This window comes from Carcharodon carcharias, chromosome 3, assembly GCF_017639515.1.
Source record: "Carcharodon carcharias isolate sCarCar2 chromosome 3, sCarCar2.pri, whole genome shotgun sequence".
Taxonomy (NCBI): domain Eukaryota; kingdom Metazoa; phylum Chordata; class Chondrichthyes; order Lamniformes; family Lamnidae; genus Carcharodon; species Carcharodon carcharias.
In genome coordinates this window covers 174,992,823-175,137,001 of record NC_054469.1, presented here as the reverse complement: position 1 = coordinate 175,137,001, position 144,179 = coordinate 174,992,823, and the positions used below count along the sequence as shown (strand labels likewise).

Sequence of the window (144,179 nt, the reverse complement as noted above, 5' to 3'; positions counted from 1 at the left end):
GTTGGACAAATTCTTTCAGATTTTTCAGATCAGCAACACACACCTCTACGGGAAGCCAAGAGGATTCTAAGTAAGGTCTTAGTCTTAGATTTGGAATAGTTCTCCTGATGAAATCCCAATCTAGAAATTTTGGAATTCAATGGGAATTGTTAACGTAACGTGAAATAAATCTCAAAGTTTGTGCACATAACCCCATGCCATAAAGAACTGCAGTCATTGAGTGTTACAGTGTGGTTTTTGCTTTGATGAATATCAAAAATATGATTATGGTCCATGGTATTTATAGTGAAGCATGGAGCATTTGTGAAAGAAATAAAAGTCCTGATTTTAATTGGAGGTGAGCTGGAAGTGGGCTTGGGGTGGAGTTCTAGTTGGAAACTCAAAAGGAATTTCGGGGTCTGTCTGTGGCACTTTAATGCAGCCACCTTCTTCATTTTGCTTTCTGGTTCAATGTCAAGTTGTGTGACGGGATTTGAGGACTTGCATGACATCATCTCAACTCCAGTATTTATAGGGCCTTAGGTTGGAAAACAACTAAGATTGAGCCTGTTTACAGCAGATAGGGAAAGAACAGATGGTCTTAGTTTAGGTACGAGGGAGGGTCTCTCTGTCTGGGTAAGAACAAAATAGGGACATCAGACTTGTAAGTTTAATGTAAATCTATATGTTGACAAGATCTAAATCTGGAAACTGTTCTTGTACGTGACCAATAACGTATAAATATGATGAACACTTGTAGTTTAGCAGAGTACTGTCCCAAGCTGTATTGTATTGTATCCTTGCAAAAGCTCGAATAAGCAGTCGTAACCTGTACCTGAGTCTCCTGTGGTCCGTTCATCAAAGATACCACAGCAACTCAAAGACAGGTAGCAGGTCAGAAGATTGGAAAGAATATAAAGTACAGCAAAGAATGACAAAAATAGAAATAAGAAATATGAGTAGGCCATTCGGCCCCTCAAGCCTGCCCCGCCATTCAATAAGATCATGGTTGATATGAGAAGATTAATAAGGAGGGAAAATAAGAGTATGAGCGAAAGCTAGCTAGAAACAAAGATGGATAGTAAGAGTTTCGATACATAATTAAATAATAAGAGTTAAAGTGAATGTCGGTCCTATAGAGTGCGCGTCTGAGGGATTGATAATGGAAGGCAGGGAGATGGCGGAGGAGTTAAACAGATATTTTGCTTCAGTCTTCAATATAGAGAACACAAATAACATCCCAGAAATAGCTGTAAATCAGGAAATGGAAGAGAGGGAGGAACTTGGAAAAATTACAATCATCAGGGAAGTGGTATTGAGCAAATTGCTGGGGCTGTGGGCTAACAAATCCCCAGGTCCGGATGGACTTCATCCTCAGATCTTGAGAGAAGAGGCTAGTGAGATAGTTGATGCATTGGTTTTACTTTTCCAAAATTCCCTAATGGACAGTTCAGGTGCAGTCACATTGATATGATTTGAATTGGGCCCTAGCTTATCTGCCCACTCAAGCAATGCAGAGGCATCAAAGTGCCACGAGTGCTCCAGAGCTTTTCATCTCTTGGGCACAGACTGAAAACTAATGAGCGTTTTAGTGGGCTGCAGAACAGTTAGACAACTGGGCACATTGTGCGAACTCCCTGCTAAAGCTGGCCATGGAGCAGTCACTGGTGGAAGTACTCTCAGCCCCTTGCAACATGTTCATCCTGGTTTGAACCAGTCTCTCTCATGGTTCAAGCTAACAGTGCAGCCTTGCAGTGTGGGTTAGGAGAATGCCAGAGCTGAGAGCACAGCATGCAGTCCAGTGGCAAAGCTGTGGAGTGGAATATCACAAGCCTCTACCCACAAATGCATCCATGAGATCACGGATCTCATCTTCACAAGGGCAAATAATTATGTGCATTTTGGCCAGAACCAGGACAGCCTAGATGCCTGAGCAATTGGATTTGCCCAGATCTCGGGTTTACCATAGGTGCAGGGTGCCATCGATTTTAAAGTTTAATTTAAATTTAAAAGGCTCTGATCTCTGTCGCAACACATGGTCAACAATGTCAACTGCAATGGATTCATTTAGCTGAATATGCAGCTGGTGTGTAACCACCACAAACACAACTTGCAGGTCTGCACATGGTTTCCAGGGAGTGTGCATGACTCCTACATTCTCAGTCAGTCACAGATCCCTGATGGCTTCCAGAGGCAGCAGGGTTGGCTACTCAGGGATAATGGCTATGCACAGAGGCTGTGGCTGATGACACCCGTGCAGCAGCCTTGGACTGCAACAGAGTAACATTACAATGAGGCTCGTGCTGCAGCTCACAACTTGTTAGCACAGACCATCAGGATACTGAAGATGAGGTTCTGGTGCCTGGACTGGTCTGGTGGAGCCCTGCAATATAGTCTCTGTGGGTGTCACGCTTCGTCATCACCTGCTGCACCCTTTGCAGTGCCACATTGTATTGGGGAGAGGAGCTGGCACAGGAGGAGACGCAAGAGTTGGAGGTCTCCTCCAAAGAGGCTGAGCTCCTCACTCTTGACATCCTCGCGACGATGGTGGCGATGAGGCCCTTGCACTGGCTAGATGAGGCAAGCACGGTTGGGAGGCACTCAGCTGCTAGATTTGTGGAGGATGATGACGGCATGTAGTGAGCAGACACCATAGATCCTCACATTGCATCTGTGAATGTTTGACTTCAGTCTGACTAACGGCAATGCACATACCCTCTGTGAGAATGCTCCTGTCATGGAGACGCAGTGGAGGCCCTAATAGTTGCTCGATTGCAGGAGGATGATGACAACATGCAGTGAGGGCAATCCAATGACTTTCACATTGTCTCTGAGAACGTCTGGCTGAGGGCAGCTTGCTTGCGCTCTGTGATCAGGGTCAATCATAGAGACACAGGTGTGAAACATTAGAAGCATCTGATCCTTTTACCGCTTCAGAACCTGAGCCCTTCAGGAGCACAGTGTAACTGGTCACAGACGCTGAAGAGATTGGGGGGGCACCAGCCCCACCTTAAAGGTGCTGAGAGCGCAAAGAGAGAATGACGGAACTCTGTGACACCTGCTCATGACATTCTGGCAGCAATGACAAGCGCCATCGAGGTGCAGGCATCAGTAATGTGTCCAGGGAGCGAGAGGCCAGACCATCACTAAACATAGAAAATAGGAGCAGGAGTAGGTCATTTAGCCCTTCGAGCCTGCTCTGCTATTCATTATAATCATGGCTGGTCCTCTATCTCAACACCGTACTCCCGTACTTTCCTCATACCCCTTGATGCCTTTAGAGTCCAGAAATCTTATTTCTTTCTTAAATATATTCAGTGATTGGTCTCCACAGTGTTCTGTGGTAGAGAATTCCATAGGTTCACCACTCTGAGTGAAGAAGTTTCTCCTCATCTCAGTCCTAAATGGTCTACCCTGTATCCTCAGACTGTGACCCCTTGTTTAGACCCCCCCTCGCAGCCAGAGGAAATATCTTCCCTACATCCAGTCTGTCCTGCCCTGTCAGAGTTTAAGTTTCAATGAGAGTCCTTCTCACTCTTCTAAACTCCAGTGAATACAGGCCTAGTCGGCCCAATTTCTCCTCCTACGATAATCCTGCCATCCCAGTAATTGGTTTGATGAAGCTTCGCTGCACTCCCTCTATGGCAAGTATATCCTTTATTAGGTAAGGAGACCAAAATTGCAACACCAATACAAGGTGTAGTCTCACCAAGGACATGTATAGCTGCAGTAGGACATCCTTGCTTCTGTACTCAAGCCCTCTCACAATGAAGGCCAACATACTACTTGCCCCCTTAACTGTTTGCTACACCTGGATGCTTGCTTTCAGTGATTGGTGTACAAGGACACCCAGGTCCCTTTGTACATCAACATTTCCTAATCTATCACCATTTAAATAATACTCTGCCATTCTGCTTTTCCGGCCAAAGTGGATAACTTCACACCTATCCACGTTATACTCCATCTGCCATGTATTTGCCTACTCACTCAACCTGCCTAAATCACCTTGAAGCCTCTTAACACCCTCTTCACTGCTCTCTTTCCCACCAAGTTTCATGTCATCAGCAAACTTAGAAATATTACGTTTGGTTCCCTCATCCAAATCATTGATATGTATTGAGTAGCTGGGGCCCAAACACTCATCCCTGCAGTACCCCACTAATCACCCACCGCCTGCCACTGTGAAAAAGACCCATTTATTCCTACTCTCTGTTTTCTGTCTGCCAGCTAATTCTCAATCCATTCTAATATATTACCCCCAAACCCATGTGCTTTAATTTTGCACATTAGCCTCTTATGAGACACTTTATCAAAAACTTTCTGAAAATCCAAATACGCCATATCTGCTGGTTCTCCCTTGTCTATTCTGCTAGTTACATCCTCAAAAAACTACTGGAGACGAAAGTCACCGCTCGCCTGCGGCGCTGGACAGGACTGCTCCGAGTGCTGTCTTACCGAGGTCGAGTTCTGGTCATAAACCAGCTGATCACCGCCATGTTGTGGTATCGGCTGGTCACATTGACCCCTCCCCCGGACTTTGTCGCAAAAATCCAGAAATTGCTAGTCGACATCTTCTGGGACAAAAGATTGCACTGGGTTGCTGCTGAGGTTCTGAGTCTCCCGCTTAGGGAGGGTGGTCAGGCGCTAGTGTGCCTATGCACACAGGTGGCGACTTTCCGCCTTCAGACCCTACAGCGATACCTTTACGTCGAGCCTCCTCTGAGATGGTGTGTCCTGGCAACGCATTTCTTCCATCAGGTGCATGGCCTGAATTATGACGTGCAGCTCCTGTTTATAGAGCAGGGGGGCCTCGGTGGCTCCTTGTAGGCGTTGCCCGTCTTTTATCAGGACCTGATCAAAGTCTGGAACATGGTCGCCTCGTGACTCAGCTCTCCCTCGTCAGTTGTAGCGGCTATCGTCAGAGAGCCGCTGCTCAGGAATCCGCCCCTCCGTCCTTTTCAGTGGTTGGCAGAGAGGAGGGCTGTGGCCGCAGGGGTGACCAGGATCGGGGACGTGCTGAGTGGCGGAGGACTGGGCTGGATGCTCCCGCAGGAGTTGGCGCGTCGCGCATCTGAGAGTGTCCAGGTCGCAGCCGATGCCATCCAAGACCTAAGAACGGTCGTGCTCGGACCTGATGTAATTTTAGGTCTGAGGTGGCCCAGGTGCGCAGTGGTCTTCCGTCTGAACGTTCCCCTGTTCGGACGGAATTCCACATTGGCCCCAAGCCCCGAACCCTCCCTCGGGTGCTTGTGCCCTGCAATATGAGCCGCCTCGGGGACATGCCTTCAGATTCCTCTTCACATGTTTCTTTGGGGCTTGATTGGAGGCCCTGGGTCATGGACTCCGTTGGCTGTATAGCAGATGTGCCTGCAAAAGCAAGGGGAGATAATTTGTGTATGGCAGGGGCCTGTGAAACAGGACACATCACTCACAGCATGGTTGTCTGATGGATGTTGCACTGCTGGATCCTCACTTGGTTGACCACCGCCATCCTCACTGTCAGCACAGGAATGGTCCAGGTCTTTGTTAGCCAGCTGGATGGCTCTGTTTTCAAAGTCCATGAGGATCTTGATTTCAGGCATTTCTCCACCGGTCTGCGACCTCTCCATTTTGTTATGTGCCAGCTTGTCTTGCATGGATACGGATTGAGAGAGTGTAAGCAGGATGCCTGCCAGGCCTGATGATAAGTATGCCTAGCCTGTATGGGTGATGAGGACAATGAGGGTGTGTGTGAGAGAGTGAATAGTGATGTCCCTTGAGCTGGCAGTGAGTGAGATCCCAGTGGAGTGTGATGAGAAGAGTGACTTACCCTGGCGGAATGGAGATTATTCATCCTCTTTCAGCACTGGGTGGCTGTCCTCTTTTGCAGGCATTTGGCGCTGACCACCGGTCCACAGCTTCCCATCCTCTGTTGTCCATCCTGTGGCCAGAGCCGCAGTAGAGGACATCATGGCGTGCCTCCACTGCATCCTAAAGGTCTCCGAGGACGCATCATTGAACCTGAGGCTGCCTTTCAGGGCCATGTCTTCTTTGCAGCAGTCGTGGGCTGGAAGCACAGAGGTGTGCACGAGATTGCCGGTGTGATGAAGTGGCAAGATGATGTGGTGGGCGAATGAGAATTTTACCCATCTACTACCGCACTTTGTGGAAATCTGGGACGATTCTGCCCCTGGTGTCTGATCAAGCTTAATTCTGACTTTCCAAAGCCCACTGGCCTTTCATGATATGCTGAACTAAATTTTAAGAATGCCGCCTTAATAGGTAATGACTCGAAATATCAGACTGAACTACCGTTAATGTGTGTTATCACCTTTTTTAAAAATTTCTTTGGTAGTGAATAAAGCATTTAAACCATGAAAGGATAGTCCTTATCAATACCTATTTCCAAAAAAGGCAAGAGCATTAGAAGTCCGGTGGATATTACCCACATTAAGTAATGTTGTCTGTGCTTAATTAACTTCAGAGCTGTTTTCAATTAAGATCACTGCTGCCCATGTATGTGTGTGAAAAGGCTTTTGGGTAAAATGGCTATCTGTTGACTTGCAACCATTTTCTCAATTCTAAAGGACAATGCCAACAGATAGATGGGAACATCACCACCTGGAAGTTCCCTTCCAAGTGACTCACCATTCTGACTTGAAAAAATATCACCATTCATTGTCGCTGGGTCAAAATCCTGGAACTCCCTTTCTAACAGCACTGAGGGTGTACCTACAATACAGGGACTGCAGCAGTTCAAGATAACAACTCACAACTGCCTTCTCGAGGGCAACTAGGGATGGGCAATAAATGCTGGCCCACATCCTGTGAATGAATAAATAAAGTATAATGTTCTAATTAAATATGAATTCCATCTAACATCTATTTTTTTACCTCACTATCTGTGAGGGTTGCTGACCCTGATCAAGTTTATTTGTGATTTGAATTGATCAAATTCTGTTTTTATTATGTGGGGTTCCAGTACTTGGTATTTTGGAATTGTATCTACCAGTGACCCAGTGACATTGCTGATCATGTGGTACAGTGACCTTTTCTGGATAAAGAATCTTGATGCTCTTGACACCAGAAACATTGAGGGTTCCTCTCACGTACTGCCCTGCAATTCCCAGTAGTCTGCCCCCACCCTCCACTCACAATCCATTAAAACACTGACGTAGTGTAAATGTGGGAAGAAATAGGCTCTGAGTGTTTAAACACTGCATTCCCCTTTCTGACAGTATTTTTAAATGCTAGTTTATTTTAATCCAGTAGTTACATGCTGCTTTCGTATTATGGATAATGTTATGGAGAGTTTCCTTTTTGCATAGAGCTCAAAATTCTGTGGGTTATAACACCTCTGATTTGGAAGCATGAGTTTAGATATTGATCAGAGGCCTTTATAGATGCGACTGATATTTTCTATAATGGGATGGCCTGCTAACACACTCTGACTAGATTCAGGTGAAGTTACTGGAGGGCAGCTAGGTTACATTGAAGCGCACCCATAAAAATTAGTGCTATGGGCATGAAAAACAAGAACAGCAATGTTCCTTTAAATTTTTTCTAACGCACCTGATGTGTTTTGTAACTTTCTCTAGCTGATGATTTTTCAATCAGAAACAATGTTGTAATTGGGACATCGCTGCTTACTCCACCAGACACACTACAGGTAAGAATTAGCATTCTGGGCATTATTTCCTTTAAACATTAAAACACTTGTTGGTTTCTTGAGGTTATACAGATAACACAGTGTTTGACTGTGAATTAACGTGTGTGGCTTGCTCAATGTCTAACTCATTGGCTAGACGCTGAGCAAAAATTGAATTATTAAACTGTAGAATGAAGATAAAATATAATTACTAAACTTGACAGTGCAGATTCAACATGAATTTCTTTTTACTGATAAATTCTAATTGGACAAACAGGCTGAGCAGTAACAACAGTAACATTCTCTAATGTTGATCTAATCAACCTATAGGAATCACTGATGTTGAATTTCTGCAGACCATTGGAAACAAATTTGATGTTTTGTAACTCAAAAAATTGCAGGCATGTTTTAAAATAATTGATTAAAATATGTATGTATTTTAGCAATATATTTGTATTGGTTATTCAAAATAATTGCTTTTTAGTGACCTATTTGACACTGGCATAAGTTATAATTAATCAAAAGTACTTTGTGTTCTTGTGTTATTTCTGTCTTGTCTATTTTGTACTTGTTGCATGAATCTTACCATTATGGGACATGATGCATGAGAGCAAAGTGATTGGACCTACCAGAGCCCCCTGGTTAAATGGATGGCTAACAATTCATTGAAGGCCACAGCCCTATCTCTGGTCATGATTAGGAATTATTATAAAAATGAAATTTCTTTTTACTTAGATTGATCATGTGGAATAGTTGAGCTGAATAGCATTAATGCATTTGAAGGGAAGTTAGTTAAGCAAATTAGAAACAAATGATTAGAAGTATAGGCTGATAGGTTTACATAGTCTACTATGCAGCACCTTATCGAAGGCCTTTGAAGACTTAGTATGCAACTTCTACTCCATTACACTTCTCCTTACTCTAATCCTTTCTGTTACTACTTAAGAGAATTTAGTAAGACTAGTCGAGCCTTCCCTCTTAAAATCAATGCTAGCAACACTATGGTATTTTCAATTTCTGGGGCCTGAAATTTTCGGAGGCAGGGCCTCCCTTCCCTCCATCTGAAGAGTTAGTGGGGAACATATTCCTGGCGACTCAGAGTGCCCTGCAGCCATTTGAGATTTTAAATATTAAAACATTTATTAACAAAATAAAAGGAAACTTAAGTACAAAAGATTATAGTTACACAGCTAAATTTAGTCTTACAACATTTCCCAAACAATTTCTACTTAGCTAGACTCCCAAATAAACATTCTTTTTTTTTCAGGCAACAGTCCAAATAGATTCTTAATCTATAAAATATCCAATAATAATACTGCAAGGCACCCACCGTTGCCAAAAGGGAGGTATTTCACAGAGCTTCCCTCTCCCTCTCGATAATGGAAATTCGAGGCTCAATCAAAACCTTGCCTTCTGGAATAAGCAAGCTCTTCTCTGGGGTGGGTAGAGGTTGCTTTTCACGGTCTGTCTTCACACAGTCCGCTCCTCAAGATCTCATATAGCCATTCACACACAGCTTTCAATCTTCCCTTAAATATATTTTCTCCCCCATTGATCTTTAAACCCATTGTTTTAGCTTTCTTTGGAAGTTACCTTTCCTGGAGTATAAAAAATCTTTCATGTTGTCATTATGGCCAGCACTTTCGGGGAAAATAAACTTAATAGCTTTGCCTTATTTATTTACTATTTTTGCCAGTTGTAAAACTTCCTGTTATGCCTCTTTGAAATTCAACAGCTAACAATTCACACATTACCTATCTGCTAATGCAAATTGCATTCATACTGTATCAACTGAGATCTCGTCTTAGCTTGCTCATCTCCATTTCAAAACACCTGCTTTTATATCTAATTCCTTTGATGATTTAAACCTTGCAGTCTGACTATCTTCAGTTTAATTAAATTAGTCACACATGCGCACATCCCCCACAGTAATATTATGAAAAATGATATTCTTTTTACACTTCCATGATTTTTAATATGCACTGTTGCGATCACCCAGACCAGGGGTTTTATCCTCTCTGAACTTGATTGGTTTGAATTATCTCTCCTCTATCTATTTTAAATATTCCAATGTCATGTTCACCATCGAAGTCTCCCTGGTAAATATAAGGCAAGGTAATTATTTAATATTTCTGCCATTCTGCTGTCATCACATGCAAGTTTCCCATGTATATTCCCAATGTAATTTTTAATTGTTATTTATGTGTCTGTAGAATAGTTGACTATTTCTTATATCACTGATATAAGGTATATGCAGAAAAGTACAATGCTTCCACAGTGATCATGCTACACTGCAAAGCTTTGTGAAGTTGCATTATGTTTCATCAGTGATTGTTGAAAATCCTCCGATACACATTTCTATATGCTTCCGGGTAATGTTCAGTTTCGTGTCTATCTTTATATGGCTCACAGTTTTCTTAGACCTCCTGCAAGTGGTTTAAATGTCCAATTAGTGTCATCGATTTGCCTGTAATTCAGAAAAAAATTCGGTTCTAAACAGAAAATGTGTGCATCTTGCATTATCTAGATTAATTGTCAGTTTGACACCTCTGTTCCAAGTGAAATGATATACTGAATGATAATCCAAAATGAGATTGATGTGTAAATTGAACTTGGACAAATAAGCTTGCACAGCAAGAATGAAAATTATCCCCTATAACCAGATTAACTGATGCTAGTCAAATATTTTAAGGTTGAACTTGTCTTTCCTTTTAATTTTTAGTGTATTAATAGATATTAAATTAATTTCTACTCCCTACATTTTGTTGTACAATGGCAATTGGACTTTCACATCAATGAAACATTTTTATCCAATGGTCCACTAACAATCAGTTTCTGAAAAAGGTCAGTTAATTGCCTGTAAACTAATTTATAATTCTGAGTGTTGTGTTGTATCAATATCTTTTTCCTTCTTTGCACCAACCAACCTATAAAGTGGGATCATGGAATTTTATAATGCACAGTCACACACCTGTGCCAGCTGTTAGCTATCTACTTAGTCCTACTTAGTCCAACTAAATTGGACTTTGTTTCCCTAGACCTTGGCCTGTATACACTGGTCTGATGGTCAATTTTTATTTTAATTGACAAAGGGTGTTTCCATGGTTAGGTGTTAACTGTTACGTTTGGGGTAAGCTTTTCTTGCATAAAGGTTTAACTTTCAGTTTATAATATGGCTCATGTAACCCATCTTTGAATGATAAAAGTATGAAAACATTTTGCGGGGGAGGAATGGTGGTAGGGTGTCTAAATAAATTGGTTACTTGCTTTAAATGAGAGGTTATTCTGGTTTGACCTGATGGACCAAAATTGTCTTTTCTGGTCGTGTATGTTCTGATATTCCTCTTGAAATAGTTGAGCTGAAGCTGAAAACCCTGAACGTGACTCTATCCCTTCAAATGTTTTGGCTTGCTGAATGATTTTTTTTAAAGGTAGGCTGCTGAGCTTAAAGTTCCTATGTCCCACCAAACTGCAATAGCAGCTATTGTGTGTGAAGATTCCAGAGTGCACCTGCAGTCAATTGTAATAATAAGTAATCTAATGTAATTGGGCACATGGAAATCACAATCGTTATAGTTTCTGGGCAAAAAAGTTAGTAATTTTGTGTAAGTAACTGGATATTTGATTTGCTGAGTTGATTGAAAATGTTATTTGCTCAGTGCTTGTACCTTGCAGACTTTGCTGTCTGCCTAACAGCGCTACCTTTTGTTAATCTAGGAAATGAAACTACCATCAAATAAGTTTCCAGGGAGGATGTCCATGAAAGGTCAGATCTCAGCAGTTACTCCAGGTGTCAAAAATATCCTATATAATCATAGCAAGACTTCTACTATTCTTGTGCTCTAATCTTTTTCTAATAAAGGCTAACCCTTTCTTATTACTACATCTAAAACAGTCTGTTCACTGGTTGGTTCTCTGACATACTGATCTAGAAAACTATCTTGCATTTATTTCTTGAACTTGGCTTCCACACTATTACTACAAATTTAGTTTGCCCATTCTATAGGAAAATTTAAGTCCCCCGTGATTACTGTATTACTCTGATGTGCAACTCTAATTTCCTGATTTGCACTCTGCCTGACTACACCACTATTATGTGTCCTATAAATAAATCCCATCAGCTTTTTCCAACTCTTGCTGTTCCTTAGCTTCATAGATCCACCTAAACTGAATATATATTTTGATTTTTTTTCCCCGAGCTACGTTCCACTCTTTTTAAAAAGTAAATACTTGGGATGCTTTAAAATTGAAATAAAAAGAAAGCTCTGGAAATACTCAGGTCTGGCAGCATCTGTGGAGAGAGGAAGGAAAAGGACAGGTGTTACAGCTCCTGCGATTACATGGGAAGGTGTAGTGGGATGTGGATGAAGTGTTGGGAGTGATAGAGGAGTGAGCCAGGATGTTGTGGAGAGACTGGTCCCTTCAGAATGCTGACAGGGGAGGTGAGGGGAAGATGGGTTTGAAAATGGCATCATGCTGAGGGTGGTGGAAATGGCAGAGGACGATCCTTTGAACATGGAGCTGGTGGGTTGGAAGGTGAGGAGAAGGAGAACCTTATTGCCGTTCTGAGAGGGAGGGGGAAGGAGTGAGAGCAGAAATGCGAGAAATGGGTTGGACACAATTGACCACAGTTAGGTCTTTTTCCTAAACCCCCTATCAGAAGTGCTGTTGTGAAAGGTTGTATCATCAGAACAAATGCGATGGAGAAATTGGGTGATTGGAATGGAGTCCTTATAGATGGCAGGCCGTGAGGAAGTATAGTTGAGGTTGCTGTGGGAGGCAACGGGCTTAGAAAGTTTATCCCCCAGAATTGGAGACATAAGTTGAGAAAGGGAAGTGTTGGAGATGGATGATGTGAAGGTGAGGGAAAGGTGGAAATTGAAAGTAAAGTTGTTAGTTTTCCAGTTCCAGGTGAGAGCAAGAAACAGAACCAAAGCAGTCATTGAAGCATTGTGAGAGGGGGTCTGTGTAGGACTGGAACAAGGAATATCGTTGTATATACTTACCCTGCAAAAAGACAGGCTTAATCAGGACCAATGCGGGTACCTATGACTTTTATAAGGAAGAAGTGAAACAAGTTAAAGGAGTTGTTCAATGAGAGAACGAGTTCAGCCAGGCAGAGGAGGGTGGTGGTGGATGGGGCCTGTTTGGGCCTCTGTTCAAGGAAAAAGTGGAAAGCTCTCAGACTGTCCTGGTGGGAGATGGATGTGTAGGGAGATTGGATGTCCATAGTGAAGAGGAGGCGGTTAGGGCCAGGAAATTTGAAATTGTTGAAATTATGTAGGTCATCAGAAGAGTCAGAGAGTTTAGTTCCTAACCTTGGCCACTGTGCAACCATACCTATTAGATCAAACCTATTAATTTCTATCTATGCTATTAATTCATTCATTTTATTGTGAATGCTTCACACATTCTGTTATTGTGACTTTTCTTTAACTTCTGTTTTTCCTTGATGCCACCTAGTCCCTGTTACATTTAAGCTCTCTGTCCCTTCCTCCATCTACTTTGCTTATTTTTACCCAAGTCACTACTTTGCTCTGCAGCCTTGGTGTTATTTTTACACTTTTTGGATTTACCCTTTTCTGAGTCCCTCTTCTGCTTGAGGGATAAATACTGGTTCAGATACCAGGCAGAATTCTATTCTCCCAAACAGTACCATGGAATCGTTTACCTTTGCTTAAGAAGATTTATAAAAACTCAGTGCTCCTAACCTTTCTGTACTGGAGTGTCAAACTAGATTTTGTGCTTGAGTCTCAAAAATTGAACACTCAACCTTATGATTCAGAGGTGAGAGTGTCAACAACTGAGTCATAGCTGACAGATTGACCAAATTTGAAGACACCACACTAGGGGAAAGCAATTGATTGAGAAGGCAGCTCAGGATGTAATTAGGCATTATTGGTGGGTATAAAGTACCAGATGGATATGGGGACAAGATTAATAATGTGAATTGTGTTGAAAGCCATTGAATGAAGTTGAGAAATCATTAGCTTTTGATGGAGTCGACACAACAATGCCCAACCAATGTAGCATGTGAATCAACAAAGGATGTTGAACTATAACCAAAACAATCGAATGCAAGTAGAGCAAGATCTTCTCAAATTGTACAGTGATCTGGTCAGACAATTTCTTGTGGATTATGTCCTGTTGTAGTCATAATTATGTGACCTTGAGTGGTAATGAAACATAGAAACATAGAAAATAGGTGCAGGAGTAGACCTTCAGCCCTTTGAGCCTGCTCTGCCATTCATTATGATCATGGCTGATCATCCAACTCAATAGCTTGCTCTTGCTTTCTCCCCGTATCCTTTGATCCCTTTTGCCCCAAGAGCTATTTCTAACTCCTTCTTGAAAACATACAATGTTTTGGCCTCAACTACTTTCTGTGGTAGCGAATTCCACAGGCTCACCACTCTCTGGGTGAAGATATTTCTCCTCATCTCAAGTCCTAATTGGTCTACCCCATATCCTCAGACTGTGACCCCTGGTTCTGGACTTCCCCGCCATTGGGAACATCCTTCTTGCATCTACCCTGTCTAGTCCTGTTGGAATTTTATAGGTTTCTATGAGATCCCCCCTCATTCTTCTGAACTCCAGCGAACATAATCCTAAATGACTCAATCTCTCCTCATGTCAGTCCCGCCATCCCAGGTATCAGTCTGGTAAACCTTCGCTGCACTCCCTCTATAGCCAGAACATCCTTCCTCAGATAAGGAGACCAAAACTGCACACAATATTCCAGATGTGGTCTCACCAAGGTCCTGTATAATTGCAGCAAGACATCCCTGCTCCTGTACTCGAATCCTCTCGCTATGAAGGCTAACATTTGCCGCCTTTTACCGCCTGCTGCACCTGCATGCTTACCGATTAGACTATTAGAGATAAAGAAAACACAAAGAGCTGAATGAGTCGTCCATACAGCAAAGTCCGAAATGAGAAGAATTAAGTTAGTGAGTGCACTTTTACTTAGCACTGTTGAGCTTTAGGATTAAAAACACAAGTCAAGTAAAATGGTCCAATGTAGAGAAGGTAAAAACAATATTAATGAGCTCATCAATAATTGAAAGGAGCATGTTTTCTAACTTATTTCATTGTCCTTTCAAATTCAAAATACAATATGTTACTCTACTAACACAGGCTGAAGTTTGCTGTAAAAGGCCAGAATAGACCACCAGGCCCATACATGCTCACCTTACTCATTTGACAGTGTGTCCTCATGCATCAGCTTCTCCAATAATGAGCGATACTAATTACAAGGAAAAGCAATTAAAAAGGAAAGCCTGAAGCCAATCTCGTGAAAAACCCCAGGAAATTCTTCCCCAACTGTCAACATTAACCAAGAAAGCTCCGATGGATACCCATAATGCATCATGGAAATGGTTAAACTAAACCTTAATTTTTTTTGGAACGAAGAGGTTGTCATCTCCAAACATAAGGCTAGTCTGAAGAATCACTGACTTATCTTGTTTCACTTCCTCCTTTAGCTTTCAATAGCTTTACCCATCAAAAATGTGTCATTCACCTGCCTTATACCATTCTTAGATCTCTGCGTCTGATATTGAACATGGGCTTGGATGCAAGCTCTCCTTCAGCTTTGATATTTTGCTCTTTATGACAAGGGAAAGGAAAAGTTCTAAATGTTTTATGCTAATTCTGTTTGCCTTCGTAGGTGCTACTTCCACGTTGCAACAATCTGCAAGCTTTCCCTCCGATGACAGTAATTATCTGGCTAAAGATGAATCCATGCTAACTCCATTTCCACATTTTAAAACAAAAAGGCTGTTTACATCAGCTGAGAAGTATGAGAAAGCTGAAGGTAAATGTTTTTTGGCTTTTAAAGAATGCTGCATGTCACTTCTGTGGTAATTTAAACATTTCTAATAAACCAGGATTTATTATAGCCAGGGTTTATAAAAGCTGGGTAGAAATATGAGTAATGATAATCAGAGTGTGACAGGAAGGGATTAGCTTTTCAGAGAACCATGCTGTCTGCACAGACATGAATATGTTGGTGAAATAATGCACTGTGTTTTCGCATTGAAATTATTCAAACTTTAATTATTTTAGTAATTAGGAGAGAAGAGTTATCTTTCACATGGGGTTGAAATATGGAGTCAAATGTGAAACTAAATTATATGTAGGCTACTCCTTATTGCAAGATGGTTGCCTCAGCCTATTGTTGTGCATTTAATTTGTGGACTGCTCTAATATATTTGTTTGAAAAATGTTGAAGCTAAGAACCAATGATTGAAAGGGTCAATCCTGAACAGTTTATTTTGTCAACCAGAGTTGCAAGACATGGTGCAGGAAATTGAAAGATCACTGTCTGAGTTGGATGATGAAGAGTCCTGTGACCCAAATGTCAGTGCTGCATTTCAGAGCTTCACTGAAGAAATGAGGAAGAAGTTGAGGGTAAACTTGCTCTTTTGATTATTTGACAATGAAGTGTTTGAAATGTTGAGGACCAAATTTATTTAAGTGTCATGGAAAATTTTAGTGCTTTGATTAACCAGTTATTGGTCATGTGTGCTTATTTAATAAACAACATTTAATCTAATGGCTGCGTAACATTTGAGATCCAACACCTTTGTCAGGCACAAAATATTTATCTCATTATCCTGAAATGTGGTTTGATGAGCCACATGGCTCTTAATTTTCTTGTTCCTATCTGCTTTGAAATGAAAGAAAATGTCAGTTAGAGATCAAGGTATTCATGATGAGCTTCTGCATATATATAAGTTTTTCTTGCACCACTTGTTTAAATTTTCTGCAGAATTCTGTAAATACCCTGTGCAAAAGAAGCAATATGACTGGCTGTGGCCATATCCCCCTGCTAAGTGCCTTGTCTGGTAAAGTAAGAGGATAAGATCGCAGAATTTAACTGTATCTGTATCGCAAAAGCTTGCATTTATATAGTACCTTTTAATATAGTGAAATGACCCCCATCCACTTCATGGGAGCAATTACTCAAACAAAACTTAACACAGAGCCTCACAGGTTGGTGAAAGAGGTAAGTTTTAAAGATTATCTTAAAGCAGAGAGAGCGGGAGAAGTTTGTGAGGATATTCCTGAGCTTGGTGCTAAGGCAGCTGAAGGCATGGCAGCCTATAGTGGAGTTTAAAAAAAAGACCAGAATTGGAACATATGACATACAAACAAGGAGTAGGAGTAGGCTATTCGGCCCCTCCAGCCTGCTCCACCATTTAATAAGATCATGGCTGATCTGATAGTAACCTGAAATCTGCATCCCACCTATCCCCAATAACCTAGCTTGCTTATAAGAATCTATCCACCATTGCCTTAAAAATATTCAAAGACTGCTTCCACTGCCTTTTCAGGAAAAGGGTTCCAAAGACACTCAACCCTCTGAGAAAAATTTTTGCTTCGTATCCATTTTAAATCGGCAACCCCTTATTATTAAACAGTGACCCCCTAGTTCTAGATTCTCCCACAAGAAGACACATCATCTCCACATCCATCCTGTCAAGACCTATCAGGATCTTATAGGTTTCAATCAAGCCGCCTCTTATTCCCTCAACTCCAGCAGATACAAGCCTAGCCTGTCCATCCTTTTCCTCGAAAGCCAACCTGTCCATTCTTGGATTAGCCTGGTTAACCTTCTCTGAATTGCTTCCAATGCTTTTACATCCTTCCTTAAATAAGGTGACCAATACTGTACACAATACTACAGATTTGGTCTCACAAATGCTCTGTATAACTGAAGCGTAACCTCCTTACTTTTATATTCAATTCCCCTACAATAAATTATAACATTCTATTAGCTTTCCTAATTACTTGCTGTATCTGCATACAAGCCATTTGCGATGTATGCACTAAGGCACCAGATCCCTCTGCATCTTAGCTCTGCAATCTCTCACCATTTAGATAATATGCTTCTCTTTTGTCCTTCCTGCCAAAATGGACAATTTCACATTTTCTCGCGTTAAACTCCATTTGCCAGATCTGGGCCCACTCACTTAACTTAGCTATATATTTTTGTAGCCTCCTTATTTCCTATTCACAACTTACTTTCCTGCCTTTCTTTGTGCCATCAGCAAATTTGCCAATCATCCCATCCATCCCTTCGTTCAGGTTATTTATATGAAGTGTAAATAGTTGAGGTCCAAGCACTGATCTCTGTGGCATACCATTCGTTATGTCTTGCCAACCTGAAAAAGACCAATTTATGCCTACTCTTTGCTTCCTGTTAGCCAGCCTATCTTTTATCCATGCCAATATGTTAACCCCTGTACCATGAGCTTTTATTTTGTGCAATAACCTTTGATGTGGCACTTCATCAAATGCCTTCTTGAAATCTAAGTACAGTATATCCATCTTTACTTTTTTATTCACAGCACATGTTACTTCCTCAAAGAACTCCAATAAGTTGGTTAAACATGATTTCCCTTTCACAAAACCATGTTGATTCTTCCTGATTACCTTGAACTTATCCAAGTGCCCTGCTATAACTTCTTTAATAATAGCTTCTAACATTTTCCTATAACAGATGTTAATCTAACTGGCCTGTAGATTTCTGCTGTTTCCCTCCTTTTTGAATAATGGAGTTACATTTGCTATCTTCCAATCAAATGGGACCTTCCCCAAATCTAGGGAGTTTCAAAAAATTAAAACAATTGCACCAACTATCTCACTAGTCACTTATTTTAAGACCCCAGGATGAAGTCCATCAGGACCCGGGCACTTGTCAGCCCACAGTTTACTCAGTACCATTTCTTGGGTGATTGTAATTTTCCTGAATTCTTCCCTCCCTTTTATTTCGTGATTTATAGCTGCTTCTGGGATGTTACTTGTATACTCTATAGTGAAAATGGTTGCAAAATATTTGTTCAATTCATCTGCCATTTCCTTGTTTCCTGTTATCAATTCTCCAGACTCTCTTTCTATAGGACCAACACTCGCTTTGTTAACTCATTTCTTTTTTAAATGTTTATAGAAACTCTTAATATCTGTTTTTATATTTCTGGCTAGCTTTCTCTTCTACTCTAATTTTTCCCTCCTTGTTAATCTTTTAGTCATCCTTTGCAGTTCCTTATATTATGTCCAATCTTCTGGCCTTCCACCTATCTTTGCACAATTATATACTTTTTCTTTAAGTTTGATACTATCTTTAACATTTCTAGTTAACCACGGCTGGTGTGTCCTACCCCTGGACTTTTTCTCACTCATTGGAATGTATCTATTATGTGTTCTAAAATATCCCCTAAAATGTTTGCCACTACATCGGTTTACCTATCCCTTAACCTAATTTTGTCAATTCACTTTGGCTAGCTCTGCTTTCATTCCTTCATAATTACACTTATTTAAGCTTAAAAGCATAATCTCTGACCCACTCCCCGCTCCCTCAAACTGAATGTAAAATTCAATCATCATATGGTCGCTGCTACCTAGGGGCACCTTCACTATGAGGTCATTAATTAATCCCATCTTGTTGCACAATACCAGGTTTGGTATAGCCTGCTGCCCGGTTGGCTGCAGAACATGCCGTTCTCAGCAACTACCCCAGAAACAATCTATGAACTCTTCATCTAGGCTACCTTTGCCCATCTGACTTTTCCAATCTATATGTAGAGTAAAATCTCCCATTATTATCGCCGTGTCTTTCTGACAAGCTCCCTTTTATTTCTTCCTGCACTCCTGCCCTCTGGGTCCCCTTACCTGCCTCAATTGCAATCACACCTCCTGTCCCTGACCACTGACCAAATCGGAAGACCCTATCCTAAGGGGTGTGACTGCCTCCTGGAATAAAGTGTCCAGGTAACTTGTCTCCTCCCTGATATGCTGCAGTGTCTGCAGCTCTGCCTCTAGCTCAATGAACTTGGAGTCGAAGTTCCTGCAGCCGCAATCACTTACTGCAGATGTGTTTGTCCTGGGTCACACTGGTATCCAGAAACTCCCACATCCTGCATTCGAAGCATATCACCTGCCCTGCCATCTCCAATATAATGAATAATTGTTAATTAATTATAATTAATAAAGCCTATGCCTCGGTTTTTGGCACTGACAGTAAACTTTACAATACTGATAAAACTAATAACACCAGTTGTTGGTTTACCTACTTCTGCTGAACCAAAGTGGAAATCAAATACTGGAGGCTAAAAAAGGGTAGAAGAGAAAAGCACCTCTTCCCTGCCTTTCACCGGACCACCCCACAACTCAGCACACTCCTCCTTACAGTAAAGCTCACCTGTGCCCCTGTACACTGAATTTCCATTTTGAACCAAATTACCAAATATACTCATTTGGTCTCAGTCTCACTCAAGCCAAAGTTCCTCTCACTGACCATGCGAGGATTGCGGGGCTAGAGAAGATTTGAGATGGGGAGGGATGATCCCGTGGAGGGATTGGAAAACAAGGCTGAGGATTTTAAAATTGACGCATTGCTGGGCTGGGAATCCCTGTAGGTCAGCAAGCACAGTGGTGAGGGGTGAATTGGACTAGGTGCAAATTAGGATATAGGCAGCAGAGATTTGGTAAGCTCAAGTTTAGAGAGCAAAATGGTAAGCGAGCTTGAAGGGTATTGAAATAGTCAGCTCCAGAGGTTTTTAAAAAAGGCTGTTAAGATTTAATTAGTAATTTCTTTATTGCGCGTTTACGATTTGGTAATATTACAGAATTCCAGATATTTAACATCTTGCGCACACTGGGACAGGACCCCTTTGAGATTGCTCAACCATTCAGTGAAATCAAGACCGAACTCTATCAACCTGCCTCTGCCTTATATCCCTTAATATATTTGGATAACAAAAATCTATCAATTTCAGCTTTAAAATTGACAATTGATCTAGCATTAATTGACATTTGTAAAGAGTGCTCCAAACTTTCACCACCCTTTTATCCAAACAAGTGTTTACTAATTTCACTCATGAAAGGTCTAGCTCTAATTTTTACATTCTGCTCCCAGGCCTACAATCCCCAACTAGCAGACTTCGTTTTTCCCAATCTACCCCGATCAAATCTTAGCCTTCTGAATTCCAGAGTGTACAACTCTAGTTTGTTCAACCCCTCCTGATTTAACCTTTGGAGTCTAGGTATCATGATAAACTCCCTCCAAGGCCAGTAGACCATGACTAAGGCATGGTGCCCAGAATGCAGTATTCCAGATGTGGTCAAACCAATGTTTTGTAGAGTTAAAGCATAACATCTAACCCCTCATCTTCCATTCCTCTAGATATATAAACCCACATTCCACTAGCTGTTGATTATTTTCTGTACCTCTTCATGACCTGTGCACCTTTGGACCTCCACTGTTTCTATATTTCTACCATTTGGAAAGTAACCTGTTCTATCCTTTTTAGGTCAAAGTTGATGACCTTATATTTGCCTATATTTAAATTAATTTGCCACAGCTTTTTCATTCACTTCATCTCAATATTTTTGCCTGCTTATCTTTGGCAAGAGAGAATGAATTATAGTCACTTCCCAATAAAGAGAGCTGCAGAGACCTTATGCAACTGTAGATGGCAAACTGTGATATGTTGCAAGTATATCCCCAGCCTGGAAGAAGCCAAATGCATAAAAGTTCATCACCACAATCACCTTCACAACTACAGGCAATGTGGTCCTTGCCCTGATCAGATTGTGCAGAAGCCTTGGAGACATCAAAAACTCCTTCAGCGCCTGCAATTTTTTGCAGCTACACAAAGTACCAATCACTCGTAGAATTGTAGCAACAGCTAGAAGAAATCAACCTGAAACTAGGTGATACCTTTAAATAACACTGATGAGGGCCCTTCCTGCTGCTGAATGAATGTTCGGCTATGCAAAGTTAAGAGCAGGCATTAGCATTGGTGTGCTGAGCTTCAAAATGGCACTGTAGCCATCAAATTGATGTCATGATCTGCCTTCTCTGCCAACCTCAGCTGGCCGTTCACCACATGTGCTAATGCCACAATGTTTGCCATGATTCACCCCACAAGTCAGTTCACTGAGTCGGCGAGAACAATGGGGGCTGACCTCTAACCAGTTTCCTAATTCTAAAACAAAAATCAAGGCGTGACATCACAGGGGAGCAGGTAGGTGACTGGCTGGTGAGTATCCATTGGCTTTGCTTGTTTGCCTTTCAAATTGGTCATTTATTTGTAATTGCATTAGTAAGGTTTATAAATAATAGCTTACCCTGATTAGTAGAATTTGATAATTCTAAATAAATTAAGAAAAGTGGTAACTTAATTAACACATAATAAAAGAGCTCGGGAGGAGCCAGGAGCTCAAAAGGAGCGCAGGAGGAATGGGGAGTTCAAAAGGAGTGAGCTGTGGTGCTGGTGATGGGTCTCAGTGGACCGACCAGATTTGCAGAAAATCAAGTGAGATGTAATTGGGAACTAGAGAAGAGCTGAGGAGATAAAAGAGCACGAGAGGGAGAGAGCAGCAAGACTTCATAAAGAGGTACATGAGGGAAAGGAGGTGACGATTGGTGAGTGACAGGTGAGTAAACACAAACTTTATATAAAGGTATGTCAGTGTAGCTTGGCCATGTGGAATATGCATCCTGCAGGATGTGAGAAGTCATGCAGGCGCAAAATGCCCTCGAGGACTACATCTGCAGGAAGTGTCACCAGCTGCTTGGTTGCAAAACTTGAGTGGCAGTTCGAGTCACTGTGTGTATTTGCAAGGCTAAGGGTTACCTGGATAGTGCATTTAGAGAGGTGGTCACACCGCAGCTAAGAAGTACACGGGGAGAGAGGGAATGGGTGACCAGAGTGTTTAAGAGAAGACAGCAAGTAGTGTAGAAATCCCCTGAGACTATCTCGCTCTCTAATCACTTTACCATTTTGGGTACTAGTGAGCAAGATGGTTCCTCTGAAAGTAGCAGGAGCCAAATTCATGACAGCATGGGTGTTCAGCTGCACAAGAGGGAGGAGGAAGAGTGGAAGTGCTGTCGTGCTAGGGGATTCCATTGGTAGAGGAGCGGACAGGTATTTCTGCGGCTGTAGATGTGACTCCAGGGTGGTATGTTGCCTCTCTGGTGCCAGGGTCAAGGATGTCACAGAGTGGCTGCAGGACATTCTTTTGGAGGAGGGTGAACAGCTAGAGGTTGTGGTCCACATTGCGTCTAATGATATAGGCAAGACAAGGGACAAGGTCCTGAAAGCAGATTTTAAGGAGTAAGGAAAGAAATTGAAAAGCAGTACCTCAAGAGCAGTAATCTCAGGATTACTGCCAGTGCCACATGCTACTGAACATAAGAATAGGAAGATTGAACAGTTCAATATGTAGCTGGAGAAATGGAGTAAGAGGGAGATCTTTAGATTTTTGAGGCATTGGGACCAGTTCTGAGGAAGGTGGAACCTGTACAAGAAGGACAGATTACACCTTAGGACTGGGACTAATGTCCTTGGGGGGAGGTTTGCTAGTGCTGTTGGGGAGGGTTTAAACTAGAACGGCAGGGGAATGGGAACCTGAGGGGAAATTCGGAGAGAAGAAAAACTGGCAGTGCCAAGTAGAGGAGTATTAGTTGATGAGGATATAATATCAAGGTAAATAGAATACTTGGAGAGCTTGATAGAGCTAGAATAGGCTGCAGTAAGTCATTAGGTGGGGCTAGAGCAAGGGGAAAAGTTTAAAAGCCTAAATCAGTAATAATGTGCACGTCTGTGAATTCAGAGTGTGGTTAATAAGATCGGTGAACTACAGGCACAGGTTGACAAATGGAGCAATGATATTGCTATAACAGAGACCTGGCTCAAAGAAGCACAGGACTGGGCATTAAATATTCCTGGATACAAAGTATTTAGGAGAGACAGGAAAGGAAGGAAAGTGGGGTGGGGGTGAGTGGCAATATTGATGGTATTACTGTACTGGAGAGCAAGGATGTTCCAGAGGGATCAAAGATGGAATCCCTCTGGATAGAGGTAAGGAATGAAAAAGGTGCAATAACATTGATCAATGTAGTGTATAGACCACCAACTAGTGGAAGGGATGTAGAGAAACAACTTTGAAAAGAAATGACCAAGAGGTGCAAGAATTAGAGAGTAATTATAATGGGGGACTTCAACTAGTGCAAAGAGGCAAGAAGAGTGAAAGTTCCTGGAGTGTGTTCAAGATAATTTTCTGCAGCAGTATGTTTCCAGTCCAATAAGAGAGCAGGCACTGTTGGACGTTGTCTGGGGAATGAGTCGGCCCAAGTGGATCAAATAACAGTGGGATAGTATTTAGGGAAGAGCGACCATTGTATCTTAGGGTTTAGGCTGGCCATGGAGAAGGACAAGGAGCAATCCAGAGCAGGGACAATTAAATGGAGGAAACCAACTTCAATGGGATGAGAATGTATCTGAGTCAAGTGAGTTGGAATCACATATTGGCTGAACAATGGGCCACCTTCAAAGAGGTAGCATTGCAAGCAATGTCAAGGTATATTCCCTTGAAGGGGAAAGGTAGGACAAATAAATCTAGAACACCCTGGATGGTGAGAGCAATACAGGTGAAGAGGAAAAGGCAGAAGTATGCGTATGACAGACGTCAGGTAGAAAATGCAATGGAGAATCAGGCTGAATATAGAAGGACCAGAGGGGAAGTGAAAAATCTAATCAGAAAAGCAAGCAAGGTGAGAGCATGAAAAGAGACTAGCAGCTAACATAAAAGGGAACCTATAAGCATGTAAATAATACGATGGTAAAAGAAAGATTGGGGCCGATGTGGGATGAAAAAGGAGGATTGCATGTGGAGGCAGGAGAAGTAGTGGAGGTGTTAACCGAGTACTTTGCACCCCTCTTTACAAAGGAAGAGGATGCTACCCAGGCTGATGTGAGAGAGGAGTATGCTGGTACACTTGAGGAATTTACAATTGAGAAGGAGGAGGTGTTGGAAAGGCTATCTTTACTTAAAATTGATAAGGCACCAGGACCGGATGAGATGCATCCAAGGATACTGAGGAAGGTGAGAGTGGAAATTTCAGAGGCATTGGTGATAATCTTCCAGTCTTCCTTAGACACACGGGTGGTCCAGAGGACTGGAGAATTGCGAGTGTTACACCCTTGTTCAAAAAGGGACGCAAGGATAAAGCTGGCAACTACAGACCAGGCAGTTTGACTTCACTGGTAGGGAAACTTCTGGAAACTATAGTTTGGGACAAAATTAGTAGTCACTTAGGTGCGGGCTAATTAAGAAAAGCCAGCATGGATTCATTAAGTGAAAATCATGTTTAACTAACCTACTGGATTTATTTGAGGTGATAACAGAGGAAGCTGATAAGGGAAACATTGTTGATTGTTGTATATTGCTTTTCAAAAGGGATTTGATATGGTGCCAGACAACAGACTAGTGAGCAAAATTTTAGGGCCAGAATTTTTCCCAGAGCAGACGGGGGGTGGTTGCAAATCAGCTGCCATTTTACACGGACGGGCCAATTAAGACCCACCTACACCCAACGTAAGACGCGAGCAGTAGCGCTCAGCGCTACCTGTGTGGCGGGGGTAGGATTGAGAGTCGGGGCCAGCGCTCTTTCGTGCTTACGTGCGAAAGAGCACTTCAGTCTCCCTGAGGCACAGAGCTGCCTCAGGGCGATTGAAGCACTTTTGAGAAACATAAATAAATGTAATAAAAATTTATTGAAACATGTCCCCTCATGTGACTTCTTCACATGAGATGGGGCATGTTTTTATTTTTTTGAATAACTTTTTATTTCATTCATAAATGCTTTAGGAAACCTCATCCCAGTCGTGGATGAGGTTTCCTAAAAAATGTAAAGGCTTGGCCTTTTCGCCTGCCCACCAACCATTAGGTTGGGCAGGCAGCGTAAACTTGAAATTAATTGCCTAGTTAATGGCCTTAATAGGCCTTTCAATTATCAGCCGGCGCGCAGCTGATTCCGGTGTACGCCCACCAAATGAACATCACGATGACATTGGGACCCACAACCGATGTCATCACGGGTCATTTTATGTCCGGCGTGTCGGGCCCGCTCCCGCACTCTGACTGAAAAATCCTGCCCCAGGTCATGGCATAAAAGGGAAAATAGGCACTTGGATAAGATATTGGCTGAGTGACAGGAAACAGAGTATAGTGATAAATGGTTTTTCAGATTGGAGGAAGGCTTGTGATAGAGTTCCCCAGGGATCAGTGTCAAGACCCTAGCTGCTCTTGGTGTATATTAATGATCTATTCTGTGATGTATAGGGCATGATTTCAAAGTTTGTGGATTACACAGATTGGAAGCCTTGTAACTGTAATGAGGATAGTCTTGAACTTCAAAAGGACATAGACATGTTGATGGATTGGGCTGACAAATGGCAGATGAAGTTCAATGCAGAGAAGTGTGAGGTGATTTATTTTGGCAGGAAAGATTTGGTGAGACAGTATAAAATAAAGGGAGAGCCTCTAAAGGACGTGCAGGAACAGAGGACCTCAGTGTATCCATACATAGGTCATTGAAGATGGCAGGGCATGTTGAGAGAGCAGATAATAAAGCATATAGTATCCTATGTTTTGTTATTTGAGTACAGGAGTAAAGAGGTCTTAAACTTGTATAAGACACTATTTAGGCCACATCTGGAGTACTGTGTCCAGTTCTGGGTGTCTCACTTGAGGAAGGATGTGAAGGCATTGGAGAGAGTAGAGAGGAGATTCACAAGAATGATCCCAGAGATGAAGAACTATAGCTATAACTTAGGTTGGAGAGGTTGGGTATGATTTCCTTAGAGAAAAGAAAGCTGAGAGGAGACTTGATAGAGGTATTCAAGACTCTGAAGGGTATGGACAGGGTAAATAGTGAGAAACTGTTTCTACTCAAGAGAGCATCAAGAACCAGAGGGCACAGATTAAAAATAATAGGCAAAAGGAGGGAAGTGATGAGGAAATCTTTTTCACCCAGAGGGTGGTTGGAGTCTGGAATGAACTTCTTGAAAGGGTGGTGGAGGCAGGTTTGATCCCGCACTGTAAAGATTCTGTGATGCCATGGATGCTATTTTGGAGCTCTAAAGACACTTTTGTGTTGCCCAAAAACCTAACCACTAACTTTTTGCCCATCATACCTTAATTTCCATCAGCCAGCTAATGTTGTTTCTGGGGCAATAATATAAATGTAATGCTAAATAAATAGGAAGGGTAGTATGTTTCTTTTTATTTTAGTGCCTTCAAATTGATTTAATGTGCCGTTGTCACCTAGCATTTGTGAAACATTAGCTAGACTTGTGTGCATCCTCACAGGACTCCATGCAGATTATAAACCTCGTTAACCTTGATTGCCTTTTGTTATTGATGCGAATATGTTTCTGTTCCTTGGAGAGACATCCTAGAGCTGTTTAGATAATCTGCTTAGCATGATGATTTGCTTACTGTTTGCTTCCCTGACATTTTTGCTGCTTCATAAGGATCTTCCAAAGACCTGATGACCCAAGCCAACTCTTCATATTTCACCTGAAATGCAGATTTTCAGAGTTCGTTGAATTCCACATGTCTGATTTGAAGCTGCTACTTCAGAAGGGTTTCCTTTCATAGTTGGATAGCCAAATATGGCATGCAGGTTCCAATTTACTTCCTAACAGTGAGATTTGTAAACAAATGATCTTTGCTCTGTGGCTGAGACATAGAATTAAACAAGCAGAGAATGCCACAACACACAAAAAAGCGATTTGACCAATTGTGTTTGTGCTGGTTCTTTAAAAGAGCTATGCAATTTGTTGTGCTTCTCAACAATTTATCCAATTCCCTTTTTTTTGAGAGTTATTACTGAATCTGCTTCCACCACCCTTGAAGGCAGAGCATTTCAGATCTTCATAGCTCACTGAAGGGTTTTGATAATTTAAACACAATCTATTCAATATCCCATTAACCTGCTCTTCCACACGGTGAATAAATCCTGTTTTCCTATTCAATCCACATAACAAAGCTTTCATCTTTGGAACCATTCTGGTAAATTTCCTCTGTACCCTCTCAAGGATCTCAACATTCTTTTTAAAATGTGATGTACCGAACTGTATATAATACTTGGGCTGGGACCAAACCAGTGATTTATAATGGATTCCCATAGCATTTTTACTTTTGTACTCTATTTTTAAAGCCAAGGATTCCATAGGCTTTTTTAACAGCCCTCTCAACTTGTATTGCCACCTTCAAAGATTTTTTTATGCTACACCCCCAAGTCACTTAATTCCACCCCCTTTTTAGAAATGGTACCATTCCCTTCTCATTCTTCCTACCAAAATACATATTTCACAATTGCGTAAAATTTCATCAACCATATGTCTTCCCATTTTATCAGTCTGCCCTTGTCAAGTCTTTTTGTATTCTTGCTATTAATTACACTGTACACCTCTGTCCATGTCATGAATATATATCAGAGCATTCTAATACTGACCCCTGAGTGACACCAGTATACATCTATGTCCAGTCTGAAAAGCCTTGTGATAAGTTGAGGTTGTGAATGACAAAATTATTACAATGGTACAAAGCTATTGCGGAGATGCTCTAAAACAATGATAGAAATGGTAGGTCTTTAAAACAAGTAGGTTGTTGTTTTAGGATTTGAACAATGCTATCTTATGCATTGAAGAGAGAAACAGAAATAGGAATTCAATCCACTCTACAATTATAGAGTTTGTAGTGCAGGACAGAAACTTGGGAATATCCTGAATTAAGAGCATAAGAAATAGGAGCAGGACCCTTTGACCTTTTGACTCTTTGAGCCATTCAGTAAGATCATGGCTGATCTCATTGTGGCCTTAACTTTACTGAGATGAGGAGAAATTTCTTCACCCAGAGGGTGGTGAGCCGGTGGAATTCGCTACCACAGAAAGTAGTTGAAGCCAAAACATTGTATGTTTTCAAGGAGGAGTTAGATATAGCTCTTGTGGTGAAAGGGATCAAATGATATGGGGAGAAAGCGGAACAGGCTATTGAGCTGGATGATCAACCATGATCATAATGAATGGCAGGGTAGGCTCGAAGGGCCGAATGGCCTACTTCTCCTATTTTCTATGTTTGCTGCCTGCCCTCCATAATGCTCAACTCACTTGTTAATAAAAAAAAAACTGTTTAACTCAGCCTTGAATGTAATCAACGACCCAGCCCCCCAAAGAAATTCTCCCTCTTCATTTTAATTGGGAAATGCCTTATTTTGAAACTCTGCCCCAATTCTAGTATCTCCAATGAGGGGAAATGCCCTCTCAAAATCTGCCCTGTCAAGCCCCCTCAGAATCGTGTATGTTTCAATAAGATCACCTCACATCTTTCTAAACTCCATAGAGGCTCAATCTTTCTGCATCTCAGGGATTAGGCTAGCGTACTTCCTCTGAACTGCTTCCAATGCAAGTTTGTCCCTCCTTAAATAAAGTGGCCAAAATTGTTCACCGTGCTCTAGATGTGGACTCACCAATTTTAACAAGCCTTCCCTACTTTTATAGTCCATCCCCTTGCTATAAAGCTGACATTTTGTTAGTCTTTCCAATTACTTGCTGTGCCTGCATGCTAACGTTTTGTGATTCATGTGCAAAGTCACCCAGACCCCTCCATACTGCAGCATTCTGCAGTCTCTCTCCATTTAAATATTATCCTATATTTCTCTTCGTTCTGTCAAGGTGGATACATTCACATTTTCCCACATTATATTTCATCTGCCTAATTTTTGCCCACTCACTTAACCTATCTATCCTTTTGAGACTCTTAGTATCCTGCTCAAATCTTGCTTTCCCACCTATCTTTGTATCGTAACCACATTTGGTTGCAATACACTCAGTCCCTTCATCCACGTCATTAATATAGAATGTAAATAGTTGGAACCCTGATTGCTGTAGCACTTCTCTTGTAACAGTAATCTGAAAATTACCCATTTATCCTGACTCTTTCCTATCACTCTTCCTATCACAGTCTTCTATCCATGCTAATATATCATCCCCAACACAAGCTCTTATCTTTATGTGGCACCTTATTAAATGCCTGTTAGATATCCAAATACACTACATCTACTGGTTCACCTTTATCCATCCTGCTTGTTGCATCCTTGAAGAAACCTAATAAATCTATCAACCATGATTTCCCTTTCACAAAACAATGTTCACCCTGCCTGATTTTCTAAATGTCTGCTACTACCTCCTTAATAATGGATTCTAACATTTTTCCAGTGACAGACATTCGGCTAACTGGCCTATTCTTTGCTGCTTTCTGTCTCCCTCCTTTCTTGAATATTGGTGTTACATTGGTGGTTCTCCAATCCACTGGGACCCCCGCCCCAACCCTCCAGAGTTGTCAGGATTTTTTTTGGAAGATTACAACCAATACATTCACTGTTTTTTATTTCATCATCCTTTGGTTTCTAAAACTTTTCCAACCTTCTGGCCTACCATTATTTTTCACAGCATTGTAAATTTTTTCTTTAAATTTGATACCACCCTTAATTTCCTTAGCTAGCCATGGATGGTCATCATTCAAGTAGAATCTTTCTCAATGGAATATATTTTTGTTGAGGGTTATGAAATATCTGCTTAATTATCTGCCACTGCTTCTCTACCATCTTCCCTATTTACCCAGTCTACTTCAGTCAACTCTGTCTTCATATCTTTGTAATTGCCTTTATTTAACATTAGTTATGGAACCATATTTCTCACTCTGAAATTTTATCATGTTATGGTGATAAGTGAAGGGACATGTGAATCGTTAATTAATTCAATGTTTGACTTAGTTTTGTTACAGGAAAATGGAGGAACACACCCAACAATCCCTGCAATCTACTGAAAGAAAAATATCTAAGTTATTGAATCAGATTCACGAGTGCAGGTATGAACTTCTGTGTAATGGTTGACGATGAACAGCTATGCACTGAAAAGTATCCTTAATATACCTTCAATAATCCTGAGAATTAATGTAGAATATAAGAAAATAAATAAATTATTTACATTGAAAAGTATAACATTAACAGATGCTATGTAAATGTGATTTAGATCTAACTGATTGGGAACTGTGTTTATTTACTTAGCCCTGGAAGATGTGCTTTATTCATCCTATTTAAGTTGTTGTCAATAAATTATTCATTAATGAAGGTATTGTAAAAGGAATGTATTCATATGTTTTTGCTGTATAAATGCTTTCGTCATTAAGTGCAGAAAATGACGTACTACATAGAAAATTATGATTGTTTGTACATGTTGTGTAAAGGCTCAACTGATTTTTAATAGAATTCATTGGTAATTTGGAAACTCCGTGTAAATGACCTTACCTGGAGAAGTGGTGAGGAGGAAGGGTTTCAGATTCTGGGGCATTGGACTGTTTCTGGGTAAAGGGAAATGTACAGTATGGGCAGATTGCATCTGAAGAAAGCAGGGACCAATGTCCTCAGTGAGAGGTTAAGTGCTACTGTCAGGGGGTGTTTAAACTAATTTGGCAGGGGGAACGGAACCAGAGAATAGCAGAAATGAAACAGCAGTAAAATCAGAAATATCCCAAAATCTTAAGGGACCAGATTAAGAAAAATAGCAAAAGTGTTGAAGGAGATCCTAAATTGTATGCATGTTCATGTCTGTAGTGTAACTAATAAGCTTGCTGAGCTGCACAAACAAATTGCTCCATGGGATTATGACGTGGCTGCATTAAGAGAGAAACGATTTGAACAAAAAGGCCAGGCTCTTAATATTCCTGGTTACCAAATAATTAAGAATGATAGAGAAGGAAAATGAGGAAGGAATGGGACAGTATTAAGGGTAATGTTGTAGTTCCATATAATACTAAAAAAAACTAAACTAGATGTTTCTAGAACTATTTGGCTTCAGTTGTGGAATGCTGGGGGGTGTGGGGGGGGAATGTGTTACATTGTGCACATTTATTACGGTGCTCCAGAGAGAGAAGGCCAGAGAATACAAGTGACTGGATTTCCATACAGAGAGCCACGTGGACTCAATAGGCTGAAACTCTGTGACTCTAATTTCAGGTGATTGGCAAAAGAACCAGTGGCGACATGAGAAACTTTTTAGGCAGCGAGTTGTTTGTGTCTGCCTCCACCACAAACTCTGATCCTATTGGAGCTTTCTAAAATAAATTGAATAAGCACCTGAGGAGGAAAAAAAATGCAGGGTTGTTGGGAAAGGGGATGAGAAGGGGCAGAAGAATGGGATTGGCTGAGTTTTTGCAGAGAGCTGACATGGACATGACAGGATGAATGTCATCATCCTATGCTGTAACCATCCTATGGTTTCCAATCTTTGGACGTCTTTCATTTCTAATGATTCCCAAAAAGATTTGACCAGTGTCATAGTCACCTTATGTGTACGATGCTGAGTCTGGCCTGGCACTATGACTTCTTCCTTTAACTTTCTCTCTTCGTCTGCTTTTAAGTTTTTTTTTCATTTTTGAGGTGAGTGTGACTGACATCAAGGCAGCAACCGAGTGTGGTATGAAGGAGTCCTAGCAAAATTTAAGACAATGGGAATCGGGAGGAAAAGTCTCCACTGGCTGGAGTCATACCTGGCATAAAGGACGGTGGTTGCGGTTGTTGGAGATCAATCCTCTCAGTTCCAGGACATCACCGCAGCAGTTCCTCAGGGTAGTGTCCCAGGCCCAACAATCTTCAGCTGTTTCATCAATGGACTTCCTTCCATCATAAAGTCAAAAGTGGGGATGTTCATTGATGATTGCACAATGTTCACCATTCGCAGCTCCTCAAATACTGAAGTGGTCCATATCCAAATGCAGCAAGATCTGGACAATATCCAAGCTTTGTCTGACATGTGGCAAGTAACATTTATGCCACACAAGTGTCAGACAATGACAATCTGAAACGAGAGAATCTAATCGTCGCCCCTTGATGTTCAATTGCTTTACCAACACTGAATCCCTCACCGGTAACATCCTGGGAGTTACCATTGACCAGAAACTGCACTGGACCAGCCATATAAATACTGTAGCTACAAGAGCAGGTCAGAGGCTAGGAATCCTGTGGCGGGTAACTTGCATCCTGACTCCCCAAAGCCTGTCCACCATCCACAAGGCACAAGTCAGGAGTGTGATGGAATACTCCCCACTTGCCTGGATGATTGCAGTTCCCACAACACTCAAGAAGCTTGATACCATCCAGGATAAAGCAGTCCGCTTGATTGGCACCACATCCACAAACATTCACTCCCTTTATCACTGACTAACAGTAGCAGCAGTGTGAACCATCTACAAGATGCACTGCAAGGCTCCTGTGACAGCACTTTCCAAACCCATGACCAATACCATCTGGAAGGACAAAGGCAGCAGACACATGGGAACACCATCACATGGAAGTTTCCCTCCAAGCCACTCACCATCCTGATTTGGAAATATATAACTGTTGCTGAGTCAAAAACCTGGAACTCTGTCCGTATCAGTACTGTGTGTATACCTACACTGCAGCGGTTCAAGAAGGCAGCTCACCATCACGACCACCTCGAGCAATTAGAGATGTGCTATAAGTGCTGGCCTAGCCAGTGATGCCCACGTCCCAAAAAAAATTCATTTGTTTTCTCTGAATCATTTTGTCACCTTAGATGATTGTGGGCTTCATTAACCTCATCTTTATTTTGACAGAAAAATATATCAATGGGAAAAAAGTAGTAAAAGGATTTGGAACCAAGGCATGTAGATGAAGTAAAGGTGCAGATCAGCCTTGATCTAATTGAATGGTAGGATAGGCTGAAGGGAACTGAATTGCCTACCCGTGTTCCATTGTCACTTGTAATTGCTATGAATTTGATTTTAGCCAATATCAATTTGTGGAAACAAAATTTCTTTTGTATTTGCATTTTTTTGCATGCTGCTTATTACAACTTTTAATGTTTATCTTATTTCTAAAAGGTTGCAGAAATTGAACATGTTCGAGGAAACAGTTGTCCAGGAACTGAAGAACTTTGAAGAAGATGCACAAACTCTGAAGGATTTGGAAGCAGAAACTCTTGTATGTGGCAATTTCAATCATTATGCATCATTTCTTTCAACCCACAACATAATAAATATATTTTGTTTTCTCATAACAGAACTTTTGGAAGCAGCAGTCTCTTAAATTCTCTCAGTTTTATGAAAACCAAAAGCAAAGGTGAGGTCATGTGTACTTCTGTTGATAATATTTTGTTTTCCCTCTTATATTTTTTCTCTCTTCTGCGTCCACCTCTCTCTTATCACAATAGCTTGCATTTATATAAATCCTTTAAATGCATTATAATGTCCCAATGCACTTCATAGGGGAGTCATGAGGCAAAAAATTGATTGAGCTAAAGATGGAGACAGATTGCTGAAAGAGGTAGATCTTAAAGGCTGCCTTGAAGGAAGAATAGTTTAGGGAGAGAATTCTAGGCTTTGGTGCCTAGACGACATTGGTGACTACAAATGGGATGGAAAAAGGTAGGAATGTACAAGGGACCAGAATTGGGAAGAACACAGTTCTGGAGGGTTGTGAGCTGGAGGAGGATAAACAAAGGGGTGGCTAGGCCATGAATGGATTTGAACAAAAGGTTGAAAATGTCAAATTTGACTTACCGGCTGAATATGCAGGATTTTCTCTTTCTTTAGAATACAGAACACCAATAATTGAGTCATACAATGTAATCCTTTTCTAACTTAAACAAGTTTAATTTGAAACAACAGTTTTTAGCTGCAAGACAATAGTAGCTTCTCATTCAGTGTCTTCTGGTACATACAACTTTTGACACAGGATTTATCAAGTCTATTAGGAGAATGAAATCACTCTCTTTTGCCAACCTGCCATGCACATGAAATGTAAAATATCAAAATGTTTTCACAGACATCAAAGTTAATTTTTCAAAATAACATGATTAAATTTCACGAAAGTCATAGTTATTACGCCTCAGAAGAAATCCATCTGGCCCGTCGAGTCTGTGCCAGCTCTCTGTAGAACAATCCAGTCAGTTCCATACCCCTGTTCTAACCCCACAGCTCTGCAAGTTTATGTCCTTAAACTGACAAGCCAATTTACTTTTTAAATCATTAATCATCTCGGCTTTCAGCACGCTTGTGGGCAGTGAGCCAATGTCATTACCAATTGCTATGATTTTAAAAAGGAGTTCTTCCACATATCTCTTCTATATCTTTTGCCCAAAACCTTAAATCTATGTTCCCTAGCCTTTGTACTGTCAGTAAACGGGAGCAGTTTGTCCTTGTATCCATGACCTAAACCTGTTAACCTGTTATCCCCTTAATTTCCTTTGCTCCAAGGTCAGCCCCAGCTTCTCCAACTTCACCTTGTAGCTAAAATCCTGCATTCCTGGAACCATTCTGCATCTACTCAAGGATTCTCACATCCTTGCTAATGTGTGGTGACCAGAGCTGGATGCAATACTCCATTTGTAGATTACCCAGAGCTTATTACAGGTTCTGCACAGCCTATCTATATCCTTTTGCTGTCGATTGGTATCTTCCTCACCGTTTGTTACAATTTCAAGTTTGATATCATTGGCAAGTTTGAAATTTTAATCTGTATTCTGATATCCAAGTCATTTATATATATCAAAAAAGAAAGTGCTCATAGCCCACATACCACTGTTTATCATCCTCCATTTACCATCGCTTGCTGTTTTCGGTCCATAAGTAAATTTTTTACCCAATCTGATGGTGACCCAATTTCATGAATTTCAATTTTGTTAGTCAGCCTTTTATGAGGTACTTCATCAAAGTCTTTTTTTTAAAATCCGTATAGTCAACAAAACTCGAATGAAGACCATGAAACAATTGTCAATTCTTGTAAAAACTCATCTGGTTCACTAATGTCCTTTAAGGAAGAAAATATGCTGTCTTCACCTGGCTTGGTCTACACGTGACTCCAGATGCACAGCAATGTGTTGTTGACTCTTAAATGCCCTCAGTAATTGCCTAGCAAGTCACTGGGTTGTATCAAACTGCTACAGAAAATTGGATAAGGAATGAAACCGGACAGGCCACCCAGCAACGACCTAGGCACCAGCAACGACAATGGCAAACTCAGCCCTGTTGACCCTGCAAAGTCCTTCTTACTAACATCTGGGGACTTGTGCCAAAATTGGGAGAGCTGTCTCATAGACTAGTCAAGAAACAGCCTGACAAAGCTATACTCAAGGAATCATACCTTACAGACACCACAATCACCATGCCTGTCCCACCAGCAGGACAGTCCCAGCAGAGGTGACGGCACAGTGGTATATAGTCGGAAGGGAATTTGCCTGGAAGTCCTCAATGTCAACTCTGGATCCCATGAGGTCTCATGGCATCAGGGTCAAACATGGGCAAGGAAACCACCTGCTGATTGTCACATACCATCTCCCTCAACTGATGAATCAGCACTCCTCACGTTGAGCACCACTTGGAGGAAGCGCTGAGGGTGATAAGGGCACAGAATGTACTCTGGGTGTGGGACCTCAATGCCCATCTCCAAGAGCGGCTCGGTAACAACACCACTAAGCTGAGCTGGCCGAGTCCTAAAGGACGCAGCTGCTAGACTGAGTCTGCAGCAGGTGGTGAGTGAACAAACAAAACGGAGAAGCATACTTGACCTCATTCTCACCAACCTGCCTGCTGTGGATGCATCTGTTTATGATAGTATTGCTAGGAGTGACCGCCCCACAATCCTTGTGGAGACAAAGTCCTATCTTCACATTGAAGACACCCTCCATCTCTTGCATGGCACTACCACTGTGTTAAGTGAGATAGATTTCAAACAGATCTAGCAACTTGACTGGGCACCTTTTTGAGGTGCTGTGGGCATCAGCAGCAGAATTGTACTCAACCACAATCTGTAACCTCATGGCCTGGCATATCCCCACTCTACCATTTGCATCAAGCCGGGGAATCAATCCTGGTTCAATGAAGAGTGCAGGAGGGCATGCCTAAAAATTAGCTGTCAGTCTGGTGAAGCTACAACACAGGACTACTTGTGTGCCAAACAGCAAAAGCAGCAAGTGATAGAGCTAAGCGATTCCACAACCAGCCAATCAGACCTAAGCTCTGCAGTCCTGCCACATCCAGTCGTGAATGGTGGTGGACAATTAAACAACTTGCTGGTGGAGGAGGCGGCTCCACGAATATCCCCATCCTCAATGATGGGGGAGCCCAGCACATTGGTGCAAAAGATAAGCCTGAAGCATTTGCAATAATCTTCAGAGAGAAGTGCCGAGTGGATGATCCATCTCGGCCTCCTCCGGAGGTCCCCAGAATCACAGATGCCAGTCTTCAGCCAATTCAATTCACTCCATGTGATATCAAGAAACAGCTGAAGGCACTAATACTGCAAAGGCTATGGGCCCTGACAATATTCCAGCAATAGTGCTGAAGACTTGTACTCCAGAACTTGCCATGCCCCTAAGCCAAGCTGTTCCAGTACAGCTACAACACTGGCATCTACCCGGCTATGTAGAAAATTGGCCAAGTATGCCCTGTACAGAAAAAGCAGGACAATTCCAACCCGGCCAATTTCCACCCCATCAGTCTACTCTGGATCATCAGTAAAGTAATGGAAGGGGGCATCAATGGTGCTATCCAGCAGCACTTTATTAGCACTAACTTGCTCTGTGACGCTCAGTTTGGGTTCTGCCAGGGTCACTCAGCTCCTAACCTCCTTACAGCCTTGGTTCAAACGTCAGCAAAAGAGCTGAACTTTAGGTGTGTGACTGCCCTTGACATCAAGGCAGCATTTGACTGCGTGTGGCATCAAGGAGCCCGAGCAAAACGAGCCAATGGGAATCAGGAGGAAAAGTCTTCACTGGTTGGAGTCATATGTTGCACAAAGGAAGATGGTTGTGGTTGTTGAAGGTCAAATACCTCAGCTCCAGGACATCACTGCAGGAGATCCTCAGGGTAGTGTCCTCAGCCCAACTATCTTCAGCTGCTTCATTAATGGCCTCTTTCCATCGTAAGGTCAGAAGTGGGGATGTTCGCTGATGATTGCACAAATGTTCAGCACTGTTCACGACTCCTCAGATACGGAAGCAGTCCATGTCCAAAAGCAGCAAGACCTGGACAATATCTAGGCTTGGGCTGACAAGTAGCACACAAATGCCAGGCAATGACCATCTCCAACAGCAGAGAATCTAACCATCATCCCTTCACATTTAATGGCATTACCATCACTGAATCCCCCACAATCAGCATCCTGGGGGTTACCATTGACCAGAAACTGATCTGCACTAGCCGTACAAATACTCTGGCCACAAGAGCAGGTCAGAGGTTCGGAATCTTGCAGCAATTAACTCACCTGCTGACTCCCCAAAGCCTGTCCACCAACCACAAGGCACATGTCAGGAGTGTAATGGAATACTCGCCACTTGCCTGGATGAGTGCAGCCCCAGCAACACTCAAGAAGCTTAACACTGTCTAGGACAAAGCAGCCCGCTTGATTGGCACCACATCCACAAACATTCACTCCCACCACCACCAACGCACAGTAGCAGCATTGTGTGCCATCTACAAGATGCACTGCAGAAAATCACTAAGGTTCCTTAGACCGCACCTTCCAAACCCATGATAACTACCATCCTGAAGGACAAGGGCAGCAGACACATGGGAACACCACCACTTCGCTCCAAGTCACTCACCATCCTGACTTGGAAATATATCACCGTTCCTTCACTGTTGTTGAGTCAAAATCCTGGAATTCCCTCCCTAACAGTACTGTGGATGTACCTACAGCACATGGACTGCAGCAGTTCAAGAAGGCAGCTCACCACCACCTTCTCAAAGGCAAATAAGGATGGGCAATAAATGCTGGCCCATCCAGTGACACCCACGTTCCATGAATGGATAAAAAAAAAATCCATTGCCTTACTTTCATCAACCTTAAAAATTCAATTGTATTAATCAAAGGCTATCTGCATTTTGCAGACCTGTGCTGGCTTTCCTTAATTAACTGCAATCTATCCAAGTGGCCTGTTAATGTTTTCCTTGATTATTGTTTATAAAACCTTACCCAGAACATGAAGTTAAATTGATTAGTCTATAGTTACCAGAAATGCCCTTGTATCTTTTGTTGAACAAGGGTGTCACATTTGTCACTTTCTCAGGTTTTAGCAAATTCCACCCCCGCCCCATCTAAGGAATACAGGAATAATATTGCAAACCCATCCACTACTCCACCGCCACTTATTTTAGCAAGCTAAGCGGATCACGTGACTTTATCCACTCTCAGCTTAGCCAATCTTTCCAGCACATTGTGCTGATAAATGTTTACCAGACACTCCTTATGATAAACATCTCTATCAAATCTCCCCAGAGCCTTCTCCAAGGAAAACAACTCCAGCTTCTCCAATCTATGCACTTAACTGAAGTGGAGGATGAGGTCTACTCAGGGTTGTGTGTTTCTACCATGTTTCTCAACCCACAAACCTTTGGGCACAATGTGTCCCACAAGGTAGTGGGATATAGAGTGCAGGATTTCATTCCTTTTCTTCTCTGCCACTGCTCTGCCTCATTAAGTCTTTGTGACTGAAAGATTGATGCAGCTTGATGGACAAGTTGTCACCATTTTGAACGATTGATAGCAATCTCTTCCCAGTCATTAATGTCAATGCTGGCACACTCAAGCAGAGTTTCATACTGTCTTTGAAGCATATTATTTGCCCTCCTTTGGCCATTTGAGAGTTGAGAATACAGAACCTGGTGGAGGAGATGCTTTTTGGCACCTGTCTAGTTCTTCGTAGGACCGGTTTTGCCCGAATGTTTGCATTTGGCTTCAAGAAGAATAGCATTTTTTCGATGGTCCTCCCATTGAACCTGAAGGATGCTGCAAAGGCATTGCTGATGGAATTTCTTTAGTGTTCTTGTGTGTCATTGGTGCGTAGTCCAGGTCTCACTGCAGTACAGGAGTATGGTAATGACAATTGCTCTGTACACTTGGAAGTTTTGTTGATTTGCAGAGATCTTCAAACTCTTGCCGTAGTATGTGAGCTAGTCTGGTGTTGGAGAAAGGTGGCTGCCAAGGTATGGAATGTGCTAAGAATATTCCAGAATCTCTCCAATATATTTGGAAAGTGGAATATTTGGATGACCGGGTGTGGGTTGATATGTTCTGTTTTGTCAACATTCAAATACAAGCTGAATTTCTTGCTTGCGGATTTGAAGAGATTGGGAGTGGCTCGCAAATCTGCTGCAGAGTGGGCAATGACACTTCAGCTATCAGCAAACTGTAGATCATGTATGCCTATGGTGATTGGTTTAGTTTTACCATGGGAGACAACTGAGGTTAACCATCTAGGGGGTATTTAATATTGATATCAGAGGGCAGTTGATCCTTGAGGTGAATAGCCACCTTCAGGTAGGTTATAAATAGTATGGTCCACTAGAAGGATGATTTTTTTTTGGGGTGGCAGTGAGGACTTAAGGTCAGATTTGAGCGCTGATGACAGTAGCATGTTGATTACAGCTGAGCTGTAGGTGAAGTATTATGTCTTTCATTTAGACAGCTGGGGAGTTCTGGCAATGTATCCGAGATCCTCTTCTGGATGGCAAAACCTTCAAAACCAAAACCATGTACACGGAGGTCGCTGTCAGCTTTTCCCTTCCAGTACATGGTGTTGGAGAAAGGTGGCTGCCAAAGTATGGAATGTGCTAACAATATTCCAGAATCTCCCCAATATATTTGGGAGGTGGAATATTTGGATGACCGGGTGTGGGTTGATATGCTCTGTTTTGTCAACATTCAAATACAAGCTGAGTTTCTTGTTTGCGGAATTGCTCCTTCAGATACCCCTCCCCCAGCCCCCAGGAAAGCAGGTCAAATTGGAGCCTTGTTAGTTCAAGTGATGAAATTGCAGTTGTTCCTTTAGGGGATCACTCTTGAGGTTATCTATGAGCATTGTCACATTCCAAGTTGCAAAATTTTTGAGTTTTTTTTTGATGGTTAAGGTGGTGATTCTGCAGGGCGTAGTTAACCAACCAGGAGAAGATGCGTCAATCTATTTTTACAGCAAAGGGCATCCTGAAGAGAACAGTTCATTCATAGATGCTGCTGACCAAAGACACTCATTTCTAACAGTGTCCCAGCTGCTTTCATGCATCTGTTGTCTGTGTGCAGATCCTTGATTAGGGACTCCCAGATTCACAGTCCTGCCCCTGTCACCAATTCTCCATCGCCACAGGACTTGGCAGGTGGGCCCTGGTAGATGCCTGCATGTGACTTTTTTTTAACATGGGGTCCTTAGGGTGCCATCATTGCCCACACGATCTTGATGGGTTGATGGTCAGGTTTTGGTAACATGTCAAGCCACGATTGACCAGGACCACCTTGCCGCTGCAGCTGGTGAGATTCACAGTCATTCAGTTCTGCCATTGAGGACCTTTTGGACCATACTTTGTCACCGGTCCTTTTTAATTTGTGCAAGGGATATGGGCTTCGCTGGCTAGACCAGCATTTATTGCCCATCCCTAATTGCCCTTGAGAGGTGGTGGTGAGCTGCTGCCTTGAACCGCTGCAGTCCATGTGGTATAGGTACACCCACAGTGCTGTTAGGAAGGGAGTTCCAGCATCTTGACCCAGCAACAGTGAAGGAACGGCAATATGTTTCCAAGTCAGGATGGTGATTGGCTTGGAGGGGAACTTCCAGGTGGTGGTGTTCCCATTTATCTGCTGCCTTTATCCTTCTGGATGGTAGTGATTGTTAGTTTGGAAGGTGCTGTCTAAGGAGCCTTGATGAATTCCTGCATGTTGTAGAAGGTGCACACTGCTACCACTGTGTGTCAGTGGTGGAGGGAGTCAATGTTTGTGGATAGGGTGCCAATCAAGCGAGCTAGCTTTGTCCTGAATGGTGTCAAGTTTCTTGAGTGTTGTTGGAGCTGCACTTATCCAGGCAAGTGGAGAGTATTCCATTACACTCCTGACTTGTGCCTTGTAGATGGTGGGCAGGCTTTGGGGTGTCAGAAGGCGAGTAATTTGGTGCAGGATTCCTAGCCTCTGACCTGCTTTTGTAGTCACAGCATTTATATGGCTAGTCCAGTTCAGTTTCTGATCAATGGTAACCCCCAGGATGTTGATGGTGGGGGATTCAGCGACGGTAATGCCATAGAATGTCAAGGAGCGATGGTTAGATTCTCACTTGTTGAAGATGGTAATTGCCTGGCACTTGTGTGGCGCAAATGTTACTTGTCAGCCCAAGCCTGTATGTTCTCCAGATCATGTTGCATTTGGACGTGGACTGCTTCCTTATCTGAGGAGTCGTGAATGTCACTGAACATATTGTCCATGAACATCCTCACTTTTGATCCTATGATGGAAGGAAGGTCGTTGATGAAGCAGCTGAAGATGGTCGGGCCTAGGACACTACCCTGAGGAGCTCCTGCAGTAATGTCCTGAAGCTGAGATGACTGACCTCGAACAACCACAACCATCTTCCTTTGTGCTAGGTATGACTCCAACCTGTGGAGAGTTTTCCCCCTGATTCCCATTGACTCCAGTTTTGCTAGGGCTCCTTGATGCCACAGTCTGTCAAATGCTGCCTTGATGTCAAGGGCAGTCACTGTCACCTCGCCTCGGGAGCTCTGCTGTTGTGATCATGTTTGAACCAAGGCTGTAATGAGGTCAGGAGTTGAGTGGTCCTGGCAGAACCCAAACTGGATATCAATGAGCAGATTACTCCTAAGCAAGTGCAGCTTGATCGTACTGTTGAGGACGCCTTTCATCACTTTACTGATGATTGAGAGTAGACTGATGGGGCGGTAATTGGCCGGGTTGAATTTGTCCTGCTTTTTGTGTACAGGACATACCTGGACAATTTTCCACCTAGCCGAGTAGATGCCAGTAGCTACACTGGAAAAACTTGGCTAGGGGTGTGGCAAGTTCTGGAGTACAAGTCTTCAGTACTATTGCCAGACTGGCATCTGTGATGCTGAGGAGCTCTGTAGGAGGCTGAGATGGATCATCCACAAGGCACTTCTGGCTGAAGATTGTAGCAAATGCTTCAGCTTTATCTTTTGCACTGATGTGGTGGCCCCTATCATTGAGGGTGGGGATATTTGTGGAGCCTCCTCCCCCAGTGAGTTGTTTAATTGTCCACCACCATTTGCAACTGAATGTGGCATAACTGCAGATCTGTTGGTGTGGAATCGCTTAGCTCTGTCTATTACTTGCTGCTTTTTCTGTTTGACATGCAAGTAGTCCTGTGTTGTAGCTTCACCAGGTTGATACCTCATTTTTAGGTATGCCTGATGCTGTTCCTGGCATGCCCTCCTGCACTCTTCATTGAACCAGGGTTGAACCCTAACTTGATGGTAATGGTAGAGTGGGAGATATGCTGGGCCATGAGGTTACAGATTGTGGTCGAGTACAATTCTGCTGCTGCTGATGGCCCACAGCACCTCATGGGTGCCCAGTCTTCAGTTGCTAGGTCTTTTTGAAATCCATCCCATTTAGCACGGTGGTTTAGCACGGAACACAATGGAGGGTATCCTCAATGGACTGTTTGGTGGCCACTCCTACCGATACTGTCATGGGCAGATGCATCTGCGGCCGTTAGTTTGATGAGGATGAGGTCAAGTGTGTTGGTTCCCTCACGATGGCCAACTTGGTCAGTAATGGTGCTACTGAACCACTCGTGGTGATGGACATTGAACTCCCCCACCCAGCATACATTTTGCGCCTTTGCCACCCTCAGTGTTTCCTCCAAGCAGTGATCAACATGGAGGAGCACCGGTTCATCAGCTGTGGGTGGGTGGTATGTGGTAGTCAGCAGGGAGCTTCCTTGCCCACGTTTGACCAGGTGAAACTTCATGGGGTCCAGAGTCGATGTTGAGGACTCCCTGGGCAACTCCCTCCTGACTGTATATGGTGATGGTGGTGTCTGGAACGTGATCTATAAGGTATGATTCCATGATTATGAATATGTCAGTCTGTTGCTTGACTCGTCTGTGAGACAGCTTTCCCAACTTTGGCACTAGCCCCCAGGCGTTAGTAAGGAGGACTTTGCAGGGTTGACAGGGCTGAGTTTGCTGTTATCGTTTCCGGTGCTGAGGTCGACGTCAGGTGGTCTGTCCGCTTTCATTCCCTTGGGACTTTTTAGCCCTTTGATACAACTGAGTGGCTTGCAAGACTATTTCATAGGGTACTAAAGAGTCAACCACATTCCTGTGAGTCTGGCGTCACATGTGGGCCAAACTTGGTAAGGAGGACAGATTTCCTTCCCTAAACCAGGTGGTTTCATGGTCATCATTGGACTTTTAATTACAGATTTTTAAAAATTGAATTTTAATGTTCACCATGGTGGGAATCGAACACGGGTCCCCAGAGCATTATCCTGATTCTCCGAATTACTACTCCAGCGACAATGCCACCACCATAGGTGGCCATACCAGGAGCAAAAAGCTCCCGGCGATGACATTCAAGGGGTTGTCAGAGCACCCAAGCCTCTCCACCACATCAAGGTGGTGACCACAGTGGAAAGGTGAAGCACGCTAATATATTACCCCTGACACCATGATCTCTTACTTTGTTTAGCAATCTTTTATGTGGCACCTTATCAAATATTTATTGATCATAAGTTCTGTTGATGCAAGACTTTAAGTCCTTTGTCTAAAATTGGCCTCATTTGCCAATTCACATCACAGAATTAACAGGATTGTTACAGCGCAGAAAGAGGCCATTCGCCCCATCTGCACCAGCTCTCCGAATGAGCAATTAACATTGTGCCATTCCCTTGCCTTCACCCCCTAACGCTGCACATTCTTCCTTTTCAAATAATGATCCAATTCCCTCTTGACTGCCTCAATTGAACCACACTCTCAGGCAGTGCATTCCAGACCATAACCATTCGCTGTATGAAGAGGTTTTTCCTCATGTCACCATTGCTGCTTTTGCCAATTATTTTAAATCTGTGTTCTCATTTTTGATCTTTTCATGAGTTGCTCCTTAGCTACACTGTCTAGATCCCTCATGACTTTTGAACCTTTTCTTCTCCAAGGAAAACAGTCCCAATATCTCCAATCTGTCTTCATAACTGAAGTTCCTCAACCTTTGAACCATTCTCATCAATCTTTTCTGCATTCTTTCCAATGTCTTCACATCTTTTCTAAAAGTGCAACGTCCAGAACTGGACACAGTACTCTAGCTGAGGCCAAACTGATGTCTTATACAAGTTCAACATAATCTCCTTGCTATCGTACACTATATTCCCCTTTTTTAAAAAAGCATAGGGTACTATGTCTTTAATTAACTACAGTCTCAACTTATCCTGCCACCTTCAATTACTTACGCACACATACACCCATATCTCACTACTCCGACACTCCCTTTAGAGTTTGTTGTTGTATGTGCCTGCATGCTCTTGTAATGTAAAGGCGTTTGGTAGAGCAAGGATTACTGTGGGACTGGCGAATAGCACCACCCATGTTATAATGTATAGAGTCACATGGTAATAGAGTGAGAACATGCTCTGGAACCAGCTTGCATAGAGGTAAAATGCCTTGGATCTGTAAGTAGGTTAAAGGTTAACAATAAATGGTTCATGTTTAAATATACACGTTTCAAGGTCTATCATTGAGGCATCTAAAGAACCCATATTACAAGAGTGTTGTACCCTTCATTTTATATTGTCTCCCTGTTCTTCCTACCAAACTGAATCACTTGACATTTCTCCCCATTGAACTTTATCTGCCACTTTTCTGCCCTTTCCACCAACTTGACTGTGTCCCTTTGAAATTGTACATTATTATCTTCACACTTCACAATGCTTCCAAGTTTCATATCATCGCAAATTTTGAAATTGTGCCCTATGCACCAAGATCAATAATATTTGTCAGGAAGAGCAAGGTTCCCAACACCAGCCTGTGGAGGATTCCAATAACAACCCTCCTCCAGCCTTAAAAACATCATTAACCAGTATTCTGTTTCCTGTCACTCAGCCAATTTCATATCCATATTGCTATTGTCCCTTTTATTCCATGAGCTATAACTTTGCTCTCAAGTCTGTGTGGCACTGTGTCAAATGCCTTTTGGAAGTCCATGAACATTACATCAACAGCATTGCCCTCATCAACACACTCTGTTACCTCTTCAAAAAAAAGCTCAAGTTGGTTAAACATGATTTTCCCTTAACAAATTCATGGGCAGAATTTTGCCCTTGACGGGGGTGCTTGCCAGGGGTGGTGGGGGGGATGCAGTCAGGAAGCTGACTGCTGTTTGCAATCAGCACTGCATCACGATTTTACACGGGCGGGCCAATTAAGGCCCACCCAGCGTGGATTGAGCGGCAGTGCTCAGTGCTGCCTGTGCGGGTAGGGGAGGAGTGCGAGCAGGTCTGGTGCAATCAGCTGCCTCAGGAGGATGAAGCGCTGTTTAAAAAAACTAATGGACAAAATAAAAATGTTATAAAACATGTCCCCTCATGTGACTTAGTCACATGAACAGTGGCATGTTTTTAATTCGTGTTAAATTTTTATTTTTTTTATTTGCTTTAGAAAACCTCATCCTGCCTGTGGATGAGGTTTCCTAAAAACTACAAAGGCCGCTTGGCCTTTTCACCTGTCTGCCAACCGTTAGACAGTGAAAAACTCAGCACAATTGTTAACTTAATGACCTTAATAGGCCTTCTAATTGTCAGCAGGCGTGCTGCAACTCCAGCGCATGCCTGCCGACCTATCGCCAACTTCAACGCACTTTATCTCACGCTTGGGCGTGTCGGGTACGCACCTGCACACCCAGTGAAAAACCTGCCCCATGGCTTTTTTAAAATTAACCCTCATTTATCCATGCAACTATTAATTTTGTCCTGAATTATTGATTTTCGAACTTCATCCACCACCAAAGTTAAATTGATTGGTCTGTAGATGTTGGGCTTATCTTTACACCATTTTTTGGAGTTGGTTGTAACATTTGCAATTCTGCAGCCCTCTGGCAGCACCCCTGAGCCTAAGGAAGATTAGGAAATTGTGGCCAGTGCTTCTGCAATTTCCATTCTCAATTCTCAGTATCCGGGGATGCATCTCATCTGGTCCTGGGTTTTTATCAACTTTGACAGCCTATCCAAAACCACCACCTTACTAATTTTAAATTATTCTAGTGACTGAATTACCTCCTTTTTCATCTTGACCAGGGCAATAGCACCTTCCTTGGTAAAGACAAGTGCAAAGTATTAATTTAATACCTCATACATAAATCACCTTTTTGGTCCCTTTTATTATTTATATGCCTATGGAAGACTTTGGGATTCTCTCTTATGCAGTTGTAGTCTCTTTTCATAATCTCTATTTGCTTCTCTTATTTTGCTTTTCACTTCGCTATATTCAGCCTGGTTCTCCATTGTATTATCCACCTGACACCTGTCATAAGCACACTTTTCCCTCTTCACCTTAATCTCCAGGGAGTTTTGGATTTGTTCACCCTCACTTTCCTCCTCTTGGGAATATACCTTTACTGTGCCCGAGCTATCTCCTCTTTGAATTTAACCCATTGTTCAACCATAATTTTTTCTGCCAACCTTTTGATTCTAATTTATTTGGCCTATTGTTATGTTACAGCAGGTGGTAATTGCCAGGCTGACCAAATTCCAAAGGGAAACTTGGCCAAGTTATCACAATAATTTGCCATTTGTGTTTTATTATGAGAAAATATGTGCATTGGTCAGAAGTAAAGAGTCCACTACCACTTTTGGAGATTTTAAATATTAAATTAAAACATTTAAGAAAATAAAACATGTAAACACAAGATTACAGTTACATGGTTAAATTTAGTCTTACAACACTTCCCAAGAGATTTCTACTTAGCTTGACTCCCAAAATAAAAATACTTTTCAGGCAACAGCCCAAATAGATTCTTAATCTAATAAACATCCAGTAATATAGTAATATTACTGCAAGGTGCCCACTGTTGCTATAAGGGAGGTATTTCACAGGGCTTCCCTCTCCCCCTCACTCGATAATGGAAATTCAAGCCTAAAACAAAACCTTCCTTTTTGGAACAAACAAGCACTTCTCTGGGATGGCAAGAGGCTGTTTTTCCCAGGTCTGTCTTCACACAGCTCACCTTTCAAGATCTCACATGGCCACTCGCATACAGCTTTCAATCTTTTCTTAAATATATTTTCTCCCCCTTTGATCTTTAAATCCATTGTTTAACTTTCTTTGGAAGTTACCTTTCCAAGAATATAACAAACCTTTCATGTTGTCATTATGGCCAGCACTTTCAGAAAAATAAACAATAACTTTGCCTTATTTATTTACAATTTTGCCAGTTGTAAAACTTCCTGTTATGCCTATTTTGAAATTCAGCAGGTAACAATTCACTCCTCTCTTATCTCCTAGTGCAAATTCCCATTCATACTGTATCTACTGGGATCTCTCCTTAGCTCACCCATCTCCATTTCAAAATGCCTGCTTTTACACCTATTCCATTCGATGATTTATACCTTGCGGTCTGACTGTCTTCAATTTAATTAAATTAGTCACACACACACGTACACAAATATATGCATACAGTCCCCACAAACCTGCTTCAGTATCCCACAGTAATATTAGGAAAAAATGATATTCTCTTTACACTATTGAAGTTGGCTTCCTTCCAGTTAATTATTCTTACTCTGGATTATTCTTTTTCCGTATCTAACCTAAACCTTATGATACAATGATCACTGTCCCCTAAATATTTTACTGATATTTGATCCAGTTGGCCCACCTCATTCTGAAGAACAAGGTCTAGCAGTGCCTCCCCTTTTGTTGGACTGGAAACATACTGCTGCAGAAAATTTTCCTGAACACACTCATGGAACTCCTGGTCCTCTCTACCCTTTACACTAATGCTATCTCCATCTATATTTGGATAACTGAAGCCCCCATTACAGCTACTCTATAATTCCTGTACCTCTCTGTAATTTACTTATAAATTTATTCACTTCCATGAGGGCTATAGACAACACTGAACAATGTAATTGAACCATTTTTGTTTTTTGCCCCTTACCTTGAGCCAAAATTCTGTCCTTGACCCCTCTGGGACATACTATTTCTCCAGCACTGCAATGCTCTCCTTAACGAATACTGCCACTCCTCCCGCCTTTCTTCCTTTCCTATCTTTCCTGAACATCTTGCATCCAAGAATATTTTACACCAGTCATTTATTTTTTGAGCCTGGTCTCTGTTATAGTCACAACATCATATTTCCACATGTTGATATGTGTGTATGTTACCTACCAATCTTATTAACCATACCCCATACATCACAAACAAGTACATTTGCCCTGATTTAGACTGTATTACTTTCTCCCACCTAATAACTTACTATTCCTTATTCTAGTGCTATCTATCTCTCCCAGTATTCCGTGTATCTTGGTATTCCTCTCTGATATTTCCTCCAGTTCCCACACCTCTGCCAAGTTAGTTTAAACCCTCCTCAATAGCACTAGCAAGGAATTCAGTCCCAGCATTTATGTGCAACCCATCCAGCCTGTACAGATCTCATCTCCCTCAGAGCCTGTCCCAAGAATCTAAAACCCTCTTGCACCATCTTTCCAGCCATTCATTCATCTACTTTATCCTACTATTTTTATTCTCACTTGCGAGTGATACCGGAAGTAATCCCTGCTTGCTAATTTCCTACTTAGCTCCTTAAATTTTGACTACAGGACCACGTCCCTCTTTCTGTCTAATGTCATTCGTACCACTGTGGACCACAACTGCTAGCTGCTTACCCTCCCCATCAGGGTACTCTCCAATCATTCAGTGACATCCTTTACCCTGGCACCAGGAAGGAAACACATCATCCAGGATTTGTCTGCAGCTGTCCATTTTGGCAGGAAGAATAAAAGGGAAGCATATTATCTAAATGGTGAGAAATTGCAGAGCTCTGAGTTGCAGAGGGATCTGGGTGTCTTAGTGCATGAATTGCAAAATGCTAGTATGCAGGTACAGCAAGTAATTAGAAAAGTTAATAGAATGTTATCATTTATTGTGAGGGGAATTGAATACAAAAGTAGGGAGGTTATGCTTCAGTTATACAGGACACTAGTGAGACCACATGTGAAGTACTGTGTATTGGTCACCTTATTTAAGGAAAGATGTAAATGCCTTGGAAGCAGTTCAGAGAAGATGTACCAAACTAATACATGGAATCCGTAGGTTGTCTTATGAGGAAAGGTTGAACAGGCTAGGCTTGTATCCACTGGAGTTTAGAAGAGTAAGAGGCGATTTGATTAAAACTTATAGGACCTTGGGGGATCTTGACCCGGTGGATGTGGAGAGGGTGTTTCCTCTTGTGGGAGAATCTAGAACTAGAAGTCACTGTTTTAAAAACAAGGGGTCACCGATTTAAAATGGCTATGAGATGAAAGTTTTCCTGAATCGTGAGTCTTTGAAACTCTCTTCCTAAAAAAGCGGTGGAAACAGAGTCTTTGAATATTTTTAAGGCAGAAGAAATAGATTCTTGGTAAGCAAGGGGGTGATAGGTTATCGGGGGTAGGTGGGATGCAGATTTCAAGTTACTATCAGATTAGCCATGATCTTATTAAGTGGCGAAGCAGGCTCGAGGGGCTGAATGGCCTACTCCAGCTTCATGTTTGTATTTCCAGCTGAGCCACCCATAGACTTGGCTCTGGATGCACTCCCCAGATGAGCCATCACTCACATCAGTATTCAGAACTGAACACTAGTTGACGAGTGCAATGCATTCAGGGGACTCCTGCATTCCCTGCTTTTTCCTACTTTACTGCCTGGTGGTCACCCATTCCCCCTTTCCTTGCAGACTATTAAGCTGCAGGCTGACCACATTGATAAATGTGCTATCCACAAAGCTCTCAACCTCATGATGCACGGCAGTATTCCAGCTGCTGCTCAAGTTCTGAAAGTCTGAGCTCAAGCTGCTGCAACTGATGATGCTTCCTGCAGAAACGGTTATCCAGGACATGGGAAGCATCCTAGAGTTCCCAGATAGCATGGGATATGCACCCTAGAGGTTGCAGCAGCCCAGCTACTCCTTCATTAGTTAGTAACCTTGCTACTGCTAATAAACCTTCACCAATACTAATAAACCTTATTAATACCAATAAACTCTATTTATACTTCATACATCTTCATAGTAGAAATAAACCTTAATTTAAAAAAAATGATACTCACCAGCTGGCCAATTGTTTCTTTTTATTAATATTTTTTTTAACCTTTTTTAATCTGCCAGTTGTTTAGACTCAGTCCCTAAGCAGCAATACTCACCAGCCAATCAACTTGCAACTTTCCTGTGATGTCACATTTTGATTTTCTTTTCAAAGTCCAGTGCACTCCAGACTGCTGCTGTCAGCTCCTGCTTCTGCTTCCGACCCTCAAATTGTTTATGTTCTACTTACCCCAATTTAAATTCCCTAATTTAGGTAAAATAAATAGGAAATATTCATCAGCCAATCTCCTACCTGCTTCCCTGTGATATCACACGGTGATTTTTCTTTCCGAACACGGCCTCTGAACCTACAGACTGGCAGTGGCTAGTCCTTTATGTCCAGCTGCACACTCACTCCTTCCTTAAGTGAAGTCTTGTTCTCTTTGCTGCTCTTTAAGCCTTGCTCATCTCTCGCCCCTTCCCAAAGTCATCCAACTGGGTGGCAGATTAACATCTCCATCATTCCTTATTCAACAAATTGAGTTACAAAATCCTCCTTGTTGCATTTTGTGCAATCTTTGAGGTTCTGATTTCCTAAATCTACATCTATCTTTACTCATGATGTCATGGAATCTTAGAAATTTACAGTGTGGAAAAAGGCCATTTGGCACTTTGTGTTCACACTGGCTGGTAAGTAACCATCCCCCTCTTGTACCCTAGCCTTGTAGGTTATGTGCATATCCAAGTACGTTTTAAATGTCATTGGGGTTTCTGTCTCTATCGCCCTTTCAAACACTGAGTTCCAGATCCCCTCCACCCTCTGGGTGAAAAGATATCCTCTCAAATCCCCTCTAAACCTCCTACCTCATCCTAATTCTGTGCCTCCTGGTTATGGACTCCTCAACCAAAGGGAAAATAGGGTCTTCCTATCCATTCTATCTGGACCTCTCCATTTTATACATTTCAATTAGTTCTTTCCTCAGCCTCCTCTGTTCCAAAGAAAACATGCCTAGCCAATCCAATCTTCCCTCATAACTAAAATTCTGCAGTCCAGGCAATATCCACGTAAATCTCCTCTGAACCCTTTATAATGCTTTTTTAATCGTGTACAGGATGTGGATGTCGCTGGCTGGGCCAGCATTTATTGCCCATTCCTAGTTGTCCTTGAGAAAGTGATGGTGAGCAGCCTTCTTGAACCGCTGCTATGGTGTAGGTACACCCACAGTGATGTTAGGGAGTGCACTCCAGGATTTTGACTCAGCGACAGTGAAGGAACGGTGATATATTTCCAAGTCAGGATGGTGAGTGGCTTGGAGGGGAACTTCCAGGTGGTGGTGTTCCCATGCATCTGCTGCCCTTGTCCTTCTAGATGGTAGTGGTCATGGGTTTGGAAGATGCTGTTGAAGGAGCTTAGGTGAATTCCTGCAGTGCATCTTGTAGATGGTACACACTGCTGCTACTGTGCGTCGGTGGTGGAGGGAGTGAATGTTTGTGGATGTGCCAGTCAAGCGGGCTACTTTGTCCTGGACGGTGTCGAGCTTCTTGTGTGTTGTGGGACCTGCACCCATCCCAGCAAGTGGGGAGTATTCCATCACATTCCTGACTTGTGCCTTGTAGATAGTGGACAGGTTTTGGGGTCAGGAGGTGCGTTACTCATCGCACTATTCCTAGCCTCTGACCTGCTCTGGGAGCCACAGTATTTATATGGCTGGTCCAGTTCAGTATCTGGTCAGTGTTAACCCCACAGGATGTTACTGGTGGGGGATTCAGGGATGGTAATGGCATTGAACATCAAGGGGTGATGGTTGGATTCTCTTTTGTTGGAGATGGTCATTGCCTGACAAATTTGTGTGGTGCAAATGATACTTGTCAGCTCAAGCCTAGATATTGTCCAGATCTTGCTGCATTTGGACATGGACTGCTTCAGTACCTGAGGAGTTGTGAATGGCGCTGAAGATTGTGCAATCATCAGCGAACATAACCATTTCTGACCTTATGATAGAAGGAAGGTCATTGATGAAGCAGCTGAAGATGCTTGGGCCTAGGACACTACCCTGAGGAACTCCTGCAGTGATGCCCTGGAGCTGAGATGACTGACCTCCAACAATCTCAACCACCTTCCGTTGTGCTAGGTATGACTCCAACCACCAGAGAGTTTTCCCCCTGATTCCCATTGACTCCAGTGTTTCTAGGACTCCTTGATGTTACACTCAATGTCAAATGTGGCCTTGATGTCAAGGGCAGTCACTCTCACCTCACCTCTGGAGTTCAGGTCTTTTGTCCATGTTTGAACCATGTCTGTAATGAGTGACCCTGGTGGAACCCAAACTGGGCATCAGTGAGTAGGTTATTGCTAACTGTTGTTTGATAGCACTGTCGATGACTTTTTCCATTACTTTACTGATGATCGAGAGTAGACAGATGGAGCAATAATTGGCCGGGTTGGATTTGTCCTGCTTTTTGTGTTCAGGACATACCTGGCCAATTTTCTACAGAGCCGGGTAGAAGCCAGTGTTGTAGCTAGCTGGAACAGCTTGGCTAAGGGCGCGACAAGTTCTGGAGCACAAATTTCCAGTACTATTGCTGGAATATTGTCAGGGCCCATAGCCTTTGTAGTATCCAGTCAGCTGTTTTTATATATCGCGTGGAATGAATCGAATTGGCTGAAGACTGGCATCTGTAATGCTGGGGACCTCGGGAGGAGATGGATCATCCACTTGGCACTTCTGGCTGAAGATTGTAGCAAATGCTTCAGCCTTATCTTTTGCACTGATGCCCTGGGCTCCTCCATCATTAAGGATGGGGATATTTGTGGAGCCTGCTTGTTTAATTGTCTTGTTTAATTGTCCACCACCATTCACGACTGGATATGGCAGGACTGCAGAGCTTATATCTGATCCTTTGCTTGTGGGATCGCTTAGCTCTATCTATCACTTGCTGCTTATGCTGTTTGGCATTCAAGTAATCCTGTGTTATAACTTCACCAGGTTGACACCTCCATTTTTAGGTATGCCTGGTGCTGCTCCTGGCATGCCCTCCTGCACTCTTCATTGAATCAGGGTTGATCCCCTGGCTTAATGGTAGAATGGGAGATATACCAGGCCATGAGGTTACAGATTGTGTTCGAGTACAATGCTGCTGCTGATGGCCCACAGTGCCTCATGGATGCCCAGTCTTGAGTTGCTAGATCTGTTTGAAATCTATTCCATTTAGCACGGTGGTCATGCCACACAACATGGTGGAGGGTATCCTGAATGCGAAGGTGGGATATCATCTCCTCAACGACTGCGCCACAGTCACTCCTACCGATACTGTCATGGACAGATGCATCTGCGGCAGGCAGGTTGCTGAGGATGATCACGTCTTTCCTATGTCACAGTGAGCTGAACTGCATGCATAATCAGCTGCTGCTCATTTTACACAATTCGAGCATAACCTCCCAAGTCTTATATTCTATGCCTCAACTAATAAAGACAAGTATCCTTTTATGTGCTGAATTCAGTATGGCATTTTACAATTCCGTGCCAAAGTGGTCAGAATATTTTTCAATGGCCAATATTATGGTAAAATAAAGGTATCCATCTATAAAAAAAAAAACCATTTGTGTTAATTGGCATTACAATGCTGAAATGAGTCACAGGCAAAAGAAAGATCAGAGACCCAGGTCTATATTTTGTATTGCTTGCCCACCAGTAATTACTATTTTGAAACCTGGGCTCAGCAATCACTAATTCAAACCTGCATTCCCTTTGGGTGTGGCTCCTCGCTCGTAATACAAGATTGGTGAATTTGCACTATGTTTTAAGAAATTGCTTCCCAAGATAAAAGAATCTCTCTGGAGCGATGACACCAAGATCTGAATTCTTTGAAAGCTAGAGTCTCGCTTCTTGCCACCCAAGCTTAAATGAGTGTTAAGCGGCTGCAGGCAGGACTTGCACCCTTCACTTGGGAGGAAGTCCCATTGGCCAGCAGCTGTCCAACCCCTGCAGTGACAGTGCTGCAGTGGACAAGAGGAGGAATGCAGGAGGACTCCTGAGATTAAGTCCAGGCATTGGAGGCCTAGGTAAATTCAAGGGGCCCCAGGGTGGGTGGGATAGGAAAAGCATTGTGGGGATTGCAAAGTGGGTGATCAAAGTCATTGGTGGGGGGAGTGGTGGGCATGAAGGAGGTCCGGAGGCCACTGGGCCTTAAGGTCCCCAGTCAGAAGGGGGCTTTTGAAGCAGGAACACCACTCCCCACTTTCCATCCCACGATCTAACTCTCTTCCTTCTCCGGCTTCCCCCATGGATGTTCAATACTCCCAGCAGCCTAAACATTTGAGGCTGGGTGGGAAAAAGCCCTTAACTGGCCAATAATTGGCTACTTAAGGGACTGAATTGGGGTAAGGCCCCAGTGTAAAATCACTGCAAAGCTGGGGCAGCCAGGAACCAGAGGGAATCCTGTCCCTTCAATTACACTCCCTCTGGCACCACCCCTACCAACCCTGCCCCATCTGAAAACCTGCCAGTGGGGGGGATCGTGAGGTAAAATTCTGGCCCAAATCTCAACAGGGGAAAGAACCAACCAAAAGAACAGCTAAGACAATTTTGGATGATTATAATATAAATGATTTTTAGACTGTTTTCACAGTTATGTTAAATAGAAAAAAAGTACAAATTACAGCACAAATAGGCCACCTGACCCAAGCAGCCAATATCTGCTTTTATATTCAAAACAAGGAAATGCTCAAGTCCTAGAGTGTGTCCGCTTTCTCCAATTACTTGCTGTCAATTTTATTCAACCGAACAATTTGTTTCCTATTGATTTTCTAAAAATTTTTCTTTTGACAGAATGAATGCATTGGCCTCGTCCCCAGAAGATAAGCCAGGGATAACCAAGGAAGTACAAGTCAAAAGGACTCCTGCAGAGGTATTTTTAATAAAGCCTGTAAGAACTTCCTCTGGTTGCAATTCCAAAATCACTAATCTAGGCTTTTCCTAAGATAAGCATTGAATATAATTTTCTTATGACAATCTTCTAATGTGTTTCTATCCCTTCATCCAACCTCTCTGCTTCGCTATCGTTTTTATTTGTTTTAACATGCATCAAAGTGAAAGATATTAAAGTGCTGAGTGAATTATTTGTAAGTAACAACATTGAGCTTTCCAAGGGCTAAGCTAGGGTAAACCAACCTGAGCCTATCCCAAAATGTGATGTGACCTCAGGGCTCAACAAGGAATTCCACTTACATTGAACATTGTGTAATGTAATTTATAACCAGCTGATTAGACTAATTGATAAATGCAAATACGTTATGCTGCACACATCCCACTTCATCTAACCCTATCAGCATTGCCTTTTATTCCTTTCTCCCTCATTTTTTCTGACTTCCCTTTAATGTACCTATGATATTTGCCTCAACTGCCCCTTTCGTGGTATTGTACAGGGTAAAACTACTCCACACACAGGTTACATCAGAATGGAAGTAACTGCAGGACAGCCTACGCTGCTTAGGCAATGGTTGCCTTTATGATCTTTCAATCAGTGTTGGTGCGAGATCTTATGCTTCTACTCAAAATGTGTTTTCAAGTAGAGCCAGAATTTTCCCAAGATGCACCCGAACCACAAAAGACTCAAACCCTTCCCCTCTGACTTCATGAAATGAAACTGTGGGTGGATTAAGCACTAAAATCAAAATCCCCTAGTGGATTTTCAGGACCAATGTGTCTGTAACTCAAAACTAATGTATGCTGTTCCAATAAAAACCCTATTTTTACAGTGAATTTTATAAACTGCGGATAGATTTATTTTTGGCGGCAATCAAAAATCTGGTGATCAGAACTTGTTAGTGAATGGGTGTGCCTACACCATGTGCCCTGCAGCAGTTCAGGGAAGTGGTTCTCAACCACCTCCAAGCAACTGGGGATAAACTATAGATGTTGGTCTTTCCAGCAATGCCCATGTCCCATGAACAAATAAAAAAGTTAACTTGCACCACTACTCTTGATTTTTGTAACTATTTCCCTAGATCCCTCTGTTTCCATACTCTTTATACTCTTGTTTTCCAAGGAATATATCTTTATTTCTATCAATGGTATTATCTCTCACTTAGCTGTGTCGAAATGTATTTGCCAATCAGGCATCTATTCTGCAAGTTTACTGATGTGATGTGAGTATTGCTGAGAAAAGAGACATTGAAGCTTTCATCTTGCACTCATTAGGACACTTCACAAGAATACCAAAATAAGGGGAAAACAATTTATACTTTGAGAAGAGATTGCTATTGGTTGGCAAGTGGACTTTGATAGCAGTGTTGCCATGGAGAATGCACCAACTGACAATTAACTGCCAAGCATTGTTTGAAATTTAAACCAGGCAGCTTGACCCTGATTGGTCAAGATTGAAGAATGAGTCAGCGCATGGCTGTCACTTATTTTGTTTAGCTGAAATGGGCACAATGTGTGTACATATTCTTTCTGTCTGCAAAGGACAGGCCCTGTGTAGTAATATTTGTAGCTTCCAGTACACACAAACATGTCATGTTGCGAGCCCGACTGACAATCTTAAATTGGTTGCCAGTGTAATTTTCACCTTAACCCCACTGCCAACAAAATCCTTACCTATAGTTTTTGCCACATCCAGATTTAATTCCCCAACATCCTCCTTGCCCATGTTTCAATCTCCTCCATTCCCAAACTGCAACTTATACAAAACTAAGCTGTAGCCTATCCCATATTAAAGTTCAGATGCCCACCCTTGTACCCCAGTGCATCATGTTTAACATATTTGTTCTCATCTTTGAACCTTTCAATGATCTATGTCTTACCCTGCCCTTCAACTTTGACCTTTGAAACAATCCTATTCCCTTTGGACCACTGTTGGGGATACCATTGGCCACCACCATCCTACACTCTGGAACTCGCTCCTCAAGACCCCGCAGGATTCTTCTGCTCCAGTCACGTTGAAAACCCTTCTTATAAAACCTGTACTTTCAAAGAAGTATCAGTCACCTCTTCTCAAGATGGCCTGGTATATATTCCTCCTTATTTTTCCCGTCTGTAAAGTGCCTTGGAACACTTTTCTACATCAAAGATGCCAAATAAATACAAGTTATTGTATATTCTGGCAATCACCAAAACCAATGTATTTTCCTTTTGAAGGCTTGGTTAAAAACATTTATATGTGCTTCTTCACAGAGTCTCAAAATTGTTACAGGGCAGGAGGAGGCCATTCAGCCCTATATGTCTGCACCACCTCTCTGATCGAGCAATTCCCTTACTGCCATTCTCCCATTTTCTCCTCATAACCCTGCACATTTCTCCTTTTACAGCTAACCGTCTAATTCCCTTTTGAATGCTTTAATTGAACCTGTCTGCACCACACTCAGGCCATGCATTCCAAACCTTAACCACCTGCTGCATGAATAAGTTTTTTCTCATATCGCTTTTGCTTCATTTGCTGAATGCTTAAATCTGTGCCCTCTCATTCTCTTCTTTTGCAAGTGGGAGCATTTTTCCTTATCTACCCTGTCTGGAACCTTCATGATTTTGAACACCTCTATCAAATCCCCTCTAGGCCACCTTTTCTCCAAGGAAAACAATGTCTCACTTCTCCACTCTCTCTCCATAACTGAAGTTCCTCATCTCTGCAACCATTTTTTCCTGCACTCTCTCCAATGCCTTCACAAACAGAGTAATTGACAGAAATTCTGGTATTCATTGCTGAAGGAAATCTAGTTCTCTGAGTTTTTAACTCTGAACATTGATCAGCTCTTACATTTAAAAAAAATCAAAAATCTTACATAGCTGAGACCTACTAACAAAGGTGCTAGGTCAGGCAAGTTGTAATCTTCCAGAGAGAAGATAGCTTTTGAGCTCCTAATAGGTTAATCCCTGTAGTTGAAATGTCCTTAAAAAACCGATAGACTTCGACACTGAAGGCTTACATTGTCAAATGCAAAAAAGTTCAGTACTACCTTTTTAAGACCTGAGCTATAACTAGTTCTCTTATTTAGAAGTGTTCTTGGATCAGTATTATATAATTCATATGATAGGTAAATCAACTTTCATCTTTCTCTCCCTTTGTAACCTTTCTCTCTAGCCTTTTCCATTGAAAATCAACCAAGGTTACAAATTAAGCATTTTGACATGACTAGTTTGAGTAGATGGAATAGTTCAATTAGTGCAATAATTTCAATTATTATGAGAGTAGCAGAAAAAGATTCCAGGAAAGTAATGACGTTTGCCATTTTCTTACCCTGTTTCTAATTTAGTGAAGTCTTTATTTCAGTAGAGCAATCCCATTCAGTTGGAACCCAAATGGACACAGCAAACTCATTTACAACAGTTAGGTGAATGTAAGGAATGCGATATGATAGGAAAGCTGGAAGCCCAAGATGTCTAAAGTTTTACCACAATGTAGTTTGGAAATGTTAAATTTACCAGATTAATCCCTGGGATGGTAGGACTACTCTTTGAAGAGAGATTGGGGAGTTGCATCTGTATTCCATGGAGTTTCCTTAGGTGACAGGGTGGATGTAAATCAGATGTTTTCCCTGGCTGGTGAGTCTAAAACCAGGGGACATAATCTCAGGATAAATGGTAGACCATTTAAGACTGAGGTGAGGAGGAATTTCTTCAGAGGGTAGTGAATCTTTGGAATCATCTACCCTAGACGGCTGTGGAAGCTCTATCATTGAGCGTGTTCAAGACAGAAATCAATAGATTTCTGGAGACTAATGACGTCAAGGGATATGGAGATAGCGTGGGAAAGTGACGTTGAGGTAGATGATCAGCCATAATCTAATTGAATGGTGAAGCAGACTCGAATTGCTGAATAGCCTACTCTTGTTCTTATGTTCCGAAGACAAATACATTGCTACAGGGTTAGATACACAGCCTCATTTTTTTTAATCTTATGTTTAAAATTCTAGCAAATTATTCTGCACTACTAATCTGAATTGTTAAAAAAAATTAACACCATCCTCATTTTGTGATTTGCAAAACTGTTCATGTCATTTCTGATTATAGTTGATTTTTTCTCTAAAGCCATTTAGCTAATATTGGCAATGGCTAGGTTTGGCTGCATAGTAATTGGGTAAAGATTTTGACAATTCCATTAATTGTCATAATTAGCATGAATATATGGATTTTCATACTGTCGTCCTACCCAAAAAACCATTTCTTAGGTATGATGGCTTTTCAGGTACAACCTTCCTAAGGCACCAAAGTCACATTCCTACAAGAAAAGAAGTAAGTATCTGTGGCAGGGGTGCTCCTTGACCAACTGCTTGTAGGAGATCAGTTTAATGGTCCTGAAGAAGTACAACTGGAGCGATCATCCTTTTGCTGTTATGACATACATGGTGCGTCCAACTAATAGGAAAGACTAAGGATAAGAGAGGAAGGGACATGCAATATGAAGTGATACTGGCATCTATTCTCATCCTATTAATAGCACTGTCCATTAGCATACTATAGCATTACAATAGACACTTCCATTTCTAATAGCACATGTGCTTCACGGGACAGTTATTAGCAAAGACTTGACATAAGCCAAATGAAATGATATGACAGGTGACCAAAAACTTGGTCAAATGTGATTGGTTTCAAGGAGCATCTTGAAGGAAGAGAGGATTGAGATTTAGGGAGGAAATTTTGAAGCTTAGGGTTTAGACAACTGAAGGCACAGCCATCAGTGGAGGGAGAAATAAAATCGGGGATGCAAAAGAGGCATGCAGAGTTCTGAGTGTTGTAGGATTGCAGGATGTTAGAGATGGGGAGGGATGAGGCCATGGAGGGATCCAAACATGAGGATAGTCATTCTAAATTTGTAGTGTTGCTGGACCAGGAGCCATAGAAGGACAGCTAGCATCCCCATATAAATGAGAATTGTGTGTTTAAAAATCACACAAGCTTTCAATGTATAATCTTTCGCAATTGATTTTAAGCTTTTTCTTATTCTGTACTTTCCTATTCTTATGAACAGAATGAAGCTCATCTGGCCAGCATGAAAGATTGAATTGATACTTTGGATAAGTGAAACCATCTTTTTTCAGTTAAAAAGGAAATGGAAAATGGGCACAAGAAAATGTGGAGGCTTACATCATTCCTTTAGGTTCCGAATGTTCAATAATAGCCATGCGTGTTTCATTTTTGTTTGTGAAATTATTTTCAAAAGTCTGAAAATACTATGCATGCATTGTTTCTGTATTAAATAAATGCTCAAATACAAAAATAAATGCATGTTAAGAAACACTAACTACATTTTTGTATTGACTCCATATGAATTATTTTGAAAATAGATGTTAAACAAATCTTATTGGAACTGTGGATTGCAGCTTGATAACTTTCGCCAGCTTTGAGACCAATCACTTACTTGACGTGTTATCAGGGAGGCACCAAAGGCACATTCCTACAGGAAAAGAAGTATCTGCTTGCCCCTGATAACTGTTGCGCAGACCTCTTAGCTGCTTTGAAATTAGCTTTGTGGCTGGATGAGAAACCCTGCCTTCAACCCAAGGGAAGTGCCTTGTTCCAGTCTTGACTGATCCACCTTCATGGTTCCTCTGATGCTGTAGAGACTTGACAGTTTTGAGTTTTTGGTTCCCATGATTCAATGTAATTGTTATACAAAATAGTAAAGGTACAAGATCCTAATTAGTAACTGCTTCTTAATGCGATGGGCTAGAGAGATCTTTTTGTTCAGGGATGTGAATGTCAAGGTCAGCATTTGTTACCCATTCCTAATTGCCTTTGAGAAATGAGTAGAGTCTGGATTTCCCAATAGTAAACCCTGGAAAAGGCAGCTGCAAGCAGTGTGACGTATTTTTGACATGTTGCTTGAAATTATTCACTGCCACCATATTGAGAGTTGGCACATGTAATTGGCCATAACAGTGGAATAGTTTACATCATTGGGAAAGTTCTCTGTTCTCTCCTTTTTAGGTCCAAAGTGGATGATCTCATATTTCAATACATTGGTGATTTTCTACAAATGCATTGGAATTCAGTGTGTCCTCAGCATTTCAGGATTCAATGCAATTAGTGTATGTAATACAGGGTGAAGTCTATACTAACAATATATGACCATGAAAACTGATTCATAAATCATTGTGTCAAAATTTTGCTAACACTGTTCTAACTAACTGCTTTGGTTTTGCCTTTTGGCAGATCCTATGTATAAAGGGAGCATCACAAATCCATCATGCCACTTGAGAACAACTTGCACCAATGCTTAGAAAAAAGTGTTTGTCAAGGATGTGCAGTTTTTCTCCTTTATCTTGTATTAGTTCTGAACAGCTACAACCAATAGCACACTATTGATATAAATAACTGAACTGAGATTTCTTTCCTACTACAGAAAGATTGAGAGGGCTCGATTTAGATATTTAATATCTGCGTAATGAAGGGCATTGGTAATTTTCTTGAGTATCAAAAAAATTTTAATCACAGAATGTGACTACAAAATTAGTAACCACTTTCTCTTGCAAAGGAGAGTTGGCACATGTAATTGTGCTGTGTCAATTAACCTTTCTGATAAACTGTGTGGACAGAGATTGTCAATGATAAGAATAAATACAGATGATCAAATACTATGTGAAGCATGCTGCTGAGAATATAGATAACTGGCTTGTGGATTGCAGATGGTCATAGCTGATAGGTTGGGTTAAATGTTGGAAAAATCAAACAACTGCTATAAGGAACATAAGGAATGTCATGGGCTGAACAGATGGAAGGGTCAAAAAGGCAACAGGTCCATCAATGAAAACTGCTCCATTGGAAACGAAGGCAAGGGAGGTCATCACCGACTATAATAAACAGTTGGAGAGGTGGATGGAACACCACCTTGAGCTGTACTCTTAGGAGAACATGGTCAGTGAGGAAGCTCTGGACGCCTTCAAAAGCTGACTGTCATGGAAGAGCTGGATGTTGAATGCATAATGGTGGAGCTTAGCAAAGTTATTGGCTCCCTTGCCATGGGCAAAGCTACAGGCGCTGATGCTATACTGCCTGAACTCATCAAGCACATGAAACACGCACTCCTGTAGAACCTGCACAAACTTCTCTGTCCCTGCTGCAGGAAGGGGGCAGTGCCCCAGGCTATGCATGATGCCAAGACTGAGATCCTGAACAAGGTTGACCACAGTCAATACAATAACAATCGAAGCATTTTCCTGCTGTGCATCGCAGGGAAAGTATTTTCCTATATTTCCCATGTTCGACTGCAGATCTTGGCTGAATGTGATTGTCCTGAATCCCAGTGTGGTTTCAGAACTGGAAAATCTACGATTGACATGATCTGCTCAAGCTGCAAGAAAAGTTCTGTGAACAAAGGAGACCAACATATATTGCCTTCATTGATCTCACCAAGATATTCGACTATGTAAACAGAGGTGGTCTATCTAAGCTGCAGGAGAAAATCGGAAGCCCATTGAAACTGCTCAGTGTGATATCTCTCCATGTCAACATGATGCAGACATGATGGGCCAAATGGCCGCCTCCAATAACACTTCTGTGATTGTGTGAAGGTTGGCTATAACGGCAACATTGGAACAATTTGAGATCCGCAGTGGATCAAACAGGGTTGTGTTCTGGCACTGGCACTTTTTGGCATATTCTTCTCTCTGCTGCTGTCATATGCCTTCCATTCATCTAATTATAGGGTGTCTACCTGCATTCCAGAACTGATGGAAAGCTGTTCAGCCTTGCTTGCCTAAGATCCAATGCAATGGTCTGCCAAGTCCACATCAGAGAGTTGCTTTACTCTGACGATGCTGCGCTCGAGCATTCCATACTGAGGAACAACTGCAGCGATAAACGGACAGAATCTCTCATGCCTGTGAAGAGTGGTGTGTCCAACAGCATCAGGAAGACAAAAGTTATGGTCCAGTTATGTCCAAGCTGAGTGAGAAAGTGTGGAACATAAGCAACCTGATTGAGAACATCAAACTGCGAGTCTACCAAGCCTGCATCCTGGGTGCACTCCTCCTTTGACGACATTGACCTACCCTCCATCATAAGGTCAGAAGTGGGGATGTTCACTGATGCTTGCACAATGTTCAGCACCATTCACAACTCCTCAGATACTGAAGCTGTCCATGGACATTTGCAGCAAGACCTGGACAATATCCAGGCTTGGGTCGACAAGTGGCAAGTAACATTCGCGCTACATGAGTGTCAGGCAATGACCATCTCCAACAAGAGAGAATCCAACCATCTGCCCTTGACATTCAATGACATTACAATTGCTGAATCCCCCACTATCAACATCCTGGGGGTTACCATTGACCAGAAACTGAACCAGACTAGCCATATAAATACAGTGGCTCCAACAGCTGGTCAGAGGCTGGGAATTCTGTGGAGCGTACCTCACCACCTGACTCCCCAAAGCCTGTCCATCTACAAGGCACAAGTCAGGATTGTGATGGCATACTCCCCACTTGCCTGGATGAGTGAAGCTCCCACAACACTCGAGAAGCTGGGCGCTATCCAGGACAAAGCAGCTTGCTTGATTGGCACCCCATCCACAAACATTCATTCCTTCCACCACTGATGCACAGTGGCAGCAGCATGTACCATGTACAAGATGTACTGCAGCAACTCACCAAGGCTCCTTTGACAGCACCTTCCAAACCCTTGACCTCTACCACCTAAAAGGACAAGGGCATCAGGCACATGGGAACCTGGAAGTTCCCCTGCAAGTCACTCACCATCCTGATTTGGAAATATATCGCCGTTCCTTCACTGTCATTGGGTCAAAATTCTGGAGCTCCCTCCCTAACAGCACTGTGTGTGTACCTAAACTGATGGACTGCAGCAGTTCAAGAAGGTGACTCACTACCACCTTCTCAAGGGCAATTAGGGATGGGCAATAAAAATGCTGGCCTAGCCAGCAACGGCCACATCCCATGAATGGAATTTATAAAAACATATGCTGCGCAGGAGAAAAGGCTAAAGTTTCCATCTTTGCTGTCTCAGATGTATCCTCAGGATCTCTTGGCAGGATAGGGTCACCAACGTAGAGGTGCTGAAGTGTGCTACTTTCATCAGCATACACTCATCACCAAGCCAATGACATCTATGCTGGCTCAGCCATGACCATCGGATGGATGACGACCGTATATCCAAAGTCATTCTGTACGGACTGGGTCACGACCTCCTGAGCATCCGTTCCCCACAATAAGGATATCTGCAAACAAGCTATGAAGATGGTGGATATTGTCACTGACAGTGGCTGACAGCCGTGACCTCTGAAAGCTAACCGTTTGTTTGGAAGGGCATTGGAAAAGATGAGCAGGAACAAAAACTCATTTGGCTGAGAAGGCAACCCACAGAAAACAGAGCCCAGTGAATCGTGCACCTTCTCAGCCAACTGTCTTCCTGTGCAGCAAATGCAGCAGAGACTACCATGCCAGAGTGGGGCTCCTGAGGCCCACCAGGAAATGTTTAACACAGAGTTGGTCACCATGGCACAAACCATCATCTTGTGAGACAGAAGGCTGCTACAGGACAAGGATTTCCAAAAAGCACTTAAAATGCCACATAGGAGACATCTCAGCAAAATTAGAGCATCATGGATACGAAGTTAGCTGAGTGACAGGAAATGGGAAATAATGGTGAATGGCTACTTTTGGAGGAAGCTATATATTGAGGTTCCCCAGGAGTCTGGTAGGACTACTGCTTTTCTGGGAACACATTAATGTCCTAGACTTGGGTGTATAAGGCAAAATTTCAAAATCACTAACACTTGCTGCCAACTGGAAAGACATCAGAAACAGTTGTGCATGTGGCTCGGCCTACTCTGTGGCCAGTCAGCAGCAGGAGCATCAGTGTTATGCAAATCCCAATTTCTGCACAGTCTAGCAAGGTCATTTGATAGTTCATGGGGCTCTTAATTCCAGAGTCAATGGCCCAAATCTTCCAAAGTCCAGAGTAGTGAAATCTGGACTTAAGTCAGTAGTGTATGTCGGCACCCTGTGGAAGTCCTGGACACACATGTGCTGTAATTGCACAGGAGTTTAAACTTCCATTGGGCTGAATTGTGCTGCCCTGGACCCTCCGCAAATGTCTTCTGACAGTGGGCTCAGGTCGGAGACTAGGGCCAAATAAGTGGGACTTATCTGAATATTTATCCTAGAAATCTTATTCTGTTTGATAACTGGTCTAACTCTGAGATTAACCAACATAACTGAACTGATCACAACCAACTGCCCACCCAACCCAACCCCCACCAGACTTTCTGACTGCCCACCCAACCTGACTATCCATTCACTAACCTGTACTTATTAAAAGAGTTGAGATCTTTAAAAACTTACTTGAACATAGCAGCTAGTGCTGGAAGATAAAGGGGCTGTGTTCTTTCATTCCTTTGACTCCTTAGTGCTCACTGGGCTTACCCTGGAGAGGCTGCACTGATCCATTTCAGCTTCAGTTGGGATTAGAAGACTTGGCTGAAAATAGGAGTTCCATTTGAGTGCAAAAAACTTGGCAGGCAGTAGGAATGTGTCCAGCATTGCTGCTGACTGAAAGATCTGGGCCATTGTCCCCAGCCCCACAGTAAGTATTGTGAACTGTGAGGAGGATAGAGTGAAATTTCAAGAGGACATAGGTTGGCAGAATAAGCAGATAAATGATGGAGTTGAGAGTTATTGTGGCACAGTGTAATGATCCCAGCTGATGTTACTACTGGACAAGCCAGATCCCAAGGTGGAACCAGGCTTGATAGATCCTAACTTTTATTTTTTGTTTAGATAGATACATGGAAAATGGTTACTGAACAGTCACCAGAATCAGCTAATGAACTTTTACAACAGGATTAAATATTTTTTTAAACAAGAAAATATGAACTATATTACAATACCTCTCCCACAACTATACCTTTACAGATATCTACAGATTCATAAGGATAACACAAGGTACAAAAGCTATCTTATACTCTCATGATCACAGCAGATACACAGTCCATGTAAACCAATAGATGACCTGTGATCAGGCACACCATACACTAAAACCAAGTGACAGATGCCACCCCAAACAGATGCTATGGATCGGTCCTCAAGTAGCCTTCCCCTTCTCCTTACTTTCACTTCCATAGAACAGGACTTTTTCCAGACTCCTTTGACTAGAAGGTCCTCTTGGGAGCCCCCTCTGTCTCACTTCTTGGCTCTGGGAACTTTCAGTGCTTATGGGAAATCTACTCTCTCTGCAGCTCCCTCTCCCAGTAGACTGCTGACAACTTGGTATCTCCCTTGAGATCCAGAACTCACTTGGCATTCACTGTTACTTTAACTTCAGAACAACTCATCTAAGATTCTTTCTTACTTTCCTCAGTAGTCTGTTAGTACATCAGCTTGAGACTTAAACTGCTCCCTTCACCTGAGAACAGAATGACCACCTGCATTCAAACTTCTTTCGGTTTGTGTGTTTGTGTGTGTGTGTGTGTGTGTGTTGGGGGCGCGGGGGTGGCTCTCATTGGAGTTTTTTTCTACCTTTTTTGTTTTGACTCCCCTTTAAGAGTCATAAAATCTAATTAAAATGCAGGACCTTTTAGAGTGAAACTAAAACTCAAATTCTCCCTTTCTTAACACACCAATACAGAAACACAAACTAAACTTAAAGATATACGTAATTCATAACACACACAAATTCACATATAACTTACTTAAACTATCTCTATTTCCTAACAACAGTCATTTGGTCCATACAGTGCCAGCTCTCTGTACAGCAATCCAATCCAATCAGCCTTATTTCCGCCCCCACCCTTTCCCCACAGCTCTGCAACTTTATTTCTCTTGCCTGTCTGATTTCACCCCCAATGTTTTAACTGTGACCTAATCAACGATTGCTTTAGGTTTAACATTACCCATTTTTGTCCTCCAGCTATTTATTAAACCTAAGATCACTTGTGCTGTTCTTACAGTTTGATCAAATTCATTTCCCTCTTTTAAAGTTATGAACCTTTGAGTCTCTATACTCATCATTTTCTTTTTAATTTTTAAAATTCATTTATGTATCCTCTATGTATTATTCCAAAATGCATCATCTCACATCTATCTGAATGAAATGTCATCCAACATCTACCTGCCAGTGTACATTCTGTCTTTCTAGTACTTACAACTTGCACTATCAACTGCATTTTTTATTTATGCCTCCCATAAATTTTGATATTGGGCCCAATTTTCACTCCAGATCAAGGATACCACTATTCACATCCCTCTAACTGGACAAAAACCTTTTAATCACACTTTGCTGCTTGTTAGCTAACTTCAATAATTCAAGAGCCCTGTTCTGTGAAAAAAAGGAAAAGCTTTTAGGTTCTATATAACGGGTTCATATTCAAAGTTATATTTACTTTGTATTCACATTTTGAATGCAAAAAATAGCTTAATTTTGTGAAAATTGTACTTGATACTTGTGAATCAATACCTAAATTAGAGGTGTGTTGTAAGGTTTTATTAGGCTTTTTAAAGGTTTATACAAACAACTCAATCAGTCGGTAGAGTACAAAGTCTACATTTACCTTGCAACAAATATACAAATAAAATTCAAATATTTTGATTAGCAAGTAGAAAGGTGGATTTGGAGAGGTGGAACAAGCCTTGAAATTGGAAGAAGTTTAAATAAAAATCTCAAATTTGAATCTTGCTGAAGGGATATTTCATCTCTACAATCCAGAAATAAGGCAGTTTCATAAACGTATTTACCTATGAAAATAATTGAGCATTTTTACTATAATTTGGTGAATACACTAAATATAAGGCAATTGTATCTGTTAGCAATTCTGTTCCAGGATGAGCCAAGTTCCTCTAAGATTCTGGACCTGTAACCTGATGCTGGGTCTGGAAATCAATCATTTAGATTTGTAGGTTATATCTGATTAGTACAATGACAACATTTATTTAAACTCAGGTAAAACATTAATTGAGCTAACAAGTACAAATTATGTCTTTCAAAATTTAGAATATATTGGTAATTGGTCTTTGAAACTGAAAACTTGGAAATTAGAGAAATTGCAATCTTTAAATTAAGAAGACAGACAGATAAAAATATAGTTTGCTATACTTGTGTTAAAGAAATTAGTCTGTCTTCTTGGATATGCTGCCATTAATGGTCTTTGCATAGCTATTGTAATAACCATTCTTTATCAGATCCGCTTTCCCAGCCTGTTGGGCTGTTTTTCTGTATGTCTGTAAAAGAAGTAGGAAGGAAATATTTTAGTTTTGACAGCTTTTAGAAACAAATCTCAATTATAACGTTGAATGCATGCTTTAAAATAGATTAAAAACCACTTCTGGCTGATCAGCAAATGGCTTGTCGATCACTTGTAGATTGTTTTACAGATTTCAATCCTTTGAATATGTGTGGCAATACCTGCCTATCCAGCTGAAACAGTTCTCCGAGTCATTGCGGTTTTAGTTGAAAAAGGGCCCTATGGTGTAAAACGTGAGTAAACCAATCCATCACACTAATGGATAGTAAGATGCATTTTTCCCCTGTGTTTTTGCTGAGATATCCTGCAAAGTTAAGATACACCCAAAAGGAGATTGGTGGTATGCTAATCTGATGGTGGTTTGAGGTGGGGAAGGGGTGGATGGTGGGCTGGACAGAGTAAAGAAAAAATAATCTTCAATATGCTATGGTCAGAGATCTAGGAAAATGTCTGCATGGATAATATATTCAAATCCTACTCTAGAACCTGAGATTATCTAAGCTAATACACAATACTGAAACAACACTGCATTATTTCAGGTGCCATTTCAGGATGAGACATTAGACAAAAGCATTATCTGTCTCCTCCTGATAAGTCTTCCTGATGTTCTGGTCAACATTATCCTCTCATCCAACACTATCAAAAATAGATTAGCTGGCCATACATGTCATGTTTGTCGGAATTTGCTGTGGGAAAAGAATTACTGCATTTGCTTACATAACATCAATAACTATAATTCATTGGCTGTGAAGTATTTTGGGATGTCTTGAGAAGGTGAAAGGTGCTATATATAATTCAAGGTCAAGCAGATACCACTGCTCGCAAGTGCAGGCTCAGAGTCCACTTTTACCCTGATACCCCTTCAGCCCTTTGTTTCTAAACCCTTACCGTACCCACCACTGATGGTAACCTGCCTGGCTTGTAGTCACTGAGTGTCATTACATATTTTATTCGAATGAGTAATGATGTTGCACTTAGAAGCATGGGGTGGGTGGTGTTGTGAGAATTAGAAGTAAATGCTAAAATTTATATTTACCCTTCCACAGGCAAGTATATATACTCTTATGGCAACACATTTTCACTTACCTTTTTGTAAAAGTTTATAAACAGGATGACCAGTGTGAGCATGTAGGAAGACTGGAACATCAAGCAGCCAAGTGGGAATCCACATGGTTTAACTGCTGCGCTGAGTGTGTGGATAATTGTAAGCACAAACTGTATCTGAAAGAAAAAAACAAAAGGCATAATTTAAATGAAGAAAATAGAACATTGTAAAGGGATTTGTCAGGGTTACGTCATGTCTGATGAACTTGATTTTTGAAATTTTTGAAGAAACAACTGAAGGTAGCGACAGGGGAATTCAATGGATATTGGCATTTGATAAAGTTCCTCATGAGAGACTGTTAACTAAAGTTGAAGTCATGGAATTGAAGGGAAATTATTCACCTGGTTAGGAAATTGGCTGAGTGGCAGGAGACAGTAAGGATACTGTGACAAGGATATGTGTTGGGGCTCAACAGTTCACCATATTCATTAATGACTTAGTTGATAGGATAGAAAGTCACATATCTAAATTTGCTGATGACACACAGGTGTCAATATAAGTACCATAAATAAAGCATGAAATTACAAAGAGATATTCATAGATTAATGTAGTATAAGGGTCTGGCACATATAGGGTTAATGTGGGACTGAGTACATACCGTCCACACAGTGATGTAAGAAGGCACATTGTTCAAACCCAGGGGTCAGTGTGATATTGAGCAGAGATGTGTATAGACCTAAACATGGGAACAGCTCCTGGCTTTTACCTTTTACTGTACATGTGTAAATAGTTCTAGTAGTTAATAGACTTACAGTTAACCTACAGAGACTTCTTTAAGACATACTGATCTGTAAGAAACACACTCCCATCATGGTGGCAGTGGTGGGATAAAAACCCAAAACTTTGTTTAAAAATTAAAGGCAAACCGAAATGCTGGAAGACTGAGGAAAAAAAAAACCAAAGAATTCTGACTCGAAAAAAAGTTTCTAAAGAAACAGACTCGGAGTGAAAATTGCCAGAAAAAGCTCCAGAGAAAGGCCTGGGAAGCTGAAGGCAGAGATTTAAAATTCCTTACTGCAGCAGAAGAATCCATTGAATCTCCAGTGGAAGTCCAGCAGTTACAGCCTGCAAGGGTGAGCTAAATCTTTTAAAATTCCAGGCTGCAGCAAGTCCTGCGATATCTTTAAAGTATTTAATGTTAAAAGTACAGTTAGAAAGAAACCCGTCGCTAAAATCCAATCCCCGAGTTGGAGTCTGAAAATTTGGCATCCAACTGAGGGGAAAGGAAGAGAGGAAATTAGTTAAATATTTCGGGAATATTGCAACAGCCTAGCTCAGTTTAAAAAAAAAAACCAGCAGATGCTCTAATTCAACTGACTCAAGAATCTGAAAAGTAAAGCACTGAAAAAGCGCAGGCAGCCATTGTTAATTTTCTTTTCTCGAGCGCCATTACCATTGTGCAGAGCCCACAAAAACTGGAATGTATGGGAAATCCCTTTGTCTCCAAGTAAACAGTGAAATCCATAAACAGTTTTAAAAACTGAAGGCAAAGCAAAAAAAAAATCACTTTTATATTGCATTCAAAAGCTCCAAAGAGCAAATTGCTGGCCAAAAACTATTAGTCTGAAGGTTCTTCAGAGAGAATAAGTAAGAGCAAAGGCCTGTTTAGCAGAATGGGACCCCAACAAAACCTGACAATCACGGGAAGAAGAGCAGAGAGAAAACAATTATTGCACAGCCATTCTTAAAAGGGGAACAATATTTAAAGCTGTAACTGCAAAAAAAAAATTAAATGACCATGGATTAAAATTTAAACTTAGCAGATCAGTTTGAACTTATCCAAGGGCCAAACCCAATGGGAAATGTGGCATCCTTGAGAAGGGAATTTTTTAATTACTGGAGTACATAAAGTCTCAGTCAAAAAATAAATATATCATAAGCAGTCCATATTAATACCTTGCTTCCCTGGTTTGGTGAACTTGCAGCTAAAATAATAATGTTGATGAAGTATTAACAGCCTTTGATGAATATTTTAATCTTTAAGTTGAGTGTGCAGAGCTTAGAAAGAGGCATAGAAAACCCCAGAAAAGCAATGAAAGGAAAAAGACAATATCTGAACAAACCACACAAGAGCACCAGAGAGGCAAGGAACTTCAGGAACGTCCCAAAGGACTTTTGAGAGACCCCAATATTTTTCCAGAACTCTACCAGCATCTGTCAGTGAACAAAAAGGACAAAGCCCTGCAGCAGGCAGAGGAAGGGAAAGCAGATGTAAATTCAGAAAATGTTCATAACAAAGCTGAACTGAAAGATTTGAAGCACAAGATTCAAGCTGAGTATATACATTTGAAAATGCACGATAAACTTAAAGCCTTCAATGAACCAAATTGTTCAAGATCTGAACAAACAAATTTCTGAACTGTTACGAAGGTACCAGGAGGAAATAACGACCCTCAATTCCATGGTTGGCAAGTCAAAGAGGAAAACTCAACCAGATTTACAGCCAGGTACAACAACAGGCAGAAAAGGCATTAAAAGAAATTGTGGCCTTGAACTCTAAAGAACTAATATATGCCCCTAGAAAAACACAAGGAGTTAAAAAGACATTGTATGCTACTTCAAAAAAAGCAGCATTGGGGCTATCAGTAATTACAAAGCTATACACTGAAATGCAGAGTGAGAAGACGAGGGCTGAACAAGAAAATAAACAGTTGAAAGTACAGCCTGCCGCGTACGTACTTTGGCAACATAAGCCATGTTGTCAATGAATAATCCTTGTCTCCCTTTTGTTTTCCATGGTAGGCTGAAATAGAGCTGGCACAGAGGAATCCTGTGGAGTAAACGCATCATGTTTATGACTAGGATACCAGGCATTGATCCGCACGATAAGTTGCTTGTGGTCACACACCAGCTGCACAATGAGAGAGTGAAATTCCATGTGTTTCAGGTACGTGGAAGAGTTGACGAGGCACAGGCAAAACTATGTATGTGCAGTCAGTGGCACTCTGCACCATGGGGAAGCCTGCAAACCTTGTAAATTTTGTACCCATTTTGCCTGCTTGCCTCTGGCAAGAGGAGATGGTATGAAGCTGTGTCTTTATGGATCCTCAATGACCTTTTTTATGCAGCAGGGCACCACAAACTGAGAAATGTTGCTTATATATCCGGTAGCAGCTTGGAAGGAGCCAAATGCATAAAGGTTCAGAGCCACAGTCACACGCAATATGGGTCTTTGCCCTGCTCTGAGTTTGGAGTTGAAGCAACTGGCAGATTTCTTTAGTAAAGTGCAGATGTCTCAAGCATTGGTCATTACTGATACTCAGGTATGTGAATTTCTCTCCAACTGACCTCTATGGATATGGCCTTCTACTGAGAACCTTTCTCCTTCTCCCCATCCTTTTCCCTCTTCCCCCTCTTCCCTCTTCTAGCAGCTTGTACTGCTCTGCATGACCTCTGTTCCTTTAACCAGAAATACTCAATGCCAACTAGTAGATACATACCAGAAAGCAACTGGTCTGTGAAGAAAGCGTTATGTCTAAACAAAAAAGTACTTCACCAGCCACCTTCAACTAATTATAGAAAGAACCCATTGTGCATAGAATTGTAACAACCAGAAGAGAAAAAAGCAACTAGCTTGTAACTAGTTGATGATCCCATCAAATAGGGCACTGCTAGGGTCTTTTTAATGCTGTATGTAGCTATGCAAGGCTGAAGTGTATGTTGGCTAGAGCATGGAGCTCCAGAATAGCGGGGCTGGCAACAGATCATCTGATCTGATGTCCTGCTCCACAAGTTGTCAGTGCATGCCTGGAAGGACCTTCATAAAAATGCTGCCAGTGCATTCCCATTGGAAGTGTGAATGTACCACCGATGCCTTTCTTGGCCTTCAAGGGATCTCGTAGCACCCAAAAAACAGGAGCTACACAGCCCAATTTTAACCCAATGACTTCAGCCATTAATTAGAAGAAATTTCTGTTCAGGAGTGGATATGAGATAAGCAGTATTATAACACAGTGGAGGGGTCAAGAGAAGTAGTTAACTGTCCCAGCAAACAACTTCCTAAATTTGGAACACCTATCAGAGAGTCAGATAGAGATTAATATGTCTGACATGATTTTCTGACCGCTAATATGAAAGTAAAATTAATTGATGGAAGAATCATGCAGGCAGACTGATCTCTGCACCTACTTTCATTTAATTATAATATTTAAATCATAAATTCTACCCAACAATGTACTAAATCATTCTCAGAAGAAACTCAGTTAATCATGTCTGTTTCATGTACCTGCCTTGATTATATCACCTAGTAACTCACTGAGAAATGTTAAATGTAAAGATTTATTGTGCTAATGCAAAGTAATCTGCCACTCTCCAAAAATTTGAATCCCTCTTCATAAGTTTTAGAATGCATAGGTTAACAAAGGGAAATCCATTAAAGTGCCAAAGTTTAATATTTGAAGGATACAAATCTCTCTCTTCACATCTAGATGCCTGCAAAATGCACATACTTTTCAATACTCTGAGAAAATGCAATCGTTTTAGTATTTTTGTCAATTACTGAAAAAAGATACCTTTCAAAGCTTTTTGTCTTGCAATTAATGGCCAAACTTTGTTTAAATTCAAACCAGGCAGATTGACTCTGGTCAAGTCATTACCCTGGGGAATAAACCACAGAATGGCTGTTGTGCCAGTTTCAACTAAACAAAATAGGCAATGTTCTTTCTGTCAGCAAAGAACAGGGCCTTGTATATCAATATATGTAGTTCATAGCACACATAAACGCACCACGCTGTGAGCCCATCCGTTAATCTTAAATTGCTTGTCAGCGAAATTCTTAGTGCACTCTGGACAATGTTTGCTAAACAATCCTACCATTGTCACATCTAATGTTGGACACTGTTTTGAGTTCTGCAAGCGTAGGCTGATTGGGTACAGTCAGGACATTGACTGTTGCGAATAGGCGAAGGGACTTGCTGTTTAATACGATCTGCCAGTCTTTGGGACGTATGGCCTCAATACCTAGTATCACACTGGCACTGAAATTCTCACACAATGTGAAATTCATCTATTAGATGTGATCAAACAACATTAGCTAAACAATCCTGAGTGTGCTAAGAATTACACTGGTGGCCAATTTAAGATTATCAGTTGGGCTCGCTGTGTGGCATACATACTCATGTAGAAGCTACATATATTATACATATATGCTTTGCAGACAGAATACATATGCACATTGTGCCTATTTCAACTAAACAAAATAGGTGACAGCCATTCAGTGGTTCATTCCCCAGGGCAAAACCTTGACTAGTCAGTGTCAACCTGCCTGTTTGAATTCTCCATGGCAATGCCTCTACAAATCAATGTCCACTTGCCAACTAATCGGCACTCTCTTCTCATGTAGCATAAATTTTTGTTCCCTTTACATTTGGTGGTCTTGCGAATGTCCTGATGAGTGCAAGACAAAAAGCTTCAACATGTCTCTTTTTAAGCGATACTCAAGTTCTGTACGACCAAATGAGTATTATCGTCAATACTGAAACCAACCCAAGTTGATATGCAAATTAGTGATGCTTATAAATACAGCTTCCTGAGGACAGCTTTCTAAACACTTGTATTAGTTCTACAGTGGAACTCTAAAATGTCTGAGGTACAGAGTGTGAATATAGGTATCCCCCATTTAAAGTGGGTTCTAATTAGTGATGGTCCCCAAAAAGCACTACCTCCATTTTTGTTTTAGCGTGGTTACTGCACATGCTCAAACTCTTAAAAAGAAACTGTCACTTTGCTGCCTCCCTCCCACAACCATCCTGATCACTGACTCTCCCCCTCACTGACCCTCCTGTTTCCCTCTCCAAACCCTCCCGCTCCCTTCCCAACCCTCCCCCACTTGCCAATCCTACCACTCCTACTCCTGACACTCCTGCTTGCCATCCCATCGCAACCCTGCCGCTCCCTCGCCAACCCTTCTATTCACTGCTTCTTACTTGTAACCACAACCCTCCCTCCCACTTGCCACACCTCACACTCCATTACTTACTCCCTCTCTATCTCTGTCTGTCTCCCGAGCCCTCTTTTACAGTGAGGGCTTGGGAGAGGGGTAGCGACTGAGAAGCAGTGAGGGTTCAGGAAAGGAAAGCGGTGAGCTGGTGGTGGGAGGGGAGGGGGGCAAGCTGGTGGTGGGAGGGGAGGGGGGCAAGCTGGCAGTGGCAGGGGGGACAGAGCTGGCAGTGGGACAGGGGTGGGGGGAGGCCGAGCTGGTGGTGGGAGGGGGCAAGCAAGAGGTAAGTAGAAAGTAGTAAGCACTAAAAGTTAGTAACAGGATATTTGGGCCACCTAGGTTCAAGGCAGCCATCAGGTTTTTAATGCAAAAATTACAAGTCAGGAACCTAACCCTAAACTTATTATATGTTTTATTATGGGAAAGTGATTTTCTTTCAGCATGATTTTGTTTAGCACGCCATTTATTAGTAACACATTAGGAGTTCTAAAAGAGGATAGCTGTACAATAATGAGTTACCTAGGAATTTCATGTTTTATTTGCTTTAGTAGAGTACCTTAGTTAGTACCATAATACTTTTGAGTAATTTAAACTGTTGGAGCATAAGTGTGTTGACCTGGTGAAAATGGATAATGGCTGAATCTTCCTTAGAGTGGCATCACGGTCAGATTGCCACTCCATTCCTTGGTACTTACCCTGGAATGAAACTGCACATTTCTCACCCAGACTTCCAACCCGGGCTTGCTGAGAAATTATGTCCTGGGGTGGGCGCGTGCCTGACACCAACTGGACATAAAATCACGCGAGATGACACAAGGCGAGCATTTTGGTGTCATTGTGCGCTCGCACGATATTTCGCTCGGCAGGCACGCACAAAAATCAGAAGTGTGCCCACCGACAATTAAGCGGGCAATTAAGACCACTAACGGCACAATTATCTGTGATTTTTCGTGGCCCATCCAACCTTAGGGTTAGCGGGCGGGCAAATTGGCCTTTACATCTTTCATCAAGGCTCATCCAAGGGCGGGATGCAATTTCCATTAGGAAATAAAATAAACATAAGTATCTGGGGACAGCATTTTTATGAAGTATGGTTTCAGGTGCCTGATTGTAATGCATGGACATTTTTTTGCAAAATTTTACAGCTTTATTTCATTATTTGAAGGTCTGTAGCTCCCTGAGGCAACTATCTGCATTCAGGGAGCTCTCTTGCAGCACCCAGCCGGACCCGCGGTGACGCCGCCGCCCGCGCTCTTCCTGCCCCCGGCCCAGCAGCACTGAGCGTTTTGGCATGCGTTTCATGCCTGCTGACTGTTAATTGGCCAGTCAGTGTGAAATCATGGTCAGTGTCCGTTTCCTGGCCACTCTCAGGCCCACCAGTTGCACATGCCCAACGACCAAAAAATTCAGGCCATGGAGACTTTCAGTGCAGTGCAGCAGCATAGGAAGAAGTGGAGCCAGACCCGCTTTTTACAGCTCTAGCTGCCGTTAAGCTGTAAGGTCCCAGCTACTTTGACAGGAGAAAAAGTAAATGGATAGGATGGGTTGGGTTGGTGAATTGGAGGGGTGGGCAGAGGGATCGACTGGTCGGGTGGCGTTCGGGGGGGGCGGGGGGGGGTTTGAGAGGGATAGTCAGGAGGGTTGTGTTCAGTGCTTTCATTACCCAGGTGTTAGAAGTGGTTTGGATCCTTCTAATTTTTCCTGGGTAACTATTCTGGTATGAGAGTTGGAACCATCCAAAGTCTCTGATTTCAGTCAGGGTATTTGATGGTTCCAAGTGCAGGGTAATTGCCCAACAGAAGTTTTAACTTCCTGGGCAATTGCCCTGCAGTCCTTGTGTGGGGACATCTAGCACAATTTTTTTTACTCGTTCATGGGATGTGAGCCTCGCTGGCTAGGCCAGCATTTATTGACCATCCCTAATTGCCCTTGAGAAGGTGGTGGTGGTGAGCTGCCTTCTTGAACCGCTGCAGTCCATATGGTGTAGGTACACCCACAGTGCTGTTAGGGAGGGAGTCCCAGGATATTGACCCAGTGACAGTGAAGGAACGGTGATATATTTTCAAGTCAGGATGGTGGGTGACTTGGAGGGGAACTTCCAGGTGGTGGTGTTTCCATCTATCTGCTGCCCTTGTCCTTCTAGATGGTAGCAGCCATGGATTTAGAAGGTGCTGTTGACGGAGCCTTGGTGAACTTCTGCAGCGCATCTTGTAGATGGTACACACTGCTGCTACTGTGCATCGGTGTTGGTGGGAATGAATGTTTGTAGATATGCCAATCAAGTCAGTTGCTTTGTCCTGGCTGGTGTCAAGCTTCTTGGGGCTGTAGGAGCTGCAATCACCCAGGCAAGTGGAGAGTATTCCATTACATTCCTGACTTGTGCCTTGCAGATGGTGGACAGGTTTTGGGGAGTCAAGAGGTGAGTTACTCACAGTGGACTCCAAGCATATGACCTGCTCTTATGGCCACAGTATTTATATGGCTAGTCCAGTTCAGTTTCTGGTCAATGGTGACCCCAGGATGTTGACAGTGGGGACGTCACGGGAACGATGGTTAGATTCTCACTTGTTGGAGATGGTTATTGCCTGGCACTTGTGTGGTGCACATGTTACTTGCCACTTGTCAGCCAAAACTGGATATTTCCAGGTCTTGCTGCATTTGGACATGAACTGCTTCAGTATCTGAGGAGTTGTGAATGGTGCTGAACAATATGCAATCATCAGCGAACATCCCCACTTCTGAGCTTATGATGGAAGGAAGGTTACTGCTGAAGCAGCTGAAGATGGTTGGGCCAAGGACACTACCTTAAGGATCTTCTGGGGTACCCTCTGGGATACAATCCCCATTCCTCCCCTCCCGGTGGGTTCTGGTTTCAAGTCTCCCTCCAGAGGTGAGCACATAACCTCAGTAGACACTCCAGTGCAGTACCGAGACTTTTGGACTGTCGCAGGTGCTGTCTTTTGGGTGAGATGTTAAACTGAGGTCCTGTCTTCCCCCTCTCAGAGGGTAAATCCCATGACACTTTTGAAGAGCAGGGAAGTTTTCCTGGTGTTCAGGTCAACATTTATCATTCAGCCTACAGCATTAAAACAGTTTAATTGGTCATTGCTGTTTATAGGACCTTGTCGTGCATGCTTACATTACAACAGTGACCACATTTCAAAAGTAACTCACTGGATGTGAAGTGCTTTGGGTTGTGAAAGGTGCAATATAAGGACAAGTCCTTTCTTACCAGCTGTGCCTGAGTAAGATATTTCTTCCACCAAAGATAAGGCTGCATGGATGGAATAGTGGACAGACCATAATATGAGTACATTAATACATGGATAAAACTGTTCAATGTTGGACCAAAGAAACCTGTAATGAAACAAAGTGAGAGGTAAAGTGACTATCTCCAGGAACATTTATGCTACTTGAACGGTTTAAGCACAGTGTCAACTTTATAACTTAACTTGCATTACATTGTGCCCTTAACAAAAAAAAATCTCGTGCTTCACAGGAAATAATGACATCAAGCCAATGGGTGAAATAAGAGCATGGTAACCAAAAGCTTGTTTAATATAGTGGTTTTTAAAAAGGTCCTCAAAGGAAAGGGAGGCAGTAGTTTATGGAGAGAATTTGAATGTAGGGTTTTGGCAGTTGAAGGCACATTGGCCACGAATGAGATCAAACCATAGAACCATACAGCTCTTAAGATCATTCAGCTCATCGAGCCTGAGCCAGCTTTTTGAAAGAGCTGCATAAGAGCAATCCACTTCCCTGCTGCTTCCACAAAGCCCTACAAATGCTTCCTTTTTAAGTATCTAACCAAGTCCTTTTTGAAAGCTACTATTAAATTTGCCTCTGCACAAGTGGATTCCAGATCGCATCAACATGCTATGTTTTTTAAAAAATCCTCATCTTCAAACTGATTCTTTTGCCAATCTGTGCCTTCTGATTAGTAGAAACAATTTCTCATTATTCTTATCGAAACCGCTCAATTTCAAACACCACTGTTTAATTCCTGCATTAAGTAGAACAACCCTAACTACATAATTGAAGTCCCTGGCATCATTCTGATAAATTTCCTCTGTTCCCTTGATATCTTTCCTAAAATATGATGCCCAATTTTTTTTTTTAGTTCATTCATGCAATGTGGGTTTCCTTGGCTAGGCCAGCATTTATTGCCCATCCCTAGTTGCCCTTGAGAAAGTGGTGGTGAACTGCTTCCTTGAACCACTGCAGTCCATATGGTGTAGGTACACTCATGGTGCTGTTAGGAAAGGAGTTCCAGGATTTTGACCCAGCGACAGTGAAGGAACAGCGATATATTTCCAAGTCAGGATGGTGAGTGACTTGGAGGGGAATTTCCAGGTGTCGGTGTTCCCATCTATCTGTTGGCTTTGTCCTTCTAAATGGTAGTGGGCGTGGGTTTGGCAGGTGCTGTCCAAGGAGCCTTGGTGAATTCCTGCAGTGCATCTTGTAGATTGAACACACTGCTACTACTGTGCATCAGTGGTGAAGGGAGGCAAGATGGTTAGGCTCTTTCTTGTTGGAGATGGTCACTGCCCGGCACTTGTGTGGCGCGAATGTTACTTGCCACTTGTCAGCCCAAGCCTTGCTATTGTCCAGATCTTTGCTGCATTTGGACATGGACTGCTTCAGTATCTGAGGAGTCACGATTGGTACTGAACATTGTGCAATCGTCAGCGAACATCCTCATTTCTGACCTTATGAAGGTCATTGATGATGCAGCTGAAGATGGTTGGGCTTAGGACACCACCCTGAGGAATTCCTGTAGTGTTGTCCTGGAGCTGAGGTGATTGACCTCCAACAACCACAACCATCTTCCTTTGTGCTGGGTATGATTCCAACCAGTGGAGAGTTTTCCCCCTGATTCCCATTGACTCCAGTTTTGCTAGGGCTCCTTGATGGCACACTCTGTCAAATGGGGCCTTAATGTTAAGGGCAGTCACTCTCACCTCACTTCAGGAGTTAAGCTCTTTTGTCCATGTTTGAAATAAGGCTGTAATAAGATCAGGAGCTGAGCGGCCCTAGCGGAACCCAAACTGGGCATCAGTGAGCAGGTTATGGCTAAGCAAGTGCCGCTTGATAGCACTGTTGATGATCCTTCCATTACTTTATTGATGATGGAGAGTAGACTGATGGGATGGTAATTGGCTGCGTTGGATTTGTCCTGCTTTTTGTGTACAGGACATATCTGGGCAATTTTCCACATAGCTGGGTTAGATGCCAGTGTTGTTGCTGTCTTGGAACAGCTTGGCTAGGGGTGGGGAAAGTTCTGGAGCACAAGTCTTCAATACTGTTGCCGGAATATTGTCAGGCTCCATAGCCTTTGCAGTACCCAGTGCCTTCAGCCGTTTCTTGAGATCATGTGGACTGATTTGAATTGGTTGTAGACAGGCATCTGTGATGCTGGGAACCTCTGGAGGAGGCCAAGGTGGATCATCCACTCGGCCCTTCTGGCTGAAGATTGTAGCAAATGCTTCAGCCTTATCTTTTGCACTGATGTGCTGGGCTCCTCCATCATTGAGGATGGGGATATTAGTGGAGCCTCCTCTTCCAGTGAATTACTTAATTCACCACCATGCAGGACTGATACAAAGATAGGTAGAGGGACAGGTAGTATTGAGGAACGGGGGACGCTGCAGAAGGATTTGGACAGGTTAGGAGAATGGGCAAAGAAGTGGCAGATGGATTACAAAGTGCTACTTTGGTAGGAAGAATAGACATAGACCATTTTCTAAATGGGGAGAGAATTCAGAAATCTGGAATGCAAAGGGACTCGGGAGTCCTAGTCCAGGATTCTCTTAAGGTTAACTTGCAAGTTGACACGGTTGTTAGGAAGGCCAATGCAATGTTGGCATTTATTTCGAGAGGACTAGAATATAAAAGCAGGGATGTGCTGCTGAGGCTTTATAAGGCTCTGGTCAGACCACATTTAGAATATTGTGAGCAATTTAGGGCCCCATATCTCAGGAAGGATGTGCTGGCCCTGGAGAGGGTCCACGAGAACCATCCCAGGAATGAAAGGCTTAACATATGAGGAATGTTTGAGGACTCTGGGTCTATACTCGATGGAGTTTAGAAGGATGAGGGGGGATCTGGTTGAAACTTACAGAATACTGAAAGGCCTGGATAGAGTGGACGTGGGGAAGATGTTTCCATTAGTAGGAAAGACTAGGACCCGAGTAGAGGGAAGACCTTTTAGAACAGAGATGAGGAGAAACTTCTTTAGCCAGAGAGTGATGAATCTATGGAATTCATTGCCACAGAAGGCTGTGGAGGCCAGGTTATTGAGTGTATTTAAGACCGAGATAGATAGGTTCTTGATTGGTAAGGGGATCAAAGATTACGGGGAGAAGGTGGGAGAATGGGGTTGAGAAACCTATCAGCCATGATTGAATGGCAGAGCAGACTTGATGGGCCAAATGGCCTAATTTCTGCTCCTATGTCTTAGGTTTTATGGACTGCAGAGCTTAGATCAGGTCCATTGTTTGTGGGAATTCTTAGCTCTGTTTAACACTTGCTGCTTATGCTGTTTAGCACATAAATAGTGCTGTGTTATAGCTTCACCGGTTGACACCTCATTTTTAGGTGTGCCTGGTGCTGCTCCTGGCATGCTCTCCTGCACTCTTCATTGAACTAAGATTGATCCCCTGGCTTAATGGTAATGGTACAGTGGGGAGGGTGGGGGGGGTGATGTCAGGCCATAAGGTTACAGATTGTGGTTGAGTGCAAATCTGCTGCAGCTGATTGCCCACAGCGCCTCATGGTTGCCCTGTCTTGAGCTGCTAGATCTGTTCAAAATCTATCCCATTTAGCACAGTGGTAGTGTTGCACAACATGAAGGAGAGCATCTTCAACGTGAAGACAGGACTTTTTCTCCACAAGGACTGTGCGGTGGTCGCTCCTACTGATATTGTCAAGAACAGAAGCATCTGTGGCAGTTATGCCTGTCTCTTTATGGGATATGTGGAACATTCCTTGTTCCAGTCCTCCTCCAGCCCCCTCCCACAACTCTTTCTCCGGTACATTGATGATTGTTTTGGTGCTGCTTCATGCTCTCGTCTGGATCTGGAAAAATTTATTAATTTTGCTTCCAATTTCCACCCCTCCATCATTTTCACATGATCCATCTCTGACATTTCCCTTCCCTTCCTCTGTCTCAATTTCTGGTGATAGACTGTCCACCAATATTCATTACAAGCCTACCGACTCCCACAGCTACCTCGACAACAGCTCCTCACACCCTGCTTCCTGTAAGGACTCCATCCCAAACTCTCAGTTCCTTCGCCTCCGTTGCATCTGTTCTGATGATGCCACTTTCAAAAACAGTTCCTCTGACATGTCTTCCTTCTTCCTTAACTAAGGTTTTCCACCCACGGTGGTTGACAGAGTCCAGCCCATCTCCCGCGCATCCGCCCTCACATCTTCCTCTCCCTCCTAGAACTATGATAGGGTCCCACTTGTCCTCACTTATCACCCCACCAGCCTCCGCATTCAAAGGATTATCTTCCGCCATTTCCGCCAACTCCAGCATGATGCCACCATCAAACACACCTTCCCTTCACCGCCCGGTGGCATTCCACAGGGATCGTTCCCTCTGGGACACCCTAGTCCATTCCTCCATCACCCCCTACACCTCAACCCCCTCCCCCGGCACCTTCCCATGCAACTGCAGAATGTGCAACACCGGCCCCTTTACTTACTCTCTCCTCACCGTCCAAGGGCCCAAACACTCCTTTCAAGTGAAGCAGCATTTCACTTGCACTTCCCTCAATTTAGTATACTGCATCCGCTGCTCCCAATGCAGTTTCGTCTACATTGGAGAGACCAATCACAGACTGGGTGACCACTTTGCAGAACACCTTTGGTCTGTCCGCAAGCATGACCCAGACCTCCCTGTCGCTTGCCATTTCAACACACCACCCTGCTCTCATGCCCACATATCCGTCCTTGGCCTGCTGCAATGTTCCAGTGAAGCTCAACGCAAACTGGAGGAACTACACCTCATCTTCTGACTAGGCACTTTACAGCCTTCCAGACTGAACATTGAGTTCAACAATTTTAGATCAAGAACTCTCCTTCATCGACACCCCCTTTCTGATCCCCCTTTTTTCCAATAATTTATTTAGATTTTTCTTTTCCCACCTATTTCCATTATTTTTAAATGTTTTTCCATCTATTGTTTTATCTCTGCCTTTTAGCCTATTTTGATCCCTTCCCCCCACCCCACCCCCACTAGGGCTATCTGTACCTTGTTTGACCTGTTTTCTACCCTTAATGTCACCTATTAGCATATTCCTTAAATAATATCACCACCTTCAACATCTCTTTGTCCTTTTGTCTATGACATCTTTTGGCTATCACTGGCCCTCTATCCAGCTCTACCTGTCCCACCCCCTTAAACCAGTTTATATTTCACCTCTTTTCTATTTTTCCTTAGTTCTGATGAAGAATCATATGGACTGGAAATGTTAACTGTATCCCTCTCTGCAGATGCTGTCAGACCTGCTGAGTTTTTCCAGGTATTTTTATTTTTGTTTTGCATCTGCAGCAGGCAGGTTGGTGAGGATGAGGTCAAGTATGTTTTTCCCACTTGTTGGTTCCTTCACCACCTGCTGCAGACCCAGTCTATCAGCTATGTCATTTAGGACTCCTTAGGCCAGCTGGTCAGTAGTGGTGCTACTGAGCCACTTGGTGATGAACATTGAAGACACCACCCAGAGTACATTCTGTGCCCTTGCCACCCTCAGTGCTTCCTCCAAGTGGTGTTCACCATGTTCGAACCCAGGACCCCAGAACGTTACTCTCGGTCTCTGAATTACTAGTCCAGTGACAATGCCATTATACCATCGCCTCATCTGGTAAGACACCAACTGAGACCTAACCAAAGACTTATAAAAGTTTAGAATAATTTTCTTGTTTTTGTACTCTCTGCTTCTCTTTATAAAACCAAGGATGCCAGATGCTTTTATAACAGCCTTTTAAACTTAGCTTGCCACATTGAATGTTCTGTATATGTTCTCTATTATCTAAAAACCCTATTAAAATTTAATTTATATTGCCACTTCATGTTCTCCCTTCCAAAATACAATACTTCATAATTCTCTATATAAAATTTGATGATCTACATGATTACCCATTTCACTGGTCCTGAGAACAGGTTCTGATCAGTTTGGATGAAAGCCTCATCAACCTGAAATAGTAAATATTTCTTTCTCTACAGATGCTGTCAGACCTGGTGAGTATTTCCACTATTTTTTGTTTTTATTTCAAATTTCAGCATCTGCACCATTTTGCTTTTGTCTCAGTTGATTCAGGTGTGGAATAAATTGAGGGCATTATCACTGAGGTTAATGGGCAGTTAAAAAGGGCGTGTGGTTGGAGAATGCTGGGATTAGGTGAGGTGACTAACTCCTAGCCTGCTCTTTACAATCATAATGCCCGAAGCATAATGATTCACATCAAACCCTTCCCACCAGCAGCCAGGCAATCTTTTGGGAGAGGCAAAAGAGCAGACTAAAATCATTCAAAACCAATTTCCGTTAGAAACAACTCTGGAGAATTATTTACCAAACTCATTAGTCAATCTAAACCAGGTTGGAAGGCCTGACTGATAATGATTTACATTAATTAGTATTTCCCCCTATCTTTTCCATGCTTTGATCTCCACCCTGTTCACAAAGCGTCCACCTCCTTTGACGATATGCAGTGAATCAGCGCTGCACAAGCTAACAACTTATTTCACAAGTCGTCTGCTACCTGCTGGGTAGAGAACCAAGACCTGGCACGTAACTGAGTTCTGCTGTTGCATAATGTGTGCATGACCCATGCTCCTCCCAAACCGATCCAAATGAAATAATCCACCAACATGAACAAACTGCAGACCCTTCATTATTTTAAAATCCACCATCTCTGTGGAGAATTTCTATAGTGAATAGAACCAGTTTTTTTTTAAGCCTATCTCAATAACTGATTTGTTGTAAGCTGGATATCATTCTTTTTGCCCTCCTCTGAATCTTTTCCAATGCTTCAAAGTTATTCACCATAAGGCTACCAGAAACAAATACAATGGGTGGAATCTTCTGGTCCTGCCAATAGCAGGAATCTTGGCGGGTGGGGGCACTTAGTTTGGCGGGAGGCAAAAAAAATCTGTTTCCCAATGGCGGGATAAAATGTTTGAATTTTGTTCTCCCGACTTTCAATGTGGGTTGAGCTTCCTGATGAACAATGTTAGGAACTCCAGTCACATACATTAGCATCTCATGCATGCTCATTAAAAAGACACACTGCCCAGAATCAAGTTCACCCTCCAGCAAGAATTTAGAACATTCAGTTTTACAACTAAGTGGCATGCACCTGCCGAGCTTCATCTATTGCACGACTTTGAAGTGAATAGATGCTGCTTTTGTCGTCTTGGGGACCGTGCAAACTTCACTCATATCATGTGCCAGTAGTAAAAGCTGTGCCAAGGCTGGACACAGGGCATGCTAAGCAGGGAAGGGGGTGCTGTAGGGGAAGAATTTATCCAAGGAAAGTGGGGTGAGAGGAGTATCTAGTGGGAGGGGGTTGGGAGGAGTGTCTGGGGGGAGGGGGTTGGGGAAGGGTGTCATAGAGGGCAGGGTCAGTGGTGTCGATGGTAGGGTCCTGGGGGGGTGGGGTGAACTCAGTACTGGCGATAGGGAATAATCAGGGGATGGGAGTGGGATGTAGAAGAGAGGCAGGTTCAGGGTGAGAGTTTGGTGGGTGAAGGACTCATGGGGTTGTCGAGGGAGGGAGGTCACAGAGGGAGACCAGCTAGGTGGCTCAGATAACGTGAGGGAGCAGGGTCAGGGCGGGCATGGGGTCAGTAACAGCTGTCAGTTCTGAGGGGAGGAAAGGCATATGGGGGTGGATCATAATAGAGTCCAGGGTAAGGCGGGGAGGTCCAAGGGTGACAGAGGGGAGAGGAATGGTGATATAGGGTGGGTCAAGGGTGATGGTAGGAAGCTGGTGGGTGTTAAGGGAGGGTAGAAGGTGGTGGAGAGAGTCTGGAAGCTGATGCGCACCATTTTTCAGATCTGACCTCGACCACACAGTTAGTCAGTAATAGCTCTCTCAAAGTGGGAGTAGGTTCTTTTTGGGTGGGAGTTTAAGGTCAACTCAAGTGGCCGACTCACGGGGCATCCTAATAATTATGAGGCAACTGGATGTTAACCAGGCTCAGTTGGCTCCCCTCTCTATGGTGAAGCCCAAACAGCAAGAGGTTTGTTTTCTGACTCGTGGGTCTGACAACATTGAGATCCCAGCATGGTATGGATATGCCATTTGCCATTGGCTGCAGCCAGAGGCAAGGATGGAGGAGGGAGGTAGATGCCTCCAAGGGCACGGCTGGTGGACAGCAGCCATCTCATGATTCCAAGCCTCCATCCTCCTGGGCGAATGGTCATGGCTGACCAGGGCTCATGTGGTTAGCCTTTCCATACTGCCAAGGCAATGGTCTCTCTTTACAGTCTCAACGATAATGGAGGCAAGTGGAATAGTGCCAGAGGGAGGCTTCTCACACAAAACTGTCATCATCCTGGTCAAAGAGCAATGTCTCTATGTACAGTCATGTATGAACAGGAGGAACACCCATCTCTGGTCCTCCAGGATGTCCTTTACCCATAACGGGTAGGGTGGGGATGCCATGTCTGGATGGCGCCCGTGCCAAGAGCTTAGCACTGGCCTACTGGCTTTGAGATGGGGGGAAACCTGTAAAGAACATGCTCACTGAATTTATCAGTTCAATTCATTCACACACCCACTGAGGCATCGCTGATGCAGGCTGCAGGCAACTCTGCCATGGTGATGAAGGAGAGTCCATCACAGTTGGCACAGGGCTAGGAGGCGCAAGAGCCTGAGCAGCGAGAGGCAGTGGGGCCTCTAGAAGTTCAAAATGCTGATGAACAGGGTCCACTGCAACAAGGAGCATTGGCCTGACCATGGGTATATCACAGGCAGTGTTCTTATCTGAAAATGAGTGAAAGGCAATGCTGGTGGCACCTTCATATGTCCTGGGATGTAGTTGCTCACATCTGCCAGCTTTACCAGTACAAGCTGCAGCTGCAAGGACTCTGGAGGATGAATGCAGAGCTCCTGGCCAGCATTGAGTGAAGGCTGTCTGGGTGCCATTTAAATATGCTGCCAAGACCTTCAACCCCATGAGGTAATGGTGGAACAGGCAAATTCCTGTGTGCCCCACCACAAGATTTGTGGTGCTCCTCGATGCATAATTAATGAGCTGATCAGCAGAAGATCGCGCATTTTCAGCCGTCGAGTCACCCAGTGGGAATCATGCTGACTTTCCTGCCTGCCTCCGAACTCCAAAATGGAAGATTTCGCCCAATGTGACTGGAATTTCATGGAAAGTAACTGCATAACTATGGTGCCAGTGGTAATTTATTTTAATTGATTTATGCCGAAATATTTTTATCTACAAATTTGGGACACCTGTGTAATTCCTGGCCACACCCTCATTTTGTTCATTAACATTGTTCAGCCATTCTTGCAAATGGTTAGTTTGAACCTGTACCAGTAATACAACTCACTTTGGCCACAAGGTATCCAATTAAGGACGCACCACCAGATGTTGAACATTGTTGCATGATGATATACATGAAGAAATGTAATTTGGCTGTTCTTCTTCCGTAAGACAAAAAATATTGTGTCCATAAATTCAATAGCTTTAGAAAAGTAGTACCACCACAGCACCTTAGCCACCTGTAAAATGAATACGGATATATTTACTGCAAGCTGCAACAAGATACACAATAGTAATTATGTGAACAAAATTTCATCTTACTGAGGTTTGATATGGTTAATTTTTCCTCATGCTATTGCTAGCTTTTCAGTCATAGCAATAATTAAAAGTCAGTGCCAAGATTAGGCACAAATTAGAATCATTGGACAACCAAAGATCGTTGGCCTCCTACTGTGGTATAAGATTAATTCAGTCCATCTTTGACAGACATATCCAATTAGTAGTTCTTCGCTGTTCTTTCCATATGTTCTGCAAATTTCTCCTTTTTAAATATATATTTACTTCATTTTTAAAATTACAACTGAATCTGACTCTCTTGTCCTTTCAGGCAGTCCATTCCAGATCATCATGCATCATTGGAAATTAATAAAACTCCCAGCAATGAAGAATAGATTTCACTAATAGGCTAGGTTTTAAAGATCAATCCATTACAAACATAAACCATACTCTCCTATAACCTGTTTGTGTGTTTGTCAGTCTATTTTGTTGAATTTAAACAAGTTCTTTGTACAGTGAGTGAGTGCTGTTGAAATCGAGACAATTGACTGGGGGTGTTGCTGACACCAACAATAAAGATCACCTTCCTGTAATGTGGTGACCAGAACTGTATGCAATACTCTAGCAGTGACCTAACTTATGTTTTATACAGTTCTAGCATAACTTTCTTCTCCTTATATGCTATGCCTTTGCTAATCAAGGAAAATATCTCATATGCCTTCTTAACAACCCTATTTACCAGTCCTGCTACCTTCATGGATCTGTGGATATGCACTCCAAGTATCCTACATATATTGTGTATTTTTTTTTTATCTCCCCAAATGCATTATCCCACAGGTCTCCAAATTTAATTCCATTTGCTGTTTTTCTACTCACCTGACTAGGCTATTGATACCTTCTTGTAGTCCACAGCTTTCTTCCTCTCTCTCAACCCACATGGCCAATCTTCATATCATCTGTAAACTGCTTAATCATGCCCCTATGTTTAAGTCTAAATAATTGATATATATCATGTACAGCAAGGGAGCCAGTACTGAGCCTTGCAGAACCTTCCTGAAAACAGCCTTCAAGTCAAAAAACACTCGTCCATCATTACCATTTGCTTCCAGGCACAAGCCAATTTTGGATCCAACTTGCCACTTCCTAGTGGATCCCAGGAACTTTTAATTTTTTGATCAGTCTGCCATGTAAGACCTTGTCAATAGACAACATCGAACATGCTACACTGATCCTCCTTGTTACTTCCTCAAAAAAATTCAACCGAGTCAGACATGATCAACTATAACAATTCCATGCTGACACGGTCTGGGCCTGGTGATTTATCCACTTTCCAGGATACTAATCACCTTGACAATTTTTGCCTCTCTGTTTATCCAATATATTATTTTATATTTGTCCTCCTTAAATAGGCTCTTTTGTTGTACTCCTCTTTTGAAAACAGGTGCAAAGTGTTCATTAAGAACCAGGCCCATATCTTGCGACGCTGCAATCAAGTTATCATTTGGGCTCTGATTGGCCCTACTCTTCTTGGTTTGCCTCTTTGGGTTCTCCTTGACTTTGCTGGCCAATATTTTTTGAAAACCTCTCTTTGCTTTCTTAATTTCCTTTCTAATTTCATCCCTGCACTTTCTATACTCCTCTAGGCTTTCTGAACTGTTGAGCTTTTGGCATCTGATGTAAGTTTTTTTTGGTTTATCATACTCTGTATGCTCGTTGATGTCCAGGCATGTCTGGATTTAAGACACCTGCCTTTTTAATTTTTGGGAACATATTTGTTCAAAACCCTCTTTACCACCTCCTTTTTGAATGCTTCCTACTGTTCTGACACAGATTTGCCTTCAACTAACTGTTTCCAGTCCACTTTCTCTAAATCACATCTCCACTTAGTAAAATTGGCCTTTTCCCAATTTAAAACTGTTTTTCAAAACAAAACTTTTGTGTTCAGTAGAACTAGAACACTTCAGGAGTCACTTTAGTCATCACTGAAATTTATGGATCACTGATTGCATCTACAGTTAATTCAGATCGTTAGACTTGGGAAATGTGAAATGTTAACTCCCTCTATGAAGTGATCACTCTATTCGCTAAAATTCCATAGACCTGGATTGAAAAGCAGGATTGATCATTTTACTAAATTGTTTTATTTGAAGAGAAAGTAGTTGAGTGCAGCCTTCCACACAATAATTATTGGATAGATGAAAATCAAAGTAAGTGCTATTGAAGGTCTATCTGGAACTAGGAAGCATCAGGTATCTTGCGACTCTGCCAGGAGGCCTACCAGGAACAAACCCATTCCTCCCACCCTGGCAGTGAAATTAAGTTGATGAGAGTGTCCTGCTAGCAACCCAGCCAGTAATACTAGTTAATAGAAGTATCCTACAATACAAGGACAATCAAAATATAGTTGACCTCACCTCTGGTGCACACATGAGTTTGAGGCTGGGTGTAGTTTTCTGATGAAGCAGATTTGGATAGTAGAGGATAAAAGCTGTCAATCACAATGTGAACTCAGCTTCTGCTGGGATAAGTGGTTTTAGAGTTTTTGAAACTCACCCAAGCATTCATAACGTGCTTAACTGTAAAAACAGCCCTTAGAAAATGTCAACAGTGAAGTCTATTGAAACTGTAGGAACAGATGGCTTAATTGTTTCTCTTAAGCTACACCAGGTGATCTACCAATGTACTCCAGCAGTGGATTTCTGTTTTTTAATCTAACTGAAAGCTGCAATCTGTTTTATTTTCAATTTTAAAAGGCTGGAGATTTGAAGCATTTTCGATCATGACACTGAAACAGTCCTTGGGCGGAATCGTCTCAGATTTGCACTAAGTGTGGTAGCGTGCAGGTAAAACAACATTTTACCCACTGACCACAATGGTGGCTTTTCATACCCTATCATCCCAAACTTGCCGCATTAATTATGCATTCCCGGGAAACACACCATTTCCATTTGGGCAGGCTCTCATTTACCTGCCACACCATCACCTCACTGCTTCATCATGCCAGGCACCACATTTAAAGTACAGCTGCGCTCAGTGCTTAAAGCTGAGGATTCCAGCAAAGAAGACTGCAGCCTTTGAGTGCCTTTTGGATGCTATGGAGGCCTGCTGATGTCCTCTATCCCTGCTCTGGCCACAAGAGGGGCAGCTACATTACCACTCGGGCTTGGTAGGTGACGACAGTGGTCAATGTCAATGCAGCACCGAAGGGGTTACCATCCAATGCAGATAGATAATGAATGATCTCATCCATGCAGCCAGCGTATGGCAACCATCTCATCACTCTAAACTCTCACTCTCAAACCCATCACACATTCACTGGCATCTCACTCACTGTCAGCTCAAGGGACATCACCACTCATTCTCATATATATACTGCCGAACACGCCCGACACTGGCAGGCACGGAAAATCTCGGTCCTTAAATTTGCTCTTCATTAGTGTTTACACTCTCTGCATAAAATCATGGTTCCCACATTGCAGCTTGGAATGGCTAAAATGGAGTCTGTTTGAACTTAGCATTAAATCCAAATAGCCCAGCAGATTCAGGGTTCCCACCTTTGTGATTCAGGGCTCCCCCTCTTCTCCCTGCAGACAAAAATGGGATCTGCTGGAAATGGGGGTGGGACTTCCATATCTGTGTCCTGCCCACCCTTTCTAAATGTCTTCCAGGTTGTCCCAACTTAACAAACGTCTGCACCATAACTCTGTTATTTTTAGATATATTATAAGTTCTTATTTACCCCATATAAAATAGAAATGGCCTATGTAAACTGGTCACACTGCACTGACATACTCTTCCAGGAGAGTGTAATTACAGAATAACAGGTTTACACAAGCAATATCCATGGTAAATTAGGACATAGGCATTTATAATGGAAAAGTTGACAGGAAGCACCTGCAAATATAAGATTTATACGGTATGTGTATAAAAAAAAAACGGCCCTCTCTCCTAAGGAGCTTATAGTTAGAACTCTCTATTCCTTTACTTGATTTTTAATTTATGGGGAAAGCAGCTTTGGAAACTTAAGAAAAGGACCAAATGATCAAAATGCAAAAAGGAAAAACAAAGTCCTGAGTGAAACTGCATTGTTATTTGTATTTTCTACAACTACATGAAAATGAAGGTGAAAAAAGGCCATTAAATTTTGCAACCTCAAGCATCATCCTCCCAGCCATGCTAAATGCTGGAGTGGCCAAAACCCCTGGGAATTAAACTCGGGAATATTCTACCCCAACTAGTTAATAAAATTAAACAAACTTCAGGACACATTCACCGACCATAGTTCAACTAACCCACAGCCACGCCAACATTGCAAACACAGGATCAAATTTTACAGCCCTCACCACAGAGCAGACTGGCAGGTAGTGGGCTGTAAAATCCACTGCAAAGGCAGAGATGCCATGCCCATTGCTAAGCCTCGACTAGTATTTTAATAGTGGTGGGGCAGACATAGGATGACCTGCCCCCTTGGGCCCATTTAAGCCCTTAATTGGGCAATAATGGTCTCCTCCCAATGCAGCTGATAATGTCTATGCCATGTTGTGAGGCCACTAAGTGAAACCTGATGGCCTTTTCGAGGGCTGAATGGAGGGTCCCTCCTCTTTGGGCACCCTGTGCCCAACACAATTCCTCCCACAAGGTAGGTCCCACCCCTGCATGCTTCCCCCCAACTGCCCTCCAGCACAGATCACCGCCACACACCACCCCCACCCTCGCCAGGGTCTGCCACCCTGGCCCTGGAAAAATCCCAGACTTACCTGGATCTTCAGCTCCATGGCTCCTCAGCATTGGGAACTGCCTGTAGTCCAAGCAGTGGCCACTGCTTCTTGATGTGCTGATGGGACTAGATTGGTTGGTACCTCTCAGAGATGGGGCTTGTCCCCAGATGGGGCAAAAGTCTTGCCCTGAGACAATCACAGGCCCAATGGTCTTTAAACACTGCAGGGCAACCCAGTCTGCTGAGCCCACCGTCTCCATTTAAAATTCCAGCCTAAGTCAATTGAGTACCAGAAGGGACCATCTTCTTCATCCATTATGTGATACTAAAGTTCCTCAATTTCCTATCCCACTTACCTCTGACACCCTTGAGTATTAAAAATGTATCCATCACCATTTTAACATTTATAGCCTTCATGTGCATTGGCTCCATATAATTAGCTGAGATTTATTGGATATATAGTCTTTAAAATTCATGGTAGTCATGTTCTAGCATGTGAAATGCAGCACCATACTAAGGTAAGTTTCGGATTTGAATTTCTCAAGTCTCAGAGCAGGAGAAAAATCAGAAGAGAAACCTCATCTGACCTAAACTGACATGTTTCTTCCTAAGAGTAGCACTGGCATTGGCCCAGATTAGCCAAGAGTAGGCAGCCTCTTGTATGACTGGAAGGCAGTGCTGCCCATATGGTGGGGCAGCATTCTTTATGAATTACATTAATCATTATTACCACATTGGAAATCTGTTGTTTTTTTTTCTTGTCTCACCCTGACGTCGGCGTCACCAGCACTGTGAAGATTCTGACACTGCAAGTTATACCTTCCTTCCCAACTTGCTAGGACCAGCTGTGAAGAACACAAACCTATTGTTAGAAAATCTTTTGATGATTGTTGATCCAGAACACACAACCTTATTGAAACTAATTGCAATGTGTTCAGAGGGAAAAGAACCATTTTCACAGATCACCATCCTTTTTTAATAAGACTAATTTGCCTTCAATTCCTGGGCTTCAACTTTAGCTAACAACCTCTGGATTTTAGCAAATGCCTTATGGAAGTTCATATAAATGCCACCCATAGACATTCCTCCTGTTCAATACTTTAGTCACCTCTTCAAAAAATTCAATCAGTTCATTAGGCATGGCCTACCCTTTACAAATCCATGCTCGCTTTCTCTGATCAGCTGAAAAGTTTCAACATGTTCAGTCACTCCATCTTTTATTATAGAATTTACTAATTTCCCATCAGATGTCAGGCTAACTAGTTTATAATTCCCTGTTTTCTTTTGCTCTTGTCTTTCTTAGAAAGTAGAATGACGTGCAATTTTCCAGTCTAAGGAATCGATCGCAAATTGAGAGAATTTTGGAAGATTATAATTAAGGCACCTTTAATGTTCTCACACGCTTCCTTTAAAACCCTGCAAGGGAAACCATCTTCTCTTGGGGATTTGTCATTCTTTAGTGTAATTATTTTCTCTTTTGCTATTAATTTCCTAACATTAATTTTGGTGAGTACCTGCCCCTAATTCAATATTAGTTTCCTTGAGATGTCTGGCATGCGGACCTCTTATACTGTAAATACTTCTGCACATTATTCAACATGTCCACCATTTATTTTCATTGACAATATCACTATGATCAGTTTCCAAGCGGCCCACATTGCAGCTAACTACCTTTTTTCTAATATAATTAATTATATTATTGTGTGCAGTTTTAGTCTCCTTACCTAAGAAAGGATATACTTGCCATAGAGGGAGTGCAGTGAAGGTTCACCAGACTGATTCCTGGGATGGCAGGATTGTTGTACGAGGAGAGATTGGGCCGACTAGGCCTTTATTCACTGGAGTTTAGAAGAATGACAGGAGATCTCATTGAAATGTATAAAATTCTGACAGGGATGGATAGACTAGATGCAGGGATGATATTTTCTCTGGCTGGGAGGGTCCAGAACAAGGGATCATCTCAGGATACGGGATAGACCATTTAGGACTGAGATGAGAGGAAACTTCTTCATTGAGGGTGGTGAACCTGTGGAATTCTCTACCACAGGGGGCTGTGGAGGCCAAGTCACGGAATATATTAAAGAAATAGACCCTAGACTCTAAAGGTGTCAAGGGGTATGGAGAGAGAGCAGGAGTACGGCATTGAGATAGAGGATCAGCCTTGATCATATTGAATGGCGGAGCAGGCTTGAAGGGCCTAATGACCTACTCCTGCTCCTATTTTCTGTGTTTCAATGTAATTATAACAACATTTGTGTTGATTTTGATATCCCCTGCACTTCTTTTTAAATACTCCCTTTTTGTAGTTCTTACTATCTGTTCTGTCACCCTTTACTCTTATTTGTGTAGAGGTCTTGTGGCGCAATGGGTAACATCACTGCTTCTAAACCAGAAGCTGCAGATTTGAGACCACCCCAGGACTTGATGGCCAAGGAAGGTACGTTTATAACGAGGCCCAACAGGTTGATTATCAACCTGCAAATACCTCCAACACATGCCAATGGCAGGCAGTAAGAACAGGAGAAAATTCTGGTCAGCCATGTGATGGAAAGAAGTTAGGGCATCTACCATCACTAGCCATAGCTCCAGACTGCAACATGCATGTAAAAGTGCGTGTTGCCACAGTAACTCGGGCTCCCTGACTTTTTAATACATCTTCACCACTTTTAATTGTATCCCTCCCATTTGCCAGGATTTGAGCTATTTTTTGCACTTTTGTATTTTACGCTGTCATCTTTGACACATCAAGCTGTTTCCCACCACCACCCCCCACCATCACAAATTCTTTCTTAAATACCCCCACTAATCTTCTAACAGATCTGACAAGTTTACTGTGGACAGTGCCTGTCTCATCTCATTAAATCATTAGAGTCAGCCTTACCGATATTTATTTATTTTTTATTCATTCATGGGATGTGGGCTAGGCCAGCATTTATTGCCTGTCCCTAATTGTCCATGAAGGTGGTGGTGAGCTGCTTTCTTGAACTGCTGCAGTCCATGTGGTGTAGGTACACCCACGGTGTAAGGAAGGAGTTGCAGGATTTTAACCCAGCAACAGTGAAGATACAGCAATGTATTTCCAGGTCAGGATGGTGAGTGGCTTAGAGGAGAACCTCCAGGTGGTAGTGTTCCCATGCATCTGCAGCCCTTGTCTTTCTAGATGGTAGCAGTCGTGGGTTTGGAAGATGCTGTCTAAGGAACCTTGGTGAATTCCTGCAGTACATCTTGTAGATGGTACACACTGCTGCTACTGTGTCAGTGGTGGAGGGAGTGAATGTTTGTGGATGTGGTGCCAAACAAATGCGCTGCTTTGTCCTGGACAGTGTCAAGCTTCTTGAGTGTTGTTGTAACTGCGCTCATCCAGGCAAACGGAGTATTCCGTCACATTCCTGACTTATTAGTTGGCTAAGTTTTAGAACTTTCTGGATAACTCTTCGCTTAGTAGCAGATTCACGTTTCCTTTCAAACACTACGATATACTTGATCATATTTGTTAATGTTCATGTTAAGAAAATCTGGATCCTCTCTCCATAATAAATCTAATATGGCATGCGTCCTTGTTGCTTTTAGGATAGGATTTTGCCATGGTCTTTGGAACCCCGATGTCTGGATCAAATTTGGGCCCCAAACCCGCATTTGCCAGCAATCTTCCTGGTGCCAGCCTCCAAACTGGCCTCCCCTGAGCTCACCATCCTGCTCCCGATGCTGTTGGCCCAGTCAGAGGACCAATAACTCTAGAATCTCAGCATCCTCACCAGGAGAGGTGGACATTGCTGAAGTGGATTGGAAACGGTGAGGGCGCCTCAGCATGAAGGCACCCTTGCTTGCACATTAATCATCAAATAGCCCGCATCTAGATTGGTATGTGAATTGGACTGGAGGGGAAAACTCTCTGCTGGATTAGTCTTGGCCACGATTGTGGCCTTTTATTAATGCAGTCCCCTCTTTACAATATGGAGCATTTGGGTCCAATGATCCCTAGCCGGTCACAGCGAGGCCACCTACATTGACCTAGCAGTCTCCACAAGCAGCGGGGGCCTGCTCTGATGCCAGCAAAATAGTGGAGAGGCTGAAAAATAGCTCCTAAGTGGGGCCTCAACAATGTTAATTGGCTGCCGGGTTCTGTGCAGAGGTCAACAGAATCTACTGTTACATCAGCACCGATTACCAAACTGCGCGCAGATGGTATTAAACGAGAGGTCTTTTTAGTCTCTGTGATTCAGTGACACACCAGGTTAGCATCAGGAGGCCTACATAATTTTATTGTTGAAGTTTTGCTTATTAATTCCATGAGATAAAAAAACAAACTTTAGAGAATGCAAGTTAATAAATGTCCAAGAACTCCATGCCTTTGGTAGATGTCCATGGCAGCTTTACATGGGGCCAAATCTTCTGAGCAGCAGTAATCACTGTCGGATTGCCACTCCACTCCTTTTTTCCTGGCATAGTCCAGAGCTGCAAGTTTCTCACCCAGACTTCTGACCCTAGCTTGCTGAGAAATGTGCAGTGTACCTGTTGCTGGGGCCCTTTCAGTGCAGGACAGAAGCATTGAGGGGAGTGAAGCCACACCCTCTTTTTAGCACTAGCTGCTGTAAGCTAGTACGTTTCAAGGTCCCAGCCACTTTGATAAAAGTGGGTAGATGGGGTGGGATGGTAGTTAGGGTGGGTTGGGTGCTTGGGAAGGGTGGTGGGGGGGCAGGTAGTTGGGAGGGTGGAGAGGGTAATTGAGGGATGGGGGTTAGTCAGGGGGCGGAGTGGTGGTGGGGGGTTTTGGAGGAGGTAGTCAGGGGGTGGGGTAGCCTGGGGTCGGTGAGAGGCAGGGGGGGTGGTCCAGTGGTTGTTTGGGGGGGTGGTTCAGGTTGGGTCAGTACCATAGTTACCCAGCGGTTAGAAGTGGTTTTAATCCTCCTAACTTTTCCTGGGTAACTATTCTGCTAAGAGACTGGAACTCTCTTCAAATTCAAATTAAATTGAAGTTTCAGATAGTTCCAGGTGTAGGGTAATTGCCTAATGGAAGTTTCAATTTCCCAGGTAATTCCCACCCAGCTAATTCCCATGCAGATAATAGCAAAATGCTGCTGGAAATCTGAAACAAAAACAAAATGCTGGAAAAACTCAGCAGGTCTAACAGCATCTGTGGAGAGAAAAGCAGAATTAACATTTCACAACCCCATTCCCGGAGTTTCTGATTTTCAGGAGCGCCTTTTAAGGGTGTGGGCTGATTCAGGTCACAAATCAATATGTTGGGGTAGGCATGTATGACTCTTCAGAGCTAAAGAGAAGTAAAAATGTGATGAAATTTATACTGTGTAGGGGGGATGGAGCAGGTGAAGCTGGATAGAAGGCCAGTGATAAGTGGGGGCAAAGGAGAGATTGACAAAGATGTACAGAAAAGTAGTACTTCAGCCCTGGCTTGGGGACTTCGGGGTGGGGAGGGGAGGAGGCGGTGGGGGGGGGGGGGGGGGGGTGGCTGTGTCTGGAAGGTGGGGGGGAGAGCATCTTCTGGGTTCTGGGGTACCTCCAGGTTATGACCCTCTGGGAAACAGAAGATCTGGGCCATGAATTCTGGTTTACAATTTTCTGTTTGGAGCTACTCCATATCTGTTACCTTACATACTCTTATGATGACCAGTTGCAATTTCTTTCTGTACAACTTAAAGCTCACCAGCATACCAGTAGTGTTTATGTCGAGACTGCCTTCCAGTGGCATAGTATGAATGAAATTGTAATAATTTTCCAGTAGCTTTGTAGGTAAGGATGAATAATACCTTGAAATGTAATTGTTGATTTGTATTTCTTTCATTTTTCTATGAAATACTAATATATTTTGAGTCACAAATGTTGTGTACATCAATCTATTTGCTGTAATTACATGTGGTTTTGTATTGACCCAAAGCATTAAGCCTCTCAAAGATGCCACACTTTTATTTGGGTCAGAATTGTGAAAATTTCAAAAAACTAATATTTATCAATCTAACCATTTTAGTTGATGTTTTTAGTCAGGCTATATCCAAAAATAGCCCCTTTCACTGGACAGGTAAGACAGGCTACTAATAAATAACCAAGAAACAAACTAGCAAGTAAATTGTTCTTTTCTTCAAAATTACCATTTATAAAGCAAGAAATATCAAACTAACTAATCAAATTAAACAATTTTCTTCAAAATTTTTGAGCAGTCATTCTGTTTCACCTATTCCAGTATATGTGCAGAAAATGGCATTTTTACATTTATATACTTTGACATGGGGGCACCTGGAGGACCTTCTGAACTCACCTTTCGAAAGGTTCCCGCATGCAGACTATGGTTCTCAACACCTCTGAGGTGCCGTTAGCCATGACTCTTTGTAAAGCTGCCCAACTCCTTGAAAACTATGGAGGACTAGGACACACCTACCCCAGCAATGGAACCGGCCAGATTGGGTTTGCAGGGTCCGGGCTTGTGACCTGAAGCAGCCCGCACCCTTAAAAGGCACTCCTGAAAATCAGAAACCCTGGGAATGGGGTTATGAATCCCAGAAGCAGGTTCTGGCTGCCATTTTCACCCCTCCCTGACTCCATGAAAATCCAGCCCCCAGTCCTTGTACCAGCAGCTAATGAGAGCACCTTTTCTTTGTCTACCTTATCTAAACATGTCATAATATTGTACACCTTGAACAGACCTCCCCATAATCTCCTTTGCTTCAAAAGAACAACCCCTGTTTCTCCAACTTAACCTTGGAACTAAAATACCTCATCCCTGGAACCATTCTGGTAAATCTTCTCTGAACCCTCTCAAGAACCTTTGCACCCTTCCTAAAGTTGTGGCCTAGCCAGAGCTTTATAACCTTCCCTGCTTTGGTAGTTAACACTTCTATTAAGAAGCCCAAGATCCCATACGCTTTTCTAACCACTCTCAATACTGTCTCTCCCTATCCCTGCTGCCAAAATGTATCACCTCACACTTCTCTGCATTAAATTCCATCTTCCACAAGTCAGCGCATTCTGCTAGCCTAACTATGTTCTGTTGCTATCAATTGGTATCACCTGCTCTGCATGCTACACCTCTAAGTTTGGTATCATTGGCAAATTTTGAAATTTTATTCTATATTCCAATATCTTATTAATTTATATATATCATAAAAGCAGTGGGTCCAGCATTAACCCTTGGTCTGTTCAAGGTGTACAATATTATGACATATTTAGATAAGATAGACAAAGAAAAGCTGCTCCCATTAGCTGATGGTACAAGGACAAGGGGCTAGATTTTCATGGAGTCACTGAGGCCACTGACCTTTGGAGAACATGAATGTCTACCATCCTCCAGTCTGGAAAACAACCATTTACCATGACTCATTGTTGTCCATTCTTAAGCCTTTTTTTATCCAAGCTGAAACCAACCCTCTTATTCCATGAGCCTTGATTTTTTTAAAATCAGCCTTTTTATGTGGTACTTTGTCAAAGGCTTTCTTAAAATCCATTTAGACAACATTTATCATCAATTCTGCAACTTCAAAAAATTCAATGACATAGTCAAATACAATATGCTTTTTATAATCAGTGCTGGTCTCCTTAATTAACTCAAGCCTCTCCAAGATACTTTCATTGATTTTTGTTTCTAAAAATGGACACACTGATATCAGACAGACTGCCCTCAGATAATGGGAATATCCTTGTATCCTTTCTTGAATAAGAATGTCACATTTGTCACTCTCCAATCCTCAGCACCTCTCCAAATCTAGCGAAGATTGAAAGATTATGGCAAGCCTTTCCACTTCCCCATTCTCACTTCACCCCTGTGCTTACTGACCTACATTGGCTCCCACAACCCCTCAATTTTAAAATTCTCATCCTTGTTTTCAGATCAATTCATGCCCTTTCCTGTCTCTATCTTTGTAATTGCCGCAGTCCTACAATCTTCCGAGATATCTGCTGTCCTCTAATTCCAGCCTCTTGAGCAACACCAAAGTTAACTGCTTCACCATTGGTGGCCATGCCTTCAGCTGCCCTAAGCTCTGGAATTCCATCCATAAACCTGTCTTTCCTCCACTAAGACCCTCCTTAAAACCTACTTCTTTGTCCAAACTTTTGGTCATCTAACAGCTCGTTTTGTAGCCCAATGTCAAATTTTGCTTTATACTTTTTCTATGAATCACCTTGGGACATTTTGTTACATTATGCTATATAAATGCTGTATAAATGCAAGCTTTTGTTGAATGTCATGCAGTATCTGGTCCTGCAAGAGAGACTGAAGTGTGTCAGTGAGTGCAGTGTAATGGTGATATGGCTATCATGTTTGGAAAGCTGCCAGTGTACGTGAGCTGTGAGAGGTGGTGTAAGGCTTTCAAAAGTGCTAAGTATGTGATGGTCAGGTAATGGTAGAAGTGAGGCCTGATTTATAGAGATTGTTGGTAGCTGGGTGATGGTTGTCATGAATTGAGCAGTTGATGAGGCTTGTGGTGCAGTTGGTAGGATATTAAGATTTGAAGGTAAACTCACTGATCTTGACTAATTTTGAGAGATCATTAATCTCCCTGCACTGCATCCAAGTTTTTGCAGCTATTCTCCTGGCATTGACCTTCACCGCTATCTTTTCCCAGTGCCACCTGGACATCCTAAGGATAAAAAACATCTCCTCTGTTCCACCTCTTCAAACAAGACCTCCTGTGCAATGTCCCAAAATCTTGGCGCATTCTCTCCACCATAGTCAGTCTTTGTTGAATCTTCCACGCCATAATTTTGAAAATACCTCACTTTCTGAGGTGCAGTATGCCTTTAAGTCGAGCTGGGTGCTCACGACATCATGTCCCCCTACTGGTATATGAGTTGATGAACAGTGCATTCAGTGAGCATGGAAAGTACACGTGATGTCTTGCCTACAATGCATCGACAGGGGCAGGTTATTCATGCGTTTCAATCCCTCTGTCTGTTTTCAGGATGTATCCAATTTCATACTCAATGTCTCAACAAACTCATCAAATGCCAGCAGAGAGATTGATCAGTGAACAGTCCCACTGGAAATTCTTTCACTCAAATACTGATTGGGGAAAGTGAGTTCCAGTCGAGCACTTGGGTGTTCTAACTTTTCCTTTCCTTTCCTTATTTCATTTTTTGAGATTATCTATTTTTTGGTGAAAATGAAATCCTGGCCTTTCTTGAATACAGCTTGGATGGGATAACGTCTTCTCAAAATCATAAATCAAGATTTTATAGAAAATAAATTTGGGTAAATAACCATGTAATTTGGCCAAAATAGAAAGAAAATGTTACATAAAATGGCACCCAGTATAAGACACTCTTATAAAAGCTTCATGCAATATCAACCCCATCTTGACCTATCTTGGGATGGTTTAACTCGCCATAGTTCAAATATCATGGTTTATTGCTAAAGGGCCAAAGTCCAGACAACTAAGAGCTAGATGTAGTAGCATGTAAATTAAATCAAGGACTTGGAAAAGTGGATAGGCTATTTTAGTTATTGAGTGGCTTGTTCTATTTTGGCCTAGCAAACAGCCACTGGCCCATTATAAGCCATATGGAATCACTGAATTATAGAATAGTTGCAATACAGCTGAAGCAATTTGGCCATCGCATCTGTACCAGCTCTCTGCAAGAGCAATTTACCTAGCACCACTCCCCTGCCTTTTCCTCATAGGCCTGTAAATTTTCCCTCTTCAGGTAATGATCCAAATCTCTTTTGAAAAAACCACAATTGAATCTCCTTCATCACATTCTCAATCACTGGATTCCAGATCCAAAGGGACACAAGAATAAGGGAAGTAAACACGTGGCTAAAGAGTGGTGCAAGAAAGAGGGGTTCCATTTCGTGGGGCATTGGCATCAGTATTGGAACATAGGCAAAAGTGGACATTGGGCTGCTGGAAAATAATGCTGGAGAAGTAGTAGTGGGGAACAAAGAAATAGCGGAGGAACTGAATAGGTACTTTGCGTCAGTCTTCACAGTGGAAGACACGAGTAACATTCCCAAAGTTCAAGAGAGTTGGGGGGCAGAGGTGAGTATGGTGGCCATTACCAAGGAGAAGGTGCTAGAAAAACTGAAAGGTCTGAAGGTGGATAAATCACCTGGACCAGATGGATTACACCCCAGAGTTCTGAAGGAGACAGCTGAAGAGATAGTGGAGGCATTAGTGGTGATCTTTCAGGAATCACTCGAGTCAGGGAGGGTCCCAGAGGACTGGAAAATCACTAATGTAACCCCCCTGTTTAAGAAGGGAGTGAGGCAAAAGACGGAAAATTACAGGCCGATTAGCCTGACCTCGGTCGTTGGTAAGATTTTAGAGTCCATTATTAAGGATGAGATTTCAGAATACTTGGAAGTGCATGGTAAAATAGGGCAAAGTCAGCATGGTTTCATCAAGGGGAGGTCATGCCTGACAAATCTGTTAGAATTCTTTGAGGAGGTAACGAGTAGGTTAGACAAAGGAGAGCCAATGGATGTTATCTACTTGGACTTCCAGAAGGCCTTTGACAAGGTGCCGCACAGGAGGCTGCTCAGTAAGATAAGAGCCCATGGTGTTAGAGGCAAGTTACTAGCATGGATAGAAGATTGGCTGTCTGGCAGGAGGCAGAGAGTGGGGATAAGGGGGTCCTTCTCAGGATGGCGGCTGGTGACTAGTGAAGTTCCGCAGGGGTCAGTGTTGGGACCACAACTTTTCACTTTATACATTAACGATCTAGATGAAGGAACTGAGGGCATCCTGGCTAAGTTTGCAGATGATAGAAAGATAGGTGGAAGGACAGGTAGTATTGAGGAGGTGGGGAGGCTGCTGAAGGATTTGGACAGGTTGGGAGAATGGGCAAAGAAGTGGCAGATGGAATACAATGTGGGGAAGTATGAGGTCATGCACTTTGGTAGGAAGAATAGAGGCATAGACTATTTTCTAAATGGGGAGAGAATTCAGAAATTTGAAGTGCAAAGGGACTTGGGAGTCCTCGTCCAGGATTCTCTTAAGGTTAACTTGCAGGTTGAGTTGGTAGTTAGGAAGGCAAATGCAATGTTGGCATTTACTTTGAAAGGACTAGAATATAAAAACAGGGATGTGCTGCTGAGGCTTTATAAGGCTCTGGTCAGACCACATTTAGAATATTGTGAGCAATTTTGGGCCCCGTATCTCAGGAAGGATGTTCTGGCCCTGGAGAGGGTCCAGAGGAAGTTCACGAGAACGATCCCAGGAATGAAAGGCTTAACATATGAGGAACGTTTGAGGACTCTGGGTCTATACTCAATGGAGTTTAGAACGATGAGGGGAGATCTGATTGAAACTTACAGAATACTGAAAGGCCTGGATAGAGTGGAAGTGGGAAAGATGTTTCCACTAGTAGGAGAGACTAGGACCTGAGGGCACAGCCTCAGAGTAAAGGGAAGACCTTTTAGAACAGAGAAGAGGAGAAACTTCTTTAGCCAGAGAGTGGTGAATCTATGGAATTCATTGGCACAGAAGGCTGTGGAGGCCAGGTCATTGAGTGTATTTAAGACCGAGATAGATAGGTTCTTGATTGGTAAGGGGATCAAAGATTACGGAGAGAAGGCGGGAGAATGGGGTTGAGAAACTTATCAGCCATGATTGAATGGCGAAGCAGACTTGATGAGCCGAATGGCCTAATTTCTGCTCCTATGTCTTATGGTTTTATGGTCAAACAACACATTGTTTAAAAAAGAAAGTTTCCCCTTATGTCACCATTACTTCTTTTACCAACCGCATTAAATCAGTGTCCTCTGGTTCACAATCCTTCCACCAATGGGAACAGTTTCTCCCTATCTACTCTGTCCAAACACTTCTTCATTTTGAATATCTCTATCAAATCTCCTCTCAACCTTCTCTTCAAGGAGAACAGCCCCAGCTTCCCCAATTTATGTAACCTATGAACCATTCTCATGAATCTTTTCTCCACTCTCTCTGATACCTACACATCCTTCTTAGAGTCTGGTGCCTACAACTGGATGGAATCCTCTATTTGAGGCTGAACCAGTGTTTTATATGGGTTTACCTTAACTGCTTTTGTACTCCTTGCCCCAATCCAGACCCCCATTTGCTTTATTAACTGCTCTTTCAACTTCCCGTCACCTTCAATGATATGTGCACTTACACTTCCAGGTCTCTCTGCTCCTCCAACCTCTATAGAATCATAACCTTTAGTTTATTTTGCCTCTCCCTGTTCTGCCAACCAAAATGAATCACTTTACACTTCTATGTATTAAATTTAATATGCCACTTGTCTGTCCATTCCACTAGACTGTGTATGTCCTTTAGAAGTTTAACACAATCTTTCTCATAATTTGAATGCAATACTTCCAAGGTCCAGATTTTCACAGAGTCGTGGAGACTTCATGCTTTAGCTAAAATGGTGGCATGACCCCAGAACCGGAAGTCCCACCCTCATTTCCAACAGATCCTATTTTGCCAGTAAGGGAAGGGAGAGGGATATAATTCACACATGGGGGAACCCTTCAGTGTCATTTGAACTCAGTATTTAAATATATTGATTGGATTATTATCAGAGTGTTTTATTTATATAGTGAAGTCTGTAATAGATGCTTAGAGCTTTATTTTATTTCATCTCAGCGTGACTCCTGAGGTCTGCCCATGGTGGATACTGGATGAGTTGGCATGGAGCGTGCACGAGCAAAGGTTAGTGTGTTGGGATCAGGGTTGGCATGACTAGGCGCTAGGTTGGGGTTATGGGGATGAGCGGAGGAGCATATGTTAGCACTAAGTTTGTACAGGAGCTATAAGGGGTCATGGGGATGAGTGGGTCATAGGTTAGCATGACATTTGAGGTGAACAGAGTCAAATGTCTTCAGGACAAACACGCATAGCACATAGCCAATCACCCCAAGCATCCAATCCTCCAACGCTGACCTCATATGCAAAATTTACAATTGATTATGCAAATCAAGACTTGGTCCAACACCGCACATGAAAAAACATCAACCTCGACTGTAAACTAAACTGGTCTTTTTTTTAAAGTGCTGAACACTCATGCATCAAAGTGACAGGAGAACCCATCACAGGTTAGCATGGAGGGTATGAAGGTCATGGAGATGAGTGGGGGGGACAGAGGTTGACGTGGAGAATCTGAGGGGCCATGGTGAGGGTGGGTGGAGGAGCATGGGTTGGCCTGAGTTGGCATGGATGGGGCATGGGTGGGGGTGTGTGCAGTTTAGATGGCTTCAACCCCACAAATGAAACAAATTCCCACAGCATTGAGGCAGATCTTTTAACAAAGCCACCTCAGCACTTGGCAGCTCCTGTGGCTGCCTCTGACCGTTTCTGGGAGATGGCAGGCCCGACTCCTGAACACACCTGCACCCCCCGGAGTGAAGATCTCATAGTTCGGGGCACCTTTCCCCCAAGGTGGGTGCGGCGAGCCTGGGAATTTCCTGACTGTGCACTATCCTTGGAAGTGAAAAGCTGCACCCAAGTTTCCTGCCCTGCAAGATTTGAAATCATGCCCTGTAGACCAAAGTCTAGATCATTAATATATATATACATCACAAACAGCAGGGGTTCTGACACTGACTCGTGGGGGATCCCCACTATAATCCTTCCTCCAGTCTGTAAAACAACAATTTATCTATTTCCTGTTACTCAATTTCTTGTCCAGGTTGCTACTGCCCCTATAATAATAGAGATAAAAACAAAAAACTGCAGATGCTGGAAATCCAAAACAAAAACAGAATTCCTGGAAAAACTCAGCAGGTCTGGCAGCATCGGCGGAGAAGAAAAGAGTTGACGTTTCGAGTCCTCATGACCCTTCAATAGAACTTCAGTTTTTGCTACTGCCCTTTCTATTCCATCAGCTCTAACTTTGCTCTGTTGCATGACATTTTATCAAATGCCTCTTGGAAGTCCTTGTACACCACACTAGTTGCATTACTCTCACCAACCCTCCCTGTTATCTCATGAAAAAATTCAAATTAGTTAAACACGATTTACCTTTAACACGTCTATGCTGGCTTCAGTTAATTAATCCACATCCGCATCCAAGTGACTGTGAATTTTATCCCTAATTACTGTTTCTAAAATCTTTCCCACCAATAAGCTTAAACTTCTTGTTGCTGGATTTATTTTTACACCCTTTTTTGAACAAGTTCTCTGGCACTTCCCCTGTATCTAAGAATAATTAGAAAATTATTGCCAGTCTCTCTGCAATTTCCACCCTTATTTCCCTCAGTATTCTTGGATGCATTTCATCTGGTCCTGGTGACTTAGCAACTTTAAGTACAGACAGCCTATCTAATGCCTATCAAGTGTCTGAACTTTCTGAACTGTATCCCTCTCCGCAGATGCTGTTAGACCTGCTGAGGTTTTCCAGGTATTTTTGTTTTTGGTCTGAACTTTCTCCTCTTTCATCATGATGAGCAGCATATTCTTTGTTGGTAAAGACAAATACAAAGTATTTATTTAGTGGCTCAGTCATGCCCCCTGCCTCCATGTGTAAATCCCCTTTTGGGTCCATAATTGGCCTCACTCCTTCTTTTACTGCCCTTTTACTGTGTATAGGCCTATAGAAGACTTTTGGATTCTCTTTTATGTTAGCTGCCAGTCATTTCCCATACTCTTCCTTTGCTTCTCATTTATTTTTTCAATTTCCTTCTGAACCTTCTACATTCAGCCTGGTTCTCAGTTGTGTTACCCACCTGAAATCTGTCATGCTTACTTTTTTTGCTTCGTCTTACTCACTGTCTCTTTTGTCGTCCAGAGAGCTCAAGAATTGTTTTCCCAACTGTTCCCCCTAATGGGAATGTTCCTTGACTATGTCCAAACTATCTCCTCTTTAAAGGCAGCCTATTGCTCAGTTAGTTTTGCTTGCCAATTTTTATTTCCAATTCATCTTGATAGATCTGTTCTCATCCCCATTGAAGTTTACCCTCTCCCAGTTAATTATTCTTACTCTTAATTGTTCCTTGTGCTTTGCCATAGCCAATCTAAACCTTACGATATGATGATCACTGTTCTTTAAATGTTCCTTTGATCCACATGGCTGATCTCTTTCCCAAAAACCAGGTCCTCCTTTCTCATTGGAGTGGAAAACTACTGGTGTAGAAAAATTCTCCTGAACACACTCTAGGGAATTCTTGGCCTTCTCTGTCCTTTCCACTACTACTATCCCAATTTAATCCAGATAATTAAAGTCCCCTTTAGTAACTGCTCTATAATTCTTGCACTTTTCAAATTTGCTTGCAAATTTCCTCTACATATTTCCCACTAGTTGGTGGCCTAAAGAATACACTAAGAAATGTAATGGTACCTCTATTGTTTCTTAGCTCTAGCCAGGTAAGTTTTGTCCTGGACCCGTCCGGGATATCCTCCCTCTCCAGTACTATAATGTTTTCTTTAATTAACACTGCCACCCTCCTCCTTTCTTTTCTTCCCTACCTTTCCTGAACACCTATCCAGGAATATTTAATACCCAGTCCTGTCCTTCTGAGCTAGGTCTCCATAATCGCCACATCATCATATTTCCATTGAGGCTCTGAAGAAGAGTCATACAGATTAGAAATGTTAGCTGTTTCTCTCTCTACAGATGCTGTCAGGCCTGCTGAATTTTTCCTGCATTTTCTGTTTTGATTTCAGATTTCCAGCATTTGTAGTATTTTGCTTTTATCAGATTTCCATGTGGCTATCTGTGCCTGCAACTCAGCAACCTTATTTACCATGTTCTGTGTGTTCACAAAAATGCACAGCAATCTTAACTTAGGCCTTATTACATTCCATTTTACTTTGTCCTCACCTAGTACCTTACTACTTCCTACTCTAGTGCTATCTGTCTCTCCCAATTTTATGTGCACCTTGGTATTCCCCTCTCATATTATCTACTGGTCCCCACATCCCTGCCAAATTAGTTTAAGCCTTCCCTAGTAACAGTAGCAAATCACCCTACAAGGAAATTGGTTCTGGCTTCTGTTTAGGTACAACCCATCCAGCCTGCACAGATCCCATCTCCCCCGGAACTGGTCCCAATGACCCTAGAATCTAAAGCCCTCCTTCTGTATCATCTCTCCATCCTTCTATTTCTATACTCACCTGCCTTTGGTTCCAGGAGTAATCCAAAAATTACTAGCTTTGAGGTCCTTTTTCTAGTTTCCTTCTTAGCACCTTAAACTCTGGCTGCAGGACCACCACACCCCTCTTTCAGCCTATGTCATTGTAGGCTACAACTACTCTCCCCACTTCAAGAGGACTCTGCAGCTGCTCAGTGACATCTTTGACCCTGCCACCAGCAGGGCAACACGCCATCCTGGATTCAATGTGCGGCTACAGAAATGCCTCCCTGTTCTCCTATAACTATTGCATATGTGTGGGCTTATGATCATAAATCAAGACACAGTCAGCAACTGTACAGGGAATTGTGGTCCCTTCTGAAAAAATATAAAATTATTGCAAATTAATCTTTGATGTTCTGGGAACATAGGAGCAGGGGAATGGCCAGTTCAGCCGTTTGATTAGATCAGGGCTGACCTATATCTTAATTTCATCTACTCCATAACTCTTAATACCCTTGCCTAACAAAAATTTATCAATCTCAGTTTTGAACTTTTCAATTGATTCTTCTCCCAAGAAGCAATTGAGGATGAGAGTTCCAGATTTCCATGACCCCTTTGTCTGAAGAAGTGCTTCCGGAAATGACCCCTGATTGTTCCTCCTCCTCCTGGACTCCCTCACCAAAAAAAAAATTTCTCTGTATCGCCAATTTTAATTAATCTTAGGCCGCTCAATTAGATGATCCCTTAATCTTCATGCAATCTGTCCTAATAATTTAACCCTTTGAGCCCAAGTATCATTTTGGTGAACCTGTTGTTGTAACCCTCCAAATATGCCCTTGCTGAGATGTGGTGACCAGAAATTAGTGCAGCCTAACCAGAGCTTTATATAGCTTCAACATAACTTACACAGCTTTACTTTATGGGAGACTGAAATAAAAAGTCCTTGATAGAGTAAATAAGGAGATACTGTTTCCGGTGGCTGAACAGTCTAGCAGCAGGACCAGAGGCAACATGAGAAAACTTGTTTATTTTTTTTGCACAGCTAGTCGTTGTGATCTGTAAAATACAGCCTAAAGGGATGGTGGAAACAATTCAACACTTAAATTTTTGGATAAATATTTGAAGGGGAAAAAATTACTGGGCTATGGGGAAAGTACAGGGGACTGGGACTAATTGGATAGCTCTACCAAAAAGCCAGCACAGGCATGATGGGCCAAATGGCCTCCTCCTGTGCTGAATCATTTTATTCATCTATTAGCATTTTTTATTTTCCCTTGTACCTGTCCATGAACTTTTAGTGATTTCTGCCCTTGGACCTCAAAATCTCTGTTTTCCCCCAGTTCCTAACTTGCCATCATTTAGAAATTATTCTGATCCATCTTCCTTAGGTTCTATGTGAATGACTTCATTCTTCTCCACATTGAACTCCCATCTGCCAGTTTTATCCACTTAAATTATCAATTTAAGTAACTTTCTGAACCTATCTACATTATTTACTGTGCCACCTAACATAGTGTTGTCAGCTCTTCATACTGCTATATTACTGCCTTTTCCTTTTTCAAAGTTATTTATAAACAGTGAAAAACTGAGACCTCAGTACAAATCTCTGGAAAACATCACTAGTCCCACCCTGCAAGTTAGAGAACATGACCATTGTCCATACTCTCAATTTTCTCACTCCTAACCAAGGTTTTGATAGAATGGATAGAGAGAGACTATTTCCACTTGTGGGGAAGAACATAACTAGACACCATCAATATAAGATAGTCACCGAGAAATCCAATAGGAAATTCAGAAGAAACATTGTTACCAAAGAGTGGCGAGAATGTGAACTCACTACCACAGGGAGTGGCTGAAGCAAATAGTGCTAGGCAAGCATATAAAAGAGAAGGGAATAGGGAATTATGGTAAAAGGTTTGGATGAGGAAAGATGGGAGGAGACTCAAGTGGAGCATAAACCTCAGCATGTACCGGTTGGGCAAAATAGCCTGTTTCTATGCCTTTTATCCTAAGTAATGCTATGTGATCTTGTTTGCAATTTTCTAATCATGTCAATAGATTGCCTCCAATGCCAGCTCTCATATTTGTCAACTGCCCCATATGTGGAACATTATTGAATGCCCTCTGGAAGTCCATATAAATAACATCCACATACACTTTATGTGCCACATTAGCTACATTTTCAAAAAAATCGACTGTTTGTTAGACATGGCCTTTACAAATCTACGCAAGCTTTCTCTGGGTCAGTTCCAACCAAAGGCTTTTAGACTGAAATGTCCATGAATGACACTTTTTTGTGAATTGTGTTAAATTTGTTTTGCTCCAAATCTTGACATGAGTACAGTACTTCAGTAAATGAATTCTACAGTTCATTCAGATTTTAGGTAAAATCTTACCTCAATAAACATGTAGAGCGAGAGAAGCATTACTCCAAGGTTATATATTATTAAGTGAATCCTGAGAGAGAATGCAGGTTTTTCCTTCATATACTTTGTTCCCAGCCATATAGTGAATAGGTAGAAGAGTGTAAGGAGGAATGTAGGTAAATAGGAATCCAGCATAAGCCATCCTCTAACCCTGTGATCTAAAAATGAAAAAGAAAATCTCTTCAGATCTGGATCCCTGTGTTTAACAATTGCTATTATATTAAACCCCAAATATATAGACAAAGTGCAACCAAAACCTTCCTGAGTCATTTCAGAAATTAATCAACACGAAAGTTGATGTTTCTTCGGCTAAAATTTACATTTTTGTAATAATTCCATGACCCTTCAAAATCTGTAAGAATACTTGTGCCTGAATTTAACATCACCCTTGTGGTTGCCTGGCACTACTGACATCACATGAAATCGAACGTGATGACCTCGAAGGGGGTTCCCGAAGTCAGCACACCACATGGCGATATTACACTAGGTGGACTTGCCCGAATGTCGAAGCCCACACAATGTCAATTAAAGGGCCAATTGAACCAATTAAAGGGGCAATCCACTGCAATTTTTGAGAGGCCCATGCATTTTTACAGTCGTCATATGGGAAAAATGGGAAAGCGAGGATTGCACTTTTCTCATTTTCTACATCCAGGGCAGGATATAATGCTCAGGAGAAATGCAGAAGTGAGGAGGTATTAGTTCAAAAGTAAGTTGAAAGTCTGGATAGTATTGATTTATTTGATAGTGAAGCGCCTACTTAGGTAAAACCTCTGCAAAGCAGAAGGTGAAAAATGGGCATTGTTTATTCATCTGCAGGCACTTCCTCAGATGAGGAGGAGAGGGCAAGAAGGGAGAGGAGGTCAGCTGGCTGACATCGTCATAGAATCTGCCCGCAAGACCAAGCAGCGCAACCGGAAGGGATCAAAGGCCAGCAAGCCTTGCAAAGGAAAAGGGGCAGGATGAGGCACTGGAACAGGATTAGATCCAGCTATCTCGAGATGACCGAGGTGGAGTGCTGAAGAAGGATCCGCCTCTCGAGGGAGACAGTGATTTCTATCTGAGAGATCATCAGGCCTGAGATAGCTTCCAACTGTGTAGGTGGGCACCCAGTGCTAATGGTGCTAAAAGTATTGTCACCCTCAATTTTTATGCCTTAGGTTCCTTCCAGGATTCTGTTGGTGATCCGTGCGGTGTGTCACAATCTGCAACACACAGCTGCATAAAGCTTGTTCAGAGGGTCAACACATTCATACAATTCAAGATGGGCGAGGACAGCCAGGCAGAGCATTCCTGAGGATTTGCAGCTATTGCAAGGATTCAGAGCTATGGATTGCACCCATGTGCCCATCAAGGCACCTGCTGGAGAGCCAGGGGCCATTATGAATTGTAAGGGTTTCCATTCGCTCAGTGTCCAGCTAGTGTGCGATCACCAACAGCAGATCGCCAAGGTTTGTGTAAGGTATCCTGGGAGTTGCCATGATTCTCTGTTACTCCCAAGTTCCAAGGCTGCTCATAGGCCCTGCACGCTTGGATGGCTGGCTGGTGGGGGATAAAGGATACCCTCTGAAATGGTGGCTGATGACACCAATCAGACATCCAAGAATGCCCACAGAGGAGAGGTATGACAGAAGCCATGCTGAGGCCGTAATAGGCCTCCTGAAAATGAGGTTCCATTGTCTGGATCAGTCTGGAGGATCTCTTCAATATCCTCTGGAACGCACGTCACTCATTGTCATTGTGTGCTGTGCCCTGCACAATCTGGCTCTCTCTTGGGGAAATCAAATAGACTGTGATGTGCTTCCACAATCAACTGAGAAAATCTCCAGCACAGACTCCGAGGAAGAAGCTGCTCAGCCGCAGGGTCATGATGATGACCCAGCGATGAGGCAGCTTTTGAGAGCCAGGGATGCTTTGGTTGAAAGGAGCTTCCAATGGGCCTCCAGAGGCAACATTCCAAGTCACCGGAAAGAAACAGTCACTTTATTGCTTGGAGCTCATGAAGCCCTCTTGGCAGCCTCTTTCTCTTGTGCCTCCTTCTGAAATAAACCATCATGCCCAATGATGGAAACAAAATACTGCAGATGCTGGAAATCTGAAATAAAAACAAAAAAATGCTGGGAAAACTCAGCAGGTCTGGCAGCCTCTGTAGCGTGAGAAACAGTTTTGAGTCCATATGACTCTTATTCAGAGCTAAGAGAAATAGAAATTTGATGGATTTTATACTGCTTAAGAGGATTTAGAGCAGATGAAGTAAGATAAAAGGTCAGGGATAGGTGGAAGCAAAGGAGAGAGAGTGACAAAGATGCCCTGGACACAACACAAAGGGAGTGTTAATGGTAGTGGTAAGGACTAAATAAGGTGCTGATAGTGGCAGAATGTGTTAAAAGCAGAACAAGGGTGAGCTCTCTGTGAAAGCACGATAGAAACAAGTAACAGATGGCCCTGTGAGCAAGAGAGGGTTGGGGAAAAGGATAATATATATATATATAAAAAAATATATATATATAGAAATATAAAAATATAGATAAATAAATATATATAAATAAATATATAAATAATATAAATATATATAAATATCTCACACATATATATGAATGAATAAACAAAAAAGTGAAAAATAACAAAAATTAAAATTGAAATAAAAATTTAAAAAAGTATAGATGGAGGAGAGAGTTAGAGAGTTCATGGTCTGAAGTTGTTAAACTCAATGTTAAGTTTAAGTCTGGAAGGCTGTAAAATGCCTAGTCGGAAGATGAGGTGCTGTTCCCCCATTTTATATTCAGCTTCACTGGGACATTGCAGCAGGCTAAGGATAGACATGTGGGCATGAGAGCAGGATGGTGTGTTGAAACGGCAAGCAACAGGAAGGTCTGGTTCATGTTTGCAAACTGAGCAAAGGTGTTCCACAAAAGGGCCACCCAGTCTGCATTTAGTGTCCCCAGTGTAGAGGATTTTACAAAGGAGTAGAGATAGAGATTCATGGTCTCCTTATCTCCTCCTAGACTGATACTACATCTAGATTTTCTGAGCCAATATCCTTTCTCACTATCACACTGATTTCATCCTTAATTAACAACGCCACACCGCCACCTTGTCCTTTTTGTCTGTGCTTCCTAAATATTGAATACCCTTGGATATTCAGTTCCCAGCCTTGGTCACCCTGCAGCCATGTCTCTGTAATCGCAATCATATCGTACCCGTTTACATCTATTTGTGCTGTTAATTCATCTACCTTATTGTGAATGTTCCATGCATTCAGATACAGTGCCTTTAGACTTGTTTTTTTAACATTTTTACACATCTTTTTTGTACTATGGTCCTATTTGATGCTAGCCCCTGTTTTCTCTGCCTTCCACTTCTGCTTTCTACTTTTCTGTCTTTCATTCCAATCTTTGTTTCCCTCTCTTGTACCTCCCCTCTCAGGTTCCCATCCCCCCTGTCAGTCTAATTTAAGCCCTCTCCCACAGTACTAGCAAATATCCTTGCATAGATATTGGTCCTGGTCCTGCTGGGGTGCGACCCGTTCGGTTTATACAGGTCTCATCTTCCCCAAAATCAGTCCCACTGCCTCAGGAATCTAAATCTTTTCCTCCTACACCATCTCTCCAACCACACATTCATCTGGTCAATTCTCCTATTCCTGACCTCACTAGCAAGTGGCACTGGGAGTAATCCTGAGATTACTACCTTTGAGGTCCTGCTTTTCAATTTATTTCCTAGCTCCCTATATCCTGCTTTCAGGACCTCATCCCTCTTTTTACCTATGTTGTTGTTACCGATATGGACCACAACCTCAAGCTGTTCACCCTCCCCTTCAGAATGTCCTGCAGCTGCTCAGTGACATCCCTGACCTTGACACCAGAGAGGCAATGTACCATCCTGGTGTCACGTCTGCAGTCGCAGAAACGTCTATCTGTTCCCCTTATCATTGAATCCCCTATCACTAATGCTCTCCCACTCTTTCCCTTCCCTACTCCCTCTGTGCAACTGAGCCACTTGTGCTGCCACAGTCTTGGCTCTGGTTGCATTCCCCTGAGAAACCATCTCCCCCAGCGACATCCAAAATGGAAAATCTATTGGAGAAGGCGATAGACCCAGGGGACTCCTGCATTACCTGCCTAGTGCTTTCACTCTTTCTGCCTGTGCACTCTTTACCTGCAGTATGACCACCTCACCATACGTGCTATCCACAAAGGTCTCATTCTTGCGGATGCTTCACAGTGACTCCAGGCACAGCTCCAGCTCCGAAACACAGATTTCGAGTAGCTGCAGCTGGAGACACATCCTGCACACATGATGGCCCTGGACGCTGGAAGTGTCACATCGCACAGGAGGAGCATTCCACTTGATCGAGTTTCCCTGCCATGACTTAACCTTAAATTACTCCCTTTACTTTTACTTCCTCTAGTTTAGAGAATATTAAGGCTGAAGAAACAGTCCTGTTTACCAAGGCTCCTGCTCTTCTTACTGAGGAAAGGTAGAAAATGAAAGGATCACCATCTTCCCTCTTCAGTGAACTCCCTCTCTCACCAAACTCCAAGTGAAGCACTCTAATGCAGCTCAAAGCAGCACTCCAGTGCAGACAAAAACAGCACTCCAATGCAGACTAACCATCTCCCATTGGCAATCAATGGCATTACCATCAACATTACCCACGATCAACATCCTGGGGGTTACCATTGACCAGAAACTGAACTGGACTAGCCATATAAATACTGTGGCTACAAGAGCAGATCAGAAGCTCGAAATTCTGTACAGAGTAACTCATCTCCTGACTCCCCAAAAACCTGTCCACAATCTACAAGGCACAAGTCAGGAGTGTGATGACTTATTCTCTGCAAACATAACTTCTATTTTTTTTGTTTGGAGCAACTTATTTAAGTAAATAACATTTAAATGTTTTGCTTGGCTATGTGTGCATGATAACTTAAATGAGCCGATGTGTGCACAGCCTTCTTGGAGACTTTTTGGTTGCTGTGGAATGTAATGTGAAAAAAATGTGAAGTTATCCACTTTGGTAGGAAAAACTGAAATGCTGAGTATTTCATAAATGGTTATAGATTGGGAAGTGTTGATGTCAAAAGGGACCTAGGTGTCCTCATTCATAGGCCACTGAAAGCTAACATGCAGGTGCAGCAAGCAATTAGGAAGGCAAATGGTATGTTGGCCTTTATCGCAAAAGGATTTGAGTACAGGAGTAAAGAAGTCTTGCTACAATTGTATAGAGCCTTGGTGAGACCATACCTGGGGCATTGTGTACAGTTTTGGTCTCCTTACCTAAGAAATCTTGCCATAGAGGGAGTGCAACAAAGGCTCACCAGACTGATCCCTAGGATTGTGCTATGAGAAAAGATTGAGGATACTGGGCCTAATAAAGGGTGATCTCACTGAAGCATACAAAATGCTTATAGGGCTCGACAACTACTTGCATTTAAACAGTAATTAGAATGCAGTAAAACATCCTTAAAGGTGTTTCAGGAGTGTCATCAGACAAAATTTGACTCCAAACCATGTTTCCCCTGGCGATGGCGGGGGGGGGGGGGGGGGGGGGTGTTTGGTGGTGGTGGTGGTGGTTAGAATCGGAGGACACAGTCTCAGCATAAGAAGAAAGCCACTTAGGGCTGAGATGAGGAGGGACTTCTTCACTAAGGTGTTGTGGATCTTAGGAACTCTCTACCCCAGAGAGCTGTGGAAGCTCAGTCATCCAGTATATTCAAGACAGAGATTGATAGATTTCTAGATGTTAAAAATATCAAGGAATATGAGGATAGTGTGGGAAAATGGTTTTCAGCTTGAAGATCACTCATGATTTAGTTGAAATGGTACAGCAAGCTCGATGGGCCAAATGGCCTGTTCCTTCTATTTTCTATGCAGCTACTAAGCTTACAGGGAACACTGCTTTCCACTTGCTTGGATGAGTGCTGGTCCAACAACACTCAAGAATCTTGACACTGTCAAAGACAAAGTATCCACTTGATCTGCACCCTATCCACCACCCTAGACATTCAATCCATGCACCATTGTTGTGGTAGCAGTGTGAACCATCTACAAGATGCACAGCAGCAACTTTCCAAGGCTTCTTCAACAGTACCTTCCAAATCCACAACTTGTATCATCTAGAAGGGCAAGGACAGCAGATACATGGAAACACCACCATCTGCAAGTACCCCCTCCAAGTCAAATACCATCCTGATTTGGAAATATTCTTTCATTGCTGCTGGTCAAAATCCCACAATTCCCTTCCTACCAGCATCTGGGTTTACCTACTCCATATGGACAGCAGCCAGTCAAAAAGATGTTTCAACATTACCTTCTCAAGGGCAATAAATGCTGGCCTTTCCAGCAATACCCACATCTGCATTGTGTTGAACAAAAATGGGATGACAGAAGTGTTTTGTATAAACAAAAGCTTGGAGTAGCTTTTCTGGATACCTTATTCAGAAATGTTCCAAGGCAGTGTTGTTAAATTGAGGGAAACAAAATGAAAAATATTTATTTTTAATGGGTTCAACCCAAATAGGCATCACCTAGCATACCCCAAGTCTATGTCAGAATCTCACACTAATTCCTCAAAGATTATATTAATCTTGGAATAAGAATTCCAATGTGCCCATTTCTGACACATGGACCTGGATTTTCATCAAGTCGGGATAACTCAGGAGGCCTTTAAAAATTGTGGGCGGTCCCAATTCTGGGATTCCAGACCCCATTCCAGGCCTGTTGGATTTTTGGGTGATTTTAAAGGGTGCAGGTTGGTCTCTGTAAAAACAAAAACCCACATTTGGCACTCTCCACCTGGCCAGCTCCATTATGGAGATAGGCATGTCATACTCCTCTGGAATTTTCATGGAATCAGGCCAGCTTTTTAAAGAGTTGTGGTTCACGGTCTATCAGAGGAATCGCAAACCCTAGACTGCATGAAAACTTTTAAAAGATAAGTTCAAAAGGTCCTCCACATGCCCCCATGCCAAGCCCTGCCCTTCAGGGATCCACTCCCCATGCCAGGCCTTGCCCTTCCACCCACACTCCCATGCCAAGCTCTACCCTTCCACCCACTTCCTATGGTTCCTCATCTCCCTCTTTGCCAAGCTATGGCACTTCCATGCCCATTGACCCACTATACATTGTCTAGAACTAATGAACCCTGTAGCAACAGTAGGATGTGTAAAAAAAAGCTATGCTGGGATTTTCCATCTGGGCCTAAGTCCGCGGTAGGAACCAGGAGTGTTTCCCGCTGCAGAGACCAGTGGGAATTTGGGTCGAATTGCCCAATGCTGGGCTCGTTAATTATGCAGTCAGATGATTCCCGACACATTGTGTGGTGGGGCGGGCTGGATGACATGCACTGGGACATCAACTACTTTGTCACGTACCCACTATGGGAGGAAGAAATGGCCTGACGATCCCAGGGAGTTCCGGGCCCCAGATTCAGCGACACTTCCCTCGATGTGCTGCTCAATGCAGTGGAGGCCAGGAGGGGTGTCCTGTACCCTGAGGATGGAAGGAGGAGGCTGAGCCATGTGACCAACCCTGCATGGGAGGATGATGCCAGGGTGGTCAGTATCCATGGCCTCCAACAGAGGGCTGCGCTGTAATGCCGGAAACTGATGAATAACCTCATCCATGCAGCCTTGGTAACTGAACCCTCAACTGCTCCCCTCAATGATTGGCGGAGAGGACATGAGTTTCAGTGGCAAGGGCATAAAAGAGCTACTCAACGTGATAAGATGATGCCTCAGCCCCGCTATCCATCTAGTCTGCAGGTGGAAAGTCCCTGACCCTTCCACACACACACACAGCTCAGATGCTGTCTGGCTGTGGGGATTAGAAGGGGATTAGGTGTTGAGGGCACCAGCATGCACTGTTAATGCCTTGCCTCTGTGAGTCTTATCCTTCCATCTGCATGGGTTTTCGGCTTTGGAGGGTGCTGCCCCAGAACCCTTGTGGACCACCTGCAGTGCATCAATCACATGGCACACAATCTAGTGGGTTATTTGTAAAAGTGGAAGCACAAGAAAAATACCTGAAGCCCAAATGCTCTTAACCCCATCTTATCGCTTAGTGCAGGTAAAGTTACCGCACAATGGCTATGGGCGGAGTGTGCAGGTGTGAATGGGCATGTGGGTGGTGTGCAGCTGTGAATGGGCATGGGGGCCATGCAGTGTGAAGATCCGCATCCCGGAGACTCCTGCAGTGTGAAGATCCGCGTCCCGGAGACTCCTGCAGTGTGAAGGTCCGCGTCCCGGAGACTCCTGCAGTGTGAAGGTCCGCGTCCCGGAGACTCCTGCAGTGTGAAGGTCCGCGTCCCGGAGACTCCTGCAGTGTGAAGGTCCGCGTCCCGGAGACTCCTGCAGTGTGAAGGTCCGCGTCCCGGAGACTCCTGCAGTGTGAAGGTCCGCGTCCCGGAGACTCCTGCAGTGTGAAGGTCCGCGTCCCGGAGACTCCTGCAGTGTGAAGGTCCGCGTCCCGGAGACTCCTGCAGTGTGAAGGTCCGCGTCCCGGAGACTCCTGCAGTGTGAAGGTCCGCGTCCCGGAGACTCCTGCAGTGTGAAGGTCCGCGTCCCGGAGACTCCTGCAGTGTGAAGGTCCGCGTCCCGGAGACTCCTGCAGTGTGAAGGTCCGCGTCCCGGAGACTCCTGCAGTGTGAAGGTCCGCGTCCCGGAGACTCCTGCAGTGTGAAGGTCCGCGTCCCGGAGACTCCTGCAGTGTGAAGGTCCGCGTCCCGGAGACTCCTGCAGTGTGAAGGTCCGCGTCCCGGAGACTCCTGCAGTGTGAAGGTCCGCGTCCCGGAGACTCCTGCAGTGTGAAGGTCCGCGTCCCGGAGACTCCTGCAGTGTGAAGGTCCGCGTCCCGGAGACTCCTGCAGTGTGAAGGTCCGCGTCCCGGAGACTCCTGCAGTGTGAAGGTCCGCGTCCCGGAGACTCCTGCAGTGTGAAGGTCCGCGTCCCGGAGACTCCTGCAGTGTGAAGGTCCGCGTCCCGGAGACTCCTGCAGTGTGAAGGTCCGCGTCCCGGAGACTCCTGCAGTGTGAAGGTCCGCGTCCCGGAGACTCCTGCAGTGTGAAGGTCCGCGTCCCGGAGACTCCTGCAGTGTGAAGGTCCGCGTCCCGGAGACTCCTGCAGTGTGAAGGTCCGCGTCCCGGAGACTCCTGCAGTGTGAAGGTCCGCGTCCCGGAGACTCCTGCAGTGTGAAGGTCCGCGTCCCGGAGACTCCTGCAGTGTGAAGGTCCGCGTCCCGGAGACTCCTGCAGTGTGAAGGTCCGCGTCCCGGAGACTCCTGCAGTGTGAAGGTCCGCGTCCCGGAGACTCCTGCAGTGTGAAGGTCCGCGTCCCGGAGACTCCTGCAGTGTGAAGGTCCGCGTCCCGGAGACTCCTGCAGTGTGAAGGTCCGCGTCCCGGAGACTCCTGCAGTGTGAAGGTCCGCGTCCCGGAGACTCCTGCAGTGTGAAGGTCCGCGCCCCGGAGACTCCTGCAGTGTGAAGGTCCGCGCCCCGGAGACTCCTGCAGTGTGAAGGTCCGCGCCCCGGAGACTCCTGCAGTGTGAAGGTCCGCGCCCCGGAGACTCCTGCAGTGTGAAGGTCCGCGCCCCGGAGACTCCTGCAGTGTGAAGGTCCGCGCCCCGGAGACTCCTGCAGTGTGAAGGTCCGCGCCCCGGAGACTCCTGCAGTGTGAAGGTCCGCGCCCCGGAGACTCCTGCAGTGTGAAGGTCCGCGCCCCGGAGACTCCTGCAGTGTGAAGGTCCGCGCCCCGGAGACTCCTGCAGTGTGAAGGTCCGCGCCCCGGAGACTCCTGCAGTGTGAAGGTCCGCGCCCCGGAGACTCCTGCAGTGTGAAGGTCCGCGCCCCGGAGACTCCTGCAGTGTGAAGGTCCGCGCCCCGGAGACTCCTGCAGTGTGAAGGTCCGCGCCCCGGAGACTCCTGCAGTGTGAAGGTCCGCGCCCCGGAGACTCCTGCAGTGTGAAGGTCCGCGCCCCGGAGACTCCTGCAGTGTGAAGGTCCGCGCCCCGGAGACTCCTGCAGTGTGAAGGTCCGCGCCCCGGAGACTCCTGCAGTGTGAAGGTCCGCGCCCCGGAGACTCCTGCAGTGTGAAGGTCCGCGCCCCGGAGACTCCTGCAGTGTGAAGGTCCGCGCCCCGGAGACTCCTGCAGTGTGAAGGTCCGCGCCCCGGAGACTCCTGCAGTGTGAAGGTCCGCGCCCCGGAGACTCCTGCAGTGTGAAGGTCCGCGCCCCGGAGACTCCTGCAGTGTGAAGGTCCGCGCCCCGGAGACTCCTGCAGTGTGAAGGTCCGCGCCCCGGAGACTCCTGCAGTGTGAAGGTCCGCGCCCCGGAGACTCCTGCAGTGTGAAGGTCCGCGCCCCGGAGACTCCTGCAGTGTGAAGGTCCGCGCCCCGGAGACTCCTGCAGTGTGAAGGTCCGCGCCCCGGAGACTCCTGCAGTGTGAAGGTCCGCGCCCCGGAGACTCCTGCAGTGTGAAGGTCCGCGCCCCGGAGACTCCTGCAGTGTGAAGGTCCGCGCCCCGGAGACTCCTGCAGTGTGAAGGTCCGCGCCCCGGAGACTCCTGCAGTGTGAAGGTCCGCGCCCCGGAGACTCCTGCAGTGTGAAGGTCCGCGCCCCGGAGACTCCTGCAGTGTGAAGGTCCGCGCCCCGGAGACTCCTGCAGTGTGAAGGTCCGCGCCCCGGAGACTCCTGCAGTGTGAAGGTCCGCGCCCCGGAGACTCCTGCAGTGTGAAGGTCCGCGCCCCGGAGACTCCTGCAGTGTGAAGGTCCGCGCCCCGGAGACTCCTGCAGTGTGAAGGTCCGCGCCCCGGAGACTCCTGCAGTGTGAAGGTCCGCGCCCCGGAGACTCCTGCAGTGTGAAGGTCCGCGCCCCGGAGACTCCTGCAGTGTGAAGGTCCGCGCCCCGGAGACTCCTGCAGTGTGAAGGTCCGCGCCCCGGAGACTCCTGCAGTGTGAAGGTCCGCGTCCCGGAGACTCCTGCAGTGTGAAGGTCCGCGTCCCGGAGACTCCTGCAGTGTGAAGGTCCGCGTCCCGGAGACTCCTGCAGTGTGAAGGTCCGCGTCCCGGAGACTCCTGCAGTGTGAAGATCCATGTATTTGATGCTCCACCCACCCACTGCTGCACATGTTGTTCCAGGGTCCACGGTCGCTGGAGGCCCCCATCTTCCACTCTCCACAAGCTTCCCCAGGCCATCTTCCAGGTAAGTCCCAACCTGATTGTGCTATGTTGTTCCGGACGTGCTCCAGACCAGCGTGATATCCTACTGGCAGCGTGGATAATTGTACAGGGAGTGACAATACTGTTCAGGGCTTCAACTGCATCCCATTAAAGGGATGCAAAATGGCTTCATGTAGGCCTCTGGTGGAAATGGCAACCCGCCATGATGGGTGGGAGCATGCATTCCCACCATCTTTTGACTCCAACGGGAAACCAATTTTTCAGTGTCTGGTGCATTGTTCCCCCCTTGCCCGCCATTTCACCCACCGCTGTTGGGATTGGAAATCCTCAGCCTATGTTGAAGAAAGTCAGTTCACTAGAGGCTAACAAAAGTGTCAATCATCCAGACTCTTTAAGGTATCAATAATAAAAGCCACAAACCCTTGAAACCGCTTAACATTGTGTAAACAAACATTGTGAAGTTAACTGTAGAGATCAATTAAGCAATGTTATCTCTAGGAAGCAGCTGTTTCATGTTGTCATGGAAAAAGGATCAGCTTCAGCAGTCAGCCAATTTTCTCCAGCAGTTTAAATAGATCACTTTTGCTCACATGGTTGAATACCTTGCTGAGATCCATGAAGGCAATATACAGTGGTCCTTGTTCAAACAAAGGCAGATATATGGAGCTAGGTACAGATTGGCCACAATCGATTGAATGTCAGGTTTTTTCAGAAGCTGAATAATCTAATCCTTTTCCTGTGTATCCATGAGAAAAGCCTTGATGCTTCAAATCTTTTCACATTTGCACTTCCTCACATAGGCAGCATCCTAGTTAATCAGCATGGCACTCTAATGTCCTTAGATTATTGTATAGCCCAATACTGCATGCTATTCTCTAACTGAGGTCTTACAGATTACATGGAAAGGATAGCTTTGTGGCATATTCTTCTTAGATCTCTTCTCCTTTTCACTGTATTGATTGTCAAGTGATGGCAATGGAGTATTCTGTGATTTTTAACTTTAATCAGGGCACAAGTTTGTTTGTCATTGCAGAGAATTGTTAAAGGATTCATAGAAACAGAGGAACAATGATAGGCCAATCTGTCTCTCAAACCTTTTCCACCATTTAATCAGATCACCTTACTTCTTTAAAATCCTCATTCTCTGCTGCCCACCTGAGTACCTCACTGAGATTCCATCACCGCTTTCCTTCCTCAGCCTCTGCACTAAGTAATTCCTCATCCTTGATTATTTCCCTCTGCTGAATTTACTGCCCTCCTGTACTCGCTAATCTCTCTTGCATATACATTTGCTTACCCATAATCATGGCAATCTTGCCAATTACTTTCTACCCACATTAAGTCAATCACAGAGAAAGCCATTTCTGATCAGCTCCTTGTATTCTCTCCATTCACATTCTCCCTTCCCTCCAAGCTCCTCTGTCCACTCTTGTGAAAAGCTCACCTTGACTTACAGCTGCACATTCAAATTCCCAGCCGTTAGTCCTCCATTCGTTACATTATTTCTGCAGCTACCAATTTATTCAATTACACCTTCATCTCGACCTTTTATTACCTTACCCCCATTAAAGCCATTACTCTATCTGATCTTGGTCGCTCCCCTGATACAGCCCTCATCTTTGCCCCCTTAAGTCCTAGGGATGCAAACTTGAATGTTCATGGTGGACAATTGGTTTAGCTTTTTATCATCAGATCTGGCTTGATCATATAAATCACTAATGCTCTGCTCTGCCAAAATTTCTCACTGCTCCTTGAACTTCTTTGAATACAATATGATAACCCCAGGTTTTTCTTCTCCATTACAAACTGTCTTAAGCCCTCTCCCCTAAGTCCAACAAGTGTGATGGACTTCTTGGTCACTAAGATTGAAACCACCTGTTCAGCTAACTCTGCTCCTTTTCTCCCTTTCTCTTGTCCATCAAGCCAAACTTTCCAAAAAAGGTCTCCCTACCTTAGCCCTGAAATTGCAACTTTCTCTAGTTTCTCTCCTATTTCCCTTCATGCCCTCACCGAGCTTATCTTGTCTATGAGAATCACCTCATTAACCCTATTCCCTTCCTGGCCCCCATTTTAGCTGATATTGTTAAGGGTTCTTTTTCTTCAGGTATTATCCCTCTTCCCACCAAAGTTACTGTCATCATTCCCTCCTCAAAAACCCTCTCTTGATCTAAATGTCCTTGCAAACTACTGCCCCATCTCCAACCTCCCAAGCCACGGAATGTAATGTCACCTCCCAAATATGTCAAACTTTCCCTTAATATTAGGAAGACCAAAACCATCATCTTTGGTTCCCACCCTAAATCCCTTCCCTAACCACCTATCCACCCTTCTCCCTGACAATTATCTAGGGTTGCAAACTTGATGTTGTATTTGACCCTGCGATGAGCTCCCAATCACATATCCACTCCATTACCAAGACCATCTTCTTTCACCCCCATAATATCACCCAACTCCACCTCTGCCTCAGTTCATCTGCTGCTGAAACCCTCATGGCTTTTGTTACCTCTAGAATTGACTATTCCAGTGCTCCCTTGGCCAACCACTCTTCTTCCACCCTCCATGAGCTTGAACTCATCCGGAGCTCTGAAGAAGTCATACGGACTCAAAACATTAACTCTTTTTTTTCTCTCCACAGATACTGTTGGACCTGCTGAGCTTTTCCAGCATTTTCTGTTTCTGACTTACATTTGCTCTTAGTCCAGCAATGCATCAACATTAAAATTCTCATTCTTCTTTTCAAATCCCACTCACTTTCAATTTAATAAGCAAGAAACTGTTTATTATCTTGTAACCAGAAAACCAAGGAGATGATTTTTACCAAATACTTTAACACTGAAGAGCCTCTGAGGTGGTCAGGATGGAGTCTCAAGCTGCCATGTCAGTTTAGCCCAAACTTAGTGCGAGATGCCAGTTTGGTAATGGAGTTGAAGCCAGCAGAAGGAACAGCTTCCTGAAGGCTCATTAAACAGCCCATTGCCTTTTAAAAGCCTGCTAACACGCATTAAAGAGGCTGTACAGCATTTTGGTGACTAATGCTTCAAATAACACCACCTTTTAACAACAACTAGCTTTTTGAGAGTAAACAGGTCATTGATGTTGTTTTCAATTACTACTTAAAGGAATATTCACCATTTTATGTTTATTGCTGCTGGAGCTGTAAAGTAGCCCTCAGAAACACACTGGGAAACTTTCATAGACACTTTTGTCAAGACTTCATTAACACTCAAACAACATTTACTCTTAATTCTCTGAGGACTTCACCTAAAAGGACTGAGCATTGTGCCACTCCGCCTCATTGGACATCTTACAGGAATCACTAGAAGAAAGGAAGTACTCAGTCAAGAGAATTTTGCTAGCGAACCCCTTAGTCTGGACCAGAAATTGGAGGAGGATATGAGGCCCGGCAGAGCAGCACCAGCTGCTGCAGGAGACAGGGGTAAGAGGATGATGAGGGTGAGGTGACATCCCTCCCCCTGCAGCTACAGGACCACCCTCACCCTCTGGATCTCCTCCTCAGGAATGCCACATCTGGGAATATCTGAACCCTCTACCTTGGTTCCTGAGCCACCTTGCAATGTGCTGCTGAGTGCCAGTCTGAACACTCCATACCTTCAGTGGATGTGGGTGCAAGGGTCCCACATATACCCCATGTAAGCTGCATTTAATCAGCATTTTGAGCACTAAACCTTCAGGTTTCTGGTTTAACAAGTCTAGGCAAGTTCAAATTATGGTGTGCAGCAACTAGGGCTAAAATTGAGTGTGTAATTCAAACTTTCAAATCTCTAAAATATTAACTAGATTTTATAAATTTGATGGAAATTGCCATGAAAAGAGCCAATTCTAATAAAGGTAATTTGTTAAACAAATTTAGTATTAGTGACTCAGTACTGAAGATGAGCACTGAGTGAAAATAAATCACTTAGGTATGTTGATTTTCCATCTTTTTATAGTCTGAATAACCAATTGGTAGAGCAAATAGCAAAGTTTAGGTGTCACACATGGAAACAGATTATTGCTGCAAACACTTACCCACATAAAATCTGCATAACCGCATCTTGCGTATTTCCATGACTTGCACAGCCCTCATATTTATATCTTAAATATGATCAACATAGCAAGATCTTACACATGGTGCCCATATTCACATTTTACACAAGGCTATTTTTCATACATACAGTACAAATATTCATAGTATATTGGCCCAGAACTTCTGAATTCCGGGTGGTGGTACCCCCAAGGTGCACTACAGGATGCCTCAATGCACTGACTATGTGGGAATTGTCTGGGAAGTTTGGACTTTGATGGACAATGCCCCTGCATCTGGAATCCTCTGAAAAAGTCTCCAGTTTGGAGTTAGATACAAATACTTCACTTGGTTTTGACTTAGTTAACTGAATTGTTACCCAGAAAGAATTAGAAGGATTAAAACCAGTTCCTACTCCTAGGTACCTATACTACTGGACCCCCTGACTACCCCTGACAACACCCCCCAACTACCTGACCACCCCCAACACACCAACTCACTCCTGAACCTAAGACTAAAACTCTTGACTACCCACGACCCCCTGACTACCTCCTGACCTGATGACTACCTCAACCCGACTACCCTCCCAACCAACCCTACCACCTCACCCACTTACCTGCCACCCTATCCCCTCACCCACTTACCTGCCACCTTACCGCTTCACCCACCTGCCATCCTACACCCTCACCCACCCTGCCTGCCACCCTATCCCCTTAACCCCTCACCCATTTACTTTACGCACTTATCTGCAGCTTCTCAATGTGACCTTGGGGCATTTAAACTCTCTACTTACCATAATATGGCAGCTAGTGCCATAAAAAGAGGTGTGGCTTCTATGATGATTCTTTCCACTGCTCCCTGCCAGGTTTCTACACTGCATCAGTTTGGAAGGAATCCCTATAAGATGGGCCCGAAAAATCATAGGAAGATAACTTTTTGTCTGATCTGGGTTGGAAATAAGGATTCTGACTCAGAACTTCTAATATATTTATGCATGCATTGTAAATACGCGCACAGTGTCTCAAAACCGGTAAACTTGGAACTTAGGCTGTGCCGGATTTCAGATCTTGCTGGATTTCAGGTCAGGTAGTTTGGACCATGGGCAGTTCAGGTCAAGCCAGGTCAGATGTGGTCAAGGGTTGCTCAAGCCTGGGAACAGACAAGCGGCGAAGAGGACAACTAGTCAGACGTCACACCATGCCAATGTAGCGCCAAGTTGAGTTGTCCAGGTAAATCTTTTATTTCACTCAATTAAAATTGATGCTTAGCATATTCTAAAAATGTGCAGTTTTCAGACAATTTCAGTTTTTCGATAGTCTGATTTGAGACACTATTGTATCGATGTTCTTTATATGTCTACATTTTACATATGGTGCATAGATCCACTTCAGTTTATATAACTCACATTCATGTTCTACTTACGATTTATCCTTGTATTATATATAGCTGACATTGCTACACCTGATATAAGGTCTGCAAGTCTCTGTTCTACACATGTATCAGGCTTCAGTCTAATTACACTGACTTACCTCTAGGACCGAACATGTAGTCCACAAAAGTATTCACATGTTTGTCTAAGGTTTCCATTTGGTTCTGAAAGAAATGATTAAAACACTTCATTTTATACACAATATTTCAAGTCCACATATAAAACCTTAGTTATTAGCCTTAGTTCATCTCAGCTGCATGGTTCCATTCACCTCAATCATTTTAATACTAATAGTAAAATTCAATAGCTGCGTAGCTTTAAGCCACACAGTTTGGTTAACCAACCAGCTATGTTCCTGTGTGAATGCTTGAAACACCCAACCATTTCTAAGAACACGCGGGAATATATGCAACTTATGAAGAGTTACTGGTATCCTGTTAATGGGGCTCCTCGGAGGTATGAGCATCCTGTTAATCAAGGCTGCAACAGATGCACGTTTCAAATTTAATGAGATAGATGTTAATTGTTAGTTAATTTAATTTTAATTTAAAGATCAGAGATCTGAGAAGACATGGCATCCTGTTAATGTGTATACAAGAGATTGACATCCTGCTAATTGGGACATTGAAAGACATGGGCATCTTCTTAATCATCATGCTAGGACACACACACATCTTATTAATCAGATCACTACAAGCACAAACATCCTGTTAATGTGCATGTTGAGACACTGGCATCTTGTTAATTGGAACCCCAGAAAATACCATCATCGTATTAATGTAGATGCTGAGTTATAGACAGAATGTTGATGAGGATCCTGGGACCAAAATGCACCCTGTTAATAAGAGCAGGAGCAGATTCTAGTGGATTCCTTAAAGGGCCACTGTTACCTAGATAAGCAGCTTTCACTTAAACTGTCATGAAAATCCAGTGCCATTACACTTTGCTGGTTGCATAGGTAACAGCAGATGTATGTTTAAAATTTAATAGATGTAGTTCAGTTACAGTTTGTTGAAGGATCAGAGATCCGAGAAACAAACAAAAAAAATGCATCAAACTAGATTATTTAGCTGTTTCATATAAATCTTTTAGAAAGAACTTGCATTTATGTAACTCTTTATCAAGTCCTCACATCACAAAACCCTGGAGAATAGAGTTAGGCATTTTACTATGTTGTATAATGTTCAAGATAAATACTTTAGTTACATGTGCAGTTAAACACTTTATTTCTATCAATTGCTGCATGGCAGTAGTAATTTAAGTCCAGTACTCCGGAAAAAGTACCTGTACAGACAGATACAGCAGCATAGTGGTTGTGTCACAGAATTAGTAATCCAGAGGTCTGGATTAATTCCATAGGGTAAGGAGGGGAATTTAAATTCAGTTAATTTAATAAATCTTAGAGAACTGTACAGGCAGATTCATTGATTTTTCAACACTGAGACAGATTTTTGAACAATAAGGGTGTTGAGGGCTACGAGGTACAGGGAGGAAAGTGGAGCTGATATCACAGTCAGATCAGTCATGATCCTGTTGAATGGCAGAGCAGGCTCAAGGAGTCATATGGCCTACTCCTCCTACTTCTTCTGTTCTTATGGACAGAATTTTCAGGTCAGCAGGTAGGCACCATCAGCAGACCCAGGTTCGGCCGGAAAACGGGCTACCACCCGCAATCAGCCCACAATCGTGATTTTGTGCTGGCAGGCCAATTAAGACCCGCTCAATGTGAAAAGAGGCTCCCCAGTGGTTGGGAAGGGGCAGGCGGGGGCGGATGCCTGTCAGCCGGTTTAAAAACAGCACATGCAGCCCCTTGAAGGCTGCCATGGAAGAACATCGCCTCTGTGTTTTTAATATTCAAGTTATGGAGTCGCGTGAGGCTGGACATAGCAGGTGGGAGGGCAGGTCGGGTGGGCACTTGGCCCCCGCTTTTTGGATGAGTGCCTCGCTGTCCTCCTGGAGGAGGTGGCTGCAAGGAGGCACACCCTTGTCCCCAGAGATGGGAAAAGAAGGCCACCACACCTCACAAAGAGGGCATGGGAGGAGGTTGCAGCTCTGGTTAGCAGCCATGACGTGGTGCAGCGCACATGAGTGCAGTGTCGGAAGAGTTTCAATGACGTGCTGCGCTCAGAAACGGTAAGTACCCTGTTGGCATGGATCAGTGTGCAGAAGTATTAAGGCATGGCTGTCCCCGTTTCCCCCCTCCCCGTGGGCCTCAGGGGCGCCTGAGTCTAAGTGCCAACTGTCAATGACACTGGAGCTGGCCATGAGGGTGAGCCCTGGCTGCTTGGGCTGAGTGCCTTGCGGCTTGAGGGCCACGACTTGAATGTGCCCTGCGAGGTGCTGCTCAGTTGGGGTCAGCCAGGCTGCAATGGGGCTGCAGGTAGAAAGTGGACTAATCAATGCTCCTCTGTCCTTTCAGGAGAAGACAAGCCATAATCAATCAGAGAGGTCACATACAGGCAGAGGCCTGCCCAACCTGCTGCTGCTGACTAGATTTGAGCAAGAAGCCTTTGAGCTGGAGAGCTGGCACGCTCCATGTGTGGAGAGGCGGGGCTGCCAGATGAAGGTAAGAGTGCAGTGCACAGAGGTGAGAGTTTTGGATTGTGCAACCATTGTAGTGTAGTCTTTTAATAGGCGGCAACCTCACACTTGGAGCCCCCATTGATCGTTGAAAGACGATGGCACCATAATGTAGATCTCCACTGTCTTACCAGGGTGCCTGGCAAGCACAGTAACAACGTGATGACTTTAACTAATGATGTTGTTGTTCTCCCTTAGATTTGCCAGCACGCGCTCACTTCCTGGACCCCAAAGGGCCACCCCTGACGCAGAGGACCGCCGGGCTTCATTTGAACCTGCATCACACCCGGTCTCTGAACTAGGCACCAGCGCAGATACCAGTGACTTGGTACGCAATTGATCGTCAGCCAGAATGTTGGTGCACATTGGCGAGGGCACTTCACAATCACCTGAGGTGCAAGCGGAGGCAGAGAGTACCCAGGTAGCCAGCAGTTGGGGGACTACTGGGGTCCAGGATGATGCTGGGTCGAAGGCAGATGATGTGCCTCTGGAGTCGTCCATTAGGCGGCATTTGCTGGATGTCCAACGGGATGTGCGGGAGGATCTGGTGCAGATCCAAGAGGTTCTACGTGCCATGGTCTCCATTGTGGAAGAGTCCATGCAGAGCATGAGCACTGTGTTGACTCTCATGGCCGAGCGCACTGCCTCCTCCATTGAGAGAGTGGCAACTCTCATGGAGAGGCAGCGCCAGGGACAGAATCAGGGGTTCCTGGGGTTGCACTTGGACCTGTAAGCCCTCACACAGGCAATGACCTCAGGTGGTCAGCGTCCGTCTGGGAGATGGATGAGGCACCCAGTATTCCGGCTAGGTGCCTGTGGCGAGAAGGGAGGGCCAGCGTGACCTCACGTTGGTGCATGAGCTGCTTGTCATCTCTGTGGGCTCCCCTCAGGGTGCTCTGGATGATGGCGCAGTTCCTCTGCCCCTCTCTGTGATTATGACATCTGATGAGGCTGCAGTGACTGGGGAGATGCCAGCCGTGGCATTGGCTGCTCCCTCCCAGGCAGGGCCAGCACAGGTTCCACTGGCCAGAGGACGAACACCAAGGTCAACAAGACAGCAGAGTCAGCAGGCTGCCACCAATGCCAGGAGGGGGGTACCAAGATGTAGTACTCAGAAATGTAAATTAAAGGCACCATGAGCACAAGAGGGACTGTTCACAGGTGATTTTCTGTTCATTTACATTTGGTCTGCTGGTTTGGACATCAACACTAGTAATGGTAATGTCATTATTCATTCAACATGACGATAACATTAAATTTGCTTTGGTTCTGATGGCCTGAGTGCGCTTCACCTTTATTCTTTCTGGTGCAGGGTACGCCAGTATGTAATGCTGGACATAAGTGGCTGGATACTTTATTGCACTGGCACTGAGTGGACTTTGGGTGCAAATGAAAGGGTCATTTCAGACATCCGGGATGGTGGTGGCAGCCCTGCCATGAGGTGGAAACAGATCTTTGGTAAACTAGCTGAAGGAGCGTAGGATCAAGGCGTCCCTATCTCACTGGAGGCTACCAGGGTCTGCCTCCATGCCCACAGCGTTCTCCACACTGGGCTCATCTTCTGACTCACTACTGGATTCACCACCTGTGGCCTGTGTAGCTGTACCAAGATCCTCTTCCTCCTTGGGTCCCCCCTTGCCTGTGCCAGATTGTGGAGAGCGCAGCAGGCAACCACTATCAGTGACACCCGCTCTAGGGGGTATTGTAGTGCTCCACCTAAACAGTCCAGGCATCGGAAGCGCATCTTCAGAACACCTATGGTCCTCTCTACCAGCACCCTTGTGGAGGCATGACTCCTATTGTAACACTGCCTTGCCTTTGTTCTTGGGTAGCGGAGAGGGGTCATAAGCCACCTTTTCAATGGATACACCTGTCTCTTTATGGGGTATGTGGAACATTCCCTGTTCCAGTCCAACTCAGGCCCCCTCCCACAATTCTTTCTCCGGTACATTGATGACTGCTTCGGTGCTGCTTCATGCTCTCGTCTGGATCTGGAAAAATTTTTAAATTTTGCTTCCAATTTCCACCCCTCCATCATTTTCACATGGTCCATCTCTGACACTTTCCTTCCCTTCCTTGATCTCTCTGTCTCAATTTCTGGTGATAGATTGTCCTCCAATATCCATTACAAGCCTACTGACTCCCACAGCTACTTTGACTACAGCTCCTCACACCCCGCTTCCTGTAAGGACTCCATCCCATTCTCTCAGTTCCTTCATCTCCGTCGCATCTGTTCTGATGTTGCAACTTTCAAAAACAGTTCCTCTCACATGTCTTCTTTCTTCCTTAACCGAGGTTTTCCACCCACAGTGGTTGACAGGGCCCTCAACTGTGTCCGGTCCATCTCCCGTGCATCCGGCCTCACACCTTCTCCTCCCTCCCAGAAACATGATAGGGTCCCCCTTGTCCTCACTTATCACCCCACCAGCCTCCGCATTCAAAGGACCATCCTCCACCATTTCCACCAACTCCAGCATCATGCCACCACCAAACACATCTTTCCCTCACCCCCCCAGCGGCATTCCGTAGGGATCGTTCCCGTTGGGACACCCTGGTCCACTCCTCCATCACCCTCTACACCTCAACCCCCTCCCATGGCACCTTCCCACGCAACTGCAGAAGGTGCAACACCTGCCCCTTTACTTCCCCCTCCTCCTCACCGTCCAAGGATCCAAACACTCTTTTCAAGTGAAGCAGCACTTCACTTGCACTTCCCTCAATTTAGTCTACTGCATTCGCTGCTCCCAATGTGGTTTCCTCTACATTGGAGAGACCAAACGCAGACTGGGTGACCGCTTTGCGGAACACCTTCGGTCCGTCCGCAAACATGACCCAGACCTCCCTGTCGCTTGCCATTTCAACACCACCCTGCTCTCATGCCCACATGTCTGTCCTTGACCTGCTACAATGTTCCAGTGAAGCTCAACGCAAACTGGAGGAACAGCACCCCATCTTTCGACTAGGCACTTTACAGCCTGCCAGACTTAACATTGAGTTCAACAACTTCAGATCATGAACTCTCTACTCCATCCCCACCCCCTTGCCGTTCCCCCTTTTTCGAATAATTTATAATTTTTTAAATATATCTTTCTTTTCCCACCACTTCCATTATTTTTAAATTTATTTCGATCTATCGTTTTATCTCCACATTTTTAGCCCATTTCGAGCCCTTAACCCCACCCCACCTCCGCTAGGGCCATCTGTCACTTGTTTGTCCTGCTTTCTACCCTTAATGTCCCCATTAGTACATTCCTTAGCTAATATCACCACCGTCAACACCCCTTTGTCCTTTTGTCTATGACATCTTTGGCAATCTCTTCTTTGCCTCCACCTATCACTGACCCTCTATCCAGCTCCACCTGTCCCACCCCCTCAACCAGCTTATATTCCACCTTATTTCTATTTCTCTTTAGCTCTGATGAGGAGTCATACGGACTCAAAACGTTAACTCTGTCTTCTTCTCCGCGGATGCTGTCAGACCTGCTGAGTTTTTCCAGCTATTTTTGTTTTTGTTTCAGATTTCCAGCATCCGCAGTATTTTGCTTTTTTCAATGGATAGCCCTGGTCACCCAGCAGCCATCCATCCAGTTGGGCTGGAGCATTGAAGAGCCTCAGCACCTGGGAGTGTCTCAGGATGTCAGCGTAATGGGAGCTGCCACGGTACTTTGCACAGACTTGTAGAATCTGCATCCTGTGGTCATACAGTATCTGCACGTTCATGGAGTGGAAACCCTTCCTGTTGACAAAGGCACCTGGCTGACCCGCTGGCGCCTTGATGGCCACATGTTTGCAGTCGATGGCACCCTGGATGTGGGGGAACCCAAGAATCCTGCAAAGTCTCTGGCTCATTCAGCCTTGCTGGCCTCATCCGTACGGTAAAGAATAAAGGTCAGAACCCACCTGAACAGAGCTTCTGTCACCAACTTGACAACTATGGACAGCTGACTGGGATCCTCCACTGATCCCTGGAAAGAGCCAGAGGCATAGAAGTTGAGGGCCGCTGTGACCTTCAGAGCTACTGGCATGGAGTGTCCACCCACACAGCCGGAGCTGATCTCAGACCCGGTCATCTGACAAATGGAGGTCACTGTCTCCCTTGAGAGGCAGAGCCTCCTTCAGCACTGCACCTCAGACATATTGAGGTAGCTGCATCGCTGCCTGTAAGCCCTGGCAGCAGGATAGGGGCATCTTCTGCGGCCCCTTCCACCTTGAATTACCTGTTGGCCCTGCACCCCTGGTACCTGTGCCTCTCCTCCCACAGGTCACTCCCCTGGAAGCTGCATTGGGACACCTGGCCTCCTCTCCCTTCTGCCCCTCTCTTCCTCCTCAGAGGAGATGCCATCAGCGGAGACCACCATTCCCATTACCAGGGTGTCTGATACCTGGAAGGGTCCACACGGTCTGAATCCTCTGGGAGCCTTGGAGACACCAATAAATCCTGAAATGAAGTCTGGAAATGCAAACAATGAAGCCCTGAACAGAGATGAACTTGCCAAGTACCAATGAGCAACCAGCAACAGACTATCTACCAAACTCCTCAGTACTCACACTGGCAATGCTGCTGACCCTTTTTATCCTGTCCTTGGATGAGGTTTAGCAAATTGTCTGCTGGCCGCCTGCTGGTTTTGCCTGTGTGACGAGCACGAAATCACATGGGCAACATAAAATCTAGCTTAATTGCCTTTTTAATCGTCTTAACTGGCCTTGTAACTGACGGCGGGCGCGGCTCTGTCTCCCGCACGTGCCCGCCAGCCAACATATCATACGAGTGCACGATGATGTCAGAATGCTCACCTGAGAAGACGGTTTTGGTTATATGCCCATCAGCAAAAAATTCTGCCCTATGTTCTTATGTAGCAAGAAATGAAGAAAGACAAGAAAGGAACAGTTTTGATGAAAGGTCAAAAACCTGTTTTTGTCTCCACGCCTGTTGCCAGAGCTGCTGAGTATTTCCAGCACTTTCTGTTAATAATAATCTGAATACTGGACAGAATGCTGAGTTATTCTCTTTTCTGGCAAAATGCAGTCCTAATTGTATGTTCGTGTGTCACATTCCAAGGCAAAGAAACTTAGAACTGCACATTATTTGCACATGAGCAAAACTGAAGTCCATGGTATTCACCTTCATCACTGGGTTCCTGCAGTGCACCTGCATCACCAATGGCATCCACATAGCCATCAAGGTGCTGAGAGACTCATCAACAAGAAGGAAGGGCTTGTTCTCCTGAAATATTCAGCTGGTATGTGACAACAACAAGAGCTTCCTACATGTATGTGCTCACAATCTTTGCAACTGCCAATACGCCTTCATCCTCCAGAGTATTGTAGGGTACTGCAGTTCCTCAGTCCACCCTCAAGCTATGTGAATGCATCCTAGGGGATAAGAGATATCCCTTGAAGAGATGGCTGCTCATTCCTTTACATGACCCTGAGGTGGAGGCACAAAGGCACTATAATCAAAATTATCTTCTCACAAGGACCACCACTGAGCAGGCCATCAGCCTTCTGATGTATACTTTCTATGCCTGAGCTAGTCATACCCTGCAATATACTCACTCATTGTGGCTGTCTGCTGTACTCCATGGCCCTCCAGAGAATTGTGGACATTGAAGAGGGTGAAGCATTGGATCAACATAGTTCCTCAGAGGAGGAGGAGGAAGATGCAGAGCAGAATGATGCCCATGCTGTGCAGGCAGGTGGCCAGGGCCGGTTCAGGAGTCAAAACTCTCATCAGGATGGCATTAACACCAGGGCATATCTGACCCAGGCATGTTTCACATCAGTGCTGCTCATCAGGATTGCATGCTAGTTCACTCAGTTTGATCTACCTGTGAGAATTCAACCATTAAACACATAACCCTGAATAGATCCATTCTTACCAGCAATGCTAAGTAGATATCTCTCCAGTGTTCCCATTCAAAGACCACTGCTTTCATTCACCACTTCTTCCTTGTTTCCAGCCTTACCATTAAAGGAGATCATCATGAAAATTCTCCGGCAGCAGATACCTCAGCTGAGGCTTCTCGATGCAGCTGAGGATCTGGCATGCGGTTGGACAGAGACAAGTGCACTCCATCCCTTTCATCTGCAGATTGCAATATATTTTCAATCGCTCCTCCAGGTATTCCCATCTCTCCATCATCCAGATGGAGAGATGTAGCATTACCCTTGCAATGCGCAGTGCCAACTCCTCCACAGCAGTCAGGATGCCAAGCTAGGGCACTCCTCCTCCTGTGTGCACCATTTCCCTTGCATTTTTCCCCCTTTTCTCTTACAAAGACAAAAGGAGAGAGATGGGGGATAACTGACCTCCCTCATCAATGCCAGTGGCTCATTTAAATAAGAATCTGCATTTATCAGTACTGTCAGGACCTCAACAGTGCTAGGACTCTGAGCCTTGGTGAGGAGTCAATAATGATCCTGGGCACACAATTCTCCCATGTTCAGGAGTACCATGCATCCTCAGGCTGCTCAGCTGGTGTGTATGCTATGCGGTGCAGTCCTGAATGCCTGTTATCTGGGTGGCAAGCTGTACTTATCTTGCCAGAATGAAAATGGTCATTAAACTTTCTGCAGCACTGCACCCAGGTGCTTCAGATGATGGTAAGGTCGTCTGCACATTCTGCCACCTCCAGCCAGGTCTGCTTAGTTTAGTTTGGTGGCCTTCTCCTGCCACCTTTCAGGAAAAAGACCCCTTGCTTGTCACATACTGCCTCCAAACCACCTCAAGGGCATTGTTACGATCTCCATAGAGACCGATAATGTTTAAAGGAAATTAGAACTTCCAGTTAATAGTTGAAAGAATAATACAAGTGTTCACATTTTAAGACTTCTACTGTAACAAAAGACTAAAACCGTCTTTGACTAAAGACTATCTTTGAAGGCAACTTATACTTTAAACCACAGAGCAGAACTTCCATCTTTTTACTTTTAGCACAACTGAAAACACACTATACTCTGTCCTTTAAGTGGGCATTAAATTCTCCCAGAACTAATCAAGATGATTGTTAGCTCCTGAGGGTTTACTTCTGTTCTTTTCATTTCTCAGGCTGGGAACTTCTTCAGAACTGTCTTTTACAGTGAGGCTTTCCCCTCCTTTGTCTCATTTTAACTCTTCATGAGCATGTCCTTTTCAATCCAAGTATGAGTTCCCACCTGCATTCCTGCATGGTCAACCACAGCATCTTGCTGCCGACAGCCACCATCCTTTCCAGAATCCTGGCAGATGAACACTGTCTGAGTTTTCAGGGATTTCTTAGAAACCCTTCACCTCTCAAAGCTCATCTCCATGGCAAACTGAACAGGCCTTGTATCCAGGAAGAAATGCTGATTAGCTATCATCGAGACCCCAACTCTCTCTTATCTTGGAAGTAAATGAACAATTTCAAGGGCAAATGTTTACAATTTGACATTCTCAACACTTTTCTGGGACTTTGGAGACTCAGGGCGGAATCGTCCCAGAATTGCGCTCAGTGTGGCAGTGGACATGAAAAATGACGTTTTACTCATCGGCCACAGTGACGGGTTTTTGCACTGTATCATCCGCTTCCCACCTCATTAATTATGCAGCCACAGGAAACACACCATCTCACTGGCAGGCTGAACTGCCCACCATGTCATTACCTCACCGTTTCCTTGCTTTGGGCACCATATCTAAACTGCAGCCATGCACACAATTCTCAATGCTTGCAGCCCAGGACGGCTCTAGTGAAGATATGTCCTCAAAAGCCAAGAAGAGTCCAATGACCCATCACTGGAATGGTTTTTGGAGGCCTGCTGTGATGCCCTTCACCCCAGCTTTGGCCATAGGAGGACCAGAAATCTCATCACTCCAGCTTAGGAGGTGGTGGCAGTGGTGGTCAGTGCCAATGCTGCACAGAAGAGGTTTGTCATTCAGTGCAGAAAGAGGATGAATGATCTCATCCATGCTGCCAGGGTAAGGCAACCATCTCAACACTCTAAACTCATACACTTACAAGACCATCACACATTCACTGGCATCTCACTCACTGCCAACTCAAGACACATAACCACTCACTCTCTCACACCCACTCTCACATCACCATCTGGCCTCTTCTCCTCTGGAGACTGCCTCCTCAGCCCTCACCATTTTGAGGCCACTTACACAGGTCAACATGTGTCCCAACATACACCCTGGGATACCCTCCTTCCCCAGTACAGCCATCGCCCTGTAGCCTCTTCCCTTGCCTGAGGCCACTTCTCCCTCTTCCCCTAGCAAGACCTAGGCCTGCAGCCATTGAAAAGGTACCCCCCACCTTACAGCTGGTCTGGTAGATCCAGCCCACTTAAAAGTGATGTGTGCTGGCTGTGAAGCCTGGCACTGATGACCGTGAGTGCTGCCCGAAGCAAAGTGGGCAAACAAACCTCGAAGGTGCAAGTGAAGTGCCAGATGCACACTGCTTAAGTACAGTTGCGAAACAAGTTGGCATGCAATCACATCAACGTGCCCGGATGATCCGGCGTGGGGGGATGATTGCAGCGAGCAGGGTTTATAATGAGATGATAAAGTATTGAAATTAGGTTCCCGATGTACGGCGTCGGGAAACATGGCCCAACATTGGCGGGTAGAGTGGATGATCGCAAAGTGGCTTTATGACAATGTGAAACCAATTTTTGGCCTTCTTGCTATATTGTCGGCTCACGCTGCCAAACACGCCCTGCACCAACAGCTGCAGAAAATTCCAGCTTTAGTCTATCTCAGCACACAGGGTGTTGCCATTGACTTCAAGTGTAAACATGTTCTTCCCAGTAAATCAATCTGGGCCCTTTTTTTATTCTTTCGTCAGATGTGGGCACTGCTGGAAGGCCAACATTTGTTGCCCATTCCTAATTGCCCTTGAATTACTTAGCCATTTCAGAGGGTGGTTAACAGTCAACCGCACTGTTGTGGATCTGGGGTCACATATAATCCAGACCATGTAAGGATGACAGATATCCTTCGCTAAAGGGCATTAGTGAACGAGATGGGTTTTTACAACAATTGATGATGGTTGTCGTGGTCACCATTACTGAAACTAGCTTTATATTCCAGATTTATTAACTGAATTTAAATTCCACCAGCTGCCATGGTGTGATCTGAGCCCATGTTCCAGAGCCAGGGCATTACCCTTGGACCTCTGGATTACTAGTTGAATGATTTTATTACTCCCATCATCTTCCCTGTAATCTCTAGCAATCAAATCATCCAGGCTTGCTGTCAGGCAGGTCATATGACCCCTTCATTTTATCTTAAGTTAAAGACACAGTCCCAAAACATCATAATTTTATAAACCTCCTAATTGTAACAGTTGTATTACTAACCCATGGAACAGCCTTAGCATGACTGTGTCCCTTTTGACTTCTGCCTTCCATTGATATACAGGACAGCTGCCACTATAAATAATGACACAACCCTCCAAGAAATTAGAAAATTACCCAGTTATATCCCATCTACAAAAAGCAGGACAAATCCAGTCTACCCAATTATCACCTTAGCGGCCTGATCACGGTTACTAAAGTGCCAGGAGGAGCTACCAACAACAGTATCAAGTGGCACTTATTCACTAATGATCTTCTCAACAATGCACACTCAAGAAACTCAAAACTGTCCAGAAAGAAACAAAACCACTTGAGCAGCATCCCAATCACTGGTTTAAACATCCATTCACTCCTGCACGGGTGATCCTATTTACAAAATGTGTTGCAACATCTCGCCAGAACTTCTTCAGCATCCCCTAATCTGTGATATTGACCACTGAGAAGAACAAGGACAGCTAGTACATAGTAATACCATTACCTCCAAGTTCTGCTCCAAGTCGCACCACCCTGAATTGGACATAAATCACTACTCCTTCGTTGTCACTGAGTCAAAATCCCAAAATGTTCTCCGCCACCATCTCCCCCATTTATTACTTTAGATTGTAAACATGGCTTCCACATTATAGACTTAAGAGCTCGCTTATGCTTGTAAATTTTTGGAGTTGGAGAATGGCATGTGAAAATTAAACTTCTGCCTTAGAATAAAAGGAGTGAAAAATGATTGACAATTAAATTCTTGTGAGAATGAGGGAAGACAGATGTGATATGCTTTTCTTTGTTGTCTTAACTTTGTCATTGAAAATAAATACAATAAATTGCTTCCTCATTTCTTTCCAGGTTAATAGCTTTCTTGTTCCACGTTTCCTTCTCCAACACTGGGAAGGGTGTCCTGCAGTCAGCATTGCTGTGAAGCAGTCTGGGAAGAGTGTCCTGCAGTCAGCATCGCGGTGAAGCAGCCTGGGAAGAGCGTCCTGCAGTCAGCATCGCGGTGAAGCAGTCTGGGAAGAGTGTTCTGCAGTCAGTTCTTGTTGAAAATAACAAGAGTGACATCACGACAGCGCAAGGGAGCAGTGGAGAGATCAGAACTGGTGTGAGTGTGGGGAAGCTTCAAAAATTGACATCAGCACAAAGGTGAGAGCTGATTGGTGAGTAGTGGGTAAATGTTTTTCTCCAGTTTTTCTCCAGTTTAAAATAGGTTAAGCTATGGAAAGGTAAGAGTTGTAGTTTTTATTTAAAATACATAAATAATTTAACTTTTTTTTACTGTATTTAACTTAAAGTAAGGGTTTTTTTTTAACTAGAGGCAAGGCAGGGCAACTCAGTCCCGTATTATGTACCGCCTGCAACATGTGGGAAGTCCTAGCGCTCTGACCATGTGTGCAGGAAGCGCCACCAGCTGCAGCTACTTGAGCTCCAAGTTTTGGAGTTTGAGTGGCAGCTGGAGGTACTGAGGTACATCCGTGAGGCTCAGAGTTTTGTGGATAGCACGTTTTTAGACATGGTCACCCGACGGAAGTGCAGTCAGAGATGGAATGGGTGACCATCAGTCAGAAGAAAGGTAGTCAGGAAATCCCCAGGGTCTTACTCGAGAACCATTTTTCTGTGTTGGAAAACGGTGAGAGTGACGGTTCCTCTGGGGAGTGCAGTCACACTCATGGCACTGAGTGGCTCAGCTGCGTGGAGGGGGAAGGGAAAAAAGGGGAAGAGCAATAATGGTAGGAAACTCGATAGTAAGAGGAACAGACAGGTGTTTCTGCAGCCGTAGACGTGACTCCAGGATGGTATGTTGCCTCCTTGGTGACAGGACCAAGGATGTCACTGAACGGCTGCAGGGCATTCTAAAGGGGAGCGCAAAAAGACAGAGATCGTGGTACATATTGATACCAACTACATAGATAGAAAGAGGGATGAGGTCCTGCAAGCAGAATTTAGGGAGCTTGGATGCAGATTAAAAAACAGGACCTCAAAGGTAGTAATCTCTGGATTACTTCCAATGCCACGTGCTAATGAGTATAGAAATAGGAGGTTAGTCCAGATGAATGTGTAGCTGGAGAGATGGTGCAGGAGGGAGGGCTTTAGATTTCTGGGACATTGGGACAGTTTCTGGGGGCGGTGGGACCTGTCCAAGGCAGATGGGTTGCACCTGAACCGGAAGGGGACCAACATCCTTGCAGGGAGGTTTGCTGGTGCTGTTGGGGAGGATTTAAAGTAACTTGGCAGGGGGATGGGATCCTGAGAGGAGGTTCAATGGGGGGAGTTGCACAGCCAAAATTAGAAGAAAGAGCAAGTGAGTCTGGAAGGCATTGAAATTATCGGCCAGTTAAGGCAAGGTTGGATGGTATTTATTTTAATGCAAGGAGTCTGATGAATAAGGCAGATGAGTTGAGGGCACAGATTAACACACGGAAGTATGATGTTATTGCTGTCACAGAGAGATGGTTGAGAGAGGGGCAGGATTTGCAGCTCAATATTCCAGGATACAGGGTCTTCAGGCGAGACAGGGAAGGAGGTAAATAGGAGGGGTATCACAATATTGGTCAAGGAATCAATTACAGCAGTAAGGAAGGATGACATCTTAGAAGGCTCCTCAAATCAAGCCATATGGGTAGAACTTAAAAACAAAAAAGGAACAATCACATTGCTGGGAGTGTACGATAGGCCCCCAAGCAGTAAGGGCAAAATAGAAGAGCAGATATGTAGGCAAATTTCAGAGAAGTGTAAAAATAATAGGGTAGTAATAGTGGGGGATTTCAACTTCCCCAACATTAACTGAGTTAGTCATAGTGTGATAGGTTTAAAGGGAGCGGAATTCTTAAACTGCATCCAGGAGAGCTTTTTCAGCCAGTGCATAGAAGGTCCTACAAGAGAGGGCATGGTCCTGGACTTAATTTTAGGGAATGAAGCCAGGCAAGTGGTAGAGGTATCAGTGGGGGAGCATTTTGCAGATAGTGATTATAACTCTGTTAGATTCAAGGTTGTTATGGAAAATGACAAGGATGGGCCAGAAATCAGAGTTCTAAATTGGGGGAAAGCCGATTTTAATAAGATCGGATATTATTTGGCCAGAGTGAACTGGGAGCAGCTACTTTTAGGTAAATCTGCATCAGATCAGTGGGACTCATTCAAGAAGGAAATAGGGAGAATACAGGGCCAACATATTCCAGTAAAGACAAAAGGTGGGACCAACAAATCCAGGGAACCCTGGATGTTGAGGGATGTACAGGATTGGATAAAGAGAAAAAGGGAGGCTTATGGCAGATACCGAGGGCTCAAAACAGTGGAAGCCCTAGAGGAGTTTAGAATGTATAGGGGTGAACTTAAAGAAGAAATTAGGAGAGCAAAAAGGGGGCATTAAAAAATATTGGCAGGTAAAATAAAAGAAAATCCAAAGTTATTTTGCAAGTACATTAAGAGTAAGTGGATAGATAGGGAAAGAGTAGGGCCCATTAAGGACCTTGTGGTAATTTGTGTATGGAGCCAGAAGACGTAGGTAGGGTTCTAAATGAATACTTTGTATCAGTGTTCATAAGTGAGGGGGACGACGTGGGTATGGAAATCAGGCAGAAGGACTGTGATATAATTAAAGAAATTAGCATGGAAAGGGAGGAGGTTCTAACTGGTCTGGCACACTTAAAAGTAGTTAAATCTCCAGGCCCAGATGAAATGTATCCCAGGCTGTTGAGTGAGGCAAGGGAGTAGATAGCAGGGGTGCTGGCAATAATTTTCAATACTTCTCTGGCCACAGGAGAGATGCCAGAGGACTGGAAGGCAGCCAATGTGGTACCATTATTCAAGAAGGGAGGAAGGGATAAACCAGGGAACTACAGGCCAGTCAGTCTAACCTCAGTGGTGGGGAAACTATTGGAAGCAATTCTGAGGGACAGAATTAATCTACACTTGGAGAGGCAGGGGTTAATCAAGGACAGTCAGCATGGTTTTGTTAAGGGGAGGTCATGTCTGAC

The 144,179-nt window shown here is 43.6% G+C and overlaps 1 protein-coding gene across 1 annotated transcript; it reads right to left on the bottom strand.

The window, feature by feature from the left end:
- Positions 1 to 67,205: 67,205 nt before the first annotated feature.
- On the bottom strand, positions 67,206 to 128,479 carry elovl2 (ELOVL fatty acid elongase 2). The gene is made up of 7 exons (XM_041184000.1): positions 128,420 to 128,479; positions 111,661 to 111,848; positions 94,047 to 94,124; positions 88,354 to 88,525; positions 79,011 to 79,135; positions 69,822 to 69,956; positions 67,206 to 67,325 (listed from the first exon to the last, which is right to left on the bottom strand). Exons 1-7 carry the CDS (start codon positions 128,475 to 128,477, stop codon positions 67,206 to 67,208), a joined length of 876 nt encoding a protein of 291 aa, XP_041039934.1. The 5' UTR covers positions 128,478 to 128,479.
- Positions 128,480 to 144,179: the final 15,700 nt, after the last annotated feature.

Coding starts and splice junctions, on each gene's coding strand:
- elovl2 (XM_041184000.1), bottom strand. CDS start 128,477: ATGGAAACCTTAGACAAACATGTGAATACTTTTGTGGACTACATGTTC. Junction 111,849..128,419: donor CTACATGTTCGGTCCTAGAG/GTAAGTCAGTGT, acceptor TTTCATTTTTAG/ATCACAGGGTTAGAGGATGG. Junction 88,526..94,046: donor CTGGTGACGCCGACGTCAGG/GTGAGACAAGAA, acceptor TTCATTTTACAG/GTGGCTAAGGTGCTGTGGTG.